The sequence below is a fragment of the Ovis canadensis genome, chromosome X (assembly GCF_042477335.2).
Source record: "Ovis canadensis isolate MfBH-ARS-UI-01 breed Bighorn chromosome X, ARS-UI_OviCan_v2, whole genome shotgun sequence".
NCBI lineage: Eukaryota > Metazoa > Chordata > Mammalia > Artiodactyla > Bovidae > Ovis > Ovis canadensis.
Genome location: NC_091727.1, coordinates 54,988,684 through 55,132,862, shown reverse-complemented (window position 1 = coordinate 55,132,862; position 144,179 = coordinate 54,988,684). Strand labels below are relative to the sequence as shown.

Genomic DNA, 144,179 nt, shown 5'->3' with positions numbered 1-144,179 from the left:
TCTTGCTGCTTTCAAGAATTTTTTCCTCCAAATTTGGAAAATTTTATTCCATTATTTCTTCAAATACACTCACAGTTGCATTATCTTTCTCTCTTCTTGTGAATCTCTGATGACAGGAACATTATATTTTATAACAGACCCTGGTGCTGGGAAAGATTGAACGCAGGAGGAGAAGGGGACAACAGAGGATGAGATGGTTGAATGGCATCACCGATTCAATGGACATGAGTTTGAGCAAGCTCCAGGAGGTAGTGAAGGACAGGGAAGCCTGGTGTGCTACAGTCCGTGGGGTTGCGAAGAGTTGGACATGACTGAGCGACTGAACAACAAGTACCCGAAGGTCTGTTCTCTTTTTTTCCAGTCTGTGAATATTAGTCAATTTTTATTGTTCTATATTCAATTTCACTTATTCAGTTTCTTGTCTTCTCTATTCCAGTTTTGAGACCATCCAGTGATTTTATTCTGGTATTTGTATTTTCAGTTCTAAAATTTCTATTTGAGCTATTCTATTTCATTTCTATTCTATTTATGTCTTTTATTTCTTTGCTGATACTTTATTTGCTGAGATTTTCTACTTTTTTTGTTTCAAGTGTGTTTGTAATGCACATTGAAACATTTATAAGATGGATGCTTTAAAACATTTGTCGGATAATGCTAATATATATGTCAACTCGACGTTGGCATGTGTTGATTGTCTTTTCTCATTCAAGTTGAGATTTTCCTGGTTCTTGATGTGATGAGTGATTTGTGTTGTATCTTGGACATTTTTATACCATGTTACGAGGCTCTGGATCTTATTTAAATCCTTCATTTCAACAGATCTCCTCGGACACCATACTAGTGGGGTAAGGGGATATGCTGCCATCGCAGGCAGATTCTTTAATATCTGAGCCACCAGACCTGCCCTGGGAGAAGGGGAAATACTGCCTTAGCATTTCCAGGTGTTTGTGGAAGGCTGGGTTCCTCACTCAGCTTTCCTTGATACTCAGAAAAGGAGTGACTCCTCATTACTGTTGGAAGGTGAGCAGGAGTTCAGGCTCCCCACTAGGCCAACACTGAGACAACCCTATCTGGATGTTGTAAAGGGCACCTTGTTACTGTTCCCTATGTGGCCTCTGCTGAAACCACAGGGGAATGCTTCCTTATCACTGAAAAGGGAAAAGTTAAAGTGCTGGTCGCTCAGTCATGTCTGACTCTTTGCAACCCCATGGACTGTAGCCCACCAGGCTCCTCTGTCCATGGGATTCTCCAAGAAAGAATACTTGAGTAGTTAGCCATACCCTTCTCCAGGGGATCTTCCCAACTGAGGGATCAAACCTGTGTCTCTTGCATTGCAGGCAGATTATTTACCGTCTGAACCACCAGGGAGGATAAATTCCAGCTCCCCACTTGGCTTCATCTAAAACCACTCTGATTCAGGAAAAGTTGTGCCTTGTTACAGCCAGGTAAAAATGGAAGTCTATGCTCTCCACTCAGCCATTATTTTGGACCAAGGGGTGAATTAAGGCTGCATTCTTTTCCATGAAGATTGGCTGGAGCAAGGCAATAATTGCCTAAAGTTTCCTATCGTATTACACAGAGGTGTATTATCTTATCCTGGTTCTTTTGCTACAGAAAGAAGGCTTTTCTTGAAAATGTACCCATTGGCATTTCTAGGTTTGCTAGATTCTGTTGCACACAGTCTTGGATATATGAGGGAAAAAAAAAAAATCCAGGAATTCACTGCTGTGTTGTACTTCATGTCCTGAGGTTCCTAGCTGGTCTGATTTCTTCCCTTCACCTATCATGTGTGGGGATTTTAGTTGTTCTTAGTGGGAAGAATAGGGAGAAGTGTGTCTATTCTATCTTGTCCCATAATGTGACAGTTGATTTTTAATGAGAATTTTGTTTTTCAAGTGCATCAATAATTTACACCCTTGCATAAGTATGTTCTCTTCCTATCTACAATGGAAAAAAGTCCTAATGTGTGAGAAAGATTCCTTGGTGCATAAATAAATAAGATCAAACCTTACAGATTATGATTCTTATGGATTATGTCAATGAACCTAACATACTTATCACTTCTACCAAAGGAATTCAATGTTCACATCTTCTTCTTAATTATTGACACTGCACCCCCTCTTTGTTTACTAGTTTTTCTACAGTCTACGCCTAATATAGTCTATCACATTTCAAGTTTCTTGGATTCTAACATGTGATTTTCATATTGTACTTCTTATCATTTATATGGACCTTAGGTAAGGGTTTCTCGTATAGCTCAGTCAGTAAAGAATCTGCCTGCAATGCAGGAGACAGGGGTTCGATTCTGGGATTGGGAAGATCCCCTGGAGAAGGAAATGGCAACCCACTCCAGTATCCTTGCCTGGAAAATCTCATGAACAAAGCAGCCTGGTGCACTGCAGTCCATGGGGTTGTAAAGAGTCGGGCACGACTGAGCGGCTAACACTTACTTAGGTATTGCTAAATTACTTCAGACAAATTTGTAAACGTGGTTACAAAAAAAGCATACATGGTAGCCCATGATACATTATATAAGAGCATTTTGGTATCTGAATAATATAATACATGATAAAATTTTAAAGTGAAGTTAATACATTTTAGTGGCATGATAACATGACTTTATAAGTTTAGAAAAAGAACTCGATTATCTAAAGTTCTTAGGATCACTAAGTTTAAAATATCATAACATGTTAAAGACATTAAAAAAGGTATATAGAATTGTACAGTTTAGTCCCATGTCCACACCATCCTGCCTAATAAATTAAACTATACTAATGTTAATGTTTTTGTTCTTTGAATCATTATTATGATTCTGAAAATTTTGAGTACGGACTAAGAAACATAATAGTTGATCCAATTTTTACTATTTACTACTACTATATTAAGGGACCTATGCAAGTACTTTAAACTCTTTGAGACTCAGTTTCCTCATCTGTAAAACTGGTGTAGTTCAGTTCAGTTCAGACACTCAGTTGTGTCTGACTCTTTGCAACCCCATGAACCTCAGCACACCAGGCCTCCCTGTCCATCACGAAAACCCAGAGTCCACCCAAACCCATGTCCATCGAGTTGGTGATGCCATCCAACCATCTCATCCTCTGTCATCCTTCTTCTGCTCTCAATCTTTCCCAGCATCAGGGTCTTTTCAAATGAGTCAGCTCTTCATATCAAGTGGCCAAAGTATTGGAGTTTCAGCTTCAGATCTGTCCTTCCAATGAACACCCACTACTGATCTCCCTTAGGATGGACTGGTTGGATCTCCTTGCAGTCCAAGGGACTCTTAAGAGTCTTCTCAAACACCACAGTTCAAAAGCATCAATTCTTCTCACTCAGCCTTCTTTATAGTCCAACTTTCACATCCATACATGACCACTGGAAAAACCACAGCCTTGACTAGACGGACCTTTGTTGACAAAATAATGTCTCTGCTTTTTAATATGCTGTCTAGGTTGGTCATAACTTTCCTTCCAAGGAGTAAGCATCTTTTAATTTCACGACTGCAATCACCATCTGCAGTGATTTTGGAGCCCCCCAAAATAAAGTCAGCCACTATTTCCACTGTTTCCCCATTTATTTGCCATGAAATGCTAGGACCAGATGCCATGATCTTCGTTTTCTGAATGTTGAGTTTTAAGCCAACTTTTTCACTTTCATCAAGAGGCTCTTTAGTTCTTCTTCAGTTTCTGCCATAAGGGTGGTGACATCTGCATATTTCAGGTTATTGATATTTCTCCTGTCAGTCTTGATTCCAGCTTATGTTTCTTCCAGTCCAGCATTTCTCAGGATGTACTCTGCATATAAGTTGAATAAGCAGGGTGACAATATACAGCCTTGACGTACTCCTTTTCCTGTTTGGAACCAGTTTGTTGTTCCATGTCCAGTTCTAACTGTTGCTTCCTGATCTGCATGCAGATTTCTCAAGAGGCAGGTCAGGTGGTCTGGTACTCCCATCTCTTTCAGAATTTTCCACAGTTTATTGTGATCCACACAGTCAAAGGCTTTGGCATAGTCAATAAAGCAGAAATAGATGTTTATCTGGAACTCTCTTGCTTTTTCCATGATCCAGCGGATGTTGGCAATTTGATCTCTGGTTCCTCTGCCTTTTCTAAACCCAGGTTAAACATCTGTAATTTCTCAGTTCACGTACTATTGAAGCCTAGCTTGGAGAATTTTGAGCATTACTTTGCTAGCGTGTGAGATGAGTGCATCGTATGGTACTTTGAACATTCTTTGGCATTGCCTTTCTTTGGGAGTGGAATGAAAACTGACCTTTTCCAGTCTTGTGGCCACTGTTGAGTTTTCCAAATTTGCTGGCATATTGAGTGCAGCACTTTCACAGCATCGTCTTTGAGGATGTGAAACAGCTCCACTGGAATTCCATCACCTCCACTAGCTTTGTTCGTAGTGATAATTCCTAAGGCCCACTTAACTTCACATTCCAAGATGTCTGGCTCTAGATGAGTGATCACACCATTGTGGTTATCTGGGTCATGAAGATCATTTTTGTATTGGAGACAGATGGGTCTTCCATTCCATCCTCCTGAGGAGCCTCCTAGGGCTTTTGCTTTTTCTTCTTTTGGGGTCTTTCACTTGTCTCCTTCCACTCCTTCAGGCCAGGACAACTGCAGCCAGCCTTTTCTTTTCCTTCTTCAAGCATTTCTTCTGTTTGTCCAGCTTCCTAGTAATCTCAACAGCCACTTCCTCTGCCTGAACTATTGCCTCCTTCGTGACATCCAGATTTTTTTCGTGTAATCTCTCCAGTCTCATAGAAGGACAGCTGCTCCACATCTTGTCCTTGAAGTTTCTCTCCAAATATATGGGTGGGTAACTCAGAGAGCCAATCAGTTCATGAGGCAATACTGGATTTGTTCACCAGGTGTTGGGAGATGCAGCCTTTGTTCTTGGCGGCTACTCAGCCAATGAAGGTAGAATGGGAAATTAGTCTATATTTTGGAGTATTAGCATTTGTCTTCAGGCTGTGGAATTTTGGTCCCTTTGCTAGGTGCAGGGAATCACTCAGACACCAGGACTGATATATTTCATATCTCATATGCATTATATATATTATATACTACACATATTGTAATATATATTATTTGTAATATACAGTATCCATAAGTTCAGTTCAGTTGCTCAGTCGTGTCCGACTCTTTGCGACCCCATGAATCACAGCATGCCAGGCCTCCCTGTCCATCACCATCTCCCAGAGTTCACTCAAACTCATGTCCATCGAGTCAGTGATGCCATCCAGCCATCTCATCCTCTGTCGTCCCCTTCTCCTCCTGCCCATAATCCCTCCCAGCATCAGAGTCTTTTCCAATGAGTCAACTCTTCACATGAGGTGGTCAAAGTACTGGAGTTTCAGCTTTAGCATCATTCCTTCCAAAGAAATCCCAGGGCTGATCTCCTTCAGAATGGACTGGTTGGATCTCCTTGCAGTCCAAGGACTCTCAAGAGTCTTCTCCAACACCACAGTTCAAAAGCATCAATTCTTCGGCGCTCAGCCTTCTTCATAGTCCAACTCTCACATCCAGACATGACCACTGGAAAAACCATAGCCTTGACTAGACGGACCTTTGTTGGCAAAGTAATGTCTCTGCTTTTGAATATACTATCTGGTTTGGTCATAACTTTTCTTCCAAGGAGTAAGCATCTTTTAATTTCATGGCTGCAGTCACCATCTGCAGTGATTTTGGAGCCCAACAAAATAAAGTCTGACACTGTTTCCACAGTTTCCCCATCTATTTGCCATGAAGTGATGGGACTGGATGCCATGATCTTTGTTTTCTGAATGTTGAGCTTTAGGCCAACTTTTTCAATATCCATAATATATACCATATACAAGCTCTTTATATCTTTATATATTATATATAGAATATATTATGGATATTATATATTATATACAGATATATGTTCATTATGTGTATTAATATATTATATAAATAAAATATATTCATAATATATATCATGCATAAATATAACATGTGTCAAATAATCTTTTGTATTCATATATATCTCTTATTGTGTCTTATTATTATATATATTATATAACAACTTACTATATATTGATAGTAATATTAATATATATTTATTATATCAATATACATGTATAGGCATGAAATATAATGTATATGTATGTACATATATAATATACGAAACATATATATGTATTCACATATATCTCTATGCTTTATTATAATATATATTATATTGTATATTACATATTAGCAAATTGCCAACATCTGTTGGATCACAGAAAAGCAAGAGAATTACAGAAAAACATCTACTTCTGCTCTACTCACTACGCTAAAGCTTTTGACTATGTGGATCACAGCAAACTGTGGAAAATTCTTGGAGACCGGAATACCAGACCACCTTACCTGACTCCTGAGAAAACTGTATGCAGGTCAAGAAGAACTGGACATGGAACAATGAACTGGTTCAAAATTGGGAAAGGAGTACATCAAGATGTGTATATTGTCACCCTGCTTATTTAACTTATATGTAGACCACATCATGCGAAATGCCAGGCTGGATGAAGCACAAGCTGGAATCAAGATTGCTGGCAGAAATATCAAAAACCTCAGATATACAGATGACACAACCCTTATGGCAGAAAGTGAAGAGGAACTCAAGAGCCTCTTGTTGAAGGTGAAAGAGAAGAGTGAAAAAGCTGTCTTAAAACTCAACATTCAAAAAATGAATGTTTATGTCATCGAGTGTTCTGCCTATATTTTCCTCTAAGAGCTTTATATTTTCTGGTCTTATATCTAGGTCTTTAATCCATTTTGAGTTTATCTTTGTGTGTGGTGTTAGGAAGTGTTCTATTTTCTTTCTTTTACATGTAGCTGTCCAGTTTTCCCAGCACCACTTATTGAAGAGGCTGTCTTTGCCCCATTGTGTATATTCTTACTTCCTTTGTCAGAAATAAGTTACCCACAGGTGTGTGGGTTTATTTCTGGGCTTTCTATCTTGTTCGATTGGTCTATATTTCTTTTTCATGTTGAGGTTTGACAGAAAACAGCAAAATTCTGTAAAGCAATTATCCTTCAATTAAAAAATAAATTCATTAAAGAAAACAATGAAGATCATGGCATCTGATCCCATCACTTCATGGCAAATAAATGGGGAAACAATGGAAACTGTGACAGACTTTATTTTCTTGGGCTCAAAAATCACTGCAGATGGTGACTGAAGCCATGAAATTAAAAGACTCTTTGAAGAAAAGCTATGACAAACCTAGACAGCTTAATAAAAATGAAGACATTACTTTGCCAACAAAGGTCCGTCTTGTCAAAGCTATTGTTTTTCCAGTACATGTATGGATGTGAGTGTTGGACCATAAAGAAAGCTGAGTGTCAAAGAACTGATCCTTTTGAACTGTGGTGTTGGAGAAGATTCCACTCCTGAGAGTCCCTTTGCCTGCAAGGAGAACAAACCAATCAATCCTGAAGGAAATCATTCATCATTAGAAGGACTGATGTTGAAGCTGAAGCTCCAATGCTTTGACCACCTGATGCAAAGAGCCAACTCATTGAAAAAAACCCTGATGCTGGGAAAGATTGAAGGCAGGAAGAGAAGGGGAAGGCAGGAGGAGAAGGGGAAGACAGAGGACATGATGGTTAAATGACATCACTGACTCAATAGATATGAGTTTGAGCAAGCTCTGGGAGATGGAGAAGGACAGGGAAGCCTGGTGCCCTGCAGCTCATGGGGTTGTAAAATCGGACATGATTGAACGACTGAATATCAACAACAACATATTAATATAGCTATTACATATATTCTAATATGTTACATATTATTATAGATATTATATATTGTTTTTATATAATTTATTATTATGTAGGTTGGTGTGCTGAAGTCCATGGGGTCACAATGCCTCAGACATGACTTAGTGACTGAACAACAGCAACAGCAGTATAAAAATCATATAAAATTCTTTTTGTGCCTTATATGTAATTATATATATATTATATCATATTATATAATTATGTAATAGATTTATTTTAGTATATTTAATATATTATCCTTTGTCATATGATTTCCAGAGGAAAAACACATAGTGTGTCTCTTCCATTCTCAGTTTTCTAACACTTCTATACTTCTGACATGAGATGTGTTGGGGGGGATCCCCCAGCAAACAATTCTGTACCAGCTGGGTGTTCTACAGCTCTCATATTGTTTACCTGGAGATAGCATCATACGCCAGAGGTTAAGGACTCAGTCCCACAAGACTGTCCCTCTCACTTCAGATGTCAATCGCAAGTCCAAGTTGTTACCTTTACTTCTGACCTGCTGACTGTAAACTGGAGGTTTCCATGACCCCCTTCTCAGATTCAATTAATTTTCTAGAGCAGCTCAAAGACTACAGGAGAAAATGTATTTACTAGATTACTGGTTTATTATAAAAGGATATAACTCAGGAACAGTCCAATGAAAGAGATGCATAAGGCAAAGGATGTGGGAAGGGGCACAGATTTTCCATGCTCTCTCTGGACACACCACTTTTCCTGCATCTTGGGATATTCAGCAACCTGGGAACTCTCTGAATCTGTTCATTTGGGTTTTTGTGGAGGCTTTATTACATAGGCATGGTGAAATAAATCTTTGGCCTTTGGTGACTGAACTCAATCTTCAGCCCCTCTTCTTTCACTGGGGGCTATGTGTGTGAGGCGGGGGTGGTTAAGGCTGAAAATTTCAAATCAAAGTTGTTTCTCCTGGCTACTGGCTCCTATCCTTAGGAGCTTTCCAAAAGTCATCTCATTAACATAATCTTAAATGTGATTGACAGGGATTTGTTATGGATAACAAGACATCCATTTCACCTTTATGCCTTAAACCTATTTCAGGAACTGAGGAAAAAGACTAAATGTTATAGCAAAAAATGCCCTTATGGCTCTTATACAGGAAATTACAAGAATTTTAGGGGCTATGTGGCCAAAGACCAAGTATATATTTTTATTATAAATAATAATATCACACTATTTCTGGCCTTCTTCATTGATTTCTGTAGATAAATATTTCCATCTGGTACCATTTTCCTTCTCCATTAAGCACTTTTACTAGTTATCATAGTACATGTTGCCAGTAATAAATTATTTCAGCTTTTGTGTGTCTGAAAAATGTCTTTACTTTTGAAAGACTTTCGTATCAGATACAGAATTTTGCTTTACCATTTTACTTTCTTTCACAATGTTAAAGATGTTTCTCCACTGTCTTCTTACTTGCATCATTTCCCAGGAGAAAACTGATGTCATCGTTTTCTTTATCCCTCTGTACATAACAAGCCTTATACTCTGGGTGCTTTTAAGATTTTCTGTTTTTCAGTGGTTTTAAGCACTTTGATCATAATGTGCATAGGTGTAGTTTTCTTCTTTTTTCTTGTGCTTGGAATTCATTTATCTTCTTGGTTCTGTGGGTTTATAGTTCTATCAAATTTATAAATTTTTAGCCTTTTTTTCTTCAGTTTTTTTTTTTCTGTCTCCTTCCCCTCTCCTTTCTTTCAGAGACTCCAATTATCCATTCATTAGTTACTGGTCCCATGGCTCACTGATACTCTGTTCATTTTTTATAATTCATTTATAATTCTTCCTGTTTCATTTTGGATAGGTTATGCCACCAAGTACATTAATCATTTCTTATGCAGTGTGTAATCATCCATTAATTCTATCCATCATTATTTGCATCCTAAAAATTTTAGCTTTCATCTTAACAATGTCTATTTGAGTCTTCTTCATATATTCTGTGTCTCTACTTAACTTTATGAACATATAGAATATGATTATAGTGTCTATTTAAATGACTGTGTCTGCTAAATCTAACATCTCAGCTTTTGATCAGTTCCAACTTTTAGTTTGATTTTTTCCCCTCAATAATTTTTGTTTATATTTTTATGCTTTCTGCCTTCTCTGTCATTTGAAAGTAAATACTACCTGAAAATGAAAAATGAAAGTGTTAGTTGCTCAGTCATGTCTAAATCTTTGCTACCCCATGAATAGTAGTCCACCAGGTTTCTCCGTCCATGAAATTCTTCAGGCAAGAATATTGGAGTGGGTTTCCATGCCCTCCTTTAGGGGATCTTCCCAACCTAGGGATCGAACCCAGGTCTCTTGCATTGCAGGCAGAATCTTTACCATCTGAGCCATCAGGGAAGCCCCAAATACTATCTTGATAGTGTCAATTTTAACTTTTTCAGTGCTAAATATGTTTGTATTCCTATAAATATTCTTGACAAAGTTCTGGGACATAATTAAGGTAGTTTCTCTTCTATAGTACTCTCTGCTGAAAATTCTAGCCACCTAGGCCTCTCTGGATACTCAACTTCATGTTCTCAATGCAAGGAGTCCATCACTTTATCCTCAATTCTCTCTCCTCGCACCATAGCCCAGAAAACCTCTCGAAGTAGTAAACTGAGGCATCCTTTGAGTTCACCACACTTGTTCCCATTGCTGGACCTCTGGATCTCCAGTGTCTTAAAAACTGATGTTTCATATAGTTTGACACATCTTTTGGTTGTCTCAGCTTTGAGTGTAAATTTTGGTTTTTACTTCATATTGTCCATAGTAGAGATATGTGTAATTTCTTATGTCATTTAAATTGAAGTATTTTATGTACAATAATATGCACTGGCAATAAGTGCATTATATTCTGCTTTATCTACTTCTGCTTTATTGACTACACCAAAGCTTTTGACTTTGTGGATCACAACAAACTGGAAAATTCTTTAAGAGATGGGAATACCAGACCACCTGACCTGCCTCCTGAGAAATCTGAAACAGTTAGAACTGGACATGGAAGAACGGACTGGTTTCAGATTGGGAAAGGAGTACGTCAAGGCTGTATATTGTCATCCTGCTTATCTAACTTATATGCAGAGTACATCATGAGACATGCCAGGCTGGATGAAACACAAGCTGGAGTCAAGACTACTGGGAGAACTATCAATAACCTCAGATAGGCAGATGACACCACCCTTAGAAAAACTACCTTGATAGTGTCAATTTTAATTTTTTCAGTGCTAAATATGTTTGTATTCCTATAAATATTCTTGACAAAGTTCTGGGACATAATTAAGGTAGTTTCTCTTCTATAGTACTCTCTGCTGAAAATTCTAGCCGCCTAGGTCTCTCTGGATACTCAACTTCATGTTCTCAACATTCAAAAAACAATGATCATGGCATCTGGTCCCATAACTTCATGGTAAATAGATGGGAAAGCAATAGAAACAGTGACAGGCTTTATTTTCTTGGGCTCAAAAATCACTGCAGATGGTGACTGAAGCCATGAAATTAAAAGGTGCTTGCTCCTTGGAAGAAAAGCTATGACCAACCCAGACAGCATATTAAAAAGCAGAGGCATTACTTTGCCAGCAAATGTCCATCTAGTCAAAGCTATGGTTTTTCCAGTAGCCATGTATGGATGTGAGAGTTGGACCATAAAGAAGGCTGAGTGCTGAATAATTGATGCTTTTGAACTGCGGTGTTGGGGAAGACTCTTGAGAGTCCCTTGAACTGCAAGGAGATCAAACCAGTCATTCCTAAAGGAAATCAGTCCTGAACATTCACTGGAAGGACTGATGCTGAAGCTGAAGCTCCAATACTTTGGCCACTTGATGCAAAGAGCCAATTCATTGGAAAAGACCCTGATGCTGGGAAAGATTGAAGGCAGGAGGAGAAGGGGATGACAGAGGATGAGATGGTTGGATGGTATCGCCAACTCGATGGATATAGTTTGAGCAAGCTCAGGGAGTTGATGATGGACAGGGAGGCCTGGCATGCTGCAGCCCATGGGGTTGCAGAGTCAGACGTGACTGAACTGACTGAATATGCACTACTCAGATGTATACAATTCAATTATCTACCAATCTGCGCAATCATTGTCCAGATCAAGTTATTAAAATTTTAAAGTATTCCTAGATTTCCCATTCCTCCTCCACTACTGCTTCATTGCAAGCCAGTCTCCTTGTTCTTAGGCTACAGCCATGAAAAGTCCATGTGATCTTTTTGCTGCCACACTTCAGCTATCAATTCCTGTCTTTTTTCTTCAAGTATTATCACTTCTGATTTTTCTTACAGATAGCTACCACAGAACAGAGTAGATCTTTTTGTTTTACTTTTTAAAAATTGAGTTATAAAAATTGGACAGTTACATGTAAAAGAATGAAATTTGAACATTCCCTAATGCCATGTGTCTTCCCTGTGGCTCAAGTGGAAAAGAATCTGCCTACAATGCACAAGACATAAAAGACACAGGTTTGATCCTTGGCTTTGGAAGATTCTCTGAAAGAGGTAATGGCAGCTAACTCCAGTGTTCTTTCCTGGAGAATATCATGGACAGAGGAACTTGGCAGGCTATAGTCCATGGAGTCGCAAACAGCTGGACACGACTGAAGTGATTTAGCCCTTAGCTCTAGCCCTAACACCATATACAGAAATAAACTTGAAATGGATACTGATCTAAATCTAAGACCAGATACTCCTAGAGGAAAGCATAGGCAGAGCAATTTTTGACATAAACTGCAGTAGTATTTTTTTTGGATCAGTCTCCTAGAGTAGTTACACAAAAACAAAAATAAACAACCAGTACCTAATTAAACTTAAAATTTTTTGCACAGCAAAGACAACCATAAACAAAACAAAAAACACACAGAATGGGAGAAAATAGTTGCAAATTATGTGGTCAACAAGGGATTAATTTCCAAAATATACAAATAGCACTTACAACTGAATTAAAAAAAAAACAATCAAAAAACTGGGCAGAAGTCCCATTTTTCCAAAGAAGACATACAAATGGCCAATGGGCACATGAAAAGATGCTCAACATTACATCAGAGAAATGCAAATCAAAACCATAATGAGGTATGGTAACTGATACCTCACATGAGTTACCAAAAAGTCTAAAAATAATAAATGCTGGTGTGGATGTGGAGAAAAGGGAACACTCCTACACTGTTGGTGGGGATATAAATTGGTGTGGCCACTACAGAGAATAGTATGGAGATTCCTTAAAAGACTAAAAATAGTTACCATATAATCCAGCAATCTCACTCCTGGGCATATATCCAAAGAAATTTCTAATTAGAAAAGATACATGCACCCCATTGTTCATAGAAGCACTATTTACAATAGCCAAGACATGGAAGTGACCTAACTGTCCATTGACAGATGAATGGATAAAAGGTTTGGTAGCTATATACAATGAAACATTTTCAGCCCTAAAAAAGAATGAAATAATATCATTTGCAGCAATGTGGATGTACCTAGAGATTATCACACTAAGTGAAATAAATCAGACAGAGAAAGATAAATACCATAAGGTATTATGTATATGTGGAATCTAAAAATACAAATGAGCTTATTTACAAAACAGAAATAGGCTCACAGACTCTGAAAACAAACTGATTTCTCAAAGGAAAAAGGGAGGAGGGTTAAATTTGGAATTAACAGATTCAAACTACTATATATAAAGTATATAAATGACAAGGACCTATGGTATAGCACAGGGAACTATATTCAATATCTTGTAATAAACTATAAAGCAAAAGAATTTGAAAAACAATAGATATGTGTGTGTATAACTGAATCCCTTTGCTATACACCTGAAACATTGCAAATCATCTCTACTTCAATTTTAAAAAATAAACATTTTAAAATGAAGTAAATATGGTAGTGGGAAAGAATAACAAAGAACAGAAAGAAGCCAACATAGGTGCACAGTTGGAATTCACCCAGTTGGACAACTCTGGGAAATAGTAAATGCATCTTAGAGTTATATCAATTAAGGTATAGGAAACTACTGTATTTAGCCACTCATTCCCATCACTTATTAGTTTTTCTAAGGGAAATATCTCTCTAACACTTTTGGCTTGCTCTAACTGAAAATAAGTGTACTTCTAGGAATTCCCTGGCAGTCCAGTGGTTAGGTCTCTATGCTTTCATTGCCAAGGGCCCAGGTTCAATCCCTGGTTGGTGAACTAAGATACCACAAGCCACACAGAGTAGGGGAAAAAAATACATGTACTCCTATCCTATAGCAAGAAACAAAATCAAAAGTTCCCTCAGACAGAAAGTTGAGAAATTCAATAAGGGCAACCTTCATTGTAAATACATGAGTGTGGACAGGATATGGGCAGGGCAACAGTATCTGCCACAGTGTTTATTTGACAGTGATTATGCTTCCCTTGTAGCTCAGTCAGTAAAGAATCTCTCTTCCTGGGTCAGGAAGATCCCCTGGAGAAGGATCTTCCAAGAACCCACTCTATAGTGTTCTTGCTTAGAGAATTCCATGGTCAGTGGAGACTGGCAGGTTGCAGTCCGTGGGGTCTCAAGAGTCACACACAACTTAGCAACTAAACCAGCACAGTGATTATCTGAGGTATTTAATACCTTCAAATGTCAAACAAGACATGAGTATTAAAGAGTTAACTGACAATATAAAGATTTTTTAAAGAACATATGAATCAATATAAAATAAAAACTACAGATCATTTACATTCAAAGACATGATAATCCTAAGTGGGAAATGAAAGTAATAAAAAAAAACCACAGGATACTTTTTGATCAACCAACATAGTGGAAAATAAACTTTTGGGAAAAAAAATTAAAGTGTAATTGACATATGCTGCTACTGCTAAGTCGCTTCAGTTGTGTCCGACTCTGTGTGACCCCATAGACGGCAGCCCACCAGGCTCCCCCGTTCCTGGGATTCCCCAGGCAAGAACACTGGAGTGGGTTGCCATTTCCCTCTCCAGTGCATGAAAGTGAAAAGTGAAAGTGAAGTCGCTCAGTCGTGTCCGACTCTTCGCGACCCCATGGACTGCAGCCTACCAAGCTCCTCCGTCCATGGATTTTCCAGGCAAGAGTACTGGAGTGGGGTGCCACTGCCTTCTCCGAATTGACATATAACACTATATTAGTTTCAGGTGATGTGATATTTGTATATATTACAAAATTATCACCACAATAAGCCTAGTTACCACATATAGTTACAAAAAATGTTTTTTCTTATGATGAAGACTTTTATGTTTACTCTCTTGGCAACCTTCAAATATACAATTCAGTGTTTTTAACTAACTATAGTCACCATCTGTACATTATATCCCCAAGATTCATTTATATTATAAGTGAAAGTTTGTACCTTTTGACCCCCCCTTCACCCATTTTGCCCACCTCTACCCTCTACCTCTGGCAGCCACCAATCCGTGTTCTGAATCTATGAGCTTGGTTTGTTTTTGCTTTATTTTTAATTTCATATATAAATGAGATCATATGACATTTATCTGTCTGACATTTCACTTAGCATAGAACTCCAAATTTCATCCATGCTGCTTCATATGGCAAGATTTCCTTCTTTTTTTGTAACTGACTAGTAGTCCATTTATCTATTATCTTCCATTGATAGACATTATCTATCATCTTTATCTAGTCTTCCATTGATAGACATCAGGTTTCTCAAATATCTTGGCTATTGTAAATAATGCTACAATGAACATGGGAATGCTTATATCTTTTCTAATTAGTGTTTTAGTTTTCTTTGGATAAATTCCCAGAAATGGAATTGCTAGATCATATGATAGTTCTATTTTTAGTTTTTGGAAGATCCTCCATACTGTTTTTTATTGTGGCTGCACCAATTTACATTCCCATCAACAGTGCACAAGAGTTCCTTTTCCTTTACATCCTTGCCAGCACATTTTGTCAAACAGTACTGAGCCTGAGTATTCATGTTTTCCCAGCTTGACACCAAAGCCACCTAATCCATTGATATGGTTCAGTAGCTAAGTCCTGTCCAACTCTTTGCAATCCCATGGACTGGAGCGTGCCAGGCTTCCCTGTCCTTCACTATCTCCCGGAGCTTGCTCAAACTCATGTCCATTGAGTCGGTGATGCCATCCAAACATCTCATCCTCTGTTGCCCCTTTTCCTTCTGCCCTCAATCTTTTCCAGCATCAGGGAATTTTCCAGAGGGTTAGCTCTTCACATCAGGTGGCCAAAGTATTGGAGCTTCAGCTTCAGCATCAGTACTTCCAGTGAACATTCAGGGTTGATTTCCTTTAGGATTGACTGGTTTAATCTTCGTGCTATCCAAGGGGCTCTCAAGAGTCTTCTCCAGCACCACAGTTTGAAAGCTTCAGTCTTTCGGCACTCAGCCTTCTTTATGTTCCAACTCTCATCTCTTACCTCTCATTTAGCATGATGTACCCTGCATATAAGTTAAATAAGTAGGGTGACAATATACAGCCTTGATGCACTCCTTTCCCAGTTTGGAACTAGTCTGCTGTTCCATATCCTGTTCTGTTACTTCTTGGCCTGCATTCAGGTTTCTCAGGAGGCAGGTTAAGTAGTCTGGTATTCACATGTCTTTAAAAATTTTCCACATTCTTTTTGTGATCCACACAAAGACTTTAGCATAGTCAATGAAGCAGAAATAGATGTTTTTTTTTTTTTTTCCTGGAATTCCCTTGGTTTTTCTATGATCCTTGCTTTTTCTGTGTTGTCAATTTGATCTCTAGTTCCTCTACCTTTTCTAAATCCTGCTTGTACACCCAGTCTGTTACCAGTTATTTATCATTCACATAGTAGAATATCAATAGCTGCTAGCAAAAATGAATGATGCTAATAGAATTATAACCATTACTCCAATCAAGAAAAGTGGCAGGATGCTGTAGAAAAGGTAGTGGTTTACTTCCTATTTTTCATCTTTCTAGAGATGCAAAACTTGCTAGAGATGTCTAGACAGCAAGTCAAAAACTTTAGTTTTAAATCAATGGTTTTCTTTCCTGAGTTTATTTTTTCATCTGCCAATTACCAATTTTTCATGTTTCCCAGGCCACAATGGCCAAAAACTTGAATAACTAATAAAGGAATATTTCTTTTATTCTGCTCCCACTTAGTCTTCAGAAATTTCAGTCTTTGCCAAATTACTTTGAGAGAACCCAGGGAGGTTTCTTTTGCCCCTCAGGTTTTGTTACCTTGTTTAGCATAAGAATTACCTCAGAAGGCTCTCAGGCCTAATCTCATCCTCCCCACTCTTCCTCCTCCCACTCCTCCTCCCCCACCTCCACTTTCTCCTCCTTTTCTTATTTTTCTTCTGTTAATTTTTGTGTTTAGTATGAGGTAGGGGTCCAAATTCATTCTTTTTGATGTGGATATTCAGTTTCTGAGGACAACTGAAAGGACTATTCTATCACTGTAAACTGTCTTGTACTCTTGGTGTATTGATGATGAAAATCAACAGACCAATTGCAAGAGTTTATTTCTGGACTCTCCACTTTATTCCATTTATCTATATGTCTATTTTTATGCCAATACCACAATGTCTTGATTGCTTTAGCTTTGTAGAAAATCTTAAAATCAGGCAGTCTATGTCTTTCAATTTTGACAATAAAGATTGTTTTAGCCGTTACCAGTCCTATGAATTTTATGGCTAACTTGCTAATTTCAAAAAAAAATGTAGGATTTGACAAGGGACTGCATTGAATTTGTAGATTAATTTGTAGAGCATTTCCATCTAAACAATACTAAGTCTTCTGATTCATTAACATGTGATTTCTTTCCCTTTATATAGGTCTTCTCGAATTACTTTTAATAATGTTTTCTAGCCTAAGAGTAAGCTTTTTAAACTTCTTTTATTAAATTTACTCCTAATTATGTTTATGTTTCCTAATTCTATGGTAACTGGAATCACTTCCTTGATTTCATTTTTGGATTGTTTAATGCTAATGTATAAAAATATAATTGAGTTTTGTATATTGATCTTATACTTTACAAACTTGTTAAACTCATTTATTAATTCGAATAGGGTTTCTTTTGGAGATTCTTAGGATTTTCCCTAAATGAGATCATGTCTTCTGCAAATAGAGATAGTTTTACCTATTCTTTTCAATCAAGATTTGCTTTTTTAATCTTGTTGCATAACTGCCCTCTCTAGAACCTCTAGCACAATACTCTGGTACAGTGTTTAAAAAATGTGGACGTGTCTATCATTGCCTTATTGTTTATCTTAGGAAGAAAGCATGCAATCTTTAATTATTAAGTATGATAATAGCTTTGCATTTCTCACAGAAGACCTTTATAAGATTGAGGGAGTTCTGCCCAATTTCTAGCTTGGCTTTTAAAAAAAAATCTTGAAGGAGGATTGGATTTTGTCAAATGCTGTTTCTGTGTCTATTCAAATAAGTCATGATTTTTGCCTTTTATTCTATTGATATGGTGACTTTTAAAAATAGATTTTATGATTTTGTACCAACTTTACATTTATAGGATATATTCTACTTGGTCATAATATGATCCCTTATATATGCTGGTAGGTTTGTTTTGGTAGTACATTTTTTTTGAGGATTTTTGTGTAAAAAACGTGTAGTTTTCTTTTCTTGTCATTCCTTTGTCTGCTTTTGTTAGTAGGAAAATATTGGCCTTGTAGAATTTGGGAAATATTTCTCTTTTTCTATTTTCTGTAATAGTTTGAAAAGAATTATTATTGATTCTAATTAATCATTTAAAAGTTTGGTAGAATTTATCAGTGAATCTGAACATGTATTTTTTCTTGTAGGAAGTTTTTTAAATTGCAAATTCAATCTCTATAGTTGTTATGGGTTTATTTTGATTCTCCACTTCCTATTATTTACTTTAGATAGTTTAATTCTTTCTAAGAATTTGTCCATTTCATCTAAGTATTATAATTTATTGGCAACAGTTACTCATAGCATTCTCTTATATACTTTCTTGTTTCTTTACTGTCAGAGTAACACCCACTATCTCATTCCTTACTTTAGTAATTTGAGTTTTCTGCCTTTTTTCTCTTGGTCCTTCTAGCTAAAGAGTTACGAATTTTATTGGTCTTTTCAGATAATTGATTTTTTTGTTCTCTTGATTTTCAATTTGTTGTTTTATGGCCTAGTGTAATTGTCTAACCTGGAGAATGTTCTGTGTGTACCAGTCAAGAATATCTATTCTGCCTTTTTAAGTGGAGTGTTCTATAGATGTCTATTAAGTTTATGTTCTTTATAGTGTTGTTCAAGTCTTCTAATTCCTTGTTGATCTTCTGCTTTATTGTTCTGAATATCCTGAAAGTAGAGTGTTAAAGTCTCCAACTATTATTGTTGAATTCTCCATCAGTTCAGTTCAGTTGCTCAGTCACGTATGACTCTTTGTGACCCCATGGACTGCAGCATGCCAGGCTTCCCTGTCTTTCTCCATGAAAGAAAAGAAAGTGAAGTCGCTCACTCGTGTCCGACTCTTTGTGACCCCATGGACAGTAGCCTATCACCTTCCTCCGTCCATGGGATTTTCCAGGCAAAAGTACTGTAGTGGGTTGCCATTTCTTTCTCCAGAGGATCTTCCCAACCCAGGGGTTGAACCTGGGTCTCCCGCATCATAGGCAGAGGCTTTACCATTTGAGCCACCAGGGAAGACGTCTTTCTCCATAACTCTCTTCAATTCTACAACTTTCTCCTTCTTTCATTTAATGCTCTGCATTGGGGTGTATATATATTTACAAATTTAATACCTTACAAAAATACTCTTTTATCATTTTAAATGTTTTTCTTTATGCATAGTAAACATTTTTGTTTTAAAGTCTATTTTTTTCTAATATTATTGCAGCCACTTCAGCTTTTATACTTAATAGTGAAAAGCTGTGTGCTTTCTCCCTGATTTCTGCAAAGAGGCTATTCTCACCACTTCTATTCAATATTGTATTGTAAGTCCTAAACAGGGCAATTATGCATGAAAAAGAAATAAAATTTACATTGATTGGAAAGAGGAATAAAAATATTCCTTATTTTCAGAAAACATATTTGTCTAGAAAAAATTGCCAGGAATCTACAAAACCAAAACCCCTAGAAGTATCAAGTGAGTTTAACAAAAACTCAGGATATAGGTCAGCACATAATAGTGAAATTAAAAAAAAAAATTGTACTAGCTCCAACATTTAAGCAAAATTGAAGAAATGATACAATTTATGATAAAAAGGAAAACTGTTAGGTGTGAATTTAACAACAACAAAATAAACAGAATCTGGATCTGCAGGTTGAAAACTATAAGACACTGATTAAAGGAAGCTAAGAAGACATAAAGAAATGGAGATGATCTAGTGCTTATAGATTGGTAGAGTCCTATTAATAAGATAACAGTTATCCCAACTTATTCTATAGATTCAACATAACTTCAATCAAAATCACAACAGGATTATAGGTAGTTATAGAAAAGCTGATTCCATAATTTATAGGGAAAGTCAAAGCAATTAGAATCATCAAACCAATTTTGAAAAAGAAAAATCTATTTGGAGGAATCACACTACTTGAGATTAAGATTTACTTTAAAACTACAGTTATTAGAGGGACTTACCAGGTGGCTTAGTGGTAAAGAATCTGCCCACCAATGCAAAAGATGCAGGAAACTTGGGTTCGCTCCCTTGGTTGGGAAGACCCCCTGCAGGAGGAAATGGCAACCCACTCCAGTATTCTTGCCTGGAAAATCCCATGGACAAAGGAGCCTGGCAGGCTACAGTGAATAGGGTTGAAAAGAGTTGGACACAACTGAGTGACTAAGCACACATATAGAGTTATCAGGACAGTATGATATTGGTGAAGGAGTAACACACAGATCAGTGAAAAATAATAGAGCATTCAGAAATAGACCAATACAAATACAATGAATTTATTTTTAAAGCAAAGATACAGATTCAATGGAGAAACAATTGTCCTTTTTTTTTTTTCGTGTTGCCCTTGTCTTTTATTTTTTTTGTTTCTTTTTTTTAAAAAATTTTATTTTTTATTTATTTATTTTTTTAATTTTAAAATCTTTAATTCTTACATGCGTTCCCAAACATGACCCCCCCCCACCTCCCTCCCCACAACATCTCTCTGGGTCATCCCCATGCACCAGCCCCAAGCATGCTGCACCCTACGTCAGACATGTCTGACAATTGTCCTTTTAACAAATGATATGCATACTAAAATCACTAAGAGATTCTACTACATATCTGTTAGAATAGCAAACATAAAAGTAGTATAAACAATACCAAGTGCTGGCAAAGATGTAGAGCAATTATAACTCACACATTGCTGGTGGCAACACAAAATATTATAATCACTTTGGAAAACATTTTGGCAGTTTCTTATAAACATCTATACATCATAACCATTTATAAGCAATCCTATTCCTAGGCATTTCTTTTGAGAAATTAAAATTTATGTTCACCGAAAAGACTGATATGAATGTTATAGCTGCTTAATTCATCATCTTCAAAACTGGAAACTACCCAAATATTTTTCAATTGGTGAATAGGTAAACAATTTGCAATACATCCATATGATGAAATGCCCTTCATAAATAAAGACTAATGAATGGTTGATATATGCATCAACTTGAATGACTCTCAAAGGTGTTATCTGAAGTAAAAAAAAAAAAAAGCCTGTCTCCAAAGGTTACATATTCTATACTTCCATTTAGATGATATTTTAAAAAATAATAAACTAGATTGAAAGAGAACATTAGGAGTGGGAAGGCTGTGTGACTTAGGGTATCATAGGAAATTTTGGGAGTTATGGGATTATTCTGTATCCTGACTGTGGTTTGGTTACATGATCTATGCTGTACATACCATAAAAAGTAATTTACTGTATGTAATTTTAAAAAAAAACCTTTTTATTTTGTTTTGGAGTATAGCTGAATAACAAACAATGGTGTGATGGTTTCAGCAGAACAATGAAGGGACTCAGTCTACTACATGTAATTTTTAAAAATGACAATTGTCTATGTACCAAGGTGAAATTAATGCCCATAAAATGTAGTTAAATGAAAAAATAATGCTGCAAAATAATGTGTATCACACGTGTTGTTTGGTAAAAATGTAAATATATATGTGTGTGTGTGTTTATTTGCATATGTATAACATATCTTTGGAAGAATAATTAAGAAATTCACTAGGTAGCTAAGGGCCAGGTGTAAGATGGAGAGTTGGACTTCCCTGGTGGTTCAGTGGTAAAGAAACAGCCTACTGATACAGGGGACATGAGTTAGATTCCTGGTCCGGGAAGATGCCACATGCCACAGGGCAACAAAGCCCAATTGCCACAACGATGAGTCTGCATGACTAGAACCCACAAGCCACAACTACTGAGCCCATGTCCTCCATCTACTGAAACCCATGCTCCACAACAAGAGGAGCCACCACAATAAGAAGCCCACTGTGTACAACTAGAGAAAGCCCATGCACAGCAATGAAGACCTAGTGCAGTCAAATTTAAATAAATAAATAGATGGAGAGTTTTTATCATATATCATTTTGTCTCTTTTATGGCAATTTAAAATTATTCTTTATATCTTTATTAAAATATATGATATATAGAAAATAATACATCTAATATATTTCCCATTCTAAACAATAGAATGGGGAAGACTAGAGATCTCAAGAAATTTAGAGATAGCAAGGGAACATTTCATGCAAAGATGGGCACAATAAAGGACAGAAACAGTATGGACCTAACAGAAGCAGAAGATATTAAGAAAAGGTGGCAAAAATACACAGAAGAACTATGCAAAAAAGACCTTAATGACCCAGATAACCACGATGGTGTGATCACTCACCTACAGCCAGACATCCTGGAGTGTGAAGTCAAGTGGGCCTTAGGAAACATCACTACGAACAAAGCTAGTGGAGGTGATGGAATTCCGGATGAGCTATTTCAAATCCTCAAAGATGATGCTCTTAAAGTGTTGCATGCAATATGACAGCAAATTTGGAAACCTCAGCAGTGGCCACAGGATTGGAAAAGGTCAGTTTTCATTCCAATCCCAAAGAAAGGTAATGCCAAAAATGTTTCAAATTACCACACAGTTGCACTCATTTCACACACTAACAAAGTAATGCTCAAAATTCTCCAAGCTAGGCTTCACCAATACGTGAACCGAGAACTTCCAGATGTTCAAGCTGGATTTAGAAAAGGCAGAGTAACCAGAGATCAAATTGCCAACATCCATGGGATGAAAAACAAGAGAATTCCAGAAAAACATCTACTTCTGTTTCATTGACTAGGCTAAAGCCTTTGACTGTGTGGATCACAACAAACTGTGGAAAATTCTTTAGGAGATGTAAATACCAGACCACCTTAGCTGCCTCCTGAGAAACCTGTATGTAGGTCAAGAAGAAACAGTTAGAACCGGACATGGAACAACAGACTGGTTCCAAATTGGGAAAGGAGTATGTCAAGGCTGTATGTTGTCACTCTGCTTATTTAACTTTTATGCAGAGTACATCACACAAAATGCCAGGCTGGATGAAGCACAAGCTGGAATCAAGACAGCCAGGAGAAATATCAATAACCTCAGATACACAGATGACACCACTCTTATGGCAGAGAGTGAAGAGAAACTAAAGAGCCTCTTGGTGAAGGTGAAAGAGGAGAGTGAAAAAGCTAAGATCATGGCATCTGGTCCCATCACTTCATGGTAAATAGATGGGGAAACAGTGAGAGACTTTATTTTTGGGGGGCTCCAAAATCACTGCAGATGGTGACTGCAGCCATGAAAGTAAAAGACAGTTGCTCCGTGGAAGAAAAGCTATGATAAATCTAGACAGAGTATTAAAAAGCAAAAACATTACTTTGCCCATAAAGGTCTGGATAGTCAAAGCTATGGCTTTTTCCGGTAGTCATTTATGGATATGAGAGTTGGACCAAAGAAGCCTGAGCGCCAAGAATTGATGTTTCTAAGCTGTAGTGTTGATGAAGACTTTTGAGAGCCCCTTGGACTGCAAGGAGATCAAACCAGTCTATCAATCCTAAATATTAATTGGAAGGACTGATGCTGAAACTCCAAAACTTCGGCCACCTGATGCAAAGAGCTGACTCATTAGAAAAGACCCCAATGCTGGGAAAGTTTGAAGGCAGGAGGAGAAGGGGACGACAGAGGACAAGATGGCTGGGTGGCACCACCCACTCAATGGACATGTGTTTGAGCAAGCTCTGGGAACGGTGAAGGATAGGGAAGCCTGGTATACTGCAGTCCATGGGGTCGCAAAGACTGAGCAGCTGAACTAATTCCATTTTATTCCTCTACAAATTTAGTGTATGCATTTTTCCTTATTGTACTTTTTACTCTCACTGTGCTTCTGTTATTTTAGTGGTAACTTCTGAATATTTAATTATTTAACTTAACAATGTCTGAACTTCAAAAATATATTAACTTCTCTACCAAACAATTTTATTCTAATCTCTATCTCTTCCTGAGTTGTATGATATTTTTGTTTAGAATCTTTGAATCACCATTTTTTCAACCCACCAGTCAATATGATTATGTTTTTAATACACACCATGGTTTTTAAATTGACATCCATGTTTATCATTTTATTTACTCTTAATTCCTTTTAGCTTTTTAGACTGTCCTGGTATCATTTTCCATATCCTGGAGTGCAGTAGTTTTCTATCTTCTCTGTCCATCAAAAACACTTTAAGGAGCTTTAAAAATATACATAAATGCCTGACCTCACTCCTAAGCTTTAGATTAACATTAGCCGAGATGGGAATCAGGGATTGGCATTTAAAAAAGAAGAAAGATGGAAGCTCTCCTAGTTATTTTAATGGGCATCCTGAGTTGAGAACTACAGCTTTATAAAGTCCATACTTCTGTTGTTTATTGCTTGTCTTCCTCATAAAAATGTAAATTACAACAGTGAAAGGACTTTTACCCACTCTTTTATTTATGCTTTTATCTCTACTGCCTGGAACAGTGGCAATCACATGATAGTTGACCATCAAATGTTTGTTGAGTGAATGAAAGTACTAAGAATAGTATACATGGCAAAAGCAGAGAAGGGGAGCAGTTGTCTGGTTTTGTTTAAGGAGTGAAACAAAGCATCAGCAAGGTTTTGAGCTGACTTTTGAAAGATGAATATGAGTTAGCAGAGTGTGAAAGCACAGAAATATGAGATCTTAGTGCACTTTCCAAATTATAAGCAGCTGCATGAGACCTGGATTCAGGGAGAAGCTGTGTGATGACAGACGGAGTGAGAAAGAGAGGGGAGAAACATGGAAGGTCTGAGCTAAGTGATCCTGATAAATGAGAAGTGGATGAAGCCTGTAAATGTCCAGTGAGTTCTCCTATAATGGCAACCTTCTCCCTCTTCACTAAGTAATGTAACCCCGATAGTACATTCCTCTCTCACTTTATTGTTGTTCAGTGTCTGTCTCTTTTGTGACCCCATGAACTGTAGCCTTCCAGGCTCCTCTGTCCATGGGATTTCCCAGGAAAAAATACTGGAGAAGGTTGTCATTTCCTTCTTCAGGGCATCTTCCCAACCCAGGAATCAAACCCTCATCTCCTGCATTGGCAAGCAGGGTTCTTTACTACTGAGCCACCAGGGAAGCCCCGCTATTCCACTTACTTGGTTTATTTCTACACAGTACTTGTCACCTTTTAGCATATATTTCTAAAATATTTTATTATTTATGACACAAGAATGAAAGTTCTGTTAGAGCATAAATTTTAGTCACATTTCTATCCTCAGGGCCTGGTGCATATTAATTAAATTTTTTGAATGAAATAATCAAAATTTTGATTGCAGAGTGCACCAAGGAAAATGCTCAGGTTTCACTGCCTCTGGATTTATAATAATTCACTGTGTTTTTTCTTTCCAGCTCAATTCCAAACACAATTAATTCTTAATATAAACCCCCTCATTTTCTGTATTTGGTCACTGATTACCACAATAGCCTCTAAACCAACCTCTCTGCCTCAAGGTTGCACTTGCTGCTGGTTAGTCGCTCAGTCACGTCCTACTCTTTGCAACCCATGTACTGCAGCATGCCAGGCTTCCTTATCCTTCACTATCTCCCAGAGTTTACTCAAACTCAGGTCCATTGAGTCAGTGATGCCATCCAACCATCTCTTCCTCTGTCATCCCTATCTCCTCATGCCTTCAATTTTTCCCAGCATAAGGGTCTTTTCCAGTGAATCGGCTCTTCGCATCATGTGGCTGAATTATTGGAGCTTCAGCCTCAGCATCAGTCCTTCCAATGAATATTTAGGGTTGTCCCTTAGGATTGACTGGTTTGATCTCTTTGCTGTCCAAGGGACTGTCAAAAGTCTTCTCCAGTACCAAAGCTTGAAAGCATCAATTCTTCAGTGCTCAAACTTCTTTATGGTTCAACTCGCCCATCCATATATGACTACAGACAGATGTTTTTGTCAGCAAAGTGATGTCTTTGCTTTTAACATGCTGTCTAGGTAAGTTATAGCTTTTCTTCCAAGGAGCAACTGTCTTAATTTCGTGGCTGCAGTCACCATCTGCAGTGATTCTGGAGCCCAAGAAAATAAAGTCTGTCAGTGTTTCCATTTTTTCCCCTATCTATTTGCCATGAAGTTATGAGACTAGATGCCATGATTTTAGGTTTTTGAATGTAAAGTTCTAAGCCAGCTTTTTCACGCTCCTCTTTCACCTTCATCAAGAGGCTTTTTAGTTCCTCTTCACTTTCTGATATTAGGGTGGTGTCTGTCATCTGCCTATCTGAGGTTATTGATATTTCTTCAGGCAATGTTGATTTGAGCTTGAGCTCAACCAGTCTTGCATTTCCCATGATGTACTCTGCATATAAATTAAATAAACAGGGTGACAATATACAGCCTTGATGTACTCCCTTGCAATTTTCAACAAGTTTGCACTAGTACAACCCATTTTCTATATTTTGATTTGAAACATTACTACATTTTTTCTTATTTAAAATTGTCTTTGATTTTCTGTTTTCCTCATAATTAAGCTCAAACTCCATAACATGGCATGCAAGGTTCTTCCTTGTCTGCTCTCTTACATTCAGCCTCCATCTCTCATCACTGCTTCTTTCACACTATACTTCAAATCCACTATCTTTCTTCCTTTCCATTCATCCATTCCATCATGTATTCAACATTAAACAAGTCTTCACTGAGTACCCTCTAGTATATAAGGAGTATTTTAGATTTTAATTATTCACCAGTCGATGGAGTAGCCATAGTTTCAACACTGTCTTCTCTTCATCTATTATTATTGTCACATTATAGTGCTACTAGTTCTTTATGTGTTCATTTCCCTCACTGATTGGAGGGTCTTGAAATCCAGGATTCTATCTTAATCTTCTTCATATGGACAATATCAGAAACAGAACCTTACACCAAGTGGTTGTTCAAAATCTGTTGGTTGAATGACAAAACATGAGTTAAATGCTGAAATGAACTATACAAATACTAGCAAAAGTAAAGACCTTGTGCTAGCCTTTGTCATTGCCCTGACCACATTTTGGTCACTTATTCATTCCACAAGCATCTATAATCACCTATTTTATGCTAGACTCTTATGTGTTTAAGTGTTGCCTTAGCCCCTAGGCTGTGGCTTCTAGTGCCATGTCTCTGGGTCTAACGCAGTATTTGGTACACTTGCAAACTGGCTGAAAATAACCACAAAAGAGAAGAACTGGGGTACAGATTTTGGCCCTAGAGGAGTTTTCTGGAGGTAACAGCAATAGGTAACTCAATATTGAACTTTTAACCAAAGTAAGGCTTATTTTTATTATTGAAACTTTTTGTCAATTATCATTGTCTTCATTTGGGTGGGAGGGGTATAAAAGTACACAAGAATGCTTTCTAAATGAGTTCACTTTCTTTTGCAAATTTTAAGTATGGAATGTTACTCTCTGGATACCATTCCAAGACGGAAATGATTCAGATTTAAGACTTTTTAAAGATCTTGAAATTTTTTTAAATTTAAATTTATTTATTTTAATTGGAGGCTAATTACATCTTGAAATTTTTATACTAGTAATTAAAATGAACTTATTTTTTTAATTCCAGAAAGCAGTTAATCAGTATGATAAATATGTAGCTGTAGACATCCGAGAGTTAAGGAAGTAACAGTACTTGAACGTCTGAATCAGCAAGGCGAGGTGACAAATAGGATACACAGAGTTTGGCAGAGATGCTACAGTTCCTTGGATGACTAGGGCTAGTAGGATTTGTAAAAAGTTACTGATTCCTTCTTCCAGAGATCCTACGTCACTATCCAGGTGCGCATCTGGTGAGAGAGCCATTGAGATACAATATTTCAAAAGCTTGCTAGAAAGGCACAGGAAGTTGTCTGGAGTGAAGGCGGAGGTGGAGTGGGGAGTGATGGGGGCGGGGGTGAGGGTGTGGCGTCCTGGGCAAAAGCTTCCGCCAAACAAAAGAAATTAGCACTTCCGGTCACGCCTTCATCTTGTCGCGGCGTTCTTCACCAAGGTGAGTGTAAAGAAAGGGACTGATAATTTTCACAAGTGAGTCCCCAAACACTTCAGGAACGCTTTCCTCTTTGTTTCGCCACGAGGTGGAAAGAATTCATTTCCAGGGTACATTGAAGGATGTTTCTGACGCTTGTGGTTCTGATCTCTGTCTTCACTCTCTCACTCCTCAGGAGATGGCTGGCCGTCATCCCCTCCTTCTGACTCTTATGGTCCTTTTATCCCTGATTATTCTTCACTTCACCTCTTAATCTCGAATCCTCTTCCCGGTCTTTATGAACTTGGGTCATTCCCTGTACCATCGATTTCTTTCCTACCTCTTACTCCCACCTTCCACCCCGCCCTCTTCTTAGCTTCAGAACTTTTGCTACCCTCTTCCCCGACTCTGGCTTCTCTGATGGCTCAGACGGTAAAGTGTCTACCTGCAATGCGGAAGACCTAGGTTCTATCCCTGGGTCGGGAAGATCCTCTGGAGAAGGAAATGGCAACCCACTCCAGTACTCTTGCCTGGAATATCCCATGGACGGAGGAGCCTGGTAAGCTACAGTCCATGGGGTCGCAAAGAGTCGGAAACGGCCGAGAGACTTCTCTTTCTTTCCCCTAGTCTGAGCCTACATTCTTCCCTTTTTTTCCCCTTTAGACCCCAGTATTTTACTCCCCTGAAGACTTCTGATTCTCTTTGGTCCTGCTTCTGCGGAGGACAGTGAATTATTTATTAATACTTTATAAAATTAGGTGTGACTTCAATTTCAAGGGCAAGGCTGTTTTTGTTGTTTTTAAAAATCAGCAATGGAGCAGAAAATTTTTAGAGCTCTCAGAGACGTAGGAACTTGTTCAGATTATGTACTTGTATTTATTTATTACCCTAAACGAAATCCCATATCAGATATTGCACTGGTTTCAGCCTATGACATAAAAAAATTTTGGTATACAACTGAATCTCCAAATTTTGAGTGACAAACGTAGTGAGTTTTGCTTATAACTTGGTGTCAGCTTTAGAAGAGGGAAGCTTTCCCATCTTTAGAATTTCTCACAGGGCAGAAATGGTTGACAGAGATGACATCCAATCACAAATTTATTAATTCATGTGAGTTGGGTTTATTATGTAAATCTTTTCCTGTTGTTCAGTAGCAACATTGAAGAGCAAGTTGACAGATTTTTCAGACAAAGATTTTTTTTTTAGGAGCTATGCATGTATTATCTATTTGGTGTAATATGAATTTTGTCTTTTTCATTTGTTGCAATGTGAATTTATGTCTTTGCACCATTTATCATGTCTAAACTGTCTTGCAAGACTGTTCATTAATTATCACAATTTTTTATTTCAATTCCAAGAGAGAGAAAAGTAAATTTATAATGAGGGTGAGGGGTATTTCAGATTATAAAGCGGAATTTAGCAGTCTCCTTGAACAAGCAACTTATTCCCTCTTCTGTAAGGTGTTAGACTTGCCAAAATAAGGGATGATTAAGTATAGTTGAGAGACAATGAGTGAATATAAAATAAATATATAATAGGTTGTGATAGAGATGGTTGTACTATGTTAGATAGGAAAGGCAGAAAGGCCTCCTTGGTATTGTGACATTTGAGCAGAAATCTAAAGGAAAAGAGGGCACAGACTATACATATATGAGTGGGAAGCCAGGATATATTTATGACAGTGGCTTTGCATTTGTTGGTCATTTTGCTTCCAACATTCGCTCTTCTTCCCTCTGCCTGTGGTCACTAGCCAATGGCAACCCATTCCAGTATCCTTACCTGGAAAATCTCATGGACAGAAGAGCCTGGTGGGCTGCAGTCCATGGGGTTGCAAAGAGTCGGCACGACTGGGTGACTAACACTTACTGCCTACTCGAATGATCTAATCTGTCCATGTAAGTTCCCCATATTGTCTTTCTCCTGGCTAGCTTGTTGCTACCATTTAGGTGAACTGTCAGTTACCAGCCCCTCTGGGAAGACACGTCTGCCTCTATCCTGACCTCTTCCTCAGTGTGTTAATTTGTGGTGCATTGTATGCTGTCCTACAGCGTATTTGCTTTCCTCTCTCACTGCTCTTTTCACTGCGTGTTCATAATGTTGCCCATAAATGTTGGTGTGGTAAATTGAAATGAATTTAGTGCCTGTCTTTATAAACAACCTTTTTAATGTAGTTGGCTCCCTAATTAATGTTCAGAACCACTGTTTAAAGTCAGTATCATCGTTGTCATTTTCCTGATGACAAAACCTAGACTCAGGTGGGTAGTAACTTGCTAAATGGTAGTGGAGTTAATGGAGTTAAAATCTGTCAGATACTCAGTCCTGGCCTGATCGTCTCTTTCTCTCTCTCTGTCTCTGTTTATTAATGAGAAGTAGAAAATACTCAATATTTTATTAGACATAGTCTGGATATAAAAATTTCATTTTGTAAGCTTTCTTTCACAAGTCTAATTATATCAGGTACTTGATTTACTTCCTAGTTATAAATGTTAAGAGCTGAAAAGTGTGATGACTTTTTACTTGAAATTTTTTCCCATTTTCAAACTTTTTATTCTTTTTTTTTCCTTTTAAATTTTTAATTGGGGTATGAATACGTAAGGGTACAGCTGAAAGCATTGTCACCACTGTGTAACCTACCACATGATCCAGCAGTTCCACTCATGGTATATATCTGGAAAAAGTGAAAACACTAATTTGAAAAGGTGTGTGCACTCCAGTGTTCTTAGCAGCACTATTTACAATGGCCAGGATATGGAAACGACCCAAGTGTCCATCAGCAGATGAATGGATAAAGATATGGTGTATATGTAAAATGGAATATTGTTGTTTAGTTGCTAAGTCATGTCCGACTCTTTTGCTATGCCCTGTACTGTAGCTCGCCAGGCTCCTCAGTCTGTGGGTATTCCCAGCAAGAATACTGGAGTAGGTTGCCATTTACTTCTCAAGGGGATCTTCCTGACCCAGGGATCCAACTCGCATCTCCTACATTGGCAGGCAGATTCTTTACCACTGAGCTAGCAGCGAAGCCTCACAATTACTCAGCCTTAAAAAAGAATGAAATTCTGCCATTTGTAGCATTGTTGTATGGACCTAGAGAATATTATGCTTAGTGAAACAGAGAAATACAGATACTTTATGGTATCACTTATATTTGGAATCTAAAAAATAATACAAATGAATATATATATAGCAAAACACAAACAGATTTGGTGATACAGAAAACAAACTAGTGGTTACCAGCAGGAAGAGGGGCAAATAGCAGGTATGGGATTAAGAGATACAAACTGCTATGTATAAAATAGATAAGCAATAATGATATATTGTATAGCACATGGATTTATAGGTATTATATTGTAATAATTTTTAATGGAGTATAATCTGAGTCACCATGCTATACACCTGAAACTAATATAATATTGTAAATCAGCTATAAATTCATGTTGGGCTTCCCTGGTGGCTCATTGTTAAAGAATCTGCCTGCCAGTGCAGGCAACGCAGGTTCGATGCTTGGTCCTGGAAGATCCCCTGGAGAAGGAAATGGCACCTTGCTTTAGTATTCTTGCCTGGAAAATCCCATGGATAGAGGAGATTGCAAAAGAGTGGGACACAACTTAATGACTAAACAACAGCATACTCCATTAAAAAAAAAAACAAACAATTATCAGTATCTGAAATCCCTTCCCTACCAGTTACAATCTAAACCCCAAATTAACCACATCTTGGCTTCTATCACTGTATAATAATTTTCCTGCTTTAGGACTTTATAAAAATTTGGTATGTTTTTGTGTGTGTTTGACTTTGGCTTAAGATTTTGTTTTTGATACTGATCCAAGTTACCGAGTGTAGTAGTACTTCCTTCATTCTTATAGCTCTGTATTCCATTGTGTGAATATGCCACAACTGATAGGCATTTTGGTTGTTTACATCTTTGGTCTGCAAATAGTACTATAAACATTCTAGAACATGTCTTTTGGTGATATATATACACAGATTTCTGTTGAACATATACCTAAGAGTAGAATTGATGAATTCATAGGTTATGGATAAGATTAGCTTTAGTAAGTATTGCCAACCAGTTTTCCAAAACAGTTGTACTAAAAAAACTGCTAATAGAAAAACTTTTAAGAGTTCCAGTGCTCTAGAATATTGCCAACACTTAATGTGTTGTCTTTTTAAGGAAAAAATATGTAATCATTCTAGTGGTTATTAATGGTATCTTGTGGTTTTAGTTTGCATATCTCTGCTGATCAATGTGCATCTTTTCCTGTTTGTTGGCCTGGATATCTTGTTTTCAAGGTACCTATTCAAGTCTTTTGACCACTTTTTCTCCTGGACCATCCTTTTCTTATTGTTCTGTAGAAGATCTTTCTTTAGTAAGGATATGAATACTTTGTTAGATCTGTTTATTGCAGATTTCAATTGCTTCCACTTTCAGACTCTTAATGGTGTCTTTTGAAGAACTGAATACAACCACATTTTGGAGATATTGCAGGTTTGCTTCTACCATTGCAGTAAAGTGAGTATCACAATAAACAAGTCATACAAATTTTTGGGTTTCAAGTGCGTTTAAAAGTTAATTTTGCACTGTGCTGTAGTCAAGTAAGTGTGCAATGCATGCATGCTCATTCGTTAAGTCTTGTCCAACTCTTTGCGACCCCATGCACTGTAACCCGCCAGATTTCAGGCAAGACTACTGGAGTGGGTTGCCGTTTCCTCCTCCAGGGCATCTTCCCAACCCAAACCTGTGTCTCCTGCATTGGTCACCTGGGAAACTCCAAGTGTGCAATAGCACTGTCTAAAAAAGAATATACCTTAATTAAAAAATAATTTTTTACTAAAAAGTGTTAACCATCATCACACAGGGTTGCCACAGACCTTTAATTTGTAAAAAATGCAGTATTTGTGAACCACTGTAAAACAAGATATGCTTGTATCTCAATTTTAATATTGTTGAGTTCATAATTTTTCCTCTATATGGGTAGTGCTTGTTTGTCCTGGTTAAGAAATCTTTGCCTTTCTCAAAGTCATAGAGATATTTTTCTATGTGATATTATTGTTTAATCTCATTTATATTTCCAGTTCATTTGATATTGATTTTATTGTATGTTGCCAGTATGAGATATGGATAAAAGCCCATTGTTTTGTTGTTGTTGTTGTTTTGAAACAGACATCCAGCAATTCAATACAATTTGTTGAAAAAATCATCCTTTCCTTCTAGCATCGTCATCTGTTTCATAAATCAGATGATTAGGTTATATATGTGGGTTTGTTTCTGGATTCATTTCATTTTGGTTTTTTTATTCTTGTATGAGTACCACTGTCATAATTAATGTAACTTTATAATGTATCTTATATGTGGTCAGTAAGTCCTACAATTTTGCTCTTTTTCTTTAATAATGCTTTGGTTATTCTTGGCCTTTTGAATTCCATATACATTTTTAAAAAGTAGTTAATATATTTATTTTAATTGGAGGCTAATTACTCTGCAGTATTGTAGTGGTTTTTGCCATACATTGACATGAATCAGCCACAGGTGTACATGTGTCCCTCATCCGGAACCCCCTTCCACTTCTCTCCCCATCCCAGCCCTCTGGGTTGTCCCAGTGTACTGGCTTTGAGTGCCCTGTTTCATGCATCAAACTTGAACTGGTCATCTATTTCACACATGGTAATATACATATTTCAATACTATTCTCTAAAATCATCCTACCCTTGCCTTCTCCCACCGAGTCCAAAAGTCTGTTTTTTATATCTGTGTCCCTTTTGCTGTCTCACATATAGAGTCATTGTTGCCATCTTTCTAAATTCCATATATATGCATTAATATACTATATTGGAGTTTTTCTTTCTGGCTTACATCACTCTGTATAATAGGCTCCAGTTTCATCCACCTCATTACAACTGATTCAAATGCATTCTTTTTAATAGCTGAGTGATATTCTATTGTGTATATGTACCACAGCTTTCTTATCCATTCATCTGTTGATGGACATCTAGGTTGCTTCCATGTCCTAGCTATAGTAAACAGTGTTGTCATGAACATTGGGGTACACGTGTCTCCTTCAATTCTGGTTTCCTTGGTGTGTATGCCGAGCAGTGGGATTGCTAGGTCAAATGACAGTTCTATTTCCAGTTTTTTAAGGAATCTCCACGCTGTTCTCCATAGTGGCTGTACTAGTCTGCATGCCCGCCAACAATGTAGGAGGGTTCCCTTTTCTCCACACCCTCTCCAGCATTTATTGTTTGTAGACTTTTTCATAGCAGCCATTCTGACCAGCATGAGATAGTACCTCATTGTGGTTTTGATTTGCATTTCTCTGATAATGAGTGATGTTGAGCATCTTTTCATGTGTTTGTTAGCCATCGGTATGTCTTCTTTGGAGAAATGTCTGTTTAGTTCTTTGGCCCATTTTTTGATTGGGTCAGTTATTTTTCTGGTATTGAGCTGCATGAGCTGCTTGTATATTTTTGAGATTAATTGTTTGTCAACTGCTTCGTTTGCTATTATTTTCTCCCATTCTGAAGGCTGTCTTTTCACCTTGCTTATAGTTTCCTTCATTGTGTGAAAGCTTTTAAGTTTAGTTAGGTCCCATTTGTTTATTTTTGCTTTTATTTCCGTTACTCTATGAGGTGGGTCATAGAGGATCCTTCTGTGATTTATATTGGAGAGTGTTTTGCCTATGTTTTCCTCTAGGAGTTTTATAGTTTTATAGTTTTATAGTTTTATAGTTTAGATCATTAATCCATTTTGAGTTTATTTTTGTGTATGGTGTTAGAAAGTGTTCTAGTTTCATTCTTTTACAGGTGGTTAACCAGTTTTCCTAGCACCACTTGTTAAAGAGATTGTGTTTTCTCCATTGTGTATTTTTGCCTCCTTTGTCAAAGATAAGGTGTCCATAGGTTTGTGGATTTGTCTCTGGGCTTTCTATTTTGTTCCATTGATCTATATTTCTGTCTTTGTGCCAGTACCATCTTGTCTTGATGACTGTAGCTTTGTAGTATAGTCTGAATTCAGGCAGGTTGATTCCTCCAGTTCCATTCTTCTTTCTCAAGATTGCTTTGGCTTTTCGAGATTTTTTGTATTTCCATACAAATTGTGAAATTATTTGTTCTACTTCTGTGAAAAATACCATTGGTAGCTTGATAGGGAATGCATTGAATCTGTAGATTGCTTTGGGTAGTATACTCATTTTCACTCTTATACATTTTTTAGAGGGCTTCCCATGTGGCACTAGTTGTAAAGAACCCACCTGCCAACGCAGAAGTCTTAAGAGATGTAGGTTTGATCCTTCAGGAACATCCAGTGGAGGAGGGCATGGCAACCCACTTCAGTATTCATGCCTGGAGAATCCCATGGACAGAGGAGACTGGAGGGCTGCGGTCTCTAGGGTCACCAAGAGTTAGACACGCCAGAAGTGACTTGGCATGCACACATTTTAGAATTAGCTTGTCAGTTTTCACAAAAATCCTTCTTGGCATTCTGATTCAGATACCACGTTAATAGATGAATTTGATACTTTCCCCATAAATATCTCAGTGTTCATCTCCTAATATTAGGAGCATTTTGTAAATAATTTAATTGCCATTATCTTACTAAGAAAACTCAACAGTAATTCCCTAATATCATATACATACCTACTGCATTTGCAGATTTTTTTCAAACAAGTCTTTTATTTAAAACTGTTATCCAACCTAATGTGTTTTTATATTTCTTAAGATTTTATTGTTATTTTCTATATTTTATTGAACTTGTTACATATTTAGTACTTTCCAAGTCATTACTTCTTCTGTTGCTCAAACTGTCCGGTTTGGAAGTAACCATATGAAACTCCTTCACATTGCCTTCTGTTTTTTTCTTTTTCTTTTATTCCTGAAATTTTCAAATAGTTTTAAAGAAGAAAGTAGTAAGCACACACACCACACATAACCATGCATAAATCCTTTCCCAAGCTTCAACAATTAATACCATTTAACCAATTTCATTTGATTTTTTTCTCCTCACCCACTTTTTTCACTGGGGCATTTGAGAAAATGGCACTCAGCCATTGTGTCATTGCACAGATAAATAACTCATTATGGATCCCTAAGTCATAAGTGTGTTAAATAAGGAACCACTAGGCCATTATACTTAATAAGATTAACAGTAATTCTTTATATCATTTAACACTCAGTTCATATTCAGATTTCCATGATTGTCTGAAAAATGTCTATTTACGGTAGCTTTGTTAAATCTATATCCAAAGAAAGACCATTTATTGCTACTGGCTGTTTTTCTCTTGAGTTTCTTCTCCTGTAAATCCTCTAAAGCCCCCATGCCCTGCCAGTTTTAAACACTGTTGATTTATTGGAGAAACTGTCTGATTGACAAATGGATTTGGATGATTGCTTCTTTGATGTGGTTTTTATTGTTTTCTCCTTCCCATATTTCCTCTTCACTGGAATTTAGAGCTAGAGGCTTGATTAGCTTCAGTTTAATTACTTTTTAAAGGTAAGAATCATCTCAGGGAGTGTAATGCACTTTTTATTGCATTACCTCATGGGGATTTTATCTTTTTAACTGATGCTGGGGTTGATTTGTGTTTTCAGGTTAACTCAGCCTGATCCCTCCATTGTAGCGTTTCTTCCCAACCTTTCTCCTGTTGATTTTCAGAGCCATTGGAGATAACTGTCTAAATTCAGTATTTCAATAGTGGCTGTAAAGTAGTGGTAGAATTCTACTAGTTATTCTGCATTTATTAGCAGGATTATTTTATAAATGAGAACTTTTCCTTGCCAGATACCTTTTTTTTGTTCTAATTTATGTTTCATAAAAAGAAACTCAGGATTTATGAACAGAAATAGACTCACAGACGTAGAAAACAAACTGACGTTTACCAAATGGGATAGTAGGATTAGGGAAGCAAGAGATAAGTTAGAAGTTTGAGATTAAAATATACCTTACTATTTATAAAACAGATAAACAGCAAGACCCTATTGTGTAGTACAGGTAACTGTGCTCAATATCTCATAATAACCTATAATGGAAAAGAATGTGAAAAACTATATATACATGCACATATGTGTGTATAACTGAGTCACTTTACCATACACTTGAAAGTAACACAACATTATAAATTAACTATAGTTCAGTTAAAAACTGTTCACATTTAAAACAAAGGATAAATGCTTTTTTTTTTCATATATCAGTTTCCAGAATTGATTTCCTAGAGACCTTCATTGTTTAATATCATTAAGAATTCATGGATCTTTATGTATTTAATGTGTATCCATTGTGATTAAAATTTTTTACTGAGGTATAGTTGGTTTACAATGCTGTGTTAGTTTCAGGTCTACAGCAAAGTGATTCAGTTACAGACATAAATTTATTCTGATTATTTTCCATTAGAGGTTATTATAAGATCTTGAATATAGTACCTATGCTATACGGTACATCCATTTTACTTATCTATTTAATATGTATAGTAGTGTGTATCTGTTAAACCCATCAGTTCAGTTCGGTTCAGTCGCTCATTCATGTCTGACTCTTTGTGACGCCATGAACTGCAGCACACCAGGCTTCCTGGTACATCGTTAGCTCCTGGAGCCTACTCAAACTCATGTCTGTCGAACTGGTGATGCCATCCAACCATCTCATCCTCTGTCGTCCCCTTCTTCTCCTGCCTTCATTCTTTCCCAGCATCAGGGTCTTTTCCAGTGAGTCAGTTCTTCCCATCAGGTGAATAAAGTATTGGAGCTTCAGCTTCAGCATTGGTCCTTCCAATGAATATTCAGGACTGATTCCCTTTAGGATTGACTGGTTGGATCTTCTTGCAGTCAAGGGACTCTCAAGAGTCTTCTTCAGCACTACAGTTTAAAAGCATCAGTTTTCGGCACTCAGCCTTCTTCATGGTCCAGCTCTCACATCCATACATGACTACTGGAAAAACCATAGCTTTGACTAGATGGACCTTTCTCAGCAAGGAAATGTCTCTGCTTTTTAATATGCAGTGTAGGTTGGTCATAGCTTTTCTTACAAGGAGCAAGCGTCTTTTAATTTCATGGCTTCAGTCATGGTCTGCAGAGATTTTGGAGACCAAGAAAATAAAGTCTGTCATTGTTTCCATTGTTTCCCCATCTATTTGCCATGAAGTGATGGGACTGGATGCCGTGATATTAGTTTTTTGAATGTTGAGTTTTAAGCCAGCTTTTTCACTTTCCTCTTTTCACTTTAATCAAGATGGTCCTCAGTTCTTCTTTGCTTTCTGCCATAAGGGTGGTGTTATTTGCATATCTGAGGTAATTGATATTTCTCCTGGCAATGTTAATTCCAGCTTGTGTATCATCCAGCCTGGCATATTGCATGATCTACTCTGCATATAAACTAAATAAGCAGAGTGACAATACATAGCCTTGATTTACTCCTTTCCAATTTGGAACCAATCTGTTGTTCCATGTCCAGTTCTAATTGTTGCTTCTTGACCTTCATACAGATTTGTCAGGAGGCAGGTCAGGTGGTCTGATATTTCCATCTCTTTGGGAATTTTCCACAGTTTGTTGTGATCCACCCAGTCAAAGGCTTTGGCGTAGTCAATAAAGGAGAAGTAGATGTTTTTCTGGAACTCTCTTGCTTTTTCGATGATCCAACAGAAGTTGGCAATTTGATCTCTGGTTCCTCTGCCTTTTCTAAATCAGGCTTGAACATCTGGAAGTTCACAGTTCACATACTGTTGAAGCCTAGCTTGGAGAATTTTGAGCTTTACTTTGCTAGCAGGTAAGATGAGTGCAATGCCAAAGAACGCTCAAACTACCACACAATTGACTCATCTCACATGCTAGTAAAGTAATGCTCAAAATTCTCCAAGCCAGGCTTCAGCAGTATGTGAACTGTGAACTTCCAGATGTTCAAGCCAGATTTAGAAAAGGCAGAGGAACCAGAGATCAAATTGCCAACTTATGTTGGATCATCAAAAAAGAGAGTTCCAGAAAAACATCTATTTCTGCTTTATTGACTACGCCAAAGCCTTTGACTGTGTGGATCACAACAAACTGTTGAAAATTCTGAAAGAGATGGGAATACCAGACCACCTGACCTGCCTCTTGAGAAACCTACATGCAGGTCAGGAAGCAACAGTTAGACCTGGACATGGAACAACAGACTGGTTCCAAATAGGAAAAGGAGTACATCAAGGCTGTATATTGTCACCCTGCTTATTCAACTTATATGCAGAGTACATCATGAGAAACGCTGGGCTGGAAGAAGCACAAGCTGGAATCAAGATTGCCGGGAGAAATATCAATAACCTCAGATATGCAGATGACACCACCCTTATGGCAGAAAGTGAAGAGGAACTAAAAAGCCTCTTGATGAAAGTGAAAGAGGAGAGTGAAAAAGTTGGCTTAAAGCTCAACATTCAGAAAACGAAGATCATGGCATCTGGTCTCATCACTTCATGGGAAATAGATGGGAAAACAGTGGAAACAGTGTCAGACTTTATTTTTTAGGGCTCCAAAATCACTGCAGATGGTGACTGTAGCCATGAAATTAAAAGACGCTTACTCCTTGGAAGGAAAGTTAAGACCAACCTAGACAGCATATTAAAAAGCAGAGACATTACTTTGCCGACTAAGGTCCGTCTAGTCGAGGCTATGGTTTTTCTTGTGGTCATGTATGGATGTGAGAGTTGGACTGTGAGGAAAGCTGAGTGCCAAAGAATTGATGCTTTTGAACTGTGGTGTTGGAGAAGACTCTTGAGAGTCCCTTGGACTACAAGAATATCCAACCAGTCCATCCTAAAGGAGATCAGTCTTGGGTGTTCATTGGAAGGACCAATGCTGAAGCTGAAGCTCCAGTACTTTGGCCACCTCATGAGAAGAGTTGACTCATTGGAAAAGACCCTGATACTGGGAGGGATTGTGGGCAGGAGGAGAAGGGGACGACAGAGGATGAGATGGCTGGCATCTCTGACGCGATGGACGTGAGTCTTAGTCAACTCCGGGAGATGGTGATGGACAGGGAGGCCCGGCGTGCTCCAATTCATGGGGTCACAAAGAGTCGGACAACTGAGTGACTGAACTGAATTGAACTGAAGATGAGTGTAGTTGTGAAGTAGTTTAAACATTCTTTGGCATTGCCTTTCTTTGGGATTGGAATGAAAACTGACCTTTTTCAGTCCTGTGGCCATTGTTGAGTTTTCCAAATTTGTTGCTATTTTGAGTGCAGCACTTCAACAGGATCATCCTTTAGGACTTGAAATAGCTCAACTGGAATTCCATCACCTCCACTAGCTTTGTTCATAGTAATGCTTCCTAAGGCCCACTTGACTTTGCACTCCAGGATGTCTGGCTGTAGGTGAGTGATCACACCATCGTGGTTATCAGGGTCATGAAGATCTTTTTTGCATAGTTCTTCTGTGTATTCTTACCACCTCTTCTTAATATCTTCTGCTTCTTTTAGCTCCATACCATTTCTGTCCTTTATTGTGCCCGTCTTTGTATGAAATATTCCCTTGGTATCTTTAATTTTCTAGAAGTGATCTCTAGTCTTTCACATTCTATTGCTTTGCTCTATTTTTTGCATTGATCTCTTAGGAAGACTTTCTTATCTCTCCTTGCTATTCTTTGTAACTCTGAATTCAGATGGGTATAACTTTCCTTTTCTCCTTTGCCTTTCTCTTCTCTTCTTTTCTCAGCTATTTGTAAGGCCTTCTCAGACAACCATTTTGTCTTTTTGCATTTCTTTTTCTTGAGGATGGTTTTGATCCCTGTCTCCTGTACAATGTCATGAACCTCTGTCTATGGTTATTCAGGCACTCTGTCTATGAGATCTAATCCCTTGAATCTAATTGTCACTTCCACTGTATAATCGTAATGGATTTGATGTAGGTCAGGTTTTCCCTACTTGTTTCAATTTAAGTCTGACTTTTCCAATAAGGAGTTCATGATCTGAGCCACAATCAGCACCAGGTCTTGTTTTTGCTGACTGTATAGATCTTCTTCATCTTCAGCTGCAAATAATATAATCAGTCTGATTTCAGTATTGCGGCTTCCCTGGTGGCTCAGAGGTTAAAGCATCTGCCTGCAATGCAGGAGACCTGGGTTTGATCCCTGGGTTGGGAAGATCCCCTGGAGAAGGAAATGGCAACCCACTCCAGTATTCTTGCCTGGAGAATCCCATGGACGGAGGAGCCTGGTGGGCCACAGTCCACGGGGTAGCAAAGAGTCGGACACAACTGAGCAACTTCACTTTCACTTTCAGTATTGACCATCTGGTGATGTCCGTGTGTAGAGTTGAGTCTTGTGTTGTTGGGTGTGGGTGTTTGCTATGACTACTGGGTCCATTGGCAAAACTCTTGTTAGCCTTTCAGTTCAGTTCAGTCACTCAGTCGTGTCTGACTCTTTGCAACCCCATGGACTGCAGCACACCAGGCCTCCCTGTCCATCACCAACTCCTGGAGCTTACTCAAACTCATGTCCATCAAGTCGGTGATGCCATCCAATCATCTCATCCTCTGTTGTCCCCTTCTCTTGTCCCCTTCAATCTTTCCCAGCATCAGGGTCTTTTCCAGTGAGTCAGTTCTTCACATCAGGTGGCCAGAATATTGTAGTTTTAGCTTCAGCATCAGTCCTTCCAATGAATACTTAGGACTCATTTTCTTTAGGATTGACTGGTTGGATTTCCTTGCAAGTCCAAGGGACTCTCAAGAGTATTCTCCAACACCCCAGCTCAAAAGCATCAATTCTTTGGCGCTCAGCTTTCTTTATAGTCTACCTCTCATATCCATACATGACTACTGGAAAAACCATAGCTTTGACTAGACAGACCTGTCTTGGCAAAGTAATGTCTCTGCTTTTTAATGTGCTGTCTAGGTTGGTCATAGCTTTTCTTCCAGGCAGCGAGTGTCTTTTAATTTCATTGCTGCAGTCTGCAGTGCAGTTTGCATCTGCAGTGATTTTCAAGCCCCCAAAACAAAGTCTCTCACTGTTTCCATTGTTTCCCCATCTATTTGCTATGAAATGTTGAGACCAGATGCCATGAACTTATTTTTCTGAATGTTGAGTTTTAAGCCAACTTTTTCACTCTCCTCTTTCACTTTCATCAAGAGGCTGTTCAGTTCTTTGCTTTCTGCCATCAGGGTGGTTCTATCTGCAAATCTGTTAAGTCTTTGCCCTGCTTCATTTTGTACTCCAAGGCCAAACTTGCCTGTTAATGTAGGTATCTCTTGACTTCCTAGTTTTGCATTCCAGTCCCCTATGACAAAAAGGGCATCTTTCTTTCAGTGTTGGTTCTAGAAGGTCTTGTAGCTCATCATAGAACCTTTCAACTTCAGCTTATTCAGCGTTAGTGGTTGGGGCATAGACTTGCATTACTGTGGTATTGAATGTTTTCCCTTGGAAACCAACAGAGATCACTCTGTCATTTTTGACATTGTACCCAAATACTGCATTTTGGACTCCTTTGTTAAATATGAGGGCTAGTCCATTTCTTCTAAGGGATTCTTGCCCACAGTAGTAGATACAATGGTCTCCTGAATTAAATTCGCCCAAAGGGGGAATATGGGTTTATTGGGGATTATTCAAGATGGTGGAGTTGAAGGACGTGTGTTCATCTCCCGCGAGAACTCCAAAACTGCAACTCACTCTGAACAGCCATTGACAGGAGAATGTTGGATCCCACCAGAAAAGATACCCCATGTCCAAGGGCAAAGGAAAAACCCCAACAAGGCAGTAGGGAGGCAAATTCACGTTTAGAATCATACCCCACACTCGCCAGAGATGCTCAGAGGGATCAAACAAATTGTGCCATTTTAGAAATTAGAAGTAGTTTTCATTTGTCTCCTGTATCATTTGACAAGATTTCATTAGATCTTGACTTCATTGCTCTCTAATACATTTTAAGTTCTTCATGTACACTGTCTGCCCCAGTGCTGAAATCAGTCATTTTGCAAGGAATCGTGTATTCTTTCAGTAAGGATTGGTACTTCGAAAACAAGATGTGAATGCTCAGGAGACTTTTTTTTGTCATGCTCCCTGACCTTTTGTTGTGCTCTTTTCCTCTCTATTTTGAATACATTTTAATAGCTTTATTTATGTAGACTTTCATTCATTCAGCAAAAATTCACTTACAATGATATATATGGTGTTATGTTTGGTATAGGAGATGTGAAGGTAAATCTGACTAGTTTCCTGTCCTTGATAAAGGTTCATTATAGTGGTAATATGAATAAACAGTCAGTGACTAAAGAGTATGATCAGTACTCTGGTGGGCATAGGCAAGTGGGATTGACAGTCTGTGGCAGCACAGAATGGGCATTTGAAAATGCCTCAGAAAGAGGAGATAATGCTTGATATTGGATGATTAGAAGAAGTATGAAGGTAGAGGAGCTATGAAGGGTTTCAGTGAGAGGAAACTGAAAGAGGCAGAGGGATCTTGATGTATTCAAGGAAAGGTATGTATAGAGTTGGTCATAACTGAAACATAAGTTTTATGTAGGGGAGGAGAGACAAAATTGGAGACATAGATGGGGTCCAGGATGTTGAGAGCCCCAAAAGTCAGGTCAGAGAACTGAGATTTCACTCTGAAGGCTATGAAGGAAAAGTAATGAAATTGTCTTAAGCAGATGAGATATATAATCACCCCTGTGATGTACTGATGATGCACTGGCTGGGTAGGGAGGAATGGGGCAGTAGGAGAATAGTAAGGAGGAGAAACAGAAGAGAAAGAATGTCATGTTACAGTGAACTTCAGGTATGTGTGTAGCATGTGGGAGAAGTTTGTGTGTGTGTGTGTGTGCATTACAATAGGTTATAACATATATTGTAGATTATATATATATACACACAATAGATTATATATATTACATATAGAACTATATGCAACAGGTATATATAAAGTGTTTAATATATAATATATATACATACACACGACTGTCCCACACACCACACATATATATATAGAATAATATATATAAAATAGATCTGTGCATACACACATGGATGTAGTATTATGTGTTTATAATTCTGTATGTGCATGTATATCCAGGGACTGTCTCATTCCCGTGGATCTAGACTTTAGAATATTTCAGTGGAGAAACATTTCCCATGGAAGGCGGAGGAGTGGGAAACCACAATAAAGATTCTCCTTGACCTAACATTAGTCATGCTCCTTTGAGCCCTTTTTTTGACTAAACTTTATCCTTGGGCATTGTCTTGGCCTACTTAGCTCAGTTTTAGAAAGAATCCTGCCAAGTCAATTTAGCAAGAATCCCCCCACCCTTGCTTGGTATTTTAGCACTCTGGTCTGCCTTCAGTGAGAATCCCAAGTCAGTTTAGCAAGGATCAACTTAGTCTTGATGTCTCCTTTTAGTAATTTTCTATAGCTCCATGCTGTAGATCCACAAATGTCTTTAACTGTATCATAGTTGAATCCAATATCTCCCCTGTATTGCAGTAGTCTTGACACCTATCACAGTAGTCTTTAATAAAGTCTTTCTTACATTTTAACAAGTGTCAGAATGATTTTTTTATTTAACAGGCCACACCAAAATTTTGGCTTATTATGCTTTTCCTCTTCAAAGTTCCACCAGTTGACACTGAGGCCCAATTGTCTATCCTTAAGTAATCTTGAGAATTCCTCTTCCTCCTCTCCTTGGGATTTAAGGGTATGGAGAGGGAGGGAGTGAGGTGATTTTTTTTCAGCTTCTCCCAGAGGTTAGTATGTCGCTTTAACAGTTATCTCTGGGAGAGTGAAATGATGATTGAAGATGCTTATCTCCTTTTATACGTTTCTCTGTGCCAGGCATTGTTGTATACTAAACAACGTGTATTGCACTTCTCTGTTAAAACTACTGTCTTAAACTTTGAAAACTATATAATGTGAAATTCATCTACATGGATATATAAGATATATATTTGAGATGCTTCTGTTAGGTTAAGGATTTAGGGGAAGCCAGGGCAGTGAGTGTGTATGGATCTGTGTTGGTGAAGGCACAGAGGCCCAGTAATGTAGTTGGCAAAGATGTTGATGAAGTGAATGTAGACTATTGTCTATGAAAAGTAGAATAGATAACAAGTGGTATATGTATATTTTTAGGATGAGAAATTTGAGCATGTTTATATGTTCTGTAGTGGAGGAGCTAATAAAGTCAAAGAGGTTGTTGAAAATAGAGGAGAGAAATGGGGTAACTGGAGAAACAGATGTGGAAAAGATATGGTATAGTGAATATGTGGAAGAACTGGCCATGAGCAAGAGAAGGGGCATCACTTCTAATATCAGAGTTAGAGGGTCAGAAAGGCTTGTTTGTGAGGTTGTGGAGAGGCAAGAGATTGAGAGTTTTTTTCTTACCCTGGTACATTCTCTGTAATAAGGTAGTAAGGGCTTTCTGGAGTGTGCGAGGGGATGAAAAGGGGCCAGAGGAAGGAGGAGTAAGGTTGCACCCTTCTCTGGGGAATGAGAGAAGATTGATGGGCAGTAACTAATAAATGCATATCTGAGCTGGAAATAAAGTGATTTTAGTCTTGTCCTTTTTTCCAGGTGTATTCAGCTGCCAAGAAGTGGGAGTAAGGAAGGCAAACATTAGATTTGATTTTAGACTTGTGAATGTGTGATGATGATTTTGGGTGGTGGGAGGTTTGAAGGGCTAAGTGGGTTGTTGAGGTTACTGATGAGATTTGTTCAGGTTATAGACCATGGGATCTAGTCTCATAAGGAAAGAGTGTATTCTCAGTAGGATTCTGTAGAGAAGCTGGGAAGATAGGTGGGTGGCTGTCAGTGAAGCTGTATGGCGACTTCAAAGCTCAAAGAGATGTTTAAAAGGTGGAATGGCAAATAAGAAATTGTGGTCATAGTAGGATATTGGAGTTTAAGATTTCAGAGGAAAAGTAGTTCTGAATGATGAGAAGGTTCTGTGGGTGGGTGAATTGGACTGGAGGAGGTCAAGGAACTGTGAAACTGGGGGATGAACAAGCTAGCCATGGGATCATCAAAGATGGGAAAAGATACAGCATTTAAGAGTGGAGAGGAAGGTGAGAAAGATGCTCTATTTTGTAGAAGAAGGGGTGAGTGTGGCTGAGAAGCACATGGTATGACATTGATTGGACTTTGGATATGACATTGATTGGACAAAGGATAGGACATTCCTATCCTTTGATAGGAATGGAGATTTTTACAGAAGGGAGGAGTTAGGGAATGGAAGCAGCTTTGCACCAGATCCCTTGGATGGTCCTGGCCTTGTTTCAACTTTGTCTTTGCTTCACAAACTTTTTTTTTGTTTTTGTTTTTGTTTGTGTTTTTTTTTGTTTTTTGTGTTTTTTTTTTGGCCAAAAACCAGGACTAGGAAAAAACTGGTGGTAAAATCTTGAATGTAAGGGAAGCTAATAGAGCATTCTGTTCACTGATTCCTGTGCTTGGAGGGACTTGAACAACTGCCCTTAGCAACTTTCAGGGAAATGGCACTGCTGGTAGGACGCTAGCCTGCCCAGGCTTCCCGTTCCAAGAATCCTATTATAAATGAATGTGGATAACCAGTGCCTGTAGCTTTCAGAAAGGGGTGGATGCTTTTTATATCAACCCTTATCTCAGAAGATTGAGAACACATGCTCTTAGGGTATGCTTTAAAGGAGTTCCATATGAAGGCCCTGGATTTTTAAAGTTTTTCAAATTGTGTAATATAATGAAAATATCAAAAGTTGCATAAAGTATAAAAGTACACTGAAATGAATAATTATAAAGTAAACACAAGCCACAGTCATCAAGACAGTATGGTACTGGCACAAAGACAGATACATAGATCAATGGAACAAAATAGAAAGCCCAGAGATAAATCCACACACATATGGACACCTTATCTTTGACAAAGGAGGCAAGAATATACAATGGAGTAAAGACAATCTCTTTAACAAGTGGTGCTGGGAAAACTGGTCAACCACTTGTAAAAGAATGAAACTAGATCACTTTCTAACACCATACAGAAAAATAAACTCAAAATGGATTAAAAATCTAAATGTAAGATCAGAAACTATAAAACTCCTAGAGGAGAACATAGGCAAAACACTCTCAGACATAAATCACAGCAGGATCCTCTATGATCCACCTCCCAGAATTCTGGAAATAAAAGCAAAAATAAACAAATGGGATCTAATTAAAATTAAAAGCTTCTGCACAACAAAGGAAAATATAAGCAAGGTGAAAAGACAGCCTTCTGAATGGCAGAAAATAATAGCAAATGAAGCAACTGACAAACAACTAATGTCAAAAATATACAAACAACTTCTGCAGCTCAATTCCAGAAAAATAAACGACCCAATCAAAAAATGGGCCAAAGAACTAAATAGACATTTCTCCAAAGAAGACATATGGATGGCTAACAAACACATGAAAAGATGCTCAACATCACTCATTATTAGAGAAATGCAAATCAAAACCACAATGAGGTACCACTTCACACCAGTCAGAATGGCTGCGATCCAAAAATCTGCAAGCAATAAATGCTGGAGAGGGTGTGGAGAAAAGGGAACCCTCCTATGCTGTTGGTGGGAATGCAAACTAGTACAGCCACTATGGAGAACAGTGTGGAGATTCCTTAAAAAATTGCAAATAGAACTACCTTATGACCCAGCAATCCCATTGCTGGGCATACACACCAAGGAAACCAGAATTGAAAGAGACACATGTACCCCAATGTTCATCGCAGCACTGTTTATAATAGCCAGGACATGGAAACAACCTAGATGTCCATCAGCAGATGAATGGATAAGAAAGCTGTGGTACATATACACAATGGAGTATTACTCAGCTGTTAAAAAGAATTCATTTGAATCAGTTCTGATGAGATGGATGAAACTGGAGCCGATTATACAGAGTGAAGTAAGCCAGAAAGAAAAACACCAATACAGTATACTAACACATATATATGGAATTTAGGAAGATGGCAATGACGACCCTGTATGCAAGACAGGAAAAAAGACACAGATATGTATAACGGACTTTTGGTCTCAGAGGGAGAGGGAGAGGGTGGGATGATTTGGGAGAATGGGAATTCTAACATGTATACTATCATGTAAGAATTGAATCGCCAGTCCATGTCTGACGTAGGGTGCAGCATGTTTGGGGCTGGTACATGGGGATGACCCAGAGAGATGTTGTGGGGAGGGAGGTGGGAGGGGGGGTCATGTTTGGGAACGCATGTAAGAATTAAAGATTTTAAAATTTAAAAATTAAAAAAAAAGACTAATTCACTGACAATGGAATTCAGGAGTAAGATATAGAAATGTTATTACCTTACAATAGGACTCCTTAAAAAAAATAAAAATAAAAATAAACACCCATAAAAGAACCTTCCAACACCAAATATAGAACATTGCAAGTTATCTAGAAGCCTCAATTCTCTCTCAGAGGTAACTGTTTATCCTGACTTGCCTTTTATATTTTTTAATATAAATTTATTTATTTTAATTGGAGGTCAATTACTTTACAATATTGTATTGGTTTTGCCATACATCAACATGAATCCTCCACAGGTATACACATGTTCCCCATCCGGAACCCCCCTCCCTCCTGCTTCCCTGTACCATCCCTCTGGGTTGTCCCAGTGCACCAGCCCCAAGCATCCAGTATCATGCATCGAACCTGGACTGGCGGTTTGTTTCATATGTGATATTATACATGTTTCAGTGCCATTCTCCCATATCATCCCACCCTCTCCTTCTCCCACAGAGTCCAAAAGACTGTTCTATACATCTGTGTCTCTTTTGCTGTCTCGTATACAGGGTTATCGTTACCATCTTTCTAAATTCCATATATATGTGTTGCTGCTAAGCTGCTAAGTCACTTCAGTTGTGTCCGACTCTGTGCGACCTCATAGACAGCAGCCCACCAGGTGCCCCTATCCCTGGGATTCTCCAGGCAAGAACACTGGAGTGGGTTGCCATTTCCTTCTCCAATGCATGAAAGTGAAAAGAGAAAGTGAAGTCACTCAATCGTCTCTGACTCTTAGTGACCCCATGGACTGCAGCCCACCAGGCTCCTCCATCCATGGGATTAGTATACTGTATTGGTGTTTTTCTTCCTGGCTTACTTCACTCTGTATAATAGGCTCCAGTTTCATCCACCTCATTAGAACTGATTCAAATGTATTATTTTTAATGGCTGAGTAATATTCCATTGTGTATATGTACCACAGCTTTCTTATCCATTCATCTGCTGATGGACATCTAGGTTGCTTCCATGTCCTGGCTATTATAAACAGTGCTGCAGTGAACATTGGGGTACGAGTGTCTCTTTCAATTCTGGTTTCCTCGGTGTGAATGCCCAGCAGTGGGATTGCTGGCAGTTCTATTTCCAGTTTTTTAAGGAATCTCCACACTGTTCTCCATAGTGGCTGTACTAGTTTGCATTCCCACCAACAGTGTAAGAGGGTTCCCTTTTCTCTACACCCTCTCCAGCATTTATTGCCTGTAGACTTTTGGATTGCAGACATTCTGACTGGCATGAAATGGTACCTCATTGTGGTTTTGATTTGCAAGTCTCTGATATGCATCAGAGCATCTTTTCATGTGTTTGTGAGCCATCCGTATGTCTTCTTTGGTGAATTGTGTGTTTAGGTCTTTTTCCCACTTTTTGATTGGGTTGTTTATTTTCCTGGTATTGAGTTGTATGAGCTGCTTATATGTTTTGGGAATTAATCCTTTTTCAGTTGTTTCATTTGCTATTATTTTCTCCCACTCTGAGGGTTGTCTTTTCACCTTGCTTATAGTTTCCTTTGCTGTGCAAACGCTTTTAAGTTTAATCAGGTTCTACTTTACTTTTGTTTTTATTTTCGTTACTCTAGGAGGTGGGTCATAGAGGATGTTGCTTTGATTTATGTCATTGAGTGTTCTGCCTATGTTTTCCTCTCAGAGTTTTATAGTTTCTGGTCTTACATTTAGGTCTTTAATCCATTTTGAGTTTATCTTTGTGTATGGTGTTAGGAAGTATTCTAATTTCATTCCTTTACATGTAGTTTTCCATTTTTCCCAGCACCATTTATTGAAGAGGCTGTCTTTGCCCCATTGTATAGTCTTGCCTCCATTTTCAAGAGTAAGGTGCCCATAGGTGCATGGGTTTATTTCTGGGCTTTCTATCTTGTTCCATTGGTCTATATTTCTGTGTTTGTGCCAGTACCATACTGTCTTGATGACTGTAGCTTTGTAGTATAACCTGAAATCAGGAAGCTTGATTCTTCCAGCTTCATTCTTTCTCAAGACTGCTTTGGCTATTCAGGGTGTTTTGTATTTCCATATGAATTGTGAAAATTTTTTGTTTTAGTTCTGTGAAAAATGCCACTGGTAATTTGATAGGGATTGCATTACATTTGTAGATTTCATTTGGTAGTATAGTCAGTTTTTCAATATTGACCCTTCTACCCAGGATCATGGAATATCTCTCCATCTGTTTATGTCATCTTTAATTTCTTTCATTAGTGCTTTATAATTTTCTGTGTACAGTTCTTTTGTCTCCTTAGGTAAGTTTATTCCTAGATATTTAATTCTTTTTTTGTTGCAATGGTGAATGGGATTGATTCCTTAATTTCTGTTTCTGATTTTTCATTGTTAGCATATAGAAATGCAAATGATGTCATCTGCAGTGAGAGCTTTACTTCTTTTCTGATCTCAATTCCTTTTATTTCTTTTTCTTCTCTGATTGCTAAAATTAGAACTTCCAAAACTATGTTAAATAGTGGACACCCTTGTCTTGTTCCTGATCTTAGGGGGAATGCTTTCAGTTTTTCATCATTGAGAATAATGTTTGCTGTAAGCTTATTATATATGGTCTTTACTATGTTGAGTTAGGTTCCTTCTATGCCCATTTTTTGAAGAGTTTTAATCATAAATGGGTGCTGAATTTTGTCAAAGGCTTTTTCTGCATCTACTGAGATGATTATATGGTTTTTATCTTTCAATTTGTTAATATGGTGTATCACATTGATTGACTTGCATATATTAAAGAATCCTTGGATCCCTGGAATAAACCCAACTTGATCATGGTGTATGCGCTTTTTGATGTGTTGCTGAATTCTGTTTGCTAAAATTTTGTTGAGGATTTTTGCATCTATGTTCATCAGTGATATTGGCCTGTAGTTTTCTTTTTGTGTGTTGTCTTTGTCTGGTTTTGGTATCAGGGTGATGGTAGCCTCATAGAATGCATTGGGAAGTGATCCTTCCTCTGCCATTTTTTGAAAGAGTTTTAGAAGGTTAGGCATTAGCTCTTCTCTATATGTTTGATAGAATTCTCCTGTGAAGCCATCTGGTCCTGGGCTTTTGATTTTGGGGGGATTTTGGATCACAGCTTCAATTTCAATGCTTGTAATTGGGTTTCTCATAATTTCTATTTCTTCCTGGTTCAGTCTTGGAAGATTGAACTTTTCTAAGAATGTGTCCATTTCTTCTAGGTTATACATTTTATTGCCATATAGTTCATAATAGTCTCTTTTAGTCCTTTGTATTTCTGCATTGTCTGTTGTAACCTCTCCTTTTTCATTTCTAATTTTGTTGATTTGATTTTTTCTCTTTCTTTCTTGATGAGTCTGGCTAAGGGTTTGTCAATTTTGTTTATCCTCTCAAAGAGCCAGCTTTTAGTTTTATTACTCTTTACTATTTTTTCTTTCATTCCTGTTTCATTTATTTCTGCTCGGATCTTTATGATTTCTTCCTTCTACTAATTTTGGGATTTTTTTCTTCTTTTTCCAGTCACTTTAGGTGTAAAGTTAGGTTGCCTCTTCGATGTTTTTCTTGTTTCTTGAGGTAGGATTGTATTGCTATAAACTTCCTCTTAGAACTACTTTTGCTGCATCCCATAGGTTTTGAGTTGTCCTGTATTCACTGTCATTTGTTTCTAGAAATTTTTTTATTTCCATTTCTATTTCTTCAGTAACCTGTTGGTTATTTAGAAACGTGTTATTTATTCTCCATGTGTTTGGGTTTCTTACAGTTTTTATCTTGTGATTGATATCTAGTTTCATAGCATTGTGGTCAGAGAAAATGTTTGATACAATTTCAGTTTTCTTAAATTTACTGAGCTTTGATTTGCGAGCCAAGATGTAGTCTATCCTGGAGAATGTTCCATGTACCCTTGAGAAGAAGGTGTATTCTTCTGCATTTGGATGGAATATCCTGAAGATATTAATGAGATCCATCTCATCTAATGTATCATTTAAGACTTGTGTTTCCTTATTAATTTTCTGTTTTGATGATCTGTCCATCAGTATGAGTGGGGTGTTAAAGTGTCCTATTATTACTGTGTTACTGTCAATTTCTCCTTTTGTGTCTGTTAGTGTTTGTCTTATGTATTGAGGTGCTCCTATGTTGGGTGCATAGATATTTACAATTGTTATGTCTTCCTCTTGGATTGATCCCTTGATTATTATGTAGTGTCCTTCCTTATTTCTTGTAATCTTTATTTTAAGGCCTATTTTGTCTGATATGAGGATTGCTGCTCCAGCTTTCTTTTGCTTCCCATTTGCATGGAATCTATTTTTCCATCCTCTCACTCTCAGTCTATATGTGTCTTGAGGTCTGAAGTGGGTTTCTTGTAGACAGCATATATTGTGTCTTGTTTTTGTATCCATTCAGCCAGTCTGTCTTTTGGTTGGAGCATTTAATCCATTTACATTTAAAGTAATTATTGATGTATATGTTCCTGTTGCCATTTTCTAATTGTTTGGGGTTGGTTTTGTAGACCTTTTTTCTTCTGTTGTATTTCTTGACTATATAAGTCCATTTAACATTTGTTGTGAAGCCAGTTTGGTGGTACTGAATTGTCTTAACTTTTGCTTATCTGACAGCTTTTTATTTCTCCATCAATTTTGAATGAGATCCTTGCCAGTACAGTAAGCTTGGTTGTAGATTTTTCCCTTTCAGTACTTGAAATATATCCTGCCATTCTCTTCTGGCCTGCAGAGTTTCTGCTAAAAGATCAGCTGTTAAGCATATGGGGTTTCCCTTGTATGTTACTTGTTGCTTCTTCTTTGCTGTTTTTAGTACTCTTTCTTTGTGTTTAGTCTTTATTAGTTTGATTACTATGTGTCTTGGCCTGTTTCTCCTTGGGTTTATCCTGTATGGGACTCTTTGTGCCTCTTGGACTTGATTGACTATTTCCATGTTGGGGCAATTTTCAAGTATAATCTTCAGAAAGTTTCTCATACCCTTTCTTTTTCTCTTCTTCTTCTGAGACTTGTATAATTCATATGTTGGTGCATTTGATATGGTCCCAGAGGAGAAGGCAATGGCACCCCACTCTAGTACCCTTGCCTGGAAAATCCCATGGACAGAGGAGCCTGGTAGGCTGCAGTCCATGGGGTCGCTAAGAGTAGGGGATGACTGAGTGACTTCACTTTTGCTTTTTACTTTCATGCATTGGAAAAGGAAATGGCAACCCACTCCAGTATTCTTGCCTGGAGAATCCCAGAGACAGAGGAGTCTAGTGGGCTGCCGTTTATGGGGTCTCACAGAGTTGGACATGACTGAAGCGACTTAGCTGCAGCAGCAGCAGCAGAGGTCTCTGAGACTGTCCTTAGCTCTTTTCATTCTTTTTACTTTATTCTGCTCTTCAGAAGTTATTTCCACCATTTTATCTTCCAGCTCACTGATTCGTTTTTCTGCTTCAGATTTTCTGCTATTGATTCCTTCTAGAGTATGTTTAGTTTCAGTAGTTGTGTTGTTTGTCTCTGTATGCTTATTCTTTAATTCTTCTAGGTCTCTGTTAATTGATTCTTGCATTTTCTCCATTTTGTTTTCAAGGTTTTTGATCATCTTTGCTGTCATTATTCTGATTATTTTTCAGGTAATTTTCCTATTTCCTCTTCATTTATTTGGACTTCTGTTTTTCTAGTTTGTTCCTTTATTTGTGCAGTATTTCTCTGCCTTTTCATTTTTTTTTAAGTTATTGTGTTTGAGGTCTTTTTCCTAGGCTTTCCTTGAAGAAGGTTGAGTTCGTTCTTCCTTTTGGTTTCTGCCCTCCTCAGGTTGGTCCAGTGGTTTGTGTGAGCTTCATATAGGGAGATATTTGTGCTGAGGTTTTGTTTGTTTTTCCTCTGATGGGCAAGACTGTGTGAGGTGGTACTCCTATCTGCTGATGATTGGGTTTGTATTTTTGTTTTGTTTGTTCTTTAGATAAGGTGTCTGCACAGGGTGCTACTGGTGGTTGAGTGATGCTGGGTCTTGTATTCAAGTGGTTTCCTTTGTGTGAGTTCTCACGATTTGATACTCCCTAGGGTTAGTTCTCTGGTTGTCTAGGGTCTTGGAGTCAGTGCTCCCACTCCCAACGGCTCAGGGTTTGATCTCTGGTCAGGAACGAAGATTCCACAAGTGGTTTGTTATGGCATTAAGGGAGAGTAAAACAAATATCCAAAAATGAGAAACCAAAGATGAACCCCAGACAAATGGCAGTTACAAAATCAGGCAAGTGATAATTAAAATAAGGGGATATACACATATACACCCATGAACAAAGTGAAAAGAGTCCAACAAAAATACAGTACAGTAGATTGAACTGGTGAAAAAAGGAAATCAAAAATTATATTTACCAGTTAAGAACAAAACTAACTTAAGCACAAACTGGAAAACAAAAGTAAAGCAAGGTGCCAAGTGGGGAATAAAGCAGTGAGAAGAAAACTAACAAATATGTTGAGAGGAAAGGAAAGAAAGAAAGAACAGATATGCTAAGTTAAATAGAGTTAGATGAAGAGGATTTATATACATTAAAGATTAACTGCAAAGGGAAAAGAACAGTAGTAAAAGCAAAGAAAGGAATAAATTTGGAAAAAATAAAAATAGGTTTAAAAAATTAAAATGAAAGACAGGAAAACTCCATACAACTGCAAAAGCCTAATGTAGAGGAAGAAGTTTATGACAACAATAAAAAATGTGACTGATAGAAAAAGCTCAAAAGTTTAATTGGATTTCTTAGTGCCAATAAAATCGACAACTACAACAGACCAGGGCAGGGGTGGTGAGGGGTAAAGGAAAAAAATGAAAAAAAAAAAATCCAAAAGAATCTACAGAACAAGTAAAAAAATAAGAATAATAAAATTTTTTTTTTTATTCTCTACTGTCAGAGTCCTTTCCTGTGCTGGGAATCACCGTCCACCATACCTCCCTAGGATGCCCTCCAATAGTGTACTGATCTCTGGACCTGCTGTTCAGATTCTAATCTGGTCCTACTCCTGTATGTTTTGCCTCCAACATCCACAGCTATCACAGCTAGCACATTTTCTTTTGTGGGAGCTCTCAATGGCCTTTTATATATTCCATAGACACAGAGTCTGCTTAGTTGATCGTGTGGATTTAATCTGCAGCTTGTATAGCTGGTGGGAAGGTTTTGGGTCTTCTTCCTTAGCCACACTGCCCCTGGGCTTCAATTGTGGTTTTATTTCCACCTCTACATGTGGGTTGTCCACTGAGGTTTGCTCCTGAGGCTGCCCTGGAGGGCTTGGGTTTGCCCCTTTGAGGGCCAGGTGTGGAAGTGGTGCAACTGCTTGGGTCACGGGTTTTGGCAGCACCAGGTACGCAGGGGCATTGGCAGCTAGGGCAGCAGGAAATCCCATGCTCTAGAAGGGTATGGCACCCAGTGTTTGCCAATACACTCCAGTATTCTTGCCTGGAGAACCCCTTCTCTAACAGAGCAGCCTGGCGGGCCACAGCCTACAGAGTTGCACAGAGTCAGACAGGACCAAAGCGACCCTGAACACATAAACACAAGACTTTTTTTTTTTTTTTTCCCCCAGTGGCAGCTCTGCTCCAGTGAAAGTTGAGCATGAGCGTGGTACAGCTGCTTGACTTGCAGGGACCCTGGCAGAGCCAAGTGTTAGGGACACAAACTGCCTCCATGGCAGGAGCAATGTCCCTATCAGAGTCTTTTTTTCGAGTGTCTTGTAGCTGGCAATCAGAAGGCCTGTTTGGCTAGTCTTTCTCTATAGCTCTGCCCGTTCAGGCACTTAAAGGGATCCCTTGCCTGGGGTCCTTCTTTGTTGTTCAGCACATCAAGCACATAGAGGGGCCCCCCGCCCCTGACTGGGGTCCTACTCTATAGTTCAGTGCTTCAGTCACTTAAAGGATCACCCTGGGTGGGGTCCTACTCGGTAGCTCAGTGTGTCAGGCGTTTGATCTGCTGGCCTCTCTATTATTCAGCTGCTGATGCTGGCGTATGGAGAGAGAGAGGCTGTGGTGATGGCTCTAGCCCCTACACGTGTCTCAGCAGTATCACCTTGCTTCGATGGCTGCCTGGCTTTCCTCCTCAGGCATTTCCCACCATGATCTCCTCCCTCACATCCCCTTGATCCGTCTCACTGCAGTCAATAGCAGCCCTCGCCCTGGGATTGCTCCACAATCCCTAAACTCCAGCTCCCAGCTGCTGCCACTTCCAGGACACCCGCATTCCTGCTCAGCATATGTATGGCTGCGGCAAGAACTGTCTGATTCTCATTCCATTTAGGCTGCCACAGATCAGCTGTTTCACTCTCAGCCTTAAATGTTTCTCCTCTGACTCAGACAGTTGCCCCGCTGTGGGGATTGGATCCCTGCTTCAAGTCCCCCACCTGCTGAGGGTAGGTCCAGTCCTATTAATACTCCTGTTTTTCCCCCTAGTTCCTTTGTTCTACTGAGTTTTGCATGGTTCTATATATTCTTTTCCACTGGTCAGATCCTCCTGTCCAGAGTCTCATTTTTTATGCTTGTTTGTTTATGGCACACCTTTAATTACCTGAATTTAGTGGAAATACACTTACAGTGGTCAAAAATTGAGTTTATCAACTTTCAGAAAATTGACAAAATGTTTTATATTAAGACGTGAAATATGCATATGTATTATTGATTTTTTATTTTAAAAGTAATAGAATAATAGCTCTAAACCTTAATTAAAATTAGTGTTTAATGTACTTCTTAGATCTGACTATATATAAGTTATTTCACTAATATCATAGCATATTTAAAATTGGGCTTTCCAGCTTCCACTAGTGGTAAAGAACCCACTTGCCAGTGTAGGAGATGTAAGAGACACAGGTTCAGTCCCTGGGTTGGGAAGATCCTGAGAGCACATTTAAAATTAGGAGGTGCTTATTTCATATTTTAGTTAACTGTTTCTTTACTTTTTACTATTATTATTTTTGTTTTCTCTATGCATGTTGAGAATTAGAAATTTCAGGATATTGAAAGCAGTGGCATATTTATTGTGGCTCTCCACTTGATGTCCTTTCATCCTTTGGCTGCTGTTTGTGTCAGTCTGTTTAATGCTCTGGCTGCATTTTCATACATACATGAAAAAGTTATTGTAGAATAACGTTTGTTATTCTATGTTCTAGAAAACATCCTCTTTATTACCAGTTGGACACTACAGTGTAGTCCTACAGTACAGTTAGTGTAGGAGTCTGTTATCTTTTACAACACATTGGGCTTTGCTCTATATCACAGGGCAAACCACCTGAGAATGTCCATCTGACAGATATTGCTTGAATAGTATGTTATGCAGAGGTTTCACATACCAGTGTGTGTAGTTTACCAGTTGGGAATTTTGTGACCAGGAATGTGGGAGATCCAGCAGGCTCAGGCTCCATTTATGGCTTGGAGGTGAAGGGTGTGTACTATACATCACTGAAGGGTGTTTTGAGCTTATTTTTCAAGGAGGAGGGGATCCTGGAGATCACAAAGGAGAAATTCTAGGTGGGAAGGAGAATAGTGAACAGATAACTTCAGGAGGCAATGGGCATGCCTTTCTACTTTTCATTCCCTCTATTTGTTTTCTTGGTTATTAGAAAAAATATTTTCCCAAGTCCCTGGTAGACAAAAAGTGTGAGTGAACAAAGGGGGAAGTCATAGTAGATGAGAGAGGAAAACATACATAGTCTGAGAATGTTAGAAGTGCTAGGATACCAGTGGAGAAGATCAGTTGATTGCAAACCTTAGAAAAGTTAGCTAGAAACCGTTAGTTAATCAATAAAGAAAATAAGTTAAAATGTAGTAATATAGACTCTTTGCTGCAAAATGAGGTGTAGTTGAGTTAGATGTATTTTCTACTGAGTCTGGTGGGTGAGATAGACACAGACATTGCAACAGGGAATATTCTGATGATGAGACCAGCGTGTGCTACTTTCAGTAGCAATATGGAGGAGGCTATCTCTAACCCATCCTGGGGCAAGGTTCAGAGAAGACCTCCTGGAAGGGCCCATGAGAAGAGCTTAATTTTCCATAGAAGTAGCAGTTAACCTGGCAGTGGATGAGAATCCTCTGGATGTTGGGACCAGAGAGCAGGTGGTCATCTAGACCATGTAGGTCATCTAGTCTTGAGCTTGGGAACTACCTGAAGAAATGGACAGTTGGAAGCCACTCTGGTGCAGAAGAGCTAGAAAAGGGGGGCAGATAGAAATAGTTTTATAAATGGTTCAATTTATGCTATAATATTGATCACCTTAAAAAGCAGAGACATTAATTTGTCAACAAAGGTCCGTCTAGTCAAGGCTGTGGTTTTTCCAGAAGTCATGTATGGATGTGAGAGTTGGACTGTGAAGAAAGCTGAGCACCAAAGAATTGATGCTTTTGAACTGTGGTGTTGGAGAAGACTGTTAAGAGGCCCTTGGACTGCAAGGAGATCCAACCAGTCCATCCTAAAGGAGATCAGTCCTGGGTGTTCCTTGGAAGGACTGATGTTGAAGCTGAAACTCCAGTTCTTTGGCCCCTTGATGCAAAGAGCTGACTTATTTCAAAAGACCCTGATGCTGGGAAAGATTGAGGGCAGGAGCAGAAGGGGATGACAGAGGATGAGATGGTTGGGTGGCATCACCAACTCAATGGACATGGGTTTGGGTAGACTCTGGCAGTTGGTGATGGACAGGGAGACCTGGCGTGCTGTGGTTCATGGGGTTGCAAAGAGGACATGACTGAGCGACTGAACTGAACTGATTGATCACCTCAGCCTTCATGGAAGAGCAGCCACTTCCATTTCCCTATGAAATGATCAGTTTCTCTATATGCCATGGTTTTTGCATCTTTTTGAAGGAATTCTTTCTCATTGTGATTTTATAAAGGTATTCTAGTATATCTTCCTATAAAATTTTTGTAACCTTCAGAATTAGATTTATGACTCACTTTGAATTCATTTTTATGTATTTTTATGTATTGTATTATGTAGAGATCTTAATTTTTTCTGAATGATTAATTAGTAGTTCAGAACTGTTTACTGTGTTGTCTGTTCTTTCTCCACAGATTTATAATGCTGTCTCTATAATATACCAAGTTGTTATGTACGTATATATTTATGTATCTGTTTTTAGATTTTTTGTTCTGTTCCACTGGTCTGTTTGTCTCTTTTATACTAGTATTACACTGTTAATTACTGTAGTTTTATAACGTATCTGATATTTGATAGGGAAAGACCCCTTCCTTATTCCTCGCCCTCAAAAGTACGTTCTTTGCTGCTTACTTTTTCATATGAATTTTGAGATAAGGTTAATATGGTCTCTAAGAAACCAAAATTTTGATTAGAACTACATTTTAGTTATAGATTATAGATACAGAAATGGCATCTTTACAACAAAGACTGCAGTTTATCTCTCCTTTTATCTAGGTATTTTTAATGTCTTTGAAAAAAGTTTTATAATTTTCTCTGCAGGGGTCTCATACCTGTTTTGTTTCTTTGCACTGATAGTTTTTGTTGCTCTAGTTAATATTTTAAAATTATATTTTGTAATTTGTTGTGACTGGAGTATGGGAATGCTTATTTCTGGTGTATGGTTTTTAGATCCATTCACCTTACTAACCTTTCTCCAGGCCCAATTGTTTGTTTGCAAATTTTATTGAGTTTTTACATAACATTTATGTAAAACATACTTAGAAGTGTGTTTTATACATGAATTACACAGTTCAGTGAATCATTGCAAAGTGTTTATGGTTTGTTATTTTAATTTGTGAATAACTGCACTTGTTTTTCCCATTCAGTCCTTATACTTCTGTAAGTTGATGTCATTGCAGATAAAGTAAAGTAGAATTCTTTTGTGAAACAGTTTCACTTGAGCATCTCTGAGGCCTCCTGCTCTAACGAGCTGTGTTTGATGTGTAAATACAGCAAAATTCATCAAAGAAAGGAAATTACCTTTATTTGGAAATTTGACTTAATAAACCTTTAGTCGCTAAGTCATGTCTGACTCTGTGACACCATGGACTGTAGCCTGCCAGGCTCTTCTGACCATGGGATTTCCCAGGCAAGAATACTGGAGTGAGTTGCCATTTCCTTCTCCAGGGGATCTTCTCAACCCACGATCAAACCACATCTCCCACGTGGCAGGTAAATTCTTTACCACTGAGCCACCAGGTGGTAGTATTTCAGTTAAGTGACTACTATCTGGGTGGTGCTAGTGATAAAGAACCCACCTGCCAATGTAGGAGATGTAAGAGACCTGGGTTTGATCCTTGGGTCAGGAAGATCCCCTGGAGGGAGTGCATGGCAACCCACTCTAGTATTCTTGCCTGGAGAATCCCATGAACAGAGGAGCCTGGCAGGCTGCAGTCCATGGAGTTGTGGAGTCAGACATGACTGAAGCAACTTAGCATGCATGCACGTCCAGGATTTGGTCTTTAGCATTTGTGAAATGCTAAAATGAAACTTAGTGATAAACAAATACAAATTAATTTACTGAGACTACTGGGAGGGATTGGGGGCAGTAGGAGAAAGGGACGACCGAGGATGAGATGGCTGGATGGCATCACGGACTTGATGGACATGAGTCTGAGTGAACTCCAGGAGATGGTGATGAACAGGGAGGCCTGGCGTGCTGCGATTCATGGGGTTGCAAAGAGTCGGACACGACTGAGCGACTGAACTGAACTGAACTGAAGATAGATACAGAGAGAAAATCACACATGTCTTACACTAATATTTTCTTTCTGATAGCCAGAACACTCAGGTCCTCTCTCTAGGGCATGTCATTTGGGGTACTTGGAAAGTCAAACTAAGAAAACATCATGTTGCTCATTATAAGCATGGAATTAAAGAAAGTAGAGTATCTCACAAACTTGGAGTTTTTTGTGCAGCTGTGGTTTGTCTGAGGAATACATTTAGATGTTCTACCCTCTCTTCATCACATCCCAAGTAGTTTGAGAGGCAGCAAGATGTAGTGAACTTCGTAGCCAGTAGATAGGGATTTGAATCCTGACTCTTTGTGTACTGACCTTAGACGTTTCATTTTCTCACTGGTGAAATAGAAATCATTACAAATATATCCTCTCAAAGTATTTTTTACATAGTGAGTCCAGTGGAATCATGGGTTTATGTTTACTCATGCCTGTGGGTAGAGAAGAAAGTGCCAATGATCCTTACCCAATTTGTCAGAATGATCTTAGAAGTATTAACCTGTTTTTAAATAGAGAGTTGGCAATTTCAACTCTATCACCAGATGTATTAGTTTCCTATCGCTGCTGTAAAAATTGTGGCATAGATAATAAACACAAATTTACTGTCTTGCAGTTCTGGAGGTCAGCAGTCCTAAAATCAATGTATTACCAGAATTGAGCTCCCGCCCGAGGTTCTAAGGGGAAATCTGTTTCCTTGCTTTTTCCAGCTTCTTAGAGGCTTCCAGCATTCCCTTGGTTCATGGTCTTTTTCTCCATCTTCAGATCTACCTGTATATCATCTTCATCTCTCTGATTCTGACCTTCTACTTTCATGTTCATAGCTCCTTCTCCGACTCTGATCCTCCTTTTTCCTTCTTATAAAGACTCTTGTAATTACATTGAGTCCACCAGGATAATTCAGGATAATCTCTTCATCTCAAGATCCTTAATCTCAAATGCAAAGTTCAATTTGCTGTGTAAGGTGACAGATTCACAGGATCAGGATGTGGACATCTTGGGAAGGTCATTATTTTGTCTACCATACCACATTAATGAATTATCAAGTAAGAATTACATATTTCTTTTGTGGGTTATTTTCATAGAACAAAACATCAACTTCTAAAGTTGTAGAAGTCTTATCCCTTTCTTTAAATAATACTTTTAAGGAAAGATTGGTATTAACAGAGAATAGAATTAGTTGGTAAAAGTAGTGAATATTCATAAGTCTCCATATTGTAAAAGAGCACAAGATTGACATCTTATTAAAATTCTCAATTTAACATCTTTCAAATTTAGAATATTTGAAATAATTGTGAAGCAAAATGATTTCCACCCCTCCAAGGCTGTAGGGGAGTGAGTACAGAGCCCACATCTCTTTTTGAGTTTCCTTTTGTTGATTGTGAACATTTGCATTTGTAAAATTAGGTTCTGGACTTTTACTAACTATATTTTTTAAAGAAAAAGCAGGTCTGGAGCCCGATTTTTCTGTTAGAAATGGAAAAAGATATGAAAAGGATTTTATTTATTAATGAAATTCTGTACATTGTGTCTCATAAAGTAGTTGTTAAGATTTATTTTATGTCTCATAAAGTAGTTGTTAAGATTTAGTGTGATCACTTTTACAAAGTTCTTATACCTGCTTGGTGAGTAAGAGCAATTCTCTTATAGTCTTATAAGTAAGAGCAAGTCTCTTACAGTTTTCTGGGGCTTTCCAGGTGGCGCTAGTGGTAAAGAACCCACCTGCCAATGCAGGAGCTGTAAGCGACACAGGTTCAATCCCTGGGTCAGGAAGATTGCCTGGAGGGGGAAATAGCAACCTAGCCCAGTATTGCTGGAAAATTACATGGACAAAGGAGCCTGGCAGGCCACAGTCCATAGGGTTGCACAGAACCGGACATGAGTGAAGTGATTTAGTGTGCACACACCTATACTTACATTCTTCTGTAATTTCCACTTTTTGACTCTTATTAATTTCCTCTGACTTATCTTAAATTTTCACAAATTATTTTCCTAGTCTCCCTACTGAAGCTATTCCTTGAGCTTGGGGTATTGTATTTTTTTTAAGTTTGATTAGGTTTAATTATGATATACTAGTTATAATTTCCTGTTGCTTGGAAATATCTTTAAGTTTGTTATTTATCTGTGAAAAATACTTATTTTATGGCTTGTGTTCGCTAATCCCAGTGTTTGAAATCTTTTCTGTTACCAGCTGATCCTGCTGATTTTCTTTGTCTAATTCAAGGTTCAAGGATCCCAGGGCAAGTCCTGTAGTTCAACTTGAGTTGCAAAATGACTTCCTTCCCATCTATCCAGCTGGTTGTAGGAAGGGTCTCCTGATAGTTTTCCTACTCTAAGTAGTTTTGGGCTTTAATCTGTTTCCTTTGCCTTTGAAGACAACTGAAATGGAAGTTAAATTTGTGGGGATTGCCCTCAGGGCAGAAATTGCCTCTGCTTATATTTACTTCTCTAGGTTCCCCTTTTCTCATGGTGTTGCTCTGTTGCCATATTTTTATTGCCATTTTTGTTGTTTTCAGGTAGTTGTTACTTCTTTTTTACCAAGATTTTTTTCAGTTGTTTTATTATGAGAGTTTGTCCAAACAAGCTGGGGGGCAATTACCAGAACTAGAAATTTTTCCTCCAACTCTTTCCTACCTTTTTTTTTGCAATAAGATTTAGGCTCAAGATGCTTCATTACCTTTTGGGTTTTATTTTCTTCATTTTAGAAAGGAAAGATCTGTTGGCTGAATTAAAATGTACGACCTGAAAGTCGGGAGTTAAGTTTGATTTGGGAACCTTACTGAGGGAGGAGACAGGATATATAGGAGGTTTGTTTTTTTTTTCTGGGGAAAAAATGTACTCAAACCTCAAAATACTATTGCTAATCACAAAGATATACATCTCTAGTTAATGATTTTAGTGTTTATATTTGGGAAGATGCAAGAGTCTGGGATCAATTTATTTCTTACATATGCATCTTATGACTATCTAGAGCAAGTATCCCCAGCATAGAATGTTTCCTGTTTTTCTCTATAGTGAATTCCCTTCAGAATGAACCACCTGGGGGGTGGGGGGTGGGGTGGGCAGCGGCTCCAGTGGCTGTTGACTTGATGGTGGGTAACATTTGTTGTTTATTGGAATGGCAGGCAACATTGTTTCCACACATCCAGTGCTCAGAAAAGTAAAGATACTTGCCCAAGGTCCAATAGCAAGGAAGAAACAACATTGGGATTTTAACCTTGCTCTGTTTAACCCTGAAGGCTATGTGTTTAACCCTGAAGGCTATGTGTTTAACCCTGAAGGCTATGTGCTTAACCCTGAAGGCTATGTGCTTAACCCTGAAGGCTATGTGCTTAACCAGTTCAGTGTACTCTAACCTTTGGATTCCAATGTTTTTTGTTTGTGGATTATGGAACAAATCCATGAAGAGCAAATGACATGTTTGTTTTGTTTTGTTTTTTTACCGGGTTTTCATCGATCAAGGTCAGTACCCTTTCCCTGGCTCTTGGAAACAGAACGATTTCTATGCGTCTTTCATAAGACCTTTGCCTGTGCCTGGTTCTGAAACCTCCTGAGTAAGAAACCCCCTTCCACCGCCCTCCCTGTACCTTTCAGAACTGAATTTAGGGACATGAAGTACCCCAGTTCTAACCACAAAGTTTTGTTTTCTTTTCAACTATAGGATTTTCCACATCAAAAAACCAAAATAAATTCCCAGCTGAATTTGGAAAGAGCTGAGGACAAAGAAACCCAGAAAGAAATCCTCTTAGGTGAGCACAGAAAGGAAACTGAGGCAGGAAAAGGCTTGTGAATTTATACCTTTATTAGATAGTGTTAGGGTAGTTTTGGAATTTTGGTTGGTGCCCACAGGCCCCTTGGCATGGTGGGAAAACATAGGTTAAGAGCCTGGCATACTTAAATTGGCTGTCAGTTCCCCAACTTAGTAATTCTAAAATACTGAAGTCAGTTCCCCTCTCTGGCCATCAGTTTCATCTATACATTTGAAATAATAATATCTATCTCTCAAGGTTTTCCATGTGAAGTACAGCCTTGCAGTGAAGTGCTTGTGCTTTTGTTATCTGTATTGTTGCAACTGTAGGGGTGGGAAAATTTTTTCTTCTTCCTTTCTAGGTTTTTTGACTGGCCTAATAATTGACATACGACAGATTAACAGGGGAAAAACTAATTTAATTTTTTAAATTATTTTAATTGGAAGATGATTACTTCACATATTGTGATGTTTTTGTCATATATCAACATGAATCAGCCATGGGTACACATGTGTTCCCCCATCCTGAATCCCCCTCCCACCTTCCCCCCAACCCCATCCCTCTGGGTTGTCCCAGAGCACCAGCTTTGAGTGCCCTGTTTCACGCACCGAGTTTGCACTGGTCATGTATTTTACATACGGTGATGTACATGTTTCAATGCTATTCTCTCAAATCAGAAAAGCTAGTTTAATTTTGTATGTACAGGAATCCTACAAAAATGTGAAACTCAAGTGATCAGAGCAGAGCTGTTATACCTTTTAGACAAAACAAAACCCAATAAATTTATGAAGTATCAACAAGGCATAGAGGTTTGGGGCTAGAAGTAGTAAATAGTAAAGAATTAGTAAGGTTTTTTGTCTGGCCATCTTGGGCTCTAAATTACCTGTCTCTGGTGATAAGGATGCCTTCTACCTTTCTGGTACAGGGAAGATATCTTTCCCTTGAGAAACTTTTCTCCTACTTTCAGGGAGACAAAGGAGGTCCAGATTATCCTTGTACCAGCTGTTTCTCAAGTACCTTTAATTCAAAATAATCAATATGTGAACATAGCATATTTTGGGGTGACATTCTGAACCCCTATGCCCCTCTCAGGAGAAGGCAATGGCACCCCACTCCAGTACTCTTGCCTGGAAAATCCCATGGACAGAGGAGCCTGGTAGGCTGCAGTCCATGGGGTCGTGAAGAGTCGGACACGACTGAGCGACTTCACTTTGACTTTTCACTTTCATGCATTGGAGAAGGAAATGGCAGCCCACTCCAGTATTCTTGCCTAGAGAATCCCAGGGATGGGGGAGCCTGGTGGGCTGCTGTCTGTGGGGTCGCACAGAGTCGGACACGACTGAAGCAACTTAGCAGCAGCAGCAGCAGCATGCCCCTCTCAAACTCTCCATCAGGTGGGTGCCACAAGACCAGGCAAAGGAAAATCTTTTCTTATTTTCTTTGTGGCTACCTTTTTGTTAGCATGCCCAGTTACTTCTTACTTCTCTATTGCTTCCCCTTTTTCAGTACCGTGAAAATGAATCTCTTGCTATCTCCCTTCTTCCAAATCCTCGTTTTTCACTCTTAGCACCTCCTTTGTTCAGGTTATCTTCTGATTTCTCTACTCAATTGAATCTCCTTTCACTGTCTCTGCCACTGCCTTCCAAACAAACCAGTCATCCTGACATTACTTTGCTTCTCCAAGCCTTCCTGAGTTGAATGGCCACCTAAAAATGAGACAAAGCCAAGAAATTCCTGGGTCTTACTTTTCTGACCAATTTTCTTTCTACCTCATTTTGGCAGCTTCATCAAGTAAAAGATATATGATTTTTTTCTGTCTGTTCTTTTTTAATTGTTTGCTTATGGATATTTTAACCTTTTTTAACATATTTTGTATTAAAACTTTATAAGGAAGGAAATAAACTTGTTCATTACCCAGCTATAAATCCTATTAACTAATTGATACATTTTCTTTCAGTATATACAGTTTCGCATCCTGCTATATTAGTTTGCCATTGCCAGTGCTGCCGTAACAAACTACAGGGTGTTGATAGGGTTGGTTTCTTCTCAGTCCTCTATCCTTGGCTTGTAGATAGCTATCTTTTCTTCTGTGCCATGTCTTTACATGTTCTTTCTGCTGTGTGTCTCAGTGTTCTAACTTCTTCTTGTAAGGACACTGGTCATACTGGATAAAGGCCTACCCTAATGACCTCATTTTAACTAAATTACCTCTTTAAAGGTCCTATATCCAGATAGTCACATTCTGAGGTATTGGAGGTTAGGACTTCAACATAAGAATTTTGAAGGGATGCAATCAGCTCATACTTTCTCCTCTAAAACCTGCTTTCTTTAAAAATTATCTCATGAGAATCTCCCTTGACAGTAACAATTTTTGGCAACATTTTTGATGTCTGCATAATATCCCATCAGAAGAGTATACTGCAGTTTGTTGCGTATACTGCAGTTTCCGTGTTTTTGGATATTTTGTGTTTCCATTTTTTTTCACTAATGTTAATGCTTCGTTGAGTCATTTTGTACGTGAATTTTTATTTGCAATCTGACCATTCTTTGGATAGATTTTCTAAAGAGTGGCTCAAAAGGTACAACTGTTTTCTGACTCATAATTACACATTGGGAAGTTGTTTTCTAGAAATTGGTACCAGTTTACATTCATACCTGCAAAGACAACAGTCAAACATGCACTCATATAAACTGCTTGGTGAGAATGAAAGAGGAACAGTTAACCTCACATGGTTGTTTCAATTTACAGTTGTTGATGACTAATAAGGTGAAATATTTCATGTGTTTATTATCTGTTTGTATTTTCTTTTTGTGAATGGTTTACACATATTTTTTAACCCATTTATGTGAGGATCTATCATTTATAACTAAGTACGATCTACTTGAAAGAGGGAAATTTCAGAAAAAGCCAAATTTCAGAGAATATTATGAATCCAGAATCCAAGACCAATTGGTCAGAGTCTCTTTTGTGGAGAAGACTAACATGTGATGACATAGGCTTCAGGAAAGCTTGGCAGGAAAGAATCGACACAACACTGCCTGCCACTTATAAAAATAATCCTACTGAAGAGAAAGGCTGAGAGTGCAATGGCTGAGAATAGGCTGAGCTAGATGTCTGCTATATGAGGAAACCTCTAGAAGAAAGAGCATAGAGTTACAGTTCCTAGGACTATCGCTCTGAAAAATTTTTAGAATGTGTGAGACACTGGGAGATTTTTGATGTACAGAAATCCTACGTGTATGATTAGTGTCTGAAAGCTTTTTGATGTTGTTGTTAGTGTTCATGGTTGATGCCTCAGAATACTCTAGTAGAGATAAATCCTATGAAGGTAATGAATATAAAGTAATTTTTAGTCATTGAGGTTGGTTTTATTTGACATCTGAGGGTTCACTCCTGAGAACTTATTCATTCATGTGACTGTAAAAATGTGGGAAGGCCTTCAGGCAGAGCTCAATTCTCTTTCAACACCAGAAATTTCATAGGGTGGGGAAACATTCCCAATGTGAAAGAAATTGCAGTGAATAATCAAGCTTTTTCCAGCATATGAAGAAGAATAGTGAAGAGAAACCCTGTGAATGTATTAACTGGAAAAGACTTTAGGACAAGCTCAGAGATTTTCTTTTGAAACATGAGAGAGAGAAGAGAAAATCTGATGGGGAAAAAAATCCTCCATGCTTGTAATGCCTGTGTGGAAAGCTTTTCAGATCCAGTTCAGACCTTACTAAGTATGAAAGGATTCATGGTGCAAAGAAACCTTATGCATGTAATGAATGTGGAAAAGAGATTTTGCTGATATCAGCCCTATAGAACATCAGAAAATTCATAGTGGAGATGGAAAGAGATCCTTCTTTATCATCGGCAAATTCATGGTGAAAAGAAACTACTAGAATGAAGAAGCCTTAAATTAGAGGCTGTCTATCATTAAATGATTCATAAAGGCAAGACCCTCTGTGTAAATAAAAATTATAAGTATGCTTTCAGCAGGATTTAGCCTTATTTGTTATCAGTGAGTTCATAGTGCAGTAAATGTAGAAAGGCCTCCAGTTTGAAGTGTAATTTTACTCAGCATTAGACAATACAGGAATCGTATTAGTGTAATGCTATGGAAAAGTCTTTGTGAGAAAAATCAAATTTTGGTAGAAATGAAAAGAAGGTTTATAATAAAAGTTAATTAAAATACTTTCCACTTAGCATATAATTATGCACCTACCACATATGAGAGTTGGACCATGTAAAGAAGACTGAGTGCCACAGAATTGATACTTTTGAATTATGGTGCTAGAGAAGACTCTTGAGAATCCCTTGGACTGCAGGGAGATCAAACCAGTCAATCCTAAAGGAAATTAACCCTGAATATTCATTGGAAGGACTGATGCTGCAGCTGAAGCTCCAGTACTTTGGCCACCTTATGCGAAGAGCCAGCTCTTTGGAAAAGACCCTGATGCTGGGAAAGATTGAGGGCAGAAGAGAAGGGGGCAACAGAGGATGAGATGGTTGGATGGTATCACCAACTCAATGCACATGAGTTTGAGAAACTCTGAGAGATGATGAGGTACAGGAAATCCTGGCTTGCTGCCATCCATGAGGTCATAAAGAGTTGGATTTGACTTAGCAATTGAACAACAACAGCCATGTGCTAAGCACTATAAGAACTTTACATAGTTTGTTTAATCATTTAATTCTTGCAACAGTCATAATATTGGAACTCTCATTCATGAAGAAACTGAGAAAAAGAGATGAAAGAATTTCCCCAATGTCACAGAGCTTTCACTGGAAGAGCTAGGATTTGAATCCCAGAGAGTTTAATTCTTCTGAGTTTATAATGGCAATGTGTAAATCTTCAGAGATGTGTTAGCCTTTATTTATCATTAAGGGATTCATTCCAGAAATCACAATTCATTCTTCAGTGCAGTGAGTTTTTGTAGCATTCAGTCAGTTTTGGGATCTGGTAAATACTCCCAGAAACTGCACATCGGGCTCCAAAAAATGGAGTAAAGGTTATAAAGAGTTTATCCTGTAACTCCCTTTGAATAGGGATCACCTCCAATTTTGAAAGATTTCATTAATAGCCTGATTCTCTTCTCAAATGTTCTCCATAACCACTTCTCATGGTGTAGACTCTGAAATTGGCAAAGACAGTTTTGTTGTTGTTTTTCAGCCACTAAGTCATGTCTGACTCTGCGACCCCATGGGCTGCAGGGAGGAAAGAAGATGCTAAGTTGCTGGCTTTGATAATGAATAAAAGAGTCATGAACTAAGAAATGTAGACTCTCTGGAAGCTGGAAAAGGCAAGAAAATGGATTCTCCCCTAGAACTTCCAGAAGGATTGCAACTTTGTGAACCCATTTTAGACTTTGAACTTCTGGAATTATAAAAGAATAAACGTAATGTTGCTTTAAGCCACTAAGTTTGTGGTAATTTGTACTGATGGTAGGAAACTAATACACTGTGCAGGTAGCCCAGTTTGCCTGGAGGTTCCAGGCCAGTTACTTTTGGCCATGAAACGTCTTTTCCAGTATAGCCCCGTGTTTGTACATGCCATCATTTTATATATGTGTTATGGTCTTAAGATTTGGAAACAGTGCTCTAATAAATTGTTCCATTTAAGAAAGGAGCTTTTACCCTTTTCTGTACTTTTCCCAGGGGTCCTGGATGCAGAAGGAATGAAGATATGTCGATCCATTGTTTCTCCAGGTGTGATACGCCTGTTAGCTAAGGTGCAGCACTTTGCTTGTTACCAGATTTCTGATCCTTAGTCAGAGAGGAATATTTTCTGAATCAGTTGAGACAAAATTGAAGTATAAATCAGAATACCAATATATGGGGTTTTGTTTCTTCTGATGTTTCTTCAGTGGGCAGTGCTGGATGCACATGGACAGAATTTACCTCCTGATGCCGATTTCTGCTACAACATACTGTTGAAAGAGTGTTTAGGAGATACTCTGCCATTAGTTACGCTACTTCTCCCATGTTAGTTCTCTTAGATAACTCTTCTTATTACTTAGGCACTCCATTGTGATAGCCTACATTCCAAGATAAGTAAGTGTCTTGTGCCTATTCCAACCAATTGAAATGGGTTTTCATACTGTGCTGTCTTGACAGTGATTCTGAGGTGTAAGGGGGCAACTGTTTGGTAGATTACTGATATTTGCCAGAGATCGGAGACTGGCATCATGCTGGCCTCATATACTACATCCTGATGATGATTTTTTAAAGAAATATTTTAAGTTTCTTGTCTATACCAGGTACTCTGATATATAGTTTGATAGAGATAAGAAAAAGATATGTTCCTGGTCATAGAGAAACTGATATTAATAAAAAGAGACATGTAAACAAATCTACACAGCAACATATCACAGATGCTTGATTAAAAGTCTATATAGAATACATTAGAGACACAAAGGAAGAAATAGTTAATTCTACTGGGTGGGAGAGGGTTCCAGAAAAAAATTAATGCATACATCTTAAAAGGTGTGTTGTCAGTTTTAACTGTTGGATCTGAGAAATAAAGAGTCATTTCAAGCAGTGGTGGTATGAGCAAAGACACATTATATGAAATAATTCAATGTTTATGGTATGTTTATGATACCATAAGATCATTAGTGTACTTGGAACATAGTGAGAGGGTATTTAATGAGAAGGACATGGTGGCTGGATCATGGAGAGCCTTGAATGCTACACTAAATACAGTGGGAAGACATTTAGGAATTTCAGTCAAAGAATTAACAGGATAAGATTTGTAATTTAGAAATATCCAGTGGATGAGATTGTGATGGATACACTGAAGAAGACAGAACTGGGTACAGGGAGAACATTTCAGAGGCTATTGCAGAAGAGGAGAGATGTTGATGCCTGAGTTAAGGCAGTGGGAATGAAATTAGAATACGTGTATATAAGGAATTAAGAACTTGGTGCCTGACTGGAGGATATGTGAAGGCTGATGAGAAGAAGGAATCTAGGAAGATCCTCAGTTTTCTTACTGCCTTGGGTGGTTGAGATTTAAAAGCCATTCCCTGAGCTGGGGAACTCAAAATGAGGAACAGGTTTGAGGGGAAAATGATGACTTCAATTTTGAACAGTTGAAATCAGAAGCACCTTTGGAATGTCCAAGAGGAATTACTTAATAAGCAACCAGCAATTTTATTCTGCTGCTATGAAAAAAGTAGGGTTAGATAGTTTTGGAGGTCAAATTCAGAGGTGGTGGTTTTAATTAAGGTATGAATGAGACTGCCCCAGGAGAATATGTGGAGTGAGAAGGGGGAGCAGGACAGAATCTCAGAAATACACACATGTGAGGGTGAAGGGTGTGGGCAAAAAAGATGAGAATAAGCAGCAGGAAAGATGGAGGGGAACCAGGGGAAATACTGCATTCTTGTTGTGCCCTCTTGTGGCGATCTGAGTTTCTCTCTCAGAATAAATTTCTCCTCTCCTGTCTTCAGTCTCCTCTGTCCCTGTTTTGGACCAGTAATTTCCAGCTCCACTCTATCTGTGACTGGGGCTACCAAGTTGTGTGGTGCTTCACCTTGTGATTCATCTAGCTTGGCATTTCGCATGATGTACTCTGCATAGAAGTTAAATAAGCAAGGTGACAGTATACAGCCTTGATGTATTCTTTTCCCAATTTGGAACCAGTCCATTGTTCCATATCCAGTTTTAACTTTCGCTGCTTGGCCCATGTACAGGTTTCTCAAGAGATAGGAAAGGTAGTCTGGTACTCCTATCTCTTTCAGAATTTTCCACAGTTTGTTGTGACCCACACCGTCAGAGGCTTTCACGTAGCCAATGAAGCAGAAGTAAATGTTTTTCTGGAACTCCTTTGCTTTCTCCATGATCCAACAAATGTTGGCCGTTGATCTCTGATTCCTCTGCCTCTTCAAAACCTAGCTTGTACATCTGGAAGTTCTTGGTTCACGTACTGCTGAAGCCTATCTTGGGAGTATTTTGAGCATAACTTGCTAACATGTGAAATGAGTGCAATTGTACAGTAGTTTAAACATTTTTTGGCATTGTCCTTTTCTGGGATTGGAATGAAAACTGACTTTTTCCAGTCCTGTGGCCACTGCTGAGTTTTCCAAATTTATTGACATATTGAGAGTAGCACTTTAACAGCATCATCTTTTAGGAAATAGCTCAGCTGTCCACTAGCTTTGTTGTGGCTTTGTTGTAGTAATGGTTCCTAAGGCCCACTTCAGACTCCAAGATGTCTGCTGTCCAGCTCTAGGTGAGTGACCACACCATCGTGGTTATCCAGTCATTAAGACGTTTCTTGTATAGTTCTTCTGTGTATTCTTGCCATCTCTTCTTAATCTCTTCTGCATTTGATTTAGGTCACACTTAAATGGCCTAATGGATTTCCCTAAATTCTTCAATTTAAGCCTGAATAATAAGGAACTCATGAACTGAGTAACAGTCAGCTCCAGGTCTTGTTTTTGCTGACTGTATAGAGCTTCTCCATTTTCAACTGAAAATAACATAATCAATCTGATTTCAGTATTGACCAACTGGCAATGTCCATATATAGAGTCATCTTTTGGAAAAGTTGGAAAAGTGTTGTTGGAAAAGTCTTTGCTGTGACCAGCATATTCTCTTGACAAAACTCTGTTACCCTTTGCTATATTCCCTGTGTTTTACAATATATCCTTGTAGCTTATTCATAGGGTTAGTTTGAACCTCTTAAATCCCTACCTCTATCTTTCCCCTCCCCTTTCCCTCTCCCCACCAATAATCACAGGTTTGTTCTCTATATCTGTGAATTTGTTTCTTTTTTGCTACAGTCACAAGTTGTTTTATATTTTAGATTCCATGTATAAGTGATATCGTAGAATATTTGTCTTTCTAACTTCATTTAGCACAGTACACTCCAGTCCATTAATGTTGCTGCAAATGGCAAGGTTCCATGCTTTTCTTGGACTGAGTGTATACACACATACACATATATATAAATATATATATATATATTTTCAATGAGTAGTATTCCATTGAATATATATATATATATATTTATGTGTATGTGTATATACATATATATATATAAAACTTTTTTTGTCTGTTGATGGACAGTTAGGTTGCTTCCATATTTTGGTAATTGTAAATAATACTGCTATGGATAAAAACTATTATATATAGAATGAATAAAAAAGTCCTACTGTATAGCACAGGGAACTGTTAATATCTTGTGATAAACCACAATGGAAGAAAATATTTTTAAAAGAATGTTTATATTTGTATAACTGAATCACTTTCTCTACAGCAGAAATTAAGATTGTAAATTAACTATACTTCAATAAAAATAAAATGAAAAAAATAATAAAAATAAATAATGCTGCTATGAGCATTGAGAACTAACACCCAAGAAAGATGTCCTTTTCATTATAGGGGACTGGAATGCAAAAGTAGGAAGTCAAGAAACACATGGAGTAACAGGCAAACTTGGCTTTCGAATACAGAATGAAGCAGGGCAAAGGCTAACAGAGTTTTGCCAAGAGAACGCACTGGTCATAGCAAACACTGTCTTCCAACAACACAAGAGAAGACTCTATACGTGGACATCACCAGATGGTCACGACTGAAATCAGGTTGATTATATTCTTTGCAGCCAAAGATGGAGAAGCTCTATACATCAGCAAAAACAAGACCGGGAGCTGACTGTGGCTCAGATCATGAACACCTTATTGTCAAATTCAGACTTAAATTGAAGAAAGTAGGGAAAACCACTAGACCATTCAGGTATACCCTAAATCAAATCCCTTATGATTATACAGTGGAAGTGAGAAATAGATTTAAGGGACTAGATCTGATAGAGTGACTGATGAACTATAGAATGAGGTTCGTGACATTGTACAGGAGACAGGGATCAAAGAAGTGCAAAAAAGCAAAATGGCTGTCTGGGGAAGCCTTACAAATAGCTGTGAAGAAAAGCGAAAAGCCAAGGAGAAAAGGAAAGATATCAGCATCTGAATGCAGAGTTCCAAAGAATAGCAAAAAGAGATGAAAGCCTTCTTCAGCGATCAATACAAAGAAATAGAGGAAAACAACAGAATGGGAAAGACTAGAGATCTCTTCAAGAAAAGTAGAGATACCAAGGGAACATTTCATGCAAAGATGGGCTCGAGAAACAACAGAAATTGTATGGACCTAACAGAAGCAGAAGATATTAAGAAGAGGTGGCAACAATACACAGAGGAACTGTACAAAAAAGATCTTCACGACCAAGATAATCACGATGGTGTGATCACTTACCTAAAGCCAGACATCCTGGAATGTGAAGTCAAGTGGGCCTTAGAAAGCATCACTACGAACAAAGCTAGTGGAGGTGATGGAATTCCAGTGGAGCTATTTCAAATCCTGGAAGATGATGCTGTGAAAGTGCTCACTCAATATGCCAGCAAATTTGGAAAACTCAACAGTGGCCACAGGACTGGAAAAGGTCAGTTTTCATTGCAATCCCAAAGAAAGGCAATGCCAAAGAATGCTTAAACTACCACACAATTGCACTCATCTCACATGCTAGTAATGCTCAAAATTCTCCAAGCCACGCTTCAGCAATGCATGAACTGTGAACTTCCAGATGTCCAAGCTGGTTTTAGAAAAGGCAGAGGAACAGAGATCAAATTGCCAAAATCCACTGGATCATGGAAAAAGCAAGAGAGTTCCAGAAAAACATGTATTTCTGCTTTATTGACTATACCAAAGCCTTTGACTGTGTGGATCACAATAAACTGGAAAATTCTGAAAGAGATGGGAATACCAGACCACCTAACCTGCCTCTTGAGAAACCTATCTGCAGGTCAGGAAGCAACAGTTAGAACTGGACATGGAACAGACTGGTTCCAAATAGGAAAAGGAGTATGTCAAGGCTGTATATTGTCACCCTCCTTATTTAACTTACATGCAGAGTACATCATGAGAAACTCTGGGCTGGAAGAAACACAGCTGGAATCAAGATTGCCGGGAGAAATATCAATAACCTCAGAAATGCAGATGTCACCAGCCTTATCGCAGGAAGTAAAGAGGAACTAAAAAGCCTCTTGATGAAAGTGAAAGAGGAGAGCGAAAAAGTTGGCTTAAAGCTCAACATTCAGAAAATGAAGATCATGGCATCCGGTCCCATCACTTCATGGCAAATAGATGGGGAAACAGTGTCAGACTTTATTTTTGGGGCTCCAGAATCACTGCAGATGGTGATTGCAGCCATGAAATTAAAAGACGCTTACTCCTTGGAAGGAAAGTTATGACCAACCTAGATAGCATATTCAAAATCAGAGACATTACTTTGCCAACAAAGGTCTGTCTAGTCATGGCCATGGTTTTTCCAGTAGTCGTGTATGGATGTGAGAGTTGGACTGTGAAGAAAGCTGAGTGCTGAAGAATTGATGCTTTTGAACTGTGGTTTTGGAAAAGACTCTTGAGAGTCCCTTGGACTGCAAGGAGATCCAACCAGTCCATTCTAAAGGAGATCAGTCCTGGGTGTTCTTTGGAAGGAATGATGTTAAAGCTGAAGCTCCAGTACTTTGGCCACCTCATGTGAAGAGTTGACCCATTGGAAAAGACTCTGATGTTGGGAGGGATTGGGGGCAGGAGGAGAAGGGGACGACAGAGGATGAGATGGTTGGATGGCATCACCGACTTGATGGACATCAGTTTGAGTGAACCACGGGAGTTGGTGATGCAGAGGGAGGTCTGGCATGCTGCAGTTCATACTGTCGCAAAGAGTCGGACAGGACTGAGTGACTGAACTGACTTGAGTGAACTGATGAACTTTGAGGTCTATGTATCTTTTTGAATGAATGTTTGTTTCCATTTTCTTTGAATATGTACACAGGAGTAGAGTTGCTGAATCACGTGGTAGTTCTTAGGTTTAGTGTTTTTGAGGAGCTTCCATAGTGTTTTCCATAGTGACTGTACCAATATACATTCCCACCAACAGTGTGAGAAGCTTCCCTTTTTTCTGCATCCTCACCAACATTTGTTACTTGTGTTCTTTTTGATGATAGCCGTTCTGACAGGTGTGAGGTGATAGACCTCATTGTGGTATCTCATTATGGTTTTGATTTGCATTTCTCTGGTGATTAGCAGTGCTGAACATATTTTCATGTGCCTGTTGGCCACCTGTATGTCTTCGTTGGAAGAATGTCTGTTCAGGTCTTCAGCCGATTTTTTATTGAGTTGTTTGTTTTTGATACTGAATTGTATGAGCGTTTTATATTTTGGATATTGACCTCTTGTTGGTCGAGTCATTTGCAAATATTTTCTCTGGTTCTGTAGGTTTTCTTTTGGTTTCATTTATGGTTTCCTTTGCTGTGCCGAAGCTTTTAAGTTAATTAGGTCCTATTTGTTTATTATTGCTTTTTCTTTTTTCTTTAGGAGACAGATCCAAGAAAACATTGTTATGATTTATATCAAAGAATGTTCTATGTTCTCTTCCAGGATTTTTTTGGTTTCAGGTCTTACCTTTAGGTTTTTAATCCATTTTGAGTTTACTTTTGTCTAAATGGCAACCCACTCCAGTACTCTTGCCTGGAAAATCCCATGGATAGAGGAGCATGGTAGGCTACAGTCCATGGCGTCGCAAAGAGTCGGACATGACTGAGCAACTTCCTTTTTCCTTATGGTGTGAAAAAAATGTTCTATCTCATTATTTTACATGTGGGTGTTTATTCTGGTCTCTTTTGTCATAGATTAATTGATCATAGATGCTTGGGTTTGTTTCTGGGCTTTCTGTCTGTTCCATCGATCTGTGCCAGTACCATATTGTTTTGATTACTATAGATTTGTAGTATATTCTGAAGTCTTGGAGGATGATCCCTCCAGTACTCTTTTTTCCTAAATATTTGACAGTTTGGGGTCTTTTGTGGTTCCATGTGAAATTTAGGATTGTTTGTTCCAGTAGTATGAAATATGTCATGGGTATTTTGATAGGAATTGCATTAAATCTTTAAATTGCTTTGGATAGAATGGCCATTTCAACAGATTAATTTTTCTGATCCAAAAGCATGGAATATCTTTCCCTTTTTTGGTATTATCTCCGATTTCTTTCATCAGTGTATCATAGTTTTTACTTTTTTACATAATTAATATTTATACAATTTTCACACAACAGTAGAATACAAATTCTTTTCAAGTTCCCATATACTATAAGTTAGGAGACACTGGAGCATATCCAGGGACATAAAACAAGGTGCAAAAGTTTCATGGTCTAAATGTGTTGAAGTCCTACAGAGTCTGTGCCCTTATCACTGTGGAATTATTTTAGAAACCAATATCAAAAGATATTTGAAAGTAGCTCACATATTTTCAAGTGCAGTGTGACATTTACCAACAGAGATCTTTGACCTAGCCACTGAAAGCCTCAATAAAATTAGAAGACTGAAAACACACAGAGGGTGATTGCAGAGAGGAAATCATTTAAATGAGAAATTAATATCAGAGATTTTTTGAAAACCTCATGTATTTTGAAATTAAAGGTCCACTTTTAAATGATGGATGTGAAGAAGCCATAACAAGGAAAATTAGAAAATACTTCTAACAGAATAAAACTGAAGAGAGAATTTACCAGAATTTGTTGCAGGCAGCTGAAGGCGCTCAATGCAACTAAATACAATGTGGTATCCTGGAATGAGGTATGAATGAAAATCGTGGACACTAGCATAAAATTTTGTGAAGTTTGAACAAAATCTGCACTTTAGTTAATAGTGTGGTATCACATGTTAATTTTCTGTTTTTTTTTAAACAATACAGTATTTCTTTATATTCTTAGAATTGAATTAGAAATTTCAAGCCTCATAAACAATTTTTTTAATCACTAAGGTAATAAACTTTCTAGACTCTGAGCCGTAATACTAGATGCCAAAGTACATGGAACTATATCAAAGATTTGAGTGAATATATACAGATTTAGCATTCTATTCATATTAATTCAAACTTTTTAGCTAGGCAGAAATTAACGAGTTTTCTAAAATATATATTATGCATGCTATATATATATATATATATATATATATATATATATATATGTATACAAAAGCTTTTCTACTATGCTTTAAAAGGGCTTGAGAAGCAACTTCTGTAGCTCAATTCCAGAAAAATAAACGATCCAATCAAAACATGGGCCAAAGAACTAAACAGACATTTCTCCAAAGAAGACATACAGATGGTTCACAAACACATGAAAAGATGCTCAACATCACTCATTATCAGAGAAATTCAAATCAAAACCACAATGAGGTACCATCTCACGCCAGTCAGAATGGCTATTATCAAAAAATCTACAAACAATAAATGCTGGAGAGGGTGTGGAGAAAAGGGAACCCTCTTACACTGTTGGTAGGAATGCAAACTAGTACAGCCACTCTGGAGAACAGTGTGGAGATTCCTTAAAAAACTGGAAATAGAACTGCTGTTTGACCCAGCAGTCCCACTGCTCGGCATACACACTGAGGAAACCAGAATTGAAAGAGACACATGTACCCCAATGTTCATCACAGCACTGTTTACAATAGCTAGGACATGGAAGCAACCTAGATGTCTTATCGGCAGATGAACGGATGAGAAAGCGGTGGTACACATATGCAATGGAGTATTACTCAGCCATTAAAAAGAATACATTTGAATCAGTTCTAAGGAGGTGGATGAAACTGGAGCCTATCATACAAAGTGAAGTAAGTCAGAAAGAAAAATACCAATACAGCATATTAACACATATATATGGAATTTAGAAAGATGGTAATTATGACCCTATATGCAAGACAGCAAAAGAGACACAGATGTAAAGAACAGACTTTTGGACTCTGTGGGAGGGGCAAGGGTGGGATGATTTGGGAGAATAGCATTGAAACGTGTATTATCATGTATGAAATAGATTGCCAGTCCAGGTTTGATGCATGAGACAGGGTGCTTAGGGCTGGTGCACTGGGATGACCCTGAGGGATTGGATGGGGAGGGAGGTGGGAGAGGGGTTTAGGATGAGGAACACATGTACACCCATGGCTGAGTCATGTAATTGTATGGCAAAACCCACCACAATATTGTAATTATCCTCCAATTTAAATAAATAATTTTTTTTAAAAAAGGGCTTGAGAACAACAAAGAGATGGATAAATGGGTAAACATAAACTAAGTGAAATGGGAGCACTGAATATGAAATTGGAAAAAGTTAAAAAATTAGAAGTAAAAGATCATCATATAGACTAATTAAACATGGCTGCTCATTAAAAACACATTTGGAGCTTTGGAGAAAAAAGCAATACCTGGGCATTTGTATTTTTCAGAAAATTCCAAGATAATTTTGATACACAGCTGGAATTTAAAAAGTGGTTATGGGCTTTTCTATTAAATGGTGGTTTAAGTGATATAGAATTACATTATTTTCTGTTGACCAATCACAATACAATGGTATTTAGCAAATAATAGTTGCATAATTACAATAGTAAAAGATATTTACCAATTTTCACATTCAATAGCCAGACAAAAAGTAAAAGATAATTACAATTGCAAGCCATAATGGAAATATGATTAAACTAACGTCCCATGGACAGAGGAGCCTGGCAGGCTACAGTCCATAGGATCACACAAAGTCAGTCACTACTGAAGCAACTTAGCATGCATGAATATAAAATAATTTTATACAATTTGTTGGGTTAAGTAAAATGATGCTATAAGTTAAGTACATACATGCACCTGTTTTCATCTACTAGCCTTTGTCTTTTGGTTCATGCATTTAATCCATGTACATTTAAGGTAATTTTCTATATGCATGATCCTATTACCACTTTATTTTGGGTTTCTTTTGTGTCGGTCTTTTCCTTCTCTTGTGTTTCCTGCCTAGAGAAGTTCCTTTAGCATTTGTTGTAAAGCTGGTTTGATGATGCTGAATTCTCTTAACTTTTGCTTGTCTGGAAAGCTTTTGATTTCTCTGTCAAATCTGAAGGAGAGTCTTGCTGGGTATAGTATTCTTGGTTGTAGGTTCTTCCCTTTCATCACTTTAAATATATCATGCCATTCCCTTCTGTATAGTTTCTGTTGAGAAATCAGCTGATAACCTTATAGAAGTTTCCTTGTAGGTTATTTGTTGTTTTTCCCTTGTTGCTTTTAGTGTTTAATTTTTGTCTTTGCTTTTCATTAGTTTGATTACTACATGTTTTGGTGTGTTCTCCTTGGATTTATCCTGTCTGACACTCTGTGCCTCCTGGACTTGGTTGACCATTTCCTTTCCCACGTTAAGGAAATTTTCAGCTATTATCTCTTCAAATATTTTCTCGAGTCCTTTCTCTCTTTCTTTTTCTTCTGGGACCCTTAAAATGTGTTGTTGGTATAATAATGTTGTACCAGAGGTTTCTTAGGCTGTCTTCACTTTCTTTGATTCTTTTTTCTATATTCTGTTCTTCAGCAGTGATTTCTACCATTATGTCTTCCAGGCTGTGATTTCCACCATTCCATCTTCCAGGTCACTTATCCATTCTTCTGCCTCAGTTACTCTGCTATTGATTCCTTCTGGTGTGTTTCTCATCTTTGTTTGCTTGTGCTTTAGTATTTCTAGATCTTTGGTAAACATTTCTTGGCGTTTTCTGCATTCTTTTTCCAAGATCCTGGATCATCTTCACTATCATTATTCTGAAACATTTTTCTGGAAGGTTGCCTCTCTCCACTTCATTTAGTTGTTTTTCTGGGGCTTTATTTTGTCCCTTGAGCTGGGAGATAACCCTCTGCTTTTTCATGCTGATTAGCTTTCTTTGATGTGGTTTTAATTCTAACAGCTGCAGGAATATAGTTCTTGCTTCTTCTGTCTGCCTTCTGGTGGATGAGGCTAAGATTCTTTTGTAAGCTTCTTAATGGAAGGGACTGGCAGTGGGAAAAACTGGGTCTTGCTCTGATGGCATGCTCAGTAAAACTTTAATCCAATTATTTGATGATGGATTTTGTTAGTTGTTTGGCTTGAGGTGACCTAGCCCTGGGTCTAGGGCTCTATGGTTGGGTTAATGGTGACCTCCAAGAGGGATTACACCAAGGGATACCTTCTAGGACTGCTGCTGCTAGTTTTCCCATCCCCACAGTGAGCTGCTACTGACCTATGCTTCCACAGAAGACCCTCCAACACTAGCAGGTAAGTCTGGTTCAGTCCCCTATGGGGTCATTGCTCCTTTCCCTTGGGTCTTGGTGCACACAAGAATTTGTTTGTGCCCTCCAAGAGTGGAGTCTCTTGTTCTCCCAATCCTGTGGAAGTCCTGTAATCAAATCTCACTGGCCTTCAAAGTCACATTCCCTGGGAATTCCCAGCCCCTTTTCTGGATCTCCAGTCTGGGAAGCCTGACTTGGGGCTCAGAGCTTTCACAACAGTGGGACAACTACTTTGGTATTGTTATTCTCTAGTTTGTGGGTTGCCCACCTGGTGGGTATAGAATTTGATTAAATCATGATTGTGCCCCTCCTACCATCTTGTTGAGGCTTCTCCTTTGTCTTTGGATGTGGGGTATCTTTTTGGTGGGTTCCATTGTCTTCTCATCAATGGTTGTTCAACAGCTAGTTGAGATTTTGGTGCTTTCACAGAAGATAAGGACACATCCTTCTACTCCACCATCTCAAACCCATAATGTTTTATAGTTTATAGTATGGGTCTTGGCTTCCCTGATGGTTCAGATGGTAAAGTGTCCACCTGCAATGCGGAAGACCTAGGTTCGATCCCTGGGTCAGGAAGATCTGCTGGAGAAGGAAATGGCAACCCACTCCAGTACTCTTGCCTGGAATATCCCATGGATGGAGGAGCCTGGTAAGCTACAGTCCATAGGGTTGCAAAGAGTCGGAAATGGAAATGTTTTATAGTTTATAATATAGGTCTTTCACTTTCATAGTTAGGTTTATTCCTAGGTATTTTACTCATTTCAGGGCTCATCAATGACTGTCATTTTATTATATAATTGGAATTTTTTTAAGCTTTGAGCTTCAGAAAGGTTTTGGTATATGTGCTGTGCTTGACTTTCCTTAGGTATTCTTTTTACTCTTCAGTTAGGTTTTCACATATCTTGTTCAGCAGTTTTGTTTTATTTTTCTTTGTTTGCTGAGACATATTTTATATGTGTATTTGTTTTTATGATCACTGTTGCCTCCAATGTAGGCTGTAGAGGGTATATTTAGGTCAGTACCACTAGAGCATCCAACGATGTACAAGTATGAAAAGTGTTCCTATGCAAAAGAGATCACATGTAAAGTCCAGTCTGCTTTATTTCCAAAGAACAGTTCTTTACAACACAAATTATCCTAGGGCAAAAACTGTGAAAATTCCATTATTTGGCCCTACTTACCTTGGATACAAATTGTACTCTGTAATGGTGTTATTTCAGTAATAGTAGACAAGCACAGTACTTAAGTTTGTATACAAGGGCTTGAAAGCTAACACAAAGCTAGCTAGCAAAAGGAAAAAAAATAGCCAAAATGGCTGTTAGATCTGAATTTCCAGAGAACTTGTTAACAAGAACATCCTATCAGAGTAAATTCCAGTTGTTTATTAAAAGGTTTTTTTTTTTATGCCTTAAGAAATGATTCACTGATGTACAATCTGTCTTACTTTAAAAAGGCTTCCATGCATTTAGATGAATATGTAACTTCCTTTCTAATATTTCACATAAAGTTTTGTCATCCTATCCCAAGAAAGAGTTATTTTGATTATGCTCTAGTAAGACTTATCAGTGTGGCCAGGAAGATAAATCCGATTGGTGCTTAGTCCCCACCATCCTGATTAATTAAGTAGCACCTACTATACTATAGTATCTCTATCCCTTAAGAGTTTGAACTCCTTAATCCAGGGCAATTGGGAGTCTAGTGGTGGTGGACATAAAGTTTCATGTTTAGATTTAATCTTCAGTTCAGTTCAGTCGCTCAGTCATGTACAACTCTTTGCGACCCCATGGACCGCAGCACGACAGGCCTCCCTGCCCATCACCAACTCCCAGAGTCCACCCAAACCCATGTCCATTGAGTCGGTGATGCCATCCAACCATCTCATCCTCTGTCGTCCCCTTCTGCTGCTGCCCTCAATCCTTCCCAGCATCAGGGTCTTTTCAAATAAGTCAGCTCTTCGCATCAGGTGGCCAAAGTATTGGAGTTTCAGCTTCAACATCAGTCCTTCCAATGAACACCCAGGACTGATCTCCTTTAGGATGGACTGGTTGGATCTCCTTGGATCTTTCTTTATAGTCCAACTCTCACATCCATATATGACCACTGGATAAACCATAGCCTTGACTAGATGGACCTTTAATTGCTGCCAAATAATTTGTCTTAAGTGCTAATCAAAAACAAATTGCACCTAGAAACTTGTTTATGTTAAAATATGGATAAAGCCAGTAAAGAGAATTTACGTGATCTCAGTGGTCTGCATCATGAAGGAACTGTAAGGGATCAGTACATGGCATCCAGTCCCATCACTTCATGGAAGATAGATGGAGAAACAGTGACAACAGTGTCAGACTTTATTTTGGGGGGCTCCAAAATCACTGCGGATGGTGACTGCAGCCATGAAATTAAAAGATGCTTACTCCTTGGAAGGAAAGTCTTGACCAACCTAGACAGCATATTAAAAAGCAGAGACATCACTTTGCCAACAAAGGCCCATCTAGTCAAAGCTATGATCTCTCCAGTAGTCATGTATGGATGTGAGACTTGGACTATAAAGAAAGCTGAGCGCTGAAGAATTGATGCTTTTGAACTGTGGTGTTAGAGAAGACTCTTGAGAGTACCTTGGACTGCAAGGAGATCCAGCCAGTCCATCCTAAAGGAAATCAGTCCTGGATATTCACTGGAAGGACTGATGTTGAAGCTGAGACTCCAATACTTTGGCCACCTGATGCGAAGAGCTGATTCATTTGAAAAGACCCTGATGCTGGGAAAGATTGAAGGCAGGAGGAGAAGGGGATGATAGAGGATGAGATGGTTGGATGGTATCACCGACTTGATGGACATGAGTTTGAGTAAACTCTGTGAATTGGTGATGGACAGGGAGGCCTGGCGTGCTGCAGCTATGGAGTCACAAAGAGTTGGACATGATTGAGTGACTGAACTGAACTGAACTGAAGTAAATAACACTTGTATTCCTTCCTCAGGTTTAGAATCAATTGAAATATAAATGTAAGAATCAGATAGATGGAGATCAAAACATTATCTTCATTACTCATAAAGCTGCTTGGAGAAGATGGTTTTAGTGTGAACTTCCAATTAGTGTGGACCCCAGAGTTAGGCAGACTTAGACAACTGCAAAGCCATAGGACTCCAGGCCAAAAGTAATCCCCTTCTTGCATGGCAAGGAGCCAGTCAGAATGCATGTTCACTGTAGACACACAGGTTACTGAAAGGGAAGCAGAGAACAAGGGCCGGAGCCAAATCTACTCAGATATTTCTCCTAAACATACTAGGCATATAACTCATTTCTTCTCCCATGGGCAGAAGAGCAGGAGTGTTAGTGTAGTTGAAGTTCTTCCACATGGAAATATGAGAAGTAAAGATTAAGTGTCCCATCTAACATAGCTCAGTGATATATTCAGTATTGCCATTTATCTTCAGTACCAAAAATATCACAATTTTGCTTTTAGGTTCACACAAAAAATCTATTGGGATATTTTGGGAAGACTAAAGTATAGTGCAAATAATTGCATAGTATCATGTTAAAGTCATATCAATGGAACATTTCAAAACTTCATCTAAATACAGTAACAAAACATGAAGAAATGCTTCTTAAAGACAAATGTACTGAAAGAAATCCATTCACAACTATCAAGTGGGAACTCTAAATATTGTAACTTTTGAGCAAGATATGTTCTTCTAGTTACTAAAGCTCTGAAATGAGGCTTCAAGTAAGAAATTTCCATATTATACTTGCATTCATGTAATATCCTCATATTGGGAGAGTTGTGGTATGGGGGCAGGAGAGAAGAGAAAGGAAGGGGAAAAAAGAAATGAGAAAAATTGCAGTGGATTGGCACCATGTATAAAATTGTGGATGATCTGAGCTATGTATTTGATGCAGAAATGGGAAGAGTATGGACAGTGGGATAGTGTGGTGGTGAAGTGCCAGGGTTTGTGTGATCGTGGTGGCAGTGGGAACAGTGTGAATAATAGTGGAGGATGGTATGAAATCACTGGAAATGAAGTTGGGCAATGTGAATGATAGTGACAGGACAAGATCAGAATGTATGTGATAATGATAGTTAGGGACACAGTGTATGTCATACTGTGGAAGATGAAAATTGTGCATGTGAATGGATGTGTAAAAGAGTAGGGTGGGAGAGACAATAGTGAAAAAGGATATGAAGTTAATGAGACACTGGGATCTTTGTGTGTTTGAAAATTGTGGATGGGGCATTTCAAGCAATAATAAGAGGATGTAGACAGTGGATGGAATGGGGAAAATGTAGTGTGATGGTAGAAGATAGGTACATGGTGGAAGTGATAGGGTTAGGACATTTGTGTGCTTGTATGTGATGCTGTGGGCAATGAGAAGTGTTACCAGTTTGTGGGGGCGGATAGGTACAGTGAGCATGCCTGACAGTGGAGAATGATAACATGATCATTTGGAGCATGGAAATCATGAGTGGGGTTGTTGATTAAAGTGTATGTTGGGAAAATGCAGTTTCTGACTGTCAGTGAGGAATGGCACAAATATGTGTGTGAGGATGGAGGTAATGTGGATATTCATTGTGAGTGTGTATGATATGGAGATGACATGAGCATGTGGGAAAGGAGTTTTGGAGGATGATGGAGGTTTTATAGTGGGGATGTGGACTGTATGTGTGATAGTGGCTGTGGATAGGCACTGTGTGATAGTGTAGGGATTGAGTAATGGTAGATGTGACTGTGAGTGATGCAGATGGTGTGTGTGATAATGTAAGTTGATTAGAGATAGTTGTATTTGACAGTGGGTATTGTGATACTGTATGGACTCTTGTGTGTATAATAATACAGGATAGAACAATGTACGTGCAGAAATAGGAGTAATAATGACAGTTGTGTGTTAGTGTGAGAGTTTAGAGAATTGGGATGGTATATGGAGATCATAAATTACAGTCATTATCATATAAGTCATAGAAGAAATCATGTATGAATGAGATAGTATGCTAAAGACTGTGTATATTTGTCAGAGAGAGAGATTTCATGTTTTGTGATAGGTATGTGAAATTGCATTTGGATATGAGCAGCAGTGATCTGAAAAATAAGTTGCTTATAGGGGATAGCTTTATCATACCCAAAACAAATCCAGTGGTATAAAGCCCAAGACTTCCATGATTTTCATCAATATCTTAGCTACCACATATTTTACTGTTTGTTGTTCCATGACCCTTACTTAGCATGTTGTTCCCATGATAATTGCCCAATGGCTGCTGCAAATCTATGTTCCAGGTAGAAAGACGAGGAAGAGGAGAAGGCAAAATATCTTGTCAGTAGAGTTATTCTCCTTTATACAAAGCTTTCCCCCAAATCCTACCCAGTGGTTTCCACCTACATCCAGTGTCCAGTGGACAGATCTGTGACACATGACCACCAGTGTCTGCAAGGTTGTCTGGGAAATATAAGTTTATCATTGGGAACATTATCACCCATAATAAAAAAAAAAGGTTTATCTAAATAAGAAAAGAAGATGTTGGGTAGGATACAGCCAGTAGGGTATAATGAATAGATTAAAATATCAGATGTGAGAGATACAGGATTCAGGGTTCAGGGACACTATATAATTGGCATAATTTGAGATGCTGGGGATGATGTTGTGGTAGGCAAAAATAAACGTGTTTTCTCTGTCATCATTGAATTTTACTATCTTGTGAAGAAGGCAGACATTAATCACAAACCAAATTTTTGTGAAGTTGATACTGCTGTGGAGGGGAAGTACAGGGTTCTGTGAATAGGTTTAAAGAGAGGTTGATCTACTCAGGGAGGTCAAAGACAGAGGAAGTGATGATGGAGCCAAGATCTGAAGGCAGTGTCAGAGTTAACTGGATGAAGGATGATGGATGGTTGGGATGGGGGAAAAGTGTTCCCAAAAGAGGAAACAGGATAAACAAGGGCATTTGTGCACTGTTTTTTTTTTAATTTTAATTTAGAATATTTGCTATTGTTATATCTTCAAGTTCACTAATCTTTTTCTAGTTAATTCCATCCAGTGTATTTTTAAATTTCAGTTATTACAGTTTTAATCACTAAACCTGTGATTTGCATCTTATTAATTATATATAATTTCTCTACTTAACATGACCATTGTTTTCTCTAGCTTTTTGGTTATATGGAACAAATATATGTTGTCTGCTAAATATAGCATCTATATAAGTTCTGCATCCGTTTGGATTGATTTTTTTTCTCTTCACGATGGGTCATGTTATTTTGTTTCCTCATATGCCTGGGTTTTTTTTTTAATTGGATGCCAGACATAATGAACTTCACTTTTTGGTAAAATTTTGGTATAAATGTTTACCTTTGGGGCTATTTTTGTATTATTATACATCTTCTTGAGCTTTATTACAAGAAGCAGTTACTTTGAAGCAATTAAATCTTTTTCAAGCCATGCTTTTCAGATTGATTAGGCAGGACCGCAGCAGTGTTTGCTAAATCATCCCAGTGTACTGAGGCAAAACTCATCTGAATAACTCATGCCTCAGGAATTATGAGTTTTTCTGCTCTGAATGGTGGGAACAGGTATGATCCACAGACATGTTTGAGCTTCTGACACTTGTTCCCTCTAATACTTTCAGGTGGTTCTTTTCCTAGCCTTGTATGATTTCCTTAAATGCATTCACTAATCAGTACTCTCCTGAATATTGCAATCCTTCAAAGGTCTTTGGAGTGCTCCCTAAGTGCAGCTTTCTCCTTTTTAGTATTCTCTGAACTCCAGCCACCTTGGTCTTTCTGGTCTTATCCCTGTCACCTAATAGAATCCTCTGAGGCTTGATTGCATTCTCCCTCATTGTACCACGAACTAGAAACTCCCCCAAATTGTAAAGGTTCACCTCATTTTCCTTTATCTCTTAGGGATCACTGTAAAAATTATTTCACGTTTGATCCTGTCTTTTTAAGTGTTTGTCAGATTGAAGTGTAAAACGAGTCTCTAGCTTGCCTCTCAGGAAGCTATGTGGAGGAGACTTGTTAAAGAATTCTTTCCATTTTCGTTTCCATTTCCTTTTGCTCTTCTTTATTCTTCCTCTCCTCTCCTTTAAGCTGGTTGATTTCCTCACTGCTGCCATGCATTAGATATAAGTGATGGCTGTACTTTAAAATTAGTGTTATCAGATAAAAAAAGCCTGACCAAGAAAAAGAACTTCATTCAAAATCAAGGATTGGAGGAAGATTTTGGATCATAGGGAATGCGACCACATATTTCAAGGGTCGCTCTTCATGACTCTGAATTTAAGGAGCTTCTGAGTGTAAAGACAGGTTAAAGAGGCAGATTAATATCCCGTCAAAGGATAGATGTTTAAGCCTTGGAATAGAAACTCACAGAATTGGCTCCCAACCAGAGAGCTTCCAAGAAAGTGTTAGAGTAACTGTGCTTTAATCTCAGACACTGTCTTATATTAGGATAAATCCATACATAGGACAGTCAGCCCATGATGTAGGTCACATGATTATAGCCTCAGTCCAACTGTGGAGATCATAAGTCACCAAGAAGGTCATGATGGTGAGAAAACATGTACAAAGAGCATTGAAGAGCCTTTAACCAGACTTCAGATATTGCTAACACCAGAAAATTCATCGGCAGAAATAAGCCTTACAAATCTAATGATCGTGGCTGATCTTTCAGCCAGAGTTCAGATGTTACTCAGCATCACTAGCCATTAGTTCAGTTCAGTTACTCAGTTGTGTCTGATTCTTTGAGACCCCATGGACTGCAGCATGCCAGGCTTCCCTGTCCATCACCAACTCCCAGAGATTACTCAAACTCATGTCCATCAAGTCAGTGATGCCATCCAACCACCTCATCCTCTATCGTCCCTTTATTCTGCCTTCAGTCTTTCCTAGCAGCAGGGTCTTTTGTAGTGAGTCAGTTCTTCGTATCAGGTGGCCGAAGTAGTTTCAGCTTCAGCATCAGTCCTTCCAATAAATATTCAGAACTGATTTCCTTTAGAATGGACTGGTTGGATCTCCTTGCAGTCCAACGGACTCTCAAGAGTCTTCTCCAACACCACAGTTCAAAAGCATCAATTCTCTTGAGCTCAGCTTTCTTTATGGTCGAACTCTCAAACCCATACATGACTACTGGAAAAACAATAGCTTTGACTAGATGGACTTTTGTTGGCCAAGTAATGTCTCTGCTTTTTAATATGCTGTCTAGGTTGATCATAGCTTTCCATCTAAGGAGCAAGCATCTTTTAATTTCATGGCTGCAGTCACTATCTGCAGTGATTTTTGAAGCCCCCCAAAATAGTTTCTCACTGTGTACATTGTTTCCCCATCCATTTGCCATGAAGTGATTGGACCGGATGCTGTGATCTTAGCTTTCTGAATGTTGAGCTTTAAGCCAACTTTTTCACTCTCTTCTTTCACTTTCATTAAGAGGCTCTTTAGTTCTTCTTCCCTTTCTGTGATAAGGGTGGTGTCATCTGCATATCTGAGGTTACTGATATTTCTCCTGGCAATCTTGATTCCAGCTTGTGCTTCATCTAGCCTGGAATTTCATATGATGTCCTGTCATATAAGTTGAATAAGTAGGGTGACAATATGCAGCCTTGACATATTCCTTTCCCGATTTGTAACCAGTCTGTTGTTCTATGTCCAGTTCTAACTGTTGCTTCTTGACCTGCATACAGATTTCTCAGGAGTCAGGTCAGGTGGTCTGGTATTACCATCTCTTAAAGAATTTTTCAGAGTTTGTTGTGATCCACACAGTCAAAGGCTTTGGTGTAGTCAGTAGAGCAGAAATAGATGTTTTTCTGGAACTCTCTTGCTTTTTCCATGATCCAGCGGATGTTGGCAATTTGATCTCTGGTTCCTCTGCCTTTTCTAAAACCAGCTTGAACATCTGGAAGTTCATGGTTCATGTACTTTTGAAGCCTGGCTTGGAGAATTTTGAAGATTACTTTGCTAGCATGTGAGATGAGTGCAAGTATGCGGTAGTTTGAACATTCTTTGACATTGCCTTTCTTTGGGATTGGAATGAAAACTATCCTTTTCCAGGCCTGTGGTCACTGCTGAGTTTTCCAAATTTGCTGGCATCTTGAGTGCAGCACTTTCACAGCATCATCTTTCAGGATTTGAAATAGCTCGACTGGAATTCCATCACCTCCACTAGCTTTGTTCGTAGTGATGCTTCCTAAGGCCCACTTAATTTTGCACTCCAGGATGTCTGGCTCTAGGTGAGTGATCACACCATCATGGTTATCTGGGTCATGAAGATCTTTTTTGTATAGTTCTTCCATGTATTCTTGCCACCTCTTCTTCATATCTTCTGCTTCTGTTAGGCCCATACCATTTCTTTATTGTACCCTCTTTGCATGAAATATTCCCTTGGTATCTCTGATTTTCTTGAAGAGATCGCTAGTCTTTGCCATTCTATTGTTTTCCTCTATTTGCATTGATCATTGAGGAAGGCTTTTTTAAATCTTTCCTTGCTATTCTTTGGAACTCTGCATTGAAATAGGTATATCTTTCCTTTTCTCCTTTGCCTTTCACTTCTCTTCTTTTCTCAGCTATTTGTAAGGCCTCCTCAGACAACCATTTTGCCTTTTTGCATTTATTTTTCTTGGGGATGGTTTTGATCACTGCCTGCTGTACAGGGTCATGAACCCCCATCCATAGTTCTCCAGGCACTCTGTCTATTGGATCTAATACCTTGAATCTATTTGTCACTTCTACTGTATAATCATAATGATATTGATTTCGGTCATACCTGAATGGTCTAGTGGGTTTCCCTACTTTCTTCAATATAAGTCTGAATTTGGCACTAAGGAGTTCATGATCTGAGCCACAGTCAGTCCCAGTCTTGTTTTTGCTGACTGTATAGAACTTCTCCATCTTTGGCTGCAAAGAATATAATCAATCTGATTTTGTGGTGATGTCCATGTGTAGAGTCTTCTCTTGTGTCATTGGACCAGTAGGTTCTCTTGGCAGAACTTTGCCCTGCTTCATTTTGTACTCCAAAGCCAAACTTAGCTGTCACTCCAGGTATCTCTTGACTTCCTACTTTTGCATTATTTCCCCTATGATGAAAAGGACATCATTTTTCATGTTAGTTCTAAAAGGTCTTGAGGTCTTGATGAAGCATTCAACTTTAGCTTCTTCAGCATTACTGGCTGGGGCATAGTGGATTACTGTGATATTGAATGGCTTGCATTGGAAATGAACAGAGATCATCCTGTTGTTTTTGAGATTACACCCAAGTACTGCATTTTGGACTCTTTTGTTGACTATGAAGGCTACTCCATTTCTTCTAATGGATTCTTGGCCCACAGTAGTAGACGTAATGGTCCACTAAATTAAATTCGCCCATTCCAGTCCAGTTTAGTTCACTGATTCCTAAAATGTTGGTGTTCACTCTTGCCATCTCCTGTTTGACCCCTTCTGATATATCTTTATTCATGGACCTAACATTCCAGGTTCCTATGCAATATTGCTGTTTACAGCATCGGACTTTACTTCCTCACCAGTGACATCAACAACTGGGCATTTAAAAAAAAATTTTTTTTACTTATTATTATTTTTTACTATACAATATTGTATTGGTTTTGCCACACATCAACATGAATCCACTACAGGTGTACACGTGTACCCAATCCCGAACCCCCTCCCACCTCCCCTCCCACACCATCCCTCCAAGTCATCCCAGTGCACCAGCCTCAAGCATCCTGCACCCTGCATCGAACCTAGACTGGCGATTCATTTCTTATATGATATTTGCTTTGGCTCCATCTCTTCATTCTTTCTGGAGTTACTTCTCCACTCTTTCCCAGTAGCATATTGGGCACCTACAGACCTGGAGAGTTCATCTTTCAGTGTCGCATCTTTTTGCCTTTTCATACTGTTCATGGGGTTCTCAAGGCAAGAATACTGAAGTAGTTTGCCATTCCCTTCTCCAGTGGACCACGTTTTGTCAGAAATCTCCACCATGACCCGTCTGTCTTGGGTGTCCCTACAAGGCATGATTCATAGTTTAACTGAGTTAGACAAGGCTGAATGGATAAATGAGTTAGATAAGGATGAATGCATAAAGATGTAGTATACAAATACAAAGAAATATTAACCATAGAAACAAATGAAAATCTGCAATTAGTAACAACATAAATGGTCCTAGACAAATACTGTATGTTATCACTTATATACGGAATCTAAAAAAATAAGACAGATAAATGAATAGAGCAAAACAGAAACAGACTCTGAGATATAGAGAACAAGCTAGTGGATACGAGTGGGCAGAGGGAAGGAGAGAGTGGCAATGTAGGGGTAGGGGATGAACTACCATGTGTAAAATAAATAAACCACAAAGATATATTCTGCAGCACAGGGAAATGCAGGCATTATTTTATAATACCTTTAATAGAATATAATCTATAAATGTATTGAATAGTATTGAATAATCTATAAAAGTATTGAATCCTATAAATGTTGTATACTTTAAGTGAATATAATATTATAAGTTAACTAAATTTCGATATAAAAAAGTTACTAACTGTAGTTCAACGTATGGTGATGAGAAGCCATAGTCTTCAGGAAGAAGTCAAACCTTAGTAATCATCAGAAATTTCAACCTGGAGGGAAACTGTTGACTATCCAAAATGTAATGCAAAACTCCCCTCTCTTGATTCAAGAAAATAATTTTTTGGAGTATAGTTACTTTACAATGTTCTGTTATTTGCTGCTGTACAGCAAAGTGAATCAGCTATATGTATACATATATCCCGTCTTCTTTGGATTTCCTTCCCATTTAGGTCACCAAAGAGCATTGGGTAGAGTTTCCTGTGCTATACAGTAGGTTCTCATTTCTTATCTATTTCATACATATTAGTATATATATGTCATTCCCAAGATCTCCCAATTCATCACTTCCACTTTCCCTTTTGGTGTCCATACATTTGTTCTCTACATCTGGGTCTGTACTTCTGCTTGGGAAATAAGTTCATCCATACAGTTTTTCTAGATTCCACATATATGTGTTGATATATATTTGTTTTTCTCTTTTTGACTTATTTCATTCTGTATGATGGTCTCTGAGTCTGTCCACATCTCTGCAAGTGGCGCAGTTTTGTTCTTTTTTATGGTTGAATAGTTTCCCAGTGTATGTATGTGCCACATCTTCTTTATCCATTCCTCTGTTGATGGACATTTAGGTTGCTTCCATGTCCTGGCTATAGTAAATAGGGCTACAGTGAACTGTCGTTGGGAATGTGGATAGGTGCAGCCACTATGGAAAACAATGGGGATGTTCCTTAAAAAACTAAAAATAGAGCTATCATATGACCCAGTAATCCCACTCCAAGGCGTATATATATATACCCAGAGAAAACCATAATTCCAAAAGATAACATGCATCCCTTTTCTTACCTCATGCAGATTCCCCCTAATCTCTGTAAGTGGTTCTTTGGATCCCTCGTCACATGGCTTTGGGCTTCTCTGGTGGCTCAGATGGTAAGGAGCCTGCCTGCAATGTGGGAGACTCTGGTTCTATCCCTGGGTTGGGAAGATCCCCTGGAGAAGGAAATGGCAACCTGCTCCAGTATTCTTGCTTGGAGAATTCCATGGACCAAGGAGCCTGGTGGGCTATTGGTCGATGGGGTCACAAAGAGTCGTACACAGCTGAGCAACTAAGACTCACATGGCTTTGGCAAGGGAGTCACATGCCCTTCCCTTCTTCAAGAGAGGGAAAGACACTACCAAGCCAAGGACTCACAGCACTGTAAATTGTTCTCTGATTCTTTCTAGTCTCTAAGTACATTTGATTTGGGCTGAAAAGGAATGGAATAAGTATCAGTAGCATGACTAGTCAGCCACCCCTGCCTAAGCCCTATAAGATTGTGTTTAGGACTCTATGGTGGCTCTTTTTAAAATATGGGGATACTTGGCATCCTTTTTTGTTTGCTTGTTTTAGCAATGCAGCTTTAACCAAAATTCTGAGGCAACTGTAGAAGCCCCATTAAATGTCCTGCTGAATTTGTATTGTGTTTTCTTACTTTATACTTCTGTAGAAGCATGCTTCTGTCATGAAAATCATCAAAATAACTCAGAATTTTATCATTTCCACTAAGAACATAATCTTGAAAGGTAAATTACTAAGAAAGCATTTTTAGGCCTGAAATCCACATTTCCAAATTAATTTCCAGAAAAATGAATGTTTATTTGACTTTTGGATTGCCATAAAAAAAATAGAGTAAATAACAATGGAAAAGAAAGTAATGGTTTACCTTTTTTCTTAGCTCAGGAATTCATAAACAAAATTAAAAGGCAAGCTACAGACTAAAAAAATGCAACAAATATGCCAGGTATAAGGTTAATATCTTTAATATTTAAAGAACTCTCAGGCAGAAGTACACATGACTAATAAACACTGAAAGTGTGTTGCGCTTCATTAATCATGAAAGAAATACAACTTAAATCAATTAAGTATCAATTTGTCTATCAAACTGGAAATATTTTTAAAGCAAACATTCAATACTAACACTCTCAGAGTACATGAAACCTCTTGTACGTTACTAGTATTGATTAAAAATTCTTCTGGAAAACATTTTGGTCAAAGAGTTCATATATCTTTGCCTAGTAATTCCATTTCTAATAATATACCATAAGGAAATAATTTGAGATATGCATTTAAGTTTGTAGGGGAAAGTCACCACAATGATAATCTAATGAACAAAAATAAATAGAAATAATACTTTTGTTAATTAGTCATAGGTAAATTTATATCCTTGGATAGTGCATAGTTATTATAAAGGAAGTTTGCAAGGCTTTTTAATGTCATGGAAAATGTTTTGTGAAAATAATTGTGATGTAACATCATGTACTGAAAACTGTCTCAGATGGAGTACATCAGTTACTATTGTGCATGCGAGTGTGGTATACAGTGTTGGCATTGGTATGGTATTCCAGTGCTTTTCAGATGATCCTTGTTTCATAAAATGAAATCAGGAACTGCCATAAAGCTGGAGTATGTGATGACTTGTCTAAGCCCAGATCCTTATCTGTTACAGTTGTTGTTAATGCTTCATGATTCTCAAATTACATATATTGATATTGAACATTAAGACACACATGGAGCTAAATCATATTGCAAGTATCTGAGAACATTCAGATATATGTATGGATTTGCCAGTGCAAATGATAGAGGGTCTGTATGTCACAAGATACCGAGAGCCTCTGTGGCATGATCATCTGATAAAATATCAAACAAACATTCTCAAACTGTGTGGAAAGTTCTACTAGTAGTCTTCTTCCTCTTGTCTCTTCTGGTAACCTTCTGCCTATTAATGGAATGTTAGTTGTTAGGTGATGGGAAGGAGGAATTAACTGGAAGGGAAGTGGGGGTAATGAAAGAAGGTGTGTAACCTATTTAAGTTTATAACAAAATAATTTGATGTAATCACAAAATGTCAGTTTGACGGCTCCCATGATGCAAATTGGCATGAAAAACGCAGTAAGGTTTCTTAAAATTGCGTGTGATTGGGCTCAGTAGTTTATGTTAGACTGAGATCCATTAGTCCTTGAAAGCAGTTAATAGGTGTGTTTTTGCTCATCATTCTATCCCCTACACTTATCACAATACATAGCATCTCATAAGTATACAGTACTTTAAAATTTCTTTCTATGTTCTTTTACATATGTAAATAAAAGAGATGAAATCAAGTTATCTGCATTTCAGAAAACATGGAAGAGGGATTTAAGAACTCCATCATGCTCATTTTGAGGCACCATGGTGTTTTATGTTTGAGCTTTGATGTATAGTATCTTTGTAAGAGTTTCAAGAATCATATTTGTTTATTTTTAATCTTAGTTTGGCCACTCATTGTGGCATGCAGGATCTTAGTTCCCTGATCAAGAATCAAACCCATGCCTCCTGCAGTGGAAGCAGTCTTAACCACTGGACCACCAGAGAAATCCCTCAGAAATCATATTTTGAATGATTAGTTTATCATTTACTTAGAAAGGGATGTTATAATCACATGCTGTGATTCGGGTTTTATTATTCCTTGCACATCTATCAAATTGTTTTTTGTCTATTATTCTGTTTACATTATGCAATAAACTTAATCTAAAATAATGTTTGGCTAAGCTTCCCTGGTGGCTCAGAGGTTAAAGCGTCTGCCTCCAATGCAGGAGACCCCGGTTCGATCCCTGGGTCGGGAAGATCCCCTGGAGAAGGAAATGGCAACCCACTCCAGTATTCTTGCCTGGAGAATCCCATGGACTGAGGAGCCTGGTGGGCTGCAGTCCACGGGGTCACAAAGAGTCGGACAGGACTGAGTGACTTTACTTACTTAAAATACTATGTCTAATATGAATATATCTTCTTTTGTTTATTGATTATGTGCCATAACTTATTTCATCCTTTTATTTTATCCTTGCTGTATGTTTGTGGTTGAGATATTTCTTTTGTGAATTTCATGTAATTGTTTAATAATGAAAAAGGTATTGCATAAATTTCCTTTTATTAAAGCATCCCCAAGATATCTATAATTGTAGTTTGGATTTCCTCTTTCAAGGAAAGCTTCACTTATTCCCTCTCTAATGCTCTTCCTGTCTTTATATAATTCTACATTTCTGCCCTGTATCATTTTCCTTGTGCCTGATAAATCTTTTAACACTTCTTGTAGGGTAGATCTTCTGGTGATGAATTCCTTCAGTTTTTGTTTGTCTGAGAAAGTCTTTATCTCCTTCACTTTTAAAGAATACTTTAGCTAGACACAGAAATCTAGGCCATTGGGTTTTATTCTTTTAACATTTTATTTATTTTTATTTATTTATTTACTTTACAGTATTGTATCTGTTCTGCCATACTTCAACATGAAAGATTTCACTTCACCTTCTTCTTGCCTACATAGTTTCTGATGAAGTCTTCTGTAATTCTCATCCTTATTCTGCTATAAGTATACTTAGATTTATTTCTCCCTTGGCTTCTTCCAGTATTTTTTCTTTGCTTCTGGTTTTCTGCAGTTTGAATATCATGTTCCTCAATGTAAATTTCTTAGTGTTTTTCTGCTGGGTGTTCTCTGAGTTTCTTGAATCTGTGATTTGTTGTCTGCATTAATTTTGGAAAAGTCTTAGCCATTATTATTTACAATATAATGTTCCATTCCATTCTTCTATTCCACTCTCTCTTTTTTCTTCTTCTTTTGTTCCAGTTGTGGCATATGTTGAATCCTTTTAAATTGTCTCACAATAATTGAATGTTCTGTTTTTCTTTTTCTTTCTTCTGTTTATATTAGTTTGGGAAGCATCTCTGGCCATATCTTCCAAGTTCACAAATTCTCTCAGCCATGTCTAGTCTACTAATGACCCCATCAAATGCAATCTTTATTTCTTTTATGAGATTTCTGTATTTCTAGCATTTCTTTTTTGGGGGGGCTGCACCCCTTGGCATGTGGGATCTTAGTTCCTGGATCAGCAATCGAACACATGCCCCCTGCAGTGAAAGCGTGGATTCTTAACAGTGGGCTGCTAGGGAAGTCCTTCTGGCACTTCCATCAGATTCTTTGTGAGGATTTCCATCTCTTTGCTTACATTACCCATTTGTTCTTGCATATTGTCTGCTTTTTTATTAGAGTCTTTGACATATTAATTATAATGTATTAAATTCTCTAATAATTCCAATAGTTCTATCATATTTGTGTCTGATACTTTTGCTTTGTCTCTTCAGACTTTTTCTTCTTGCCTTTTAGTGTGCTTTGTAATTTTTTTTGAAAGCTGGACAAGTAATAGGAACTGAGAGAGGGGGGCCTCTATTGTGAAGATTTATGTTCCTCTTACTAGGAGTTGGGCTTTGTTTAAATTTTACTTTAGCAATAGGTGGCAGGGGCTTCATATTCCCCTAGTGTCCTTCATTTTGTCTCCTATCTTGACTTTGGGCTCCTTAAAAAAGTCTCTGCTTTGAGCTCATTCAGATATAATCCATTATAATATACTTGAGCCCTGTTGGTATGGTGGTAGGTGCTCTCTCGCTCAGTCATGTCCAACTCTTTACAGCCCCATGAACTGTAGCCTGCCAGGGTCCTCTGCCCATGGAATTTTCCAGACAAGAATACTGGAGTGGGATGCCATTTCCTACTCCAGGGGATCTTCCCAACCCAGGGATCAAACCCACATCTTTTAAATATCCTGCATTGGCAGGTGGATTCTTTACTACTGAGCCACCTGTGAAGCCCAAGGTATGGTATGGTATGGGGGAAAGGCAGTGTTTTGTAATATTCCAATTATATTTCAGTGTTTTAGTGGGCCTGTAACTCCGGCCTATGGCCTTTACAAGTATTTCTATTTGTTTAGTCCTCCCTTGCCCCCATCCCTCCCACCCCTTCTCTGCCACACACACACCTTAGGTAAGACAAGAAAGGTAGAGAGGGGCTGGAACAAGGCTCTGGTAGTCTTTCCTCTTGAAAAGTAGGACTTTGTTATGGAGAAGGCTCTGGGCATATTTCACAAGTATAATCACAAAGACTGTTCCCCTGCTTCTGCTGGGGCCATAGTGGGGGGTCTTTCTCAGATCGTGACTGTGAGAACCTGGTGAGATTCCTGAAATAAAGCCCATGAAAGTGTGCTTCCCCAACAGGACTACCAGTCCCAAGAGTTTCTCACTCTCATTTTAGTCCACTTCAGCCTCTAGGAGTTTGTCACATTTTCATTTAAGAGTTCCTACAAGTTTATGGCTCTAGTGTCTTCTGCCTTAGGTAAGCAGATCTTATTTGTGACCCTTGATTTGCCTGTCCTTCAATATTATAGGATGGTGATTTGCTCTGAAACCTCATTTTTCTGTTGAGTACAAGAAAAGTCATTGACTGTTAGTTTGTTCAGCTTTTTTGTTGTTAGCACTTCTTTTCAAGACTGTCTCTAGCCTCACATTTATTGTTTTGTGAAGAAATGCAAAAAAAGAAAGAATCAGTTGATATTGTGGGTTCCTGAAAAAAAAGGAGAAACCTAGACCCTGTATTCTAGTGATGAGAAGAAACCCCAGATAGGTTTGTAAGATTCTCTAACAGTGTGGCCTTGTGTCTCACTTCCTGGGAAAGGTCAGGAAGAGGATGAGAACAAGGCTACAAAATAAAAACGGTTGTGTGGTGTCTGTAGGCATTCTGAGCTTTGGGTCTCTTCACATAGTTTCTCTCAGCTCAGGATATCATGGAAGTATAAGAAGAGTATGTTCATCAAAGACAGCCTCACAGAGATGAAAAAGCCTCAGCATATGATAGGAGTAGCAGGGTATTTCCCATGTATATGAGTGGAATATGACACCCTTGGAGAGAGTGAGACCCCATCAGGGCTTTGTGGTAGAAATTGAGGCTCAACTCAACATCATATCATGCTGGCATGTATATATGATACCCAACATATATCACCCTTCCTGATGTTTTGACACTGAGATACCACAATTTAGACACAACCCCAATAAATGGGGTGAGGAGAACTTCACACTGCTAGAGTTGAGTTTCAGCCACTCAGTAGATTGGGAACTTGACAGAATTCAAGCTAAGCTGCAGAGAAAAAGAAAACTTGCATTTCTTGTATACCTAAATTTGTCAGATAATATCCATACCTGATGAAGAACCAGTAGCAGAAAGTATGTGATAAATGCTGAGTGTGTGTGTGCTAAGTCACTTCAGTTGTGTCCAATTCTTTGTGACCCTATGGACTATATAGCCTGCCAGGCTCCTCTATCCAAAGCGTTCTCCAGGCAAGAATACTGGATTGGGTTGCCATGCCCTCCTCCAGGGGATCTTCCCGACCCAGGGATCAAACCCATATTTCTCTCTGTCTCCTGCATTGGCAGGCAGATACTTTACTGCTAGCGCCAGCTGAGAAGCCCTATAAGTACTGAGTATCACAGACAAATTTGTCTATTCAAAACATGGGCCACGTGGCTCTTATTGATTGAAAACCACAGTGGTCTTACCTCCAGGCAAGAGTGACATCATGTGAGAAATGACCCCTGGCACTTTGGTGAGTACCAAATATAAAAGGAACTAGGTATTTGAGGAGCAAAAAGAACTTCTAACATTAAGCATTCTTTCTGCAGTGAAAGCTGCCATTCCACATCACTCCTCCTCCTCCACGTTTTCCATCTTACTTCAGGCACTTCTCTTTTCTCCCTAGTTATTTTCTCTACATTCCTCTTCTTTTTCTTCTTTCCCCTTGTTTATTTTCCTTTCTTTTTCATTTACCCCTAACCTGTTTTATCTCCTACCATTCTCTTCCATCCTACATCCCTTCTCCCTTCTGCATTCTACTTCCTTATTCTCTTCCTGCTTTTTCCATTTCAACTTAGTATCCATTGTTTCTCCATTCTCGTATTTGTCATTATCTTAATAAATCCATTTACTTGCAATTGTCATTATTTTTTTCTTTTATTACTGTTTTCCTTTTTCTTTTTTCCTTCCTCCCTTTTCTTCCTCTTATACCCTCTCTTTTCAACTTTTCTCTCTTCATTTCTCCCTCTCTTCATGCTTCTAACAACATGGTGATAAAAAAGAAGAGACTAGAATGGAACCAAGGTATACTTAAAATGGTACAATCAACAGGAATAGGATTTGGGAACAAGGCAGAAAGAAACATGAAAAACTGTAAGTAAAATAAGAGAAATAAACTACTAAATATGATGTTTAAAAACTACTTATAAAAAAGCAACAAACATTCTAAAAGGTGAAATGGTAAAGTCATTTCAAGAAAAAGAAAGGGATATTACTTATTGAGATTATGACTTAATATCTTTTTTGATGTTTCACCAAGTCATCAGAATAACTGTAATATATAATGTAAATTCAGTTCAGTTCAGTCACTCAGTCTTGTCTGACTCTTTGTGACCCCATGGACTGCAGCACGCCAGGCCTCCCTGTCCATCACCAACTCCTGGAGTTTACTCAAACTCATGTCCATTAAGTTGGTGATGCCATCCAGCCATCTCATCCTCTGTCATCTCTTTCTCCTTCTGCCTTCAGTCTTTCCTAGTATCAGGGTCTTTTCAAATGAGTCAGTTTTTTGCATCAGGTGGCCAAAGTATTGGAGTTTCAGCTTCAGCATCAGTCCTTCCAATGAATATTCAGAGCTGATTTCCTTTAAGGAAAATGTAGTGTACTTTTTAATGTAAATTAAGTGATCAAATTATTTTTATAGTATGATTTTACATTAGAAATCTCAATTTTTAAAAAAATACTTGAAACACATATATATGGAATTTAGAAAGATGGTAATGATAACCCTATATGCAAGACAGCAAAAGAGACACAGATGTAAAGAACAGACTTTTGGACTCTGTGGGAGAGGGAGAGGGTGGGATGATTTGGGAGAATGGCATTGAAACACGTATACTATCATGTAAGAAACGAATCACTAGTCTAGGTTCAATACAGGATACAGGATGCTTGGGGCTGGTGCACTAGGATGACCCAGAGAGATGGTATGGGGAGGGTGGTGGGAGGGGGGTTCAGGGTTGGGAACTCATGTACACCTGTGGTGGATTCATGTCAATGTATGACAAAACCAATACAGTATTATAAAGTAAAAAAAATAAAATTAAAAAAAAAAATACTTGAACTAGGGACATAGACTTCCAGCAAGAAGGAATAAATGGTGTAGATGTACTCTTCCATGTTTGTCCTTGGGTGCATTCTATATAATCTAAATGTGAAATCACCCTGAAAGTAGAAGATAAGATGGTGTGCTTTCTAGGGAGCTTAGATCCCAAACAATGACATGGTGTGAGTTCTCTGGCTATGTCATTAGGCACCCAGGTCTCTTCCAGTCAGGGCAGTATTCCTACAAGCTTAATATGGAGCTGGAACTCTCATTTAGCCCTCAGTAACAAGGAGCCCCACTCTCCCAGGTGTCAGTGGAGGCTGAGTGGGAATATGGACTTCGCCTCACATGTGATAAGCCAGAAGATTAAATAAGATTCAGATCCTTATCAGATGCAAAATATCTTGGATACAATTGAAAATCACTTGTCATATCAAGAAATAAGATAATCACACCTTGAATGAGAGAAGACAGTCAGCACACACCAACATCGAGATGATACAGGTATTAGAATCATCTACAGGGGTTTTTAAACAGCCATGATAAAGATGTTTCAATGAGCAACTGTTCATAGAATACAGAAAGTCTCAGCAAAAAAATAGAAAATCTCCAAAAGAAATAGAAGGTATAAGGAGCAATCAAAAAGAAATTTAGGAACTGAAAAATCCAAAATCCAATAAATGAACTTAACTAATAATAGATGAACTCAGAAGTAGAATAAATAGAAAAATCAGTTAGTGAACTTAAGGTGGAATGACAGAAAGTATCATATCTGACAGGGAAAAATAGACTGAAAACCAAAAATAAACAGAGCTTCAAGTATTTGTTGGACTACTGCAAAAGATCTAACATAGGTATCATCTAGTCACAGAAAGAGAGGAGGAGGGGCTGAAAGATGTCTGAAAACTTCCCATGTTTGGAAAAAAGCATACTTGGATAGACCCAACATCATCAACCAACAGGGTCTAATCGATATTTATAGAACACTCCCCCCAACAACGACAGAATACCAAAAACTCTGATTAAGAAGTCAAAGAAAATCAAAATAAGAGAATGCCCGCAGATTGAATGCAGTTGCTATCATAATTACAGTAAGATGCTTTGTGTGTGTGCCCAGTCATGTCCTACTCTTTGTGACCCCCATGTACTGTAGCCCACCAGGCTCCTCTGTGCATGGGATTTCCCAAGCAAGAATACTGGAGCGAGTTGCCATTTCCTTCTCCAGGGGATCTTTCCAACCCAGGGATTGAACCCAAGATACTTTGTAGATATAAATTATTCCAAAATGTATGGGAAAGCAGAAGAACTAGAATAACAGATAAAATAATTCTGAAAAAGAACAAAATTCTATTCAACTTCAGGACTATTGTTTAGCCACAGTAATCAAGACCATTGCAGTATTGATGGAGGAGTAGACACATAGACCAATGGAACAGAATAGAGAACTTGAGAAATAGCCTTACACAAATATGGCCAACTGAGCTTTTACAAGGGTGCAAAAATAACTCAATGGGAGGATTATCTTTTCAACAATTGTGCTAGAATGATAAGATGGATTTTTGTAGCTCTGCCTCTCCCATCCCCCCAAATAAAACTCAACCTAGACCTCACATCTAATTCAAAATGTAAATCCAAATGGAAGATAGACTTCCATACAAAAGTTAAAACCACAAGATTTCTGGAATATAATACAGGATAAAATCTTCAGATCGTTAGGGCTTGTTGAAGAGTTCTTAGAAATGACACAGATCTTTAGAAGGAGAAAAAAATCAATAAATTGGGCTTTCTAAAAAATGTGCCATGTGACTCTCTTAAAGAGGATGAAGACAAAAGTTACAAACTGGGAGAAACCAGTTTGCAAACCATATATCTGACAGGGGACTTATACATAAAATATGTAAATTCTTAAGGCTCAACACTTAAAAAAAAGCAATTAGAAAACTGGACAAAAGACATGAAGAAACATTGCACCAAAGAGGATATATTGATGGCATGTTAAAAATGTTCAACATCATTAACCATTAGTGTTAGTTGCTCAGTCATGGCCAACTCTTTGTGACCCCATGGACTGCAGCCCACCAGGCTCCTGTGTCCATGAGATTTTCCAGGCAGGGATACTGGAGAGGGTTGCCATTTCCTTCTCCAGGGGATCTTCCCAACCCAGGTATTGAACCCAGGTCTCCTGCAGTGCAGGTAGATTCTTGACCGACTGAGCTACAAGGGAAGCCCATAAGTTCTTATTTCTCTGGGATAAATGCCCAAGAGGTCAATTGTTGGATTGTGTAATAGGAGCATGTTAGGTTTTATAAGAAACTTGCCAAACTTTCCCAGTGATTGTATCATTTTACATTCCCAGCAACAATGTGTGAGTGGATCTATTTTCTCCAACTCCTTGCCAGCACCCGTTGTATTTTTTTAGGCATTCTGGTAGATGTGAAATAATAACTCATTGTGGTTATAATTTACATTTTCCTCATTAACCTGAGTGACTGAACTGAACTGAACTGATGACTGTTTGTGCAATAGAAGACTTGACTCAGCAAGTCTGAAGTGTTCAGACCTTGAGCATTCAAAAAAAAAAAAAATGTCTGCACATTCCAAAGAAAGGTCCAGCTCTTGACAAACTCCTGGGAGATAACCTCTAAACCTTTGGCATATTATGCCTGATTAGAATCTTTTTGTTCAGCCGGGGCTTTGGGCCAACAGATGGTTTATGTTAAGAGTATGATTTATAGTGGGGCCTTGAGCCTTGTGGCATTAGTTTGACCTCAACACAGGCTGGAGACTGAGTAGCTAAAGTTAGCCACCCAGGTGTTCCATGCCTACATGACTAAAAACTCCAGTAAATCCCAGGGATCAGGTTTGTTACACATCTTGCTGGGAGAATTAAGCACTGGCCATACAAATCCACTGAAAGGGAACAAATAGAAGCTCACCCCTGTTCTACCCTGGACATGTGAGTTATGTACCTTTTAGCTTTGTGGATTTAAATTGGTATCCTTGCATTGTAATAAACTATAGCCTTGAATGTAACACCTATCCTGAGTTCTGTGAGTGCTTCTAGTGAATCATTGAATGCAAGGGTGGTCTTCAGGACCCTACCACTGGTAAATCCTAGGTCACATTCTTTTAGCTGCTAAGGTGGCTCCTGCAGTTGGAACTGTTACGTAATACAGAGTATACACACTGTATTACCTTACTAAAATGTGAAAAAAATATTTGCAATACATCTAGCCCTACGGGATTTCAATTAGCATCTGTAAGACTGTTCAAAGAAATCTCCAAAATAATTAAGACAAAGACAACACAAGAAAAATAGGCAAAAGACTTGCACAAGCACTTTACAAAAGAAATCCAGTAGGTCCATTGACATATGAATATGTATTCCACTTATCAGAAATGTAAATTAAAACCACAAGGAGATACCAATAAAACACACACCAGGTTGGGAAAAAAATTGGAAAAGGCTTATGATACCAAACACTATAGAGTGTATTGATCTTACTCCTGGGCATCTGATGTCACAGGAATAAATATTAAGCATTAAAAGTAATGATATATGTACAGGTATTTTATTGCAATGTTGTCAGTATGTGCTCCCTCCCCACACCAAAACACCTGAAACCAAAATGAATTACCATCAATGAGAAAATGATTTACTATATTGTGGTCCATCTCTATCATGGAATAGTATGCAGCAATGCAAAAGAATGAGTCAGAGGTAGATTAACATTAACTGAGATAAATCAGATTAAAATATATATAATATGATCTTCATCTTTGTAAAACTAAAAAAGGACTTTTTGAACATGATAGAATATAAAGAATGGTTTTTAAAATGCATATCTCAGATGAGGGTAGAGGTAAAAGAAAGTGGGAGGCAGTAAGTATTAATAAAAGAATGCAATTCAAAGTATGGCATATAAAAGGTAATCCTGTTTATGTAAAGTAAAATAAAGTAGGTTCATGTTTGGGAATGCATGTAAGAATTAAAGATTTTAAAATTTAAAAAATAAAAAACTAAAAATTAAAAAAAAAATAAAATAAAAAAAAATAAAACTAGAAAAAAAAATTAAAAAAAAAGAATATATGTACATAAAGTGTTGTATGAGAAGTTAGCAACAAAACCTTAACAATTACCTCAAAGTGGTGAAATTTGGAGTGATGGCTACTTAATTTCTGAAATACTTAGGTAATGTTTGAATTTTTAATGACAGGTATGCATTTGTGTAATGAGGAAAAGTAAGTGAATTCATCACAGGAAAGAAACAAGAATGCCTTTGAGGTTTCTTTTATAAGCAACAGAATGAATGGTGGTATTCATTCGTTCATTAAACAAGTATTTTTTGAGCATATAAAATACACTAGGCATCATTTTATGTTCTAAGGATACAGCAATGAATAAAACAAAAGTCCATCTCCCTAAAAGGATTCTAATGGAGACAGAAGGGCATGACAGGACAAACACAGTGTTGGTGAGGAGGAGGATATATGGGACCTGTTAATTGTGAAAATACAGAGACAATTGCAAGAGTGGGGTAGGTTGTCAGATTACAGATTTAGAATTCATAAGTCAAGACTGGAGATAATAGATATGGGATCAGAAAGCATATAAAATGGTGTTTTAAGCCTCCTTTCTTGAGTCTGATCACGTCCCACTGCAGACACTTTCCAGAGGAAGTGCTGAGAAAAAACAGGCAGCTGACAGAGGAGGTTGCTATGCAACAGATGGGGAAAGTTATCCAGCCAGGCAGAATTGATGTTGGCCCTTGGGGACCAAATGCTGCAGTACTTCCCAGCACTAGCTTCCTTTTGTATGTTGGCTTCTGGCGGAGCTGATGCCAGAATAAATGTGAAACGTACAAAGATGTACCTTGGATTTTTGGAAAGTATCAGTTCAGTTTGAGTCATTTCACATCTATGTAACATTTTCTACCATTTTGAGCCTCTCCAATCTGGAAGCACAGTTTGTGTCGTTGCATAGGACCCCAATAAGTGCTACTTGTCTTTCCCATTTTGCATGTTGAGAAGCCAGACTTAGAAAATTCCAGTGGCCTGAGTGGGTTCACACAGCTAGTGACAAACTGGCCCAGCACTCCGTCCCAGGAACTGAGGCCCAGCCCTGGAAGGAACCAGGGCAAACATTTACTCTCAGTCAAAGCTTGCCATGATTCAGACACACAAGTACCTGAGTGTCCTGGCTGCTCTGAAGGGCACCAAGAAGGCCTCAGGGACATTTGTGCCACTCAGAGCAAAAGAGGCCTGACAGATCAGGGAGTGGACCCCAAAGAGCAATTCGCACACCTGGGTGGACCCACATAGAGCAGGCAGGGGTGGGGAGGGGGTGCTGGGGCCCCTACCTGTGTTCTCCAGGATGCAGAGCATGAGCTCAAGTTTGGGACAGACGTTGACAGAGCAGGGGAGGTTGAGTGAATCTGCTACTCAAACTGAAGAAGTGAGGGTGCCTCAGTCCCTCAGCCAGCAATGGTGCAACATGGGTTTTAGGGTCTGGAACACCAGGCCCACATTTTGCATTTTCTGTTTACTGACTGCCCTTGTCTAGTTCATGCAATATGTCTGTACCTCATTATCTTGATCTGTAAAATGGAGATGCTGATATCCACTTTTCAGGGCTTCTGTGAGAGGAAAACAAGCCCTAGCATAGATCCTGCTGTGAAGTACAAGCTGTGCTTATCTCTCCCCACCTCCTCACACAAAATAAATAGCTGGAGCTGCACAAAGGGCAAGAAAGTAGCTAATGTTTGAGTCTGGAAACTGTTGAGTGGGGAGGAGACCTTGTAGGGTCACGTGGCAGGCACAGACTTTTTCTACCTCCATTAATGTATCCCTCTCTGGCCATTTTCCTAGGTCCCTAAATGGATGAGATTATTTTTAGCAGGAGCCTAGCACTTGTTGCAATTAGAGACCCTACACAGAGACCTCTTTAATAGTGACCTAAATGCTGCTAGACAAGCGGGTGGTTGATGTACGCTGACTGACAGGAGGGGCCACGATAGGGGAGGGAAAGAACAGAGACGCATTGCGGAAAAGGTAGGGGGGCCGACGCGTGGGGCAAGGGGTGGGATCTAGAGGCACAGCGCATCTGTTTGGGGGAGGGGCCGATGCATACTGTCAACCTGGTTGGTGATGGGGTGGTGTGTTGGCAAAGGGGCGGGACTGCCTCCTACTGCACATGCTCAGCATAGCCTTCAGGGCGAAGCTTTTGTTGGGGAAGCGGGCGGGACTCTTATTTGGTCGATCAGGTCTTGCGCATGCGTACAACCATCTGAGGTGGTGGGTGGTATATTAGGCGAAGAGGCGGGGTCGTCTTAGCTGCCGCGCTGGCATTTTCTCCTGGACAAGGAGAGGGTGCGGCTGCTGAGAGCCGAAAACTGCAATCCCGATCCTCTGAGTCGTGAAGAAGGGAGGCTACGAGGGGGTTGGGGTTGGGGCCTGAGGCAAGGTGAGACTTAGCCCCCAGATAGGGCATCTTGCCCCCTGGTGCGGGCCCCCTATTTTTCATTCCGATCCCTTTATCCTGGATTCTTATCCCTCTCCCACTCCCCAAGCCCCGATTCACAGCCCTCACCCGATTCTCCCTTATTCAGAATCCCTGTTCGCTCTCTAAACCCCTCCCATCGTTCAAAATCTCTACAGATTTCTCGACTTCGGTCTGTACTGTTATACGATCCTCGTTATTCGAAAACTCCATTCAATTTCCCAAATGCGAATCCCAACTCAGTCTGCCTGGATTCAGAATTCTTATCTGAATCCTGATTTGAAGCTTCTCAGGATTCAGAACCTCCATCCGGACACCCATTCACTTTTCCCACTCCAATCTGGCCCGTTCCTCTCATATTCAGCACCTCATCCGCCCCCACAATCAAACCTGAAACACCACCATCTCCCCAAATTCGGTCCTTCCCCTTTGCCCTCTAGTATAACGCCCAACTCCTCCTCCACACCCCCCAGGCTCTGCTCTTGCCAGAGGGACAAGAATCATGTCTCAGAAAATGGACTGTGGTGCGGGCCTCCTCGGCTTCCAGGTGAGATCTCCACTCCCCACCCCACTGTTTCCCTAGCCGACAGTTCCCCCGGGGCTCCTTTGGCTGTGCAGACGCTTGGATCTGATGTTGCCTTCTTGATGCCTAGATTCCGTCATTTTTCAGATTCCCATGGTTTAAGGTGTGTGTGTGGTGGGGGCGGGGGGGGGTGTTATCCCTTTTCAGCCATCAGTCCCCCTTCAGATAAAGGGGAGACCCTGTTAATAGTAAGAGCAATCTGCCCAGATAATCCCAATTGAGCAAGGAACCTTCCCCCCGCCCCCCATAGTCCTAACGCTTATGGAGCTCTCTGCCGCCCCCTCCCCCAACCTCCTGCCTCCATCTTCCCTTTCTCCTACATTCCCCATCCCCTGCGACCCCCTTATTTTCCTCAACTCCTCAAGGCGGCACTCTTGATCCACTACCTCCTCCTGAGCTCCTACCCCAGGCTTCATTGCTCTGCTCTAACCTCCTAGATCAGCAGCCCCCCTCCACACTTGTCCCCTCTCTTCATTTGGCCCCACTCCTTGTTTAGCCCCTGCCTCACTCAGCCCCTATCAGATGTTTTGTTACCCCTTCACGCCACTCAGGCCTCTAGATGTCTTACTCACCCTTCTCTTTTTGCACCAACCAACCTCACCTCCCCTACACATTCCGTCCCCCACCTCACCCTGCCAACCCCACTTCAGAAGCCCAGAGATTTATTTTTTACCCCTTATTTGCAGGCTGAGGCCTCCGTAGAAGACAGCACCTTGCTTATGCAGACCCTGATGGAGGCCATCCAGATCTCGGAGGCTCCACCTACCAGCCAGGCCACAGCAGCTGCCAGTGCACCGAATGCTAGTCCTCAGAGTTCACAGCCCCCAGCAGTCAGTGAGATGGCTGATACGCAGGCTTTAGCAACTGCCACTAAGCCTAAGACAGCCTTTACGGTCCAGAATGCCACCACAAAAGGTCCAAATGCTGCCTATGATTTCTCCCAGGCGTTTAATGCCAAGGAGACTCCCAACATGCTGCCTACAGCACACTTTAAGTCCCAAAATGCCCCCCCAAAGGGCCCAAATGCTGCCTATGATTTTTCCCAGGCAGCCCCTACTGGTGAGTTAACTGCCAACAAGTCGGACATGGCCTTTAAGGCCCAGAATACCACTACTAAAGTGGTCCCAAATGCGGCCTACAATTTCTCTCAGTCTCTCAATGCCAGTGAGGTGGTCAACACTCAGCCCAAGACAGCCTTCAAGGCTTGGAATGACACCACTACGGTCCCAACTCCTGATACCCAGACCCAGAATGTTAACCCAGCCAAGATGGCCACTTCCTACGCTGACATAGAGGCTGACCCAAGCCCAGGTATCTGTGAATCTGATGGTGCAGCTGCACAGACATCAGCGGATGGTTCCCAGCCTCAGAATCTGGAGTCCAGGACTATAATTCGGGGCAAGAGGACCCGTAAGGTGAGATCCCTACTAGTTCTACTTTGCTTTGGGCTCTCCTTTCTTCTCTGAGGTGGTTCATTTGTTCTAAACAAGACAAAACTAAATATATATAATTGTCTGTATTCAACTACATTGTAGGGGATGATAAGGTAAATATGATGATTCTTGCTAGTCCACAGAATAATGGGGAGATGAGACATGGACCCGTAATATATACAGTCTGTGTGTAATTCATTTTACATTTTAAAAGTAGCCATGTGTTAGATCTTGGCCTAGGCACATTCACACAGGTTATCTCACTCATTAAATCTTCACGGTACCTCATACCAGCTAGGGATCATAGTTTCAGTTTTACAGAGAAGGAAAATAAGTCCCAGAGAGGTGAAGTGACTTGAGTGATTTGTCCAGGGTGGTACAAGCAGAGCCAGTGATGGACATAGGAAGAAGACAAGCCTCAGGCCCCACCCTTGGGTTGCTCCTGGCCTGGTTCAGAGATGAAACTCCTGCCTGGAAGACAGTGAAAGACAAGCCCAGGACTCAGGGTGACCATTGGCTAGTAGGTCAGGCTGTCACTACAGGTGAGGGTTTTAGGGGGCCTTCCTGAAATAGATACGGTGAGGACATAGAAACACTTGGTAACCCTGACCTTCCTTTTCTTTGATGATGCAGATTAATAACTTGAATGTGGAAGAGAGTAGCAGTGGGGATCAGAGGCGGGCCCCACTGGTTCCAGGGACCTGGAGGTCTGCACCAGTTCCAGTTACCACTCAGAGCCCACCTGGCGCACCCCCCAATGTGCTCTGGCAGACCCCACTGGCCTGGCAGAATCCATCAGGCTGGCAAAATCAGCCAACCAGGCAGACCCCACCAGCACGTCAGAGCCCCCCAGCAAGGCAGACCCCACCAGCCTGGCAAAACCCAGTTGCTTGGCAGAACCCAGTGATCTGGCCAAACCCTGTGATCTGGCAGAACCCAGTGATCTGGCCAAACCCCATTGTCTGGCCTGGTCCGGTTGTCTGGCCAAACCCACTGGCCTGGCAGAATCCACCTGGGTGGCAGACCCCACCTGGATGGCAGACTCCACCAGGCTGGCAAGGCCCTCCAGATTGGCAAGGCCCTCCCGACTGGCCACTACCCCCTGACTGGCCACTGCCACCCGACTGGCCACTCCCCACTGACTGGCCGCTCCCACCTGACTGGATCCCCACTGATTGGCCAGTTCCACCAGACTGGCAAAACCTGCGCCCCTCACCAAACCTGCGCCCCTCTCCTAATTCGCGTGCCTCACAGAACCTGGGTGCCTCACAGCCCCGAGATGTGGCCCTTCTTCAGGAAAGAGTAAGAACTGTAACTTCAGTTGCTTCTCCCCACCCACCCTCACCTCTTTTCTTTGTTGTACTTCCATCTATAATTCAACCAAGTGTTCTGTCAATATCTTATAACTCTAATGAGTTCCTTTTTCCCTCTCAGGCTAATAAGTTGGTTAAGTACCTGATGCTTAAAGATTACACAAAGGTGCCCATCAAGCGCTCAGGTAGGCATTCAGTACCCTCTCCCAGAGATCTGCCCTTCCCCTCACCCCATTCTCTATGGATATCTCTGTGCTTATATGTCCCCTCCCCTTCAATCCCCTCTTTCCATGGGTGAGTCTTCCTTTTTCGCCTACTGTGCTCCCCTGGGCAGGGCTGGCAAAAATGCCACAGCTCTGTGGCCCCTGCTCAGCTCAGATACTCCTCTCACCTGCAGAAATGCTAAGGGATATCATCCGTGAATACACTGATGTGTATCCAGAAATCATTGAACGTGCGTGCTTTGTCCTGGAGAAGGTGAGAAGGCAACCCTGAAGGACAGAATGATGGGGAAAGGTTTGCGAGGAGGGGCTTTGATAGATATTATGAGAAAGTCTTGGTTTAAAGATTCATGGGAATCCTATTGGGAGTTTGATGCAAATCACAGGGAGTGAATGTGGGTATGCTTATGCTAGATTTTGTAATTTCATAGTCTGTTTTCTTGCCCCTGTAGAAATTTGGAATTCAACTGAAAGAAATTGACAAGGAAGAACACCTGTATATTCTCATCAGCACCCCTGAGTCCCTGGCTGGCATACTAGGAACGTAAGATGGGAAAGGAGGGGAAACATTGCCATTCTCAGTGGCGGTTTTTTCCTAGGAGTTTCAAGTAGATCAGGATTCAGGGTCACATAGCAGGTCATGGGCAGAGTTGGGGTAGAGTTGTCTCCTAGCTGAGGAATACTAGGAAAGCTGGATGGGTAAACTGCCTGGGGTGCCTGTGTAAATGCCTGCTGAAAATATATTCCTTTTTTAAAAAAAAAAACTTCTTTAGGACCAAAGACACACCAAAACTGGGTCTCCTTCTAGTGATTTTGGGTGTCATCTTCATGAATGGCAACCGTGCCAGTGAAGGTGAGTGGCCGGGCCAGCAGCTGGGGGTTGGCTGCCGCCTGATTTCCATGTTCATTTTCCATCCCTTGTCTCCCCTTGCCTCCCATTGCAGCTGTCCTCTGGGAGGCACTACGCAAGATGGGACTACGTCCTGGGTATGATTGGGCTCTCTCATCTCTTGCCTGTTATATGATTCTTTGGCAACAGAGGATGGTTCCAGGATTGCATCAACCTGGTAGTCTAAGGGAATTGGTTTGGGGAGATACAGAGCCCAAGAATGTGACCTGGGTGGATGGGGAAATAGTCCTGGTCTCTGCTTCTCTTATCTCTGACTTCTGTGCTGGAAAACTGTTTTCTTTCCTTTGGGCAATGTCATAGTCTCTAATTATGAATCCCCCCCCCTTTTTTGTTTTTTTTTTTTTTCACTCTCAGAGTAAGACATCCCCTCCTTGGAGATCTGAGGAAGCTTCTCACTTATGAATTTGTAAAACAAAAGTAAGTGATGCCTAAGTGGCTTGTCTTGTCCTCATGAATTCTGTGTGCTGGTCAGCCTCAGAAAGCCCTTCCCATGCTGCTCATTTCTTATATTAACTATACCTATGCATATGCATACATATATACTCAGGAATATTTACTGAGTATATTCCTTGTGGCTGAATTTTCCTGCAGTATAGTTATCTTGCAAGTGAAGCTTGTCCACCACACCCACAGTAGATATTCCCAAGGCTGGGTTAGCAGAGGCTTTGCAATGGGCCTATCTGTGGTTCAGTAACAAGATTGTAACAACCCGGAGTCAGAACTGTGGCAGAGGGAGTGAAAAAGTGTTGTCCTTTCTATGACTCTACATAAGTCATCCTCTAGTCCTAGGTGACTGGTGTAGAAACACAGGAATTCGAAGGCCTGATTATTAGAGGGTAAATAATCTGTGTTTAGGAATGAGACTGGAGGGAGTTGCTCCCTGAAATCTGAGGTGTCAGAATCTCGGATTATTTTGCATTGATGGACTCTCATTTTGGCTGAGTAGAAACAAAGGCCTTTCTCCTCTTTCTAAGGTACCTAGACTACAGACGAGTACCCAACAGCAACCCTCCTGAATATGAGTTCCTCTGGGGCCTCCGATCCTACCATGAGACTAGCAAGATGAAAGTGCTACGATTCATTGCAGAGGTAATAGAGGAACAGCTCTAGACTTGATAGGTTAAGGGATGAAGTATGACTGGCTGGGAGAAGTCCAGAGCAGGAATGAGATCTTTCTTAGGTATTGCACATGGTAGGTGCCACATTGTTGGTGGTATTTTTTGTTGTTACTGTGTAAACAGTAGCACAAAGTAGGGTGCTAAGTATATAGTGGGTGCTTCATAAATATTAACTAATACTATCATGGGCTTTATTTCCTACTCCTCATCTCAGGTTCAGAAGAGAGACCCTCGTGACTGGACTGCACAGTTCATGGAGGCCGCAGATGAGGCCTTGGATGCTTTGGATGCTGCTGCAGCCGAGGCTGAGGCACGGGCTGAGGCGAGAACCCGCATGGGGATTGGAGATGAGGCCGTATCTGGGCCCTGGAGCTGGGATGACATTGAGTTTGAGCTGCTGACGTGGGATGAGGAAGGAGATTTTGGAGATCCCTGGTCCAGAATCCCATTTACCTTCTGGGCCAGATACCACCAGAATGCTCGCTCCAGATTTCCTCAGACCTTTGCCGGCCCCATTATTGGCCCTGGTGGTACAGCCAGTGCCAACTTTGCTGCCAACTTTGGTGCCATCGGTTTCTTCTGGGTTGAGTGAGATTTTGGGTAGGTATATCACTTTGGATTGGGCACTTAGGGTCACTGGGAGTTACAGAGTCCATGTGAATGTATTTATGTGCTCTAGCTGGGAGTTCTAGGAAACCCATGGTGATGAAATGAAGGAAGTATGGGGAAGCAGTATTTGTTATTTATATTCCTTACTACTTGGTATATGCATTGATTTTTTAATTTTTTTTCTTCTTTATGTTCACAGATATTGCTAATACGTTGCAATTGTCTTTCCCCTGAGTGAGGATGAAGCCTCAGAATCCTTCTAAACGCAGCTATCTAGAGAGCCACATCCTGTTGACTGAAAGTGGCATGCAGGAAAAATTTATTTGCTGTTCCTTGTCTATTGCTTACCCCCTCCCTTGTGTGCTGTCAAGTTTTGGTATCAGAAATAAACATTGAAACTGCAAAGTAAATTAGATGTATTCTCTGTTTTTTCTGGGTTTAATGAGAAATCACCATGTTTATATGGGAGAGATGGGGCCTCAGTACTAGCCTGAAGGGCAGATCAGCTTTCTAGCTAATGGATATGGAAACAAAAGAGTGATTGATGAACGTGAATGTTAAAAGAGGTCTAAAAATAGATATGGTATTAAATATCACTTAAGTGAATCATGTGATAGATATGCTGCTAGGTGTTTTGGAGTGACATTGAAAGATGAAATGAGAGAGGGTGTAGGTGGTCAGACAGTTGCATTTAAGAAGACAGGAGGTAGAACTCCAGGTAATAATAATAAAGTTGAGAGAGTGGGTGGTTGAAGGGAAGGGAATGTAGCTGTTCCTGGAGATAATGTTCTGGGGACTCAAGGGTGTTGGTTATATTATCCATGTGGAAAGTGAAATAACTTTGATGGGGGCAAGAATAGGAGCAGAGAACATGATGAACCAGGTGCCAGAGTTTCCTGTGTGAGAAGAAAAGTCTCATGCCTAATCACATTGCCTGTAAAGGAGTGGGCCCACTGACCCCACCACCCCACCACCCCTGCTGCTATCTCTGGAAATGCTGCCCAGGAATCTGTCTCTAGAAAGCCTTTGCAATTCCCCACCCTGACAGGAACAGGCTCTCATCACAGAGACAACATCTTATGCATAGTGAAGAAGGCCTCACAGTGGCTGCTTCTCCCCTCCTGCAGGGAGAAAAAGGAAATTATGCTTATGCGTGCATGCTAAGACACTTCAGTTGTATCTGACTCTGACCCTACAGACTGTTGTCTGCCAGGCTCCTCTGTCCAAGGAATTCTTCAGTCAAGAATACTGGAGTGGGTTGTCATGCCCTCCTCCAAAGGGTCTTCCTAACCAGGGATTCAACCCTGGTCTCATATCTCCTGCATTGGCTGGTGGGTTCTTTACCACTAGAGCAACCTGGAAAGCCCCTTTTATTGCTTAGGGAACAAGAGAAAGTAAGACAAAGTTCCATGCAGAGCCAGTCAGCCTTTTGGCTGTTGAATGGGAATGGCTTGAACTGCTGAAGTCTTACTGGAAGCAGAGTTCTCTTGCTGAGGATCAAGTTAGGTTGAGGTCATAACTTCCTCAAAGGCTTAGTGGTACCCAAGCATGTGGGCAAGGGCAGATGCAGGAGCTCTTGGGGCTAAAGAAAGCAAGAGCAAAGAGTTTAGCTTCCTGGGAAGGGCTCAGCAGTGGGCAAGGACAGTGTCTAAGGCTTCTTTCAGGTTCTTGGGTAATGTCCACATTCTGAGAGGAAGAACCCAGTGTTAGTTGGAAGGAGCCAGTAGTCTGGAGCCCCCACCCCTCCCTGCCTTTTGTCCTCACTGCCATGCTTCCCTCCTTCAGCCAGGCCTGGGTCCTGACCATTTTCTTAGGCAAGCCTGAGGGAACTGTTGAATCCTGCCCCAGTTCCCTTTTACCAAGGCCACAGAGGCAGAGCCCAGAACCAAGGACACCTCCAAAGCTAATTGAACCCCTTTGTAATGGTGCCAAAAGCCCCTGATCATCATTAACAAGCTTCCTGACTCCAACTTAGCCAAAGATGCCCACTCCAGTAAACACCTATAGCACCCCAACCAATCACGTAATGCCAACTTTCCAGCAGGATTTTTTTCTTTGACTTGAGGCTATAAAAATTGGCTATTAACTCATGAAAACTGTTGACTCTCCCTGGCTTGTCAGGAGTTGTCAGCCTGCTGCACTTGTGGTGCCCACTTTATCTCTGATCTTTGTTCTTGATAAACTTACTCCTATCTGTGGTACTCTGTATTTGGAAATTCTTTTCCAACTCATGGTTGGACTGGCCCAACATTTGGTGGCCTGTACAGGGACAACTCTCAGGGAGCTCTACCCCACTCTCCTTTTCTCTTTTATTTTTTTCTCAAACCCTCTGCGAACAGGCAGGTGGCCGTGGAGGCAATTGAGGAACTCTGGCCAGGGTTACTCTCTGGCATGTTCCAAAGGCTCCACTGCCACCCAAGTATCTGCCACCCAAGTGGATGCTGCTGCTGCTGCTGCTGCTAAGTCACTTCAGTCATGTCTGACTCTGTGCGACCCCATAGACGGCAGCCCACCAGGCTCTGCTGTCCCTGGGATTCTCCAGGCAAGAACATTGGAGTGGGTTGCCATTTCCTTCTCCAATGCATGAAAGTGAAAAGTGAAAGTGAAGTCGCTCAGTCCTGTCCGACTTAGCGACCCCATGGACTGCAGCCTACCAGGCTCCTCTGTCCATGGGATTTTCCAGGCGAGAGTACTGGAGTGAAGCCATTGCCATTGCCTTCTCCGCAAGTGGATGAGGGCTCTCATTTTCTCTTTCTCCTCCTTCTCCCTTAAGCTGAGGACCAGGCCAATTAAAATTGTGTGGGCATGGGTTAGGCACTTTAAAATCATTAGGGCACCTGCTGCTTAAAGACTCCTATGACAGGATAAGGGGAATCACAGAACAGACCAGGCTATCAGAGCATCTGCCCCCAACAAGACTACTTTGTGCACTGTCTCAGGCACATATTGCTTCAAGCAAAATTGAGCCCACTTCCCAGGTCTCTGCCTTCCCAGCAGGGCTACAGGGCAGATTCCTCAGCCTGTCTTCTCTGCTACTTTCACTTTTCCTCCCTCTGTCCAGGTTAATTTACAGGAGCCTAAAAGCAGCCTCTGAGTCATCCCAAAGAGTGCTGTCCACATTTCATGGAATCGTCAAAAAGCATTCACAGTTGGTTCCAGGAGACTCTTTTCTGTTGTTAACTGGCCTTAGCCACCAGGTGTATTTTCGCAGTTTGTGCCTAGGCTTGGGCCTAACTGCATGGTTTTGTGCCACTCTCTGTCAAACACTCAGGGGTCGCCTCTCACTGTCAGATGTGGTTGTTGGGACAGTTGTCCATTTGTGCCATTAGCCACATTTGGTGCCTTGTCACACATGGAGGATTTACTGGGAAAGTTGGGATGGCTTTTGTGGCTAGTGAGCTTTCAGTACTCCCATTCTAAGAATGGACTCAAGTACATCTTGAGAATCTGCCTTAGACTCACCTCTAGGCTGTATTCTCAGTAACTGGAAAAATTTGACCCTGGAAATCTTGAAAAGGCTCACATTCTTTTGCAGCAAAACTTGGATCTGGTACAAATTGGGGAACCAAGAAGAATGGCCTCTTAATGGCACAGTAGATTATAACACAATCCTCAACTTGATTTCTTTTGCCATTCCTTGTGCTGAAACCTAATGGCACTTAGAATCTGCACTTGAGGGACTCATGCCACATATGTCTTTCTGTTGCCACCTCATCTCAACTCCCTCTGTCTCTCCCTTTCCATCAGATCTCCTAACCCAGGACTTTCTCCTATAATCAAAAGCCTGGGGAAAACTCTTCTAACATTCTACAGAACCCCCTTCTAACTCCTCCTATCTCTTGGGGCAGCAGACGGTGGGGGGAGGAGAAGAAAATAGGAAAAGAACCAAACTTCCCCTATTCCTGCAAGTTCCCTTACTCCTTCAGATTCTTCTTACCAACCTAAGACACCACCTCCCCAGATAAACAATACTTGCTGGGACAACAGTCTGCCTCTGTCATCAGAGTCAATCTGAACACTCTCTGCTTTAAAATTTTTAGCTATGAGACCATGACCACAGAAAAGAAAAAGAGTATAGCCAGGATATTGTTAGACTCTGGAGAAAACTGGTTGAAATGAATTTTTTTTTGAAACTGCAAAACTGGTTCTTTTCACGTGTGCAATTAGAAAAAGCTGGCTTGTTAAAATACTTTTTTGGAGCTCTGATCCTAATATAACAGAAACGCCTGGGTAAAAGCCTGAAGTTAACTCTTACTATGTCCTTGAGATACGCAACCAACTCTACTTGAAAATTCAGCAGTTGGGCAAATTAGTATAGCTTCAAGCCAACAATAAAAAAGACAAAGAGACTTTAAATTTCAAGCAGAAAACTGTGAGATCTCTATCCATCTTGATATATATGTATGTCTCAGTGTGTGTCTTTGTCTTTGGGTAATATTGCTGAGGTTAATTTGCAGATAAGCTCTAATTTAATTGGCCTAAAGAAAAGTAAATGCTTACAAACCAAACAATCCTAAATTCAAAAGAAATTAAATGAATTTCAGGTTCACATGAACTGGAGAATATTTACTATTAAACTAATACCTGGTATTAATGTTTATTTGTTAATCTAATTAACATAGACATTGTAAAGAAACTTCTAAGAACGAAAATTGAAATAAGCTTTGGTGGGTTATGTTTACCAGTCTACAGAAGCTGATATAAAAGACAGTTCATGGTTGCTGAAGGAAAGTAAAATGTGTGTGTTTTTTTAAAAGTTACAGTAAATGGGAATGAAGGGATGGAGCCAAAGCAAAAATACACCCAGGTGTGGATGTGACTGGTGATAGAAGCAAGGTCCGATGCTGTAAAGAGCAATATTGCATGGGAATCTGGAATGTTAGGTCCATGAATCAAGGCAAATGGGAAGCGGTCAAACAGGAGATGGCAAGAGTGAACGTCAACATTTTAGGAATCAGAGAAATAAGATGAACTGGAATGGGTGAATTTAACTCAGATGACCATTATATATACTACTGCGGGCAGGAATCCCTCAGAAGAAATGGAGTAGCCATCACGGTCAGCAAAAGAGTCCGAAATGCAGTACTTGGATGCAATCTCAAAAACGACAGAATGATCTCTGTTTGTTTCCAAGGCAAACCATTCAATATCATGGTAATCCAAGCCTATGCCCCAACCAGTTATGCTGAAGAAGCTGAAGTTGAACGGTTCTATGAAGACCTACAAGACCTTTTAGAACTAACACTCAAAAAAGATGTCCTTTTCATTATAGGGGACTGGAATGCAAAAGTAGGAAGTCCAGAGATACCTGGAGTAACAGGCAAATTTGGCCTTGGAGTACAGAATGAAGCAGGGCAAAGGCTAATAGAGTTTGCCAAGAGAATGCACTGGTCATAGCAAACACCCTCTTCCAACAACACAAGAGAAGACTCTACACATGGGCATCACCAGATAGATGACACCAAAATCAGATTGATTATATTCTTTGCAGCCAAAGATGGAGAAGCTCTATACAGTCAGCAAAAAACAAGACCAAAGGCTGACTGTGGCTCAGATCATGAACTCCTTATTACCAAATTCAGACTTAAATTGAAGAAAGTGGGGAAAACCACTAGACCATTCAGATATGACCTAAATCAAATCCCTTATGACTATACAGTGGAAGTGAAAAAAAGATTTAAGGGACTAGATCTGATAGACAGAGTGCCTGATGAACTATGGACAGAGGTTTGTGACATTGTACAGGAGACAGGGATCAAGACCACAAGAAAAAGAAATGCAAAAAAGCAAAATGGCTATCTAAGGAGGCCTTACAAATAGCTGTGAAAAGAAGAGAGGTGAAAAGCAAAGGAGAAAAGGAAAGATAACCCATTTGAAAGCAAAGTTCCAAAGAATATCTAGGAGAGATTAAAAAAAGAAGACTTCCTCAGTGATCAATACAAAGAAATAGAGGAAAATAAATGGGAAAGACTAGAGATCTCTTCAAGGAAATTAGAGATACCAAGGAAACATTTCATGCAAAGATGGGCTCAATAAAGGACAGAAATGGTACATAGCTAACAGAAGCAGAAGATATTAAGAAGAGGTGGCAAGAATACACAGAAGAACTGTACAAAAAAGATCTTCAGTTGAGTTCAGTTCAGTCGCTCACTCGTGTCTGACTTCTTGTGACCCCATGAATTGCAGCACGGCAGACGACCCTGTCTATCACCAACTCCTGGAGTTCACTCAAACTCATGTATCTTCATGACCCAGATAATCACGATGGTGTGATCACTCACCTAGAGCCAGACATCCTGGAATGTGAAGTCAAGTGGGCCTTAGGAAGCATTGCTATGAACAAAGCAAGCGAAAGTGATGGAATTCAGTTGAGCTATTTCAACTCCTAAAAGATGATGCTGTGAAAGTGCTGCACTCAGTATGCCAGCAAATTTGGAAAACTCAGCAGTGCCCACAGGACTGGAAAAGGTCAGTTTTCATTCCAATCCCAAAGAAAGGCAATGCCAAAGAATGCTCAAACTACCGCACAATTGCACTCATCTCACACGCTAGTAAAGTAGTGCTCAAAATTCTCCAAGCCAGGCTTCAGCAATATGTGAACCCTGAACGTCCAGATGTTCAAGCTGGTTTTAGAAAAGGCAGAGGAACCAGAGATCAAATTGCTAACATCTGCTGGATCATTGAAAAAGCAAGAGAGTTCCAGAAAAACATCTGTTTCTGCTTTATTAACTATGCCAAAGACTTTGTGTGGATCACAATAAACTGTGGAAAATTCTGAAAGAGATGGGACTACCAGGCCACCTAACCTGCCTCTTGAGAAACCTATATGCAGGTCAGGAAGCAACAGTTAGAACTGGACATGGAACAACAGACTGGTTCCAAATAGGAAAAGGAGTACGTCAAGGCTGTATATTGTCACTCTGCTTATTTAACTTATATGCAGTGTACATCATGAGAAACGCTGAGCTAGAAGAAGCACAAGCTGGAATCAAGATTGCCAGCAGAAATATCAATAACCTCAGATACACAGATGACACGACCCTTATGGCAGAAAGTGAAGAAGAACTAAAGAGCTTCTTAATGAAAGTGAAAGAGGAGAGTGAAAAAGTTGGCTTAAAGCTCAACATTCAGAAAACGAAGATCATGGCATCTGGTCCCATCACTTCATGGCAACTAGGTAGGGAAACAGTGGAAACAGTGGCTCACTTTATTTTGGGGGGCTCTAAAATCACTGCAGATGGTGATTGCAGCCATGAAATTAAAAGACGCTTACTCCTTGAAAGGAAAGTTGTGACCAACCTAGAAAGCATATTCAAAAGCAGAGACATTACTTTGTTAACAAAGGTTCTTCTAGTTGAGGCTATGGTTTTTCCAGTGGTCATGTATGGATGTGAGAGTTGGACTATAAAGAAAGCTGAGCTCAGAAAAATCGATGCTTTTGAACTGTGGTATTGGAGAAGACTCTTGAGAGTCCCTTGGATGGCAAGGAGATCTAACCAGTCCATCTTAAAGGAGATCAGTCCTGGGTGTTCATTGGAAGGACTGATGTTGAAGCTGAAACTCCAGTACTTTGTCCACCTGATATGAAGAGCTGACTCATTTGAAAAGACACTGATGCTGGGAAAGATTGAGGGCAGGAGAAGGGGACGACAGAGGATGAGAAGGTTGGATGGCATCACCGACTCAATGGACTCGAGTTTGAGTAAACTCCGGCAGTTGGTGATGGACAGGGAGGCCTGTCATGCTGCGGTTCATGGGGTCGCAGAGTGAGACACAACTGAATGACTCAACTGAACTGAACAGGGAATGGAATTACACTTTATTAAGTGAAAAGGCAGTAAATGTGATTTTACAGGTGGCTGTTCTCTGAATGGGCAAATAAGTGATGAATACAGAAAGTGAAAAAAGGTTTGTGGGAACTGGACCCTGAGAGAGAGCTTTGTTTGTGGTACAAGTTTCTTCAGACATTGCATTTGAAATCTTTTCCTGTTACTTTGGCTAAGCAAATAACTTTGGTTTCACAGTAAATGTAAGCTGGTACCAAACTGGGAGTTGGTTTCTTCTTCATGTTAAAAGAACAGGGTTATTTTGGAATGTAACTTTTGATAAAAGACTATGTATATTTCTTCATGGTTAAGATCTATATTTGTTTTTAAAACTTACTGTGACTATGATAAAGTAAATATTATTTCACAGTGATCTATGGAAACTGAGGCAAACGGAGACAAAATTCATTCTGCTTCTACAAATATTAACCCCTTCAGTTCAGTTCAGTTCAGTTCAGTCACTCAGTCGTGTCCGACTCTGTGACCCCATGAATTGCAGCACGCCAGGCCTCCCTGTCCATCACCAACTCCTGGAGTTCACTCAGACTCACGTCCATCGAGTCAGTGATGCCATCCAGCCATCTCATCCTCGGTCGTCCCCTTCTCCTCCTGCCCCCAATCCCTCCCAGCATCAGAGTCTTTTCCAATGAGTGAACTCTTCGCATGAGGTGGCCAAAGTACTGGAGTTTCAGCTTCAGCATCATTCCTTCCAAAGAAATCCCAGGGCTGATCTCCTTCAGAATGGACTGGTTGGATCTCCTTGCAGTCCAAGGGACTCTCAAGAGTCTTCTCCAACACCACAGTTCAAAAGCATCAATTCTTCAGCACTCAGCCTTCTTCACAGTCCAACTCTCACATCCATACATGACTACTGGAAAAGCCATAGCCTTAACTAGACGGACCTTAGTCGGCAAAGTAATGTCTCTGCTTTTGAATATGCTGTCTAGGTTGGTCATAACTTTTCTTCCAAGGAGCAAGCGTCTTTTAATTTCATGGCTGCAGTCACCATCTGCAGTGATTTTGGAGCCCCCAAAAATAAAGTCTGACACTGTTTCCATTGTTTCTCCATTTCCCATGGAGTGATGGGACTGGATGCCATGATCTTCGTTTTCTGAATGTTGAGCTTTAAGCCAACTTTTTCACTCTCCTCTTTCACTTTCAGCAAGAGGCTTTTTAGTTCCTCTTCACTTTCTGCCATAAGGGTGGTGTCATCTGCATATCTGAGGTTATTGATATTTCTCCTGGCAATCTTGATTCCAGCTTGTGTTTCTTCCAGTCCAGAGTTTCTCATGATGTACTCTGCATATAAGTTAAATAAGCAGAGTGACAATATACAGCCTTGACGTACTCCTTTTCCTATTTGGAACCAGTCTGTTGTTCCATGTCCAGTTCTAACTGTTGCTTCCTGACCTGCATACAGATTTCTCAAGAGGCAGGTCAGGTGGTCTGGTATTCCATCTCTTTCAGAATTTTCCACAGTTTCTTGTGATCCACACAGTCAAAGGCTTTGGCATAGTCAATAAAGCAGAAATAGATGTTTTTCTGGAACTCTCTTGCTTTTTCCATGATCCAGCAGATGTTGGCAATTTGATCTCTGGTTCCTCTGCCTTTTCTAAAACCAGCTTGAACATCAGGGAGTTCATGGTTTACGTATTGCTGAAGCCTGGCATGGAGCATTTTGAGCATTATTTTACTAGCATGTGAGATGAGTGCAATTCTGTGGTAGTTTGAGCATTCTTTGGCATTGCCTTTCTTTGGGATTGGAATGAAAACTGAACTTATCCAGTCCTGTGGCCACTGCTGAGTTTTTTAAATTTGCTGGCACATTGAATGCAGCACTTTCACAGCATCATCTTTCAGGATTGAAATAGCCCAACTGGAATTCCATCACCTCCACTAGCTTTGTTCATAGTGATGCTTTCTAAGGCCCACTTGACTTCATATTCCAGGATGTCTGGCTCTATAGTGACCACAGCATTGTGATTATCTGGGTCGTGAAGATCTTTTTTGTACAGTTCTTCTGTGTATTCTTGCCACCTCTTCTTAATATCTTCTGCTTCTGTTAGGTCCAGACCATTTCTGTCCTTTATCAAGCCCATCTTTGCATGAAATGTTCCCTTGGTATCTCTAATTTTCTTGAAGAGATCTCTAGTCTTTCCCATTCTGTTCTTTTCCTCTATTTCTTTGCATTGATCGCTGAAGAAGGCTTTCTTATATCGACTCCTAAATCAAACAATTTAAAATGGGTAAACAATGGCTATAAATCTGTCAGGGCTATGGAAAATACAAGATGGCCCACTTGGCTTTTCCTGGATCCCTGACAAACCTCACTTTTATTTGATGGGATAAAACCTTTCCTGGTTGCAGGCCTGATGCTCTCACAATGCAGAAAAATGTTTAAAAGTGTGTCTTCCACTTTGGTGTAGGTTCTACAATCCCCAGTGATCAAGATACCAACCTTACTTTGACAAATCATACATGCCTTAAGAAAAACTTTTCAAACTTCTTAAAAATATCACTGTCACCTTCATCCTCAGTCATCAGGCAAGGACAACAGGACAAAGATTAATTACATGAAATTAAATAAACTGCTAAATATGAATATAATTTTCATGACTTTTTGTCTGACGTATTACTAGCTTCCAGTCTTTTTTTCTAGATATAAAGAAGCTCTTCTCCTCAAGCTATTTATGTTCAAAGGAACTTTGTAATTTACACATGTGGGTAAATTTAAAACTCTTTTCTTTCTCTCTGTCTAGGTCCTCCAGAAATTGGAGACACATGGGTTCTGAACAGCCTTATCAGGTAAATAAAAGACTGTATCCTGACATGTACAGGAATCTCAAATTATTTTGAGGACCTCTAGAAGAAAAAAATACACACCAAGGCAAAATCTGATGGCAGGTCTATGGCATCTGTAGTCAATGAACCCAACTTATTTTAAAAACAAATTAGTCTTTGCTGTGTTTAATAAATAAATGAGGGTAATGTCAGAAAATTGTGCTTCACTAAATGTTAAATTCTAGTTTTGTTAATTAAGGTCTACGTTTATCAAGACTCATTGCCCAGTTAGTTCCTTGCTGTTACATTATACAGTTACAAGATTTAATTGAGTTAATAAGAGGACATTCAAAGTTTGTTTCTGAAGCCTAACTTTATAATCAGTCTTTGGATAAGGATCAGATACTCCATGAACTACAACAAGGAGAGTCACACCAGGCTACAGTCATTTAACAAACTAAGTCAGATATACTGGGATATACTGGGCTGCACCTAATCAGTTCAGTTCAGTTCAGTTGCTTAGTCGTGTCTGAATATTTGTGACCCCAATGGCCTGCAGCATGCCAGGCTTCCCTGTCTATCACCAACTCCCGGAGCTTGTTCAAACTCATGTCCATTGAGTCGGTGATACCATCCAACCATCTTGTCCTCTGTCATCCCCTTCTCCTGCCTTCAGTCTTTCCTAGCATCAGGGTCTTTTCCAATGAGTCAGTTCTTTGCATCAGGTAGTCAAAGTATTGGAGTTTCAGCTTCAGTTTCAGCCTTTCCTATGAATATTCAGGACTGATTTCCTTTAGGATTGACTAGTTTGATCTCCTTGCAATCCAAGGGATTCTCAAGAGTCTTCTCCAACACCACAGTTCAAAAGCATCGATTCTCCAGCACTTGGCTTTCTTTATAGTCCAGCTCTCACATCCATACATGACTACTGGAGAAACCATAGCTTTGACTAGAAGGACTTTTGTCAGCAAAGTGATGTCTCTGCTTTTTAATATGCTGTCTAGGGTGGTCATAGCTTTTCTTCCAAGAAGTAAGAGTTTTGTAACTTCATTGCTGCAGTCACCATCTGCAGTGATTTTGGAGGCCCCCCAAATAAAGTATCTCACTGTTTCCACTGTTTCCCCATCTGTTTGCCATGAAGTGATGGGACTGGATGCCATGATCTTAGTTTTCTGAATGTTGAGCTTTAAGCCAACTTCTTCACTCTCCTCTTTCACTTCCATCAAGAGGCTCTTTAGTTCTTCGCTTTCTCCCATAAGGGTGGTGTCATCTGCGTATCTGAGGTTATTGATACTTCTCTCAGAAATCTTGATTCTAGCTTGTGCTTCATCCAGCCCAGCATTTCACATGATGCACCCTGCATATAAGTTAAATAAGCAGGGTGACAATATACAGCATTAACATATTCCTTTCCCAATTTGGAACCAGTCTGTTATTCCATGTCCAGTTCTAACTGTTGCTTCCTGACCTGCATACAGATTTCTCAGGAGGAAGGTTAGCTGGTCTGGTATTCCTACCTCTTAAAGAATTTTCCACAGTTTGTTGTGATCCACACAGTCAAAGGCTTTGGCATAGTCAACCAAGCAGAAGTAGATGTTTTTTCTGGAATTCTCTTCTTTTTTCTATGATCCAATAGATGTTGGTAATTTGATCTATGATCTCTGCACTTTCTAAATCCAGCTTGAACATCTGGAGGTTTAGGGTTAAGATAATGTTGAAGCCTAGCTTGGAAAATTTTGAGCATTGCTTTGCTAGCCTGTGAGATGAGTGCAATTGTGTGGTAGTTTGAACATTCTTTGGCATTGCCTTTCTTTGGGATTGCAATGAAAACTGACCTTTTCCAGTCCTGTGGCCACTGCTGAGTTTTCCAAATTTGCTGGCATATTGAGTGCAGCACTTTCACAGCATCATCTTTTAGGAGTTGAAATAGCTCAACTGAATTCCATCACTTTCGCTAGCTTTGTTCATAGTGATGCTTCCTAAGGCCCACTTGACTTCACATTCCAGGATGTCTGGCTCTAGGTGAGTGATCATAGCATTGTGATTATCTGGGTCATGAAGATCTTTTTTGTATAATTCTTCTGTGTATTCTTACCAACTCTTCTTAATATCTTCTGCTTCTGTTAGCTCCGTACCATTTCTGTCCTTTATTGTGCCTATCTTTACATGATATGTTCCCTTGGTATCTCTAATATTCTTGAAGCGATCTCTAGTCTTTCCCATTCTATTGTTTTCCTCTATTTCTTTGCACTGATCACTGAGGAAGGCTTTTTATCTCTCCTTGCTGTTCTTTGGAACTCTGCATTCAAATGGGTATATGTTTTCTTTTCTCCTTTGGCTTTCACGTCGCTTTTTTTCTCAGCTATTTGTAAGACATCCTCAGACAACCATTTTGCCTTTTTACATTTATTTTTCTTGGGGATGGTTTTGATCACTGCCTGCTGTACAATGTCATGAACCTCCATCCATAGTTCTTCAGGCACTCTGTCTATTGGATCTAATACCTTGAATCTAGTTGTCACTTCCACTATATGATTATAAGGGATTTGATTTAGGTCATACCTGAATGGTCTAGTGCTTTTCCCCACTTTCTTCAATTTAAGTCTAAATTTTGAAATAAGGAGTTCATGATCTGAGCCACAGTCAGCTCCCAGTCTAGATTTTGCTGACGGTATAGAGCTTCTCCATCTTTGGCTGCAAAGAATATAATCAATCTGATTTCAGTATTGACCATCTGGTGATGCCCATGTGTAGAGTCTTCTTTTGTGTTGTTGGAAGAGGGTGTTTGCTATGACCAGTGCATTCTCTTGGAAAAACTCTATTAGCCTTTGCCCTGCTTCATTTTGTACTCCAAATCCAAACTTGCCTGTTACTCCAGGTGTTTCTTGACTTCCTACTTTTGCATTCCAGTCCCCTATGATGAAAAGGACTTATTTTTTAGTGTTAGTTCTAGAAGGTCTTGTAGGTCCTGATAGAACCATTCAACTTCAGCTTCTTCAGCCTTACTGGTTGGAGCGTAGTCTTGGATTACTCTGTTATTGAATGGTTAGCCCTGGAAATGAACAGAGATCATTCTTCATATTTGAGAATGCACCCAAACACTGCATTTAGGACTCTTGTTGACTATGAGGGATACTCTAAAGGATTCTTGCCCACAGTAGAAAATATAATCAAGACGGCAGAGTAGTAAGATGTGTGCTCATCTTCTCCTGTTTGAACTCCAAAATTACAACTCACTGCTGTACAACCCAGAGAAGGAAATGGCAACCCACTCCAGTATTCTTGCCTTGAAACTCCCATGGATGCAGGAGTCTGGTAGGCTGCAGTCCATGGGGTCGCCAAGGGTCGAACAGCAACTTCACTTTCACTTTTCACTTTCATGCATTGGAGAAGGAAATGGCAACACACTCCAGTGTTCTTGCCTGGAGAATCCCAGGGACGGGGGAGCCTGGTGGGCTGCCATCTATGAGGTCGCACAGAGTGGGACATGACTGAAGCAACTTTGCAGCAGCAGCAGCAGCTGTACAACCATAAAGGAGAACGTTGTATTCCACCAAAAAACAATACCCCACATCTAAGGGCAAAGGAGAGGCCCCAGCAAGACAGTTGGAGGGGTGAAATCACATTTAGAATCAAGCCCCATACCCACTAGAGACGCTTGAGGGCTCAAACAAAACCTTGTGTGCACCAGGACCCAGAGACTCCACAGAGACTGAGCCAGACCTGCGTTTGAGTGTTTGAGTGTCTCCTGTGGAGGTATGGGTCATCAATGACCTGCTGCAGGGGCAGGGACTCTGTGTGCAGCAGGCCTGTATCACACAGCTTGTGCCATATGCCCTCTTGGAGGAGGTCACCATTAAACCCACCATAGAGCCTCTGAGCAGATGACTCACAAACTGCAGAACAAGTATACCAAATAAATTCTCACACAGTTAAGAAAGTTCTAGGACCCACTGCAGATTTCCCAACCTGGGGATCTGGCAAAGGGACTGAGAACCAGGTAATTTGACTTTGGAGGCCAGTGGGATTTGATTACAGAACTTACACAGGACTGGGGAAACAGACTCTTAGAGGACACAAACAAAACCTTGTGCACACCGGGACCCAGTAGAACGGAGCAGTGACCCCACAAGAGACTACCCAGACTTGCCAGTGAGTGTCCCAGAGTCTTCAGTGGAGGTGTGGGTTGGCTGTGGCCTGCTTCAGAGTCGGGGGCACTGAGTGTGTCAGTGCGTGCATGGGACTTTTTGAAGGAGGTTGCCATTATCTTCATTACCTCCACCATAGTTTGGCCTCAGGTCAACCAACAGCCCTGCCCATCAACAGAAAATTGGATTAAAGATTTGCTGAGCATGGCCCTGCCCATCAAAACAAGACCCAGTTTCCCCCACAGTCAGTCTCTCACATCAGGAAGCTTCCATTAGCCCCTTATCCTTATTTGTCAGAGGGCAGACAGAATGAAAACCACAATCACAGAAAACTAATCAAACTGATCACATGGACCACAGCCTTGTTTAACTCAATGAAACTATGAGCCATGCCATGTGGAGCCACCCAAGATGGACAGGTCATGGCGGAGAGTTTTGACAAAACATTGTCCACTGGAGAAGGCAATGGCAAACCACTTCAGTATTCTTGCCTTGAGAACCCCATGAACAGTATGAAAAGGCAAAAAAATATGACGCTTCAACATAAACTCCCTAGGTCGGTAGGTGCCAAATATACTGTAGGAGAAGAGTGGAGAAATAATTCCAGAAAGAATGAAGAGACGGAGCCAAAGCAAAACAACTCCCAATTTTGGGTGTGACTGGTGATGGGAGTAAAGTCAATGCTGTAAAGAACAGTATTGCACAGGAACATGGAATGCTAGGTCCATGATTCAAGGTAAATTAGAAGTGGTCAAATGAGATGGTAAATGTGAATATCGACATTTTAGGAATCAGTGAACTAAAATGGACTGGAATGGGTGAATTTAACTCAGATAACCATTGTATCTACTACTGTGGGCAAGAATCCCTTGGAAGAAATGGAGTAGCCCTCATAATCAACAAAAGAAAATGCAGTATTTGGGTGCTGTCTCAAAAACGATAGAATGATCTCTGTTAGCTTCCAAGGCTGCACCTAAGGAAAGTTCTTAAATTCTTTCTTATGGCATTTCTAAAACTGCTAGCTATATTGTTTTCTATCTTGCCTGTTTTACAGAATTGTCTCTCTCACATTACTAAATATGTGACGGAGTTTCTAATGGAATGAAGATGTATAGTTCCATATGAGATCAATGATTGTAATAATGTAACTCTATATATGGGAAATGAAGCAGGGCAAAGAATAATAGAGTTTTGCCAAGAGAATGCACTGGCCATAGCAAACACCTTCTTCCAACAACACAAGAGAAGACTCTACACATGGACATCACCAGATGGTCAACACCGAACTCAGATTGATTATATTCTCTGCAGCAAAAGATGGAGAAGCTCTATACAGTCAACAAAAACAAGACCAGGAGCTGACTGTGGCTCAGATCATGAACTCCTTATTACCAAATTCAGACGTAAATTGAAGAAAGCAAGGAAAACTGCTAGACCATTCAGGTATGACCTAAATCAAATCCCTTATGATTATACAGTGGAAGTGAGAAATAGATTTAAGGACCTAGATCTGATAGATAGAGTGCCTGATGAACTATGCAATGAGGTTTGTGACATTGTACAGGAGACAGGGATCAAGACCATCCCCATGGAAAAGAAATGCAAAAAAGCAAAATGGCTGTCTGGAGAAGGCTTACAAATAGCTGTGAAAAGAAGAGAAGCAAAAAGCCAAGGAGAAAAGGAAAGATATAAGCATCTGAATGCAGAGTTCCAAAGAATAGCAAGAAGACATAAGAAAGCCTTCTTTAGTGATCAATGCAAAGAAATAGAGGAAAACAAAAGAATGCGAAAGACTAGAGATCTCTTCAAGAAAATGAGAGATACCAAGGGAACATTTCATGCAAAGATGGGCTCGATAAAGGACAGAAATGGTATGGACCTAACAGAAGCAGAAGATATTAAGAAGAGGTGGCAAGAATACACAGAAGAACTGTACAAAAAGGATCTTCATGACCTGGATAATCACGATGGTGTGATTACTCATCTAGAGCCAGACATCTTGGAATGTGAAGTCAAGTGGGCCTTAGAAAGCATCACTACAAACAAAACTAGTGGAGGTGATGGAATTCCAGTGGAGCTATTTCAAATCCTGAAAGATGATGCTGTGAAAGAGCTGCACTCTATATGCCAGCAAATCTGGAAAACTCAGCAGTGGCCACAGGACTGGAAAAGGTCAGTTTTCATTGCAATCCCAAAGAAAGGCAATGCCAAAGAATGCTCAAACTACCGCACAATTGCACTCATCTCACACGCTAGTAAAGTAATGCTCAAAATTCCCCAAGCCAAGCTTCAGCAATACGTAAACTGTGAACTTCCAGATGTCCAAGCTGGTTTTAGAAAAGGCAGAGGAACCAGAGATCAAATTGCCAACATCTGCTGGATCATGGAAAAAGCAAGAGAGTTCCAGAAAAACATCTATTTCTGCTTTATTGACTATGCCAAAGCCTTTGACTGTGTGGATCACAATAAACTGTGGAAAATTCTGAAAGAGATGGGAATACCAGACCACCTGACCTGCCTCTTGAGAAATCTGTATGCAGGCCAGGAAGCAACAGTTAGAACTGGACATGGAACAACAGACTGGTTCCAAATAGGAAAAGGAGTATGTCAAGGCTGTATATTGTCACCCTGCTTATTTAGCTTATATGCAGAGTACATCATGAGAAACTCTGGACTGGAAGAAACACAAGCTGGAATCAAGATTGCCGGGAGAAATATCAATAACCTCAGATATGCAGATGACACCACCCTTATGGCAGAAAGTGAAGAGGAACTAAAAAGCCTCTTGCTGAAAGTGAAAGAGGAGAGTGAAAAAGTTGGCTTAAAGCTCAACATTCAGAAAACGAAGATCATGGCATCCAGTCCCATCGCTCCATGGGAAATAGATGGAGAAACAGTGGAAACAGTGTCAGACTTTATTTTTTGGGGCTCCAAAATCACTGCAGATGGTGATTGCAGCCATGAAATTAAAAGATACTTACTCCTTGGAAGAAAAGTTGTGACCAACCTAGATAACATATTCAAAAGCAGACTTTTGCTGACTTACTTTGCTGACTAAGGTCCATCTAGTCAAGGGTATGGTTTTTCCTGTGGTCATGTATGGATGTGAGATTTGGACTGTGAAGAAGGCTGAGTGCCCAAGAATTGATGCTTTTGAACTGTGGTGTTGGAGAAGACTCTCGAGAGTCCTTTGGACTGCAAGGAGATCTAACCAATCCATTCTGAAGGAGTTCAACCCTGGGATTTCTTTGGAAGGAATGATGCTAAAGCTGAAACTCCAGTACTTTGGCCACCTCATGTGAAGAGTTGACTCATTGGAGAAGACTTTGATGCTGAGAGGGATTGGGGGCAGGAAGAGATGGGGACGACAGAGGATGAGATGGCTGGATGGCACCACGGACTCAATGGACGTGAGTCTGAGTAAACTCCGGGAGTTGGTGATGGACAGGGTGGCCTGGCGTGCTGTGATTCATGGGGTCTCAAAGAGTCGGACATGACTGAGTGACTGAACTGAACTAAACTGATAAATGGGAAAAAGCAACAAGAGGGAATATTTTTCTGGACTATGAGACTACTAGTTAGACAGATATGGCCCAGGAGTTTTGCTACTTTCATAGTCCAGTAACAACATATTGAGTGACCTTTCAGAAAAATCTTCACCAGACCTGGGAATGAGCTTTCACAGCACTACAGAACAAAATGGTCATAAAATACCCCCCAGATCATGGTCAAATTAATGGCCATGAAGAGGCCCTGCCAGCTGGAAACTGGCACTTGCTATGTGCCTCTGCAAAGATTAAATTAGGAGCTGCTGCAACTGCTGACTTTGAACATCCCCTGAATAGAGTTCATGGTAGAAATCAGGAATGAGGCACTCTGTGCTCTGGGAAAAACTGGCAGGACAGGCCTTCAGATAGTTAGATGTTTTCAAGTAAAGGTTTTCATGCGCCCCAATTCTTGCATCTTCCACATACCCAGAGAAACACTTACATCACAGGCCAATGTCTGGTCCTGACTCTCCTGACTGGACCCTTTTCTAGGCCCCTTGGCAGCTTTTCTGCTTCTGTTAATCGTTGGACCATGTATCTCTAACCTTCTTGTTGAGTTTGTTTCACCTAAAATGTGATAAATAAACCTCCAGTTGTTGCTACAACAAGGATAGCAGCCTGTTAGTACACAGACTGCACTGGAACAAGTCACTTTATCATTCCACAGACTCTCATCTTCCTCCACAAATGCACCCTGGCAGAGAGCAGGCATTGGAACCCAGGACCCCACAATGCCTCTCTCCAGAAGGAAGAAGCCAGAGTGGTCTCTGCCCCTTTCCCAATGACCTGGGTCCTCGTGACCTAAGATGAGGATAAGCAGGTAGACATGAGCAGGGTGTTAAGGGGCCAAAGTTTGGCACATTGATAAGAAGAGAGGAGAATGTAGAGTCTTGCCCAAGGCCACAGTTGTGAAGCCTTGTGCCAAGGCCACAGAAGCAGAGCCCAGAACCAAGGACACCTCCAAAGCTAACTGAGCCCCTTTGTAACATTGCCCAAAGCCCGCGATCCTCACCTAGAAGTTTCCTGACTCCAAATTAGGCAAAGATATCCACTCCAGGAAACACCCTATAGTGCCCCAACCAATCACCTAATGCCAACTTTTCAGCAGAAATTTTCTTTGTCTTGAGGCTGTAAAAATTGGCTATTAACTCACAAAAACTGTCCCTGGTCTGTCAGGAGTTGTCAGCCTGCTGCACTCGCAGTGCTCACTTTATCTCTGCTATTTGTTCTTGATAAATTCACTCCTATCTGCAGTATTCTATATCTGGAATTCTTTTCCAACCTCTTTTAGGACTACCACAACAGAAACCTCACCCAGAAGCCTTTCAGGCAGGGTTGCTCTAGCCCTGCATCTTATGGTACCTTGGGTCTGGACTGATGCCCTTACATTTTTGGGTGTTGGTTATTCTACGTGTTGGTGGAAACACCCAAGCTCTGTTGGCCTGGGGCTGCCTTTCTGCAGGGGAGGGTGCTTTCACCACATCCCAGCTTTGGCCACAGAGTCCCTCACCCCAGGCTTCTCCCGATATGTGTTTACAGCACCCACATTCAGGTAGACGGACTCTACTTTGCAGCCTCAGGAAAGAACAACGTGTCCATCGATAAGTCGCCTGGGTAAGCACAGGTCTCCCCTGAGCTATCATTCCCTCTCCCCATCAACACCCACATTCCCAGCTCCAATTTGTGTGCAGATTATAGCTGATCTTTAGGTAGGGGAGCTATAAGGGCTTTTGGCAATGTTATAAAATTTCTCTTTAGACCAGCTGTGTGATGTGTGGGGATACCACCAGGCCTAAGAGGCAGGCTCTTCCCCTAATAGAGTTATTTGAGGCTCCCTTGCCCGGTTGTCAATGGAAATGAGAGATGAGAAGAGATGACCTCTTCCCCCCTCCCTAGCTCTTGTCTGTGAGACATAAACCTAATCTCTGTAATAAGGATGGAACTTTGTGGATCCTCCCAGCTGTGTTAGGTGCTGAAGTGCTGGAAGAGTCTTGGGGTCACTGCCTTTGGACAACTAATCCCAGGTAAATTATATTTCAAGAACTATGTGATTACTGTAGCAAGGAAAGAAGCAGTGTACAGATGGCTCTGAACTTTCTCCACCTCTGAGGGCACTTGGGGAACTTTTCGTTCTTCTCTTACCTCACCCACACTCTCCTTTGGAAAATAAATATGTTTAAAGGTGCAGCAGAAAGATCACTGACTTTGGTGTGAGATCTGAATTTGAATCCAGCCTTCACTTATTCTTAGTGTAATACTGTTCAAGATATTCAGTCTAGAGTCAGTTTTCCTACCTGTAATATAGAGGCAGAGAGCTTGGCTGGTGGTGGGCCATGCAGGCAGCAGGTTGGCCCTGGGGCAGCCAGAAGCAGCAGTGAGGTCAGGGAGCTCTCCGCTTCTGAATGTCCTCCAACCTTGACTCCAGCCTTCCCCAGACCTCCCAGTGACTCCAGCAGAGCCTTTGCCCAGGCCCCCAGGTGGCATGCTGACTGACACCCGGTGGCTGGTGTAGGTTTACATGGTCAATGAGGACCAGCAGTGAGACAACCAAGGCACCGTACATGTCACCCAGCTATGTGGAGCAGCTGAAGGGCATGTCCCTGCTAGACAGGGCCTGACAAAACATGGTCCACTGGAGAAGGGAATGGCAAAACACTTCAGTATTCTTGCCTTCAGAACTCCATTAACTCAATGAAAAGACAGAAAGTATGACACCAGAAGATGAACCCCCCAGGTCAGTAGGCCTCCAACATGCTACTGGGGAAGAGCAAAGAAACAACTTCATAAAAAATGAAGAGGCTGGGCCAAAGAGGAAACTTGGCTCGGTTATCAGTGTGTCTGGTGGTGAAAGTACAGTCTAGTGCTGTAAACAGGTTCTCATTGCATCAGAACCTGGAATATTAGGTCCATGTATCAATGTAAATTGGAAGTGGTCAAGCAGGAGATTGCAAGAGTGAACATCAACATTTTAGGAATCAATGAACTAAAATGGACAGGAATTGGTGAATTTAATTCAGATGGCCATTTTATCTACTACTGGGGGTGGGGACAAGAATGCTTTAGAAGAAATGGAGTAGCCATCAAAGTCAACAAAAGAGTTTGAAATGTAGTACTTGGGTGAAATCTCAAAAATGACAGAATGATCTCAGTTTGTTTCCAAGGCAAACCATTCAACATCAGAGTAATCCAAGACTATGCCACAACCACTAATGGCAAAGAAGCTGAAGTTGAATGATTCTATCAACCTACAAGATCTTCTAGAACTAACACCAAAAAAAGATGTCCTTTTCATCAGAGGGGACTGGAATGCAAAGTATGAAGTCAAGAGATACCTGGAGAAACAGGTAAGTTTGGCCTTGGAGTACAAAATGAAGCAGGGCAAAGGCTAACAGAGTTTTGCCAAGAGAACACGTTGGTCATAACAAACACCCTGTTCCAAAAACCCAAGAACCCAAGAAATGACTGTACACAAGGACATTACCAAATGGTGAATACTGAAATCACACTGATTATGTTCTTTTCAGCCAAAGATGGAGAAGCTCTATACAGTTAGCAAAAACAAGACCTGGAGCAGACTGGGGCAAAGATCGTCAGCTCCTTATTGCAAAACTCAGGCTCAAACTGAAGAAAGTAGGGAAAACCACTAGGTCATGCAGGTATGACCTAAATCATTTCCCTTAATGATTATACAGTGGAAGTGATGAATAAATTCAAGGGATTGATCTGGTAGACAAAGTGCCTGAAGAACTATGGATGGAGGTCCTAACATTGTACAGGAGGCAGTGACCAAAACCATCTCCAAAACAGAAACACAAGAAGGAAAAGTGGTTGTCTGCACAGGTATTACAAATAGCTGAGAAAAGAAGAGAAGTGAAAGGCAAAAGAGAAAGGGAAAGATATACCCAACTGAATGCAGAGCTCCAAAGACTAGCAAGAAGAGATGAGAAAGCCTTCTTAAGTGAATAATGCAAAGACGTAGAGGAAAACAATAGAATGGGAAAGACTAGAGATCTCTTCAAGAACATTGGAGATACTAAGGGAACATATCATGCAAAAATGGGCACAATAAAGCGCAGAAATGACAAGGATCTAACAGAAGCAGAAGAGATTGAGAAGAGGTGGTAAGAATACTAAGAAGAACTATGGAAAAAAGAACTTAATGACCCAGATAACCACTATGCTATGATCACTCACCTAGAACCAGACATCCTGGAGTGTGAAGTCAAGTGGCCCTAGGAAGCATCACTACGAACAAAGCTAGTGGAGGTGATGGAATCCCAGCTGAGCTATTTCAGATCCTAAAGGATGGTACTGTTAAAGTGTTGCACTCAATATGCCAGCAAATTTGGAAAACTCAGCAGTGGGCACAGGACTGGAAAGGTCAGTTTTCATTCCAATCCCAAAGAAAGGCAATGCAAAGATTGTGCAAACTACCACACAATTGCACTCATTTCACATGCTTACAAGATTATGTTCAAAATCCTTCAAGCTAGGCTTCAGCAGTATGTGAACTGAAAACTTTCAGATATACAAGCTGGATATAGAAAATGCAGAGACCAAAGATCAAATTGCCAACATTCCCTGGATCATATACAAAGCAAGGGAATTCCAAAAACTTCTGCTTCATTGACTATGCTAAAGCCTTTGACTGTGTTAGTTCAGTTCAGTCACTCAGAGATGTCCAACTCTTTGTGACCCCATGAACTGCAGCACAGCAGGCTTCACCTGCCCATGACCAACTCCTGGAGCTTGCTCAAACTCATGTCCATTGAGTCAGTGATGCCATCCAACCATCTCATCCTCTGTTGTCCCCGTCTCCTCCTGCCCTCAATCTTTCCCAGCATCAGGGTCTTTTCAAATGAGTCAGCTGTTCCTATCAGTTGGTCAAAGTTCAGGAGCTTCAGTTTCAACACCAGTCCTTCCAGTGAATATCCAGGACTGATTTCCTTTTGGATTGACTGGTAGGGTCTCCTTGCAGAACAAGAGACTCTCAAGAGTCTTCTCCAACACCACAGTTCAAAAGCATCAATTCTTCAGCACTCAGCTTTCTTTACGGTCCAAATCTCAAATCCATACATGACTACCAGAAAAACCATAGCTTTGACTAGATGGACCTTAGTTGGCAAAGTAATGTCTCTGCTATTTAATATGCTGTCTAGGATGGCCAGAGCTTTTCTTCCAAAGAGCAAGCATCTTTTAAGTTCATGGCTGCAGTCACCATCTGCAGTGATTTTGGAGCCCCCCAAAATAAAGTCTCTCACTGTTTTCATTGTTTCCCCATCTATTTTCCATGAAGTAATGGGTCAGTTTTCATTGCAATCCCAAAGAAAGGCAATGCCATGCTCAAACTACCACACAATTGCACTCATCTCACACGCTAGTAAAGTAATGCTCAAAATTCTCCAAGCCAGGCTTCAGCAATACATGAACCCTGAAATTCTAGATGTTCAAGCTGGTTTTAGAAAAGGCAGAGGAACCAGAGATCAAATTGCCAACATCTGCTGGATCATGGAAGAAGCAAGAGAGTTTCAGAAAATCATCTATTTCTGCTTTATTGACTATACCAAAGCCTTTGACTGTGTGGATCACAATAAGCTGTGGAAAATTCTGAAGGAGATGGGAATACCAGACCACCTGACCTGCCTCTTGAGAAACGTGTATGCAGGTCAGGAAGCAACAGTTAAAACTGGACATGGAACAACAGACTGGTTCCAAACAGGAAAAGGAGTACATCAAGGCTGTATATTGTCACCCTGCTTATTGAACTTATATGCAGAGTACATCATGAGAAACACTGGGTTACAGGAAGCACAAGCTGGAATCAAGATTGCTGGGAGAAATATCAATAATCTCAGATATGCAGATGACACCACCCTTATGGGAGAAAGTGAAGAGGAACTAAAGAGCCTCTTGATGAAAGTGAAAGAGGAGAATGGAAAAAGTTGGCTTAAAGCTCAACATTCAGAAAACTAAGATCATGGCATTTGGTTCCATAACTTTATGGCAACTAGATGGGGAAATAGTGGAAACAGTGGCTCAACTTTATTTTTTTGGACTCCAAAATCACTGCAGATGGTGACTGCAGCCATGAAATTAAGAGACACTTACTCCTTGGAAGGAAAGTTATGACCAACCTAGATAGCATATTCAAAAGCAGAGACATTACTTTGTCAACAAAGGTCCGTCTAGCAAGGCTATGGTTTTTCCAGTGGTCATGTATGGATGTGAGAGTTAGACTATAAAGAGGGCTGAGCACAGAAGAATTGATGCTTTTGAACTGTGGTGTTGAAGAAAACTCTTTAAAAAATTTTTTTTTATTTTTACTTTATTTTACTTTACAAAAACTCTTGAGCTTCCGTTGGACCCTCAGACCAGTCCATCCTAAAGGAGATCAGTCCTGGGTTGTTCACTGGAAAGACTGATGTTGAAGCTGAAACTCCAGTACTTTGGCCACCTGATGTGAAGAGCTGACTCATTTGAAAAGACCCTGATGCTGGGAAAGATTGAGGGCAGGAGGAGAAGGGGATGACAGGGGATGAGATGGTTGGATAGCATCACCGACTCAATGGACATGGGTTTGGGCAAACTCTGGAAGTTTGTGATTGATAGGGAAGCCTGGCGTGCTGCAGTTCATGGAGTCCCAAAGAGTCAGACATGACTGAGTGACTGAACTGAACTGAACTGAATGAGACCGGATGCCATGATCTTAAGTTTTTTGAATGTTGAGTTTTAAGCCAACTTTTTCACTCTCCTTTTTCACTTTCATCAAGAGGCTCTTTAGTTCCTCTTCAATTTCTGCCATAAGAGTGGTGTCATCTGCATATCTGAGGTTATTCATATTTCTCCCTGCAATCTTGATTCCAGCTGTGCTTCATCCAGCCCGGCATTTCACATGATGTATTCTGCATATAAGTTAAATAAGCAGGGTGACAGTATACAGTGTTGATGTATTCTTTTCCCAACTGGAAACCTGTCCATCGTTTCATGTCTGGTTCTAACTGTTGCTTCTTGACATGCATACAGATTTCTCATCACAACAAACTGTGGAAAATTCTTAAAGAGATGGGAATACCAGATTCCCTTACCTGCCTCCTGAGAAAACTGTATGCAGATCAATGAAGCAACTGTTAGAATAGGACATGGAGCAACAGACTAATTCAAAATTGGGACAGGAGTACATCAAGGCTGTATATTTTCACTCTGCTTATTTGAGTTATATGCAGAGTATATGGTGCAAAATGCCAAACTGGATGAATCACAACCTGGAATCAAGATTGCCAGGAGAAATCTCAAGAACCTCAGATATGCAGATGATACCACTTCATTGGCAGACAGCAAAGAAGTAAAGAGCCTCAGAATGAGGGTGAAAAAGGAGCATCATAGCACCCAGTTCCCTCAAAAAATGAAGTCTTGGTACCCGGTTCTAACACTTCATGCAAATAAAAGGGGGAGAAATTGGAAACATTGACAAGTTTTATATTCTTGGGCTCTGAAATCATTGTGGACCATGACTGCAACCACAAAATTAAAAGATATTTGCTCCTTGGAGAAAGAGCTATGACAAACTTAGTGTATTCAAAAGCAGAGACATCACTTTGCCAACAAAGGCCCGTATAGTCAAAGCTATGGTTTTTCTGGTAGCCATGTATAGATGTGAGAGTTGGACAATAAAGAGGGCTGAGGACCCCAAAATTGATACTTTCAAACTGTGATGCTGGTGAAGATTCTTGACAGTCTATTGGATAGCAAGGAGGTCAAACCTGTCAATTCTAAAGGAAATCCACGCTGAATATTCGTTGGAAGGACTGATACTGAAACTGAAGGTCTAATACTTTGGCCACCTGATGTGAAGAACTGACTCATAGAAAAAGACCTTGATGCAGGGAAAGATGGAGAGCAAGAAGAGAAGGGAGTGACACCGACTCAATGACATGAGTTTGAGCAAACTCCTGGAGATAGCAAAGAACAGGGAAACTTGGTTTGTTGCAGTTCATGGGGTAGAATGAGTAGGACATGACTTAACGACTAAACAAAACAATGTGATTACTGCAAGCTCATAGGTGTGGAAGGCCACAAGGTAGTTCTTGAGAGCCTCAAGTAAGAGTAAGGTGGTGCCGTTGGGTCTGGAGATGGCAGAGGAGGCCCAATGCCAGTGGAAGGCCCTTTGGCTCCATCTCTGGATTTCACCCTAATCCCGGCTTCAGTATACCATCTGCCCTGTTCACACCTCAGAAGAGAGTCGATACTTTCCCTTCTCTGCTCACAAAATTCTGGTGCAATTTGGACAGCTGACAAAATCCAAATAAGGTCTATTAATATCAATGTTACTGGTCTGGGTTTGATTATTGTACTGTTTTCTGTAAGAGAATGTCTGCAACTTACTCTCAAAATATTTAAAAATTTGTGTCCGTGTGTGTGTGTGTGTGTGTGTGTGTGTGTGTGTGTGTGTAGAAAGAGTGAGAGATGGAGGATAATACAAGTATAGTAAAATATCAACACTGGAGGACCTAGGCTAAATGTATATGGTAATTCTTTTTATTATTCTTGCAACTTTTTTGTAAGTCTTAAATTACATAAAATAAAAATTTAAAAATTATTTTTATTTTAACAAATATTACTCAAGTTCACTTATCCAACATCTACACACACTTCTTGCCACTGCACTCTTTGGTTATATATGGCCTTAGGAACATGATTTCCCTGTTCAAATGCTGATACCCAACTTGTCAACACTATACTGAATTCCTAGTACATACTAATCTCAAGGACCAGTCAGTCAGGTACTGATGGTATATGTTAATTAATTTGAACCCATTATATCATGGAAGAGTTAGTTAGCTTCATAATTTCTCTGCAATAAGTGAGTATTCTAGACATGGACTTACCTTCACTGCCTGTAGTACTTCTGTCAATACCGCCATCTGTGATTTTACAGAACATTTCATCCATATTACAGAAATTTCATCCATGTGAAATTTCATGAAGAATTGCTTCTGATCAAAGGATTATTTAAATCCAAACAGTGTGGTGATTGGTTTATACCTGTGGAATTCACTGCTTTTATCATGCACTCCATCACTCAGAAATTAAAAAAAACTGTCCTTATCCAATGGAGTAATGACGGTATTGAAGAAAGTTATGCCATAAGTTGAGAGACAACACCTTTTGTGTTAGAGGTGCTGCCCTACAATATATGCTATATGTCTTGAAGTAGCCACAGATATATATGAGGTCATCTAGTGGCTCAGTCAAAGGCAATGGCAACCCACTCCAGTACTCTTGCTGGAGAATCCCATGGATGGAGAAGCCTAGTGGGCTACAGTCCATGGGGTTGAGAAGGGTCGGACACAACTGAGAGACTTCACTTTCACTTTTCACTTTCATGCACTGGAGAAGGAAATGGCAACCCACTCCAGTATTCTTGCCTGGAGAATCCCAGGGACAGAGGAGCCTGGTGGGCTGCCGTCTATGGGGTCACACAGAGTTGGACACGACTGACGCGACTCAGCAGCAGCAGCAGTGGCTCAGTGGTAAAGTATCCACCTGCAAGGCAGGAGATGTGGATTTGATCTCTGAGTCAGGAAGATCCCCTGGAGGAGGAAATGACAACCCATTCCAGTATTCTTGCCTGGAGAACTCCTTGGACAGAGGAGCCTGGTGGGCTACACTCCATGAGGTAGCAAAGAGTTGGACAGGACTGAGCATGCATGCATGCAATCAACAACCAGAATTCCTATGTCTAAGAATGGAAGAATGGAAGTTAGAGTTGCTCCTAAAGACCTATTCACAAAATGTTTTTGTTCCCTGAAACTTTGGACTCTACCGAGTTACAAGTTTTTAGTATCTAAGGAAGGCATAGTCCTATCAGATTACTCAACAATGTCTCCATTGATTTGGAAGTTTAGATGGCCACCTGGTGATTTTGGAATCTCTGTACCAGTAGACAAACAGGCAAAAATTGGGTCTTTTGAACTGCCTAGAGGACCGATTTCTTTTTTTCTTTTCAGAGTGTTAAGATTTTATTTAAAATAAGAGGTTTAGAGCTCCCTGTAGAAAGTAAAAGAAAAGATTCCCCTCCCTTCTTTTTTCATGTACTTTAGAAACCCTAAAGTTGTTAGTAATTTCTTTACATTTCTTTGAAATGTAGATAATTCCTTTCAAGAACTAGATAGGTCTTTTGTCAGCTTTACAACCCAGAAATGCCTTTCTCAAAGACTGGAAGCCATCTCTTTAAAATGCAAATGTCAAGGCAGATAGCACCCCTAACTCCCATTTTCTGGGAAGTAGGGGTAGGAGTCTAACATCTGTGGGCACCTGGATCCAAGCTGTACAGCTACCTTCAGTCATAAAGAGATTAGAAGTTTGTTTTACCTCTATATACAATCAATTAGCTAGCCTATATTATCACCCCAATTACTGGATAAAATTAGTGACAAATGGTGTTGTCAAGTGCTAAGATGACTGACTTCAATCTTCAAGGGGAAGTAAGGTTGATCCTACATAATGGGGGCAGAAAGAAGTGTGTCTGGAGACCAGGAGATCTTCTAGGGTAACTTATCATGTCCCAACACGGTTAAAGTTATTATACAACTACAGCAGCCCCATAGAGACAAGGCTACCAATCTCTCAGACTCCACATAAATAAATGTTTGAATTGTTCTTCTAGATCTAGAAACCATCCAGCTGAAATGCTCACTGGATAAAAGGA

General features: G+C 39.7%; 1 protein-coding gene across 42 annotated transcripts; it reads left to right on the top strand.

Annotated features, from left to right (window-relative positions):
- The first annotated feature begins 28,091 nt into the window (after window positions 1-28,091).
- Window positions 28,092-115,578, top strand: MAGED1 (MAGE family member D1). Of its 42 annotated transcripts, XM_070291650.1 has the most exons (17): window positions 28,219-28,247; window positions 32,656-32,736; window positions 59,424-59,461; window positions 70,458-70,531; window positions 94,326-94,400; window positions 109,455-109,528; window positions 110,251-110,979; window positions 111,631-112,299; window positions 112,432-112,495; window positions 112,708-112,787; window positions 112,984-113,075; window positions 113,305-113,384; window positions 113,476-113,518; window positions 113,796-113,858; window positions 114,416-114,530; window positions 114,774-115,159; window positions 115,368-115,578. In XM_070291650.1, the coding sequence occupies exons 5-16, from the start codon at window positions 94,370-94,372 to the stop codon at window positions 115,149-115,151; spliced, it is 2,418 nt and encodes an 805-aa protein (XP_070147751.1). In that variant the 5' UTR covers window positions 28,219-28,247; window positions 32,656-32,736; window positions 59,424-59,461; window positions 70,458-70,531; window positions 94,326-94,369; the 3' UTR covers window positions 115,152-115,159; window positions 115,368-115,578. The 42 variants fall into 42 exon arrangements, with proteins under 42 accessions (XP_070147771.1, XP_070147773.1, XP_070147762.1 ...); XM_070291654.1 differs by lacking the exon at window positions 32,656-32,736 and having other exon boundaries at window positions 28,206-28,247; XM_070291662.1 differs by lacking the exon at window positions 94,326-94,400 and having other exon boundaries at window positions 28,209-28,247.
- The last annotated feature ends 28,601 nt before the right edge of the window (window positions 115,579-144,179 follow it).

Excerpts from the sequence above, each read along its gene's own strand:
- MAGED1 (XM_070291669.1), top strand. The coding sequence starts at position 28,728 with ATGGCAACCCACTCCAGTACTCTTGCCTGGAATATCCCATGGACGGAG. Across the intron at positions 109,529-110,250 it reads CGGGCCTCCTCGGCTTCCAG|GCTGAGGCCTCCGTAGAAGA; the intron begins GTGAGATCTCCA and ends CCTTATTTGCAG. Across the intron at positions 113,076-113,304 it reads CTGGCTGGCATACTAGGAAC|GACCAAAGACACACCAAAAC; the intron begins GTAAGATGGGAA and ends AAACTTCTTTAG.